At 33.0% G+C, this 144,179-nt stretch overlaps 3 protein-coding genes across 3 annotated transcripts; 2 read left to right on the top strand and 1 right to left on the bottom strand.

The window, feature by feature from the left end:
- The first annotated feature begins 79,466 nt into the window (after positions 1-79,466).
- LOC123532693 (uncharacterized) lies at positions 79,467-109,655 on the top strand. The gene is made up of 7 exons (XM_053518177.1): positions 79,467-79,551; positions 84,734-84,822; positions 106,372-106,443; positions 106,718-106,741; positions 107,822-107,931; positions 108,061-108,246; positions 108,729-109,655. The coding sequence occupies exons 1-7, from the start codon at positions 79,467-79,469 to the stop codon at positions 108,886-108,888; spliced, it is 726 nt and encodes a 241-aa protein (XP_053374152.1). The 3' UTR covers positions 108,889-109,655.
- A 1,611-nt stretch (positions 109,656-111,266) lies between these two features.
- LOC123532692 (uncharacterized) lies at positions 111,267-123,764 on the top strand. Its single transcript, XM_045314228.2, has 3 exons — positions 111,267-111,640; positions 118,204-118,473; positions 122,689-123,764. Exons 1-3 carry the CDS (start codon positions 111,607-111,609, stop codon positions 123,504-123,506), a joined length of 1,122 nt encoding a protein of 373 aa, XP_045170163.2. The 5' UTR covers positions 111,267-111,606; the 3' UTR covers positions 123,507-123,764.
- Positions 123,765-125,897: 2,133 nt separating this feature from the next.
- LOC123545719 (uncharacterized) lies at positions 125,898-130,467 on the bottom strand. Its single transcript, XM_045332028.2, has 4 exons — positions 128,619-130,467; positions 127,946-128,087; positions 127,617-127,829; positions 125,898-127,023 (listed from the first exon to the last, which is right to left on the bottom strand). Exons 1-4 carry the CDS (start codon positions 130,389-130,391, stop codon positions 126,746-126,748), a joined length of 2,406 nt encoding a protein of 801 aa, XP_045187963.2. The 5' UTR covers positions 130,392-130,467; the 3' UTR covers positions 125,898-126,745.
- Positions 130,468-144,179: the final 13,712 nt, after the last annotated feature.

Below are 144,179 nucleotides of genomic sequence, written 5' to 3'. Positions count from 1 at the left end.
AATATCAGGCGAGATCGATGCTCGAGCCTGATATGGATTTTTGAGACAGCGTATATCCCGTATCCTGTCACCAACAAACAGTGTAACGATTTTATCTTGCCGACTGCCTTTTACAGCTACTTACAGTTACAGTGCAGACTGGAATTCTGCAATCTTCTCTGGTCATCATGCTTTGATTATAGTTTATTAACACTTGCCATAAAATGCAAATGAACTGTATTTTGACTGAATCACAAAACACAGAAGCTCATTTATACAGGTTATGAATTGGTTTTGAAAAACTTTCATGTTCCAGCCTTACGAAAAATCATCAGACTACACGATATCAGAAATGTCTTAAAACTTCGGCTTTCGTCCCGTTTCCAGTTAATTCCTTTATCTTGCAGGTAGATTAAATGGTCCTACAACAAACTGCTGCCTTACAAATTTGTTAATTTCTTTGCTTTGCGATGATTTAACTAAAACAACATTTCAACCTGTTATCGCGGCTGTGCCAACTGTTCTTCTATTTCCACTAACTTCAGGAACCAAATTTAGATAGGAAAATGAGAATGGAAAGAAAACACTAAATTTTTTATCTCGGAAATGATATCTAAAGCTGGGGCTTATAATCTGACTTGATTCAATTCCGCTAGCGATGCGGCAGCCATTTTGTTTTAATCAAACTTCATATCTGTAATGTAGCAGGATATGGAATATATCCTGTCTCCATGTGACGTCTATTGACCAATAGAAATATAAGAATCTTGTAGGAGGCGAGATAAATACTTACTAGTATATCAATATATAGACAATGTTTCAAAGTTTCTCCCGGCATCATTTCACTTGCATTATAAATAAAATATGTTTTAGATATTTAAAATGGTCTCCATATAGACAACTTACTCATTAAGAATAAAGTAAGCCCAGGAATGTCAAGTGCCCGCTTCTAACAACACATATTCCTTTTATTGCATTAACCATACTTCCATTGTTGTTATGAATGATGCTGAGCACCATGACATGTCTTCATTTGTGTTGAGGGATCAAGATATGCGGATAAGAGTACACATAGAATGATAAGATGTTATGGGGACTGATTTCTGACATTTAGTGCGTTCGTACCATCGAGGCGAAATGTCGAAGTAACAAAAACACGAACGGTCGAAATAGTGCTTCGCCTTTCGACTTTCGAGGCGAATACACGAAGAAACGAAACATAGAAGGCCAAATAACGAAATTTCAGAGGCGAACACATGAACTTTTATATCTTTTACTTTTCGTGTCGGCGGGTATTAAAACTTCGTGTTGTCGCCCTTCTTTTGTCGTGTATTCGTGTATTCGCCTCGAAAGGTGAACACACGACAACTGAGTTGTTTTCGACCATTCGTTACTTCAACCCGCCGAAACGAACACAAGACAAATGTTTCGTGTAGGTCTACCTTAATACAGTAATGTACAGTAATGTAGCAAAATGATACACAATAGCGCAAAATTAGGCGAAATGTATAAATTATATAAATTTAATACCAGAACTGAAATACTTAAAGAGCGATATGTTTTATTGCATATGAAAATTTTCTATCATAAATTAAGAAATTTTTATTTACATGGTAAAACACATTATCTAGTTAGAATTCAAAACATATGCATCGTAAGAATGGTGGAAGCTTAATGTATAACCACATTTAATACCAGTGATGAAATGTTTACACAGTGAATTCTTTTAGGAAATATAAATCATTATCATTCAAAGATTTAGGACAGATTTCAAATGGTAAAACATATTATTTAGATTGCATTCATAGCTCAGGGCGGCTTAATGATGTCCGGTTAAAAGACACGAAGACACGACAATAGAAGTGCGACAACCTGAAGTTATAATACTCGCCGACATGAAAAGTGAAAAATACAAAAGTGTGTGTGTTCGCCCTTGAATTTTCGTTATTTCGTCTTCAATGTTTCGTGTCGTCGTGTGTTCACATCGAAAGCCGAACAGCGAACACAAGACAAATAAGCAGTTTCCTACCTTTCGTTTTTTCGTGTCTTCGACATTTCGACCCGCCGACACGAATACACGAAATAGCAGAAATCAGCCAGCATTACTGCTTATTATTTCAAGTGTACTCGTATCCGCATATCATCTTGATCCATCAACACAAAGCATGACCACTAAAGTTCATTTTATACTATTGTTGTGTTTATTTGTATGCAGTCATACCAGTGTAGCATGCCCCTCCTCAGCTCCAGAATTTCTTTTTTCTTTTTGCTAAATACGATTTCATGCACTTTAAATGGACTAACTGGTTTAAAATATATAAAAATCTTAGTTTAATTTAATTTTTAATGTCATGCAATAACTGTTGATTGTGAAGAAAAGCAGACAGTACACATGTACAGCTCGTTTAAATGGGTCAGCCGTGTTGATGTACTTATAAAATAGACTTGCCCGGTTTATAGGTTGGTCAGGGCTACGGATATGTATTGTATTTTGCCATCGGAATATTTCAATAAAATGCTTCTTCCCCTTTCGTTTGGATCCGTCCATGTTTATAAACACGTTTGTTTATTTTATGGACTGTATACTAGCTGTATTTATCTATACATGTAAACAGTGTGTGTTATTTTAAACCCAGTACTTAATACCGTTAATACATATAAACTTATTAATTCTATTTACATAAACTATATGATGCCATATTATTGTTCATGTTTTAAAATATGAAATTTGGATTAAATTTATCTTTAATGAAAAATAACTTGAATTAATGATACGTAGTAGTGAAAGAAACTGGGCACTGTTTATGATTTATTTCCCGTTTTATACGTAGTTTGCTTTGCCACTACCGGTCAGCTCATGTATATTTTTAAAAGCCATAATATTTTTAAAAGCTATAATGAGCTCGCTCGCTTAGCTCACTAGGTAAAGCGTTAGTCTACGGATCGCGGGGTCGTGAGTTCGATCCTTGGGCGGGGTGTATGTTCTCCGTGACTATTTGATAAACGACAGTGTCTGCAGTCAGTAGTCCCCCACCACTGATTCATGTGGGGAAGTTGGCAGTTACTTGCGGATAACAGGTTTGTACTGGTACAGAATCCAGGAACATAATGATAAATGGGAAAATAGAATACGTCTGTCTTGAATGTTTTGAGATATATGTCAATGTTTCGGAGAAAAAAGTTTGAACGTCATCAAATCATAGAAAAAAAGCAACAGGAAAATTTGACAGGAAAATTAAACAGCATATAAAACATTTATATTAGGCCTGTTCTACAAAACCATTGTCAGTTTACTCATATATGTATTGAATTCCGGAAAGGGACTGCATGAAGGGGCCACACTTCTGGACAGTTCAGTGCTTTTAAAAACTCACCAGTTTTAAAAAAGCTGTTACATGTCTACGTTTTGATGCATTTGCAACAACATACGAGTGTTTAAACTTAATATACTTAGGCAAAACATCGTTTTGACAATTGTTTACATTTATTTCTTTACAAATGGCATTCTTATTTAAAGGGGGACAACTCATTTAGAATATTTCAAGTATCCAACTCTGACAGAACAGATAAACATGTATTGAACAGATTTATTGTGTGTCAAGATGCTGTTTATTAACTAAAAAATAATATGTTGTTTTGTGATACACTTCTAAACCTTATAAGCGCCTCCTTTTGGTCCTGATTTTTTCACATGTCTTTAATAACGGGAACTAGCAAATTGGGCAAGAACCATATACAATGAGGAAAAGGTCGACGGCTGTGATGGAATTGTCCGTAAGCAGAGGATAAAAAGTATATCAGAGGTTTATCTGCACAGATGTGTTAAAGAAAAGTCAACTTCCTTGTGGATCAACCCGTGCATTTATAATATGCACAGATATTGTTTATACATTGCAATTGATCAGTAAAAGCCAACAACAACTATTCATAAATATATTTGACCTTTTTATTCCATTTAAAAATATGACCTTCATTTTGTATGAACAGCGTAAGGCAAGAGCCAAAATTACTACAACGCGATTTAATAATAACGGGCCGCTGTTATGACGACGTCCGCGTATAGTCAGTCAGGAGTCAGAATGTTCCTTTGATGATGTCGCAGTTGTTCCATCTGGTGCACAAAATGACAGGAAAGCTGATTTTGATGTTAAATACAACAAAATATGTGCAATTTATTATATAACCTTATGTACAAATTAAAAGGAAATATGATTTAAATATAAGAAATAAAATACGTTTTTGGAGTTTATGCAAAATGAACGACAGAATAGGATCGGCAAATTAAACATTAAATATGGATTTGCCGGTCCAATTTTGTCGTTCGTTTCTCATGAATCCCAAAAGGATTTCATTTCTTGATTATAGGGGTAAAACATCACTGTTGCAAAAAGATTAAAATGGTAAACTATAACATGACTGATTGTGACAACTGAAAGCCACTGCAAGAACATACATATTCTCTTCTTAAATTTTCATTAAGCACTGGTTTGCAATCAAAATTTCTTTTTTCACCGAAATTTGTCCGAGTTTGGTACTTGTCATTCATTTGTGGTAACGTGACATTCGGCAGTAAATACTTGTCATTTTTCAGTGGTAACTCAACATTCGGTAGTAGTTACTTGACATTCGACAACAGATGCTTGTTATTCTTTTAGTGATAATTTATCATTTGGTAGTAGTAACTTGTCTTTCGGTGGTGGTCACTTGTCATTCGACTATGTTAAGTTTTCATTTGGTAGAAGTCACTTGTTATTCGATGGTGGCAAATTATCATTCAACAGTTGATACTTGCCATTTTTCAGTAGAAACTTGTCATTGGGTAGTAGTTACTTTGTCATTTGGCAGTGGTTACTTATCATAAGTTAGTGAAAACTTGTCTTTTGACAGTAGTTACTTTTTAAATATGCTAAATTGTCATTCAGCAGTGATACTTTTATTCTTGCTTTAAATCATGATATGGTTTATTTCCAATATGATGTGGTTCAATAACATTCGACAGCTGGTACTAGTCATTTGGCAGTGCTAGCATGTCATCTAGTAATGCTAACTTGTTAATGTACAGTGGTTACTCGTTCGGCACTGATCACGTGTAATTCAGCAGTGATAAATTGTCATTCTGTAAAGGTTACTTGCCGTTTTGCAGAGGCAGCTTATCAAGCTTATCATTTGGTAGTGACATCCTATATGCGCAATCTAGCGTCTCTTTTTCAACAAACTACAGAGACAGAAATAGCGTTAATGCCAAAATTATGGATTTTGTTATGTATCAGATGAGACTCGCGCATGTTTCATAGATTGAAGAGGATATTAATATTAGGAGTGTGTTCCTATTTATAATAGTTTAAAGACCATTTCGTTACGCTGTCCGCAAGCAAACGTCTAAATGTAACGGACCATTTCGTAGGTCGTTCATCTCGCTCATTCTTGTGTTTGGTTATACGTTATATGTGTAAAATTGATATTGATTTGAAATTTAACCTTGAAGTTTTAATAAAATTGATATTAAACTTTCAAACTGAAACTCAGCTGGGACCGAAAATGTTTCGTGAACACGGGGCCTGGTTACATTCTGAAAACATCCTGATTAAATCGTGATTACATCTGGATTACATTTTGACATTACCTGTTATTGTAAAATTCAAAATACAGGATATCTATTTTTTTCTTCCTTAAAATTATCTTGGTTTTTTTTTTTCATTCAAAAATAATTCTTTCATATATATATTTGTAAGGAAATATCAGCAATGCAGATCTAATTCAAAAACAGTATTCACATCAAAAAATGTGATCTTTGTAAAATGTAAAAAAATAATTACTCTAGCATTTTATAACTAAATTAATAAACATGCACATTATAGCATTGGTATGTTTCGTGACATACTTAAAAACATCTGTCTATCCACCATGCTTTAGCAATCCGGTTAATTTGGTAAAGCTTATATCAAAAGTAAAAGGTCAAATTTGTGTGAAAGATCGCAAAAAGAGCATGTTTACAATACCTTTCATTGTTAAAAGGTAGTTTGTCATTATAAGTATCTAATAGTTTTTCCTTGAAGTTTCATATATATATGGGCCAGTTTCAACAATGAAAATATCATCAGACATGAGTTTAGATCTGCCCTGATGTTAGATGTTCAAATTCATTTTCGTGTAAAAATATTCAAAAGGTAGCACTCTTATTTTATTTCTTTGTTCAAAAATATCTTCGTTATAACTTGATGTTAATTCACTTTAATGCTCACCTTTACTTACTTACTTATTTACTGCGTTTCATCTTCTTATGGCCGTTTTATATCTTAAGATTAGATGCGGCTATGAACTGCATCGTATTCTGCAGGCTGCTGGCATCTCCCCATAGGTTAGTCTCAAATTGGATGTCAGAGGGCCAAACATTCTGGCTTGCTTCTCTCTCTTGCCAACTCTGCAGGATGTGGTATGGTGTTTCTTCCTCTGATCATCGCTGACATTAAACTGTCTCTGTAACACCAAGCTTCTTGATATGTTCTCTCAGGCCAAAGTCTCTTGTGTGTAGAATATAGTTGTTCGGCTGTGCTTGATTAGCTTGTGTAGACCGTCATGATTGGGCAGGCAACCTCCATTTATGTTCTTCCAGTCTAACGCAAAGCTGTTCTTCAGCAGAGCCTAAGCTTCTCTGTATGAAGTTGGAGGTTGGAGCCGTATTTGTTTAGTTGCATCCTACGCACGTGTGTCTGTAGCTTCACATTTGCAGGAATCCATTTAAATGCTACTTTGTTTTTCTCTGACAGGAGATTGATATATTCTAGCAGTTGTCTCGTTAAAATGTCTGATGGACCTGCTGAAAGAGCATAAAGAGCTGTCTTGGAGTCTATTAGGAAAATAATATTTTGTCCCTTTTCTCCTTACTCATACAGTTATAGTGTGGCTGATGTTAGGGGCTTGCATCTCAGCTCTGAAGCATCTTTTGCCGACTAGATGAGAGAGTGTGAGAATGGGGCTATCTGGAAATTTGATGTAGGCATCACTCCCAGCATTCTGAACTGCTTTTTCCACTGATCCATTGGTATATGCTTGGAAACAAGCGTGTGCTGGATAGCGGTCATTTATCATTTCTAGATCAAGAGATTGTTGGTGAGCCTCATGTTTTTCCCTATTCTTCTACTCCTGGTACTTCCAATCTGATAATGGGAGCACATTGTCTAGAAACCAATTTATCGAGCACAAGCGGCTTTGCCTCTGTGTCCAGTGCTGCTGCTGTCCCTTTTAGCAGTCCATCGCTTGCGTCTTATAGTGAGCTAAGTGCCATTTTTGAAGATATTAAGATATATATATAAACCGTTGGATTCGTCTCAGAGAGAGCTATCTCCTAGCGCCATTTCATTTAAGATTGGAAGTCCCGTTAAAATGTTTTTAGTCACATCTTGCGCTATCTTCACATACCTATTATAGTTGATAATTCCTGGAGTTAACGCAAAATAACAGTAAACTCACGTTTTATCCAACCACAGTATGATTTACAGTCATGTAATAAGTTTTTGCTTCATAAAATAGTAAGCTTACTCCTTTGCACTTGCGCATTATAGTGAGCTATTTCCAGTTTAGCCAATAAAATCACTGTTTTTAACAGCATGTTTCCACCGAAGTTTTGTATGATGGGGACAGATAATATAAAAACAGTTGTGTGTTGTTTTTTTTCAGTATCATAAAGGGAAATGTGAGTATTTGACAATGTTTTGTTTTTTTGCTCCGTATTCTGCATATTATTCTTTGCATAAATATTCAAAAATATACTAAATTCCACCCAACCTAATCATGCCAGTAGATATGTTTCGTTAAGTTCCCTATATTTCATATAGCCATCTGTCCGTTCCTGCAAACGAAGGATTCCCTTAGATGTTAGGAGAATAGGGCTAACAAATAAAATCTATTGTACGACAATGTATTGCATAAAATCTGGAAAGTAGATCCCTCGGAAGCACCGAGAACAAAGCAAACAGTGGAAATTGCAGACTCGGATTGATTGAGTCTGTTCATGAGCAGTAATGGAAAATGCAACACTGCCCACGCCCACCTAGAACCGACTTAAACAGTATTCAATTTTCAAATCTAAATGAGTTGCAATCAATGATCCCGAAGGACCAGAGAATATAACAACACCGAGATAAAGTCTGGGCGACTTTTTACGGCCGCCACACAGCACTTAACAACCGCTGTTGTGAAGTAAATAAAATCTGGAAAGTAGATCCCTCGTTAGCATCGAGAATAAAGCAAACAGTAAAAATTCCAGACTTGGTATGATTGAGTCTGTTCATGAGCAGTAATGGAAAAAGCAAAACTGCCCACGCCCACCTAGCACCGACTTAAGCAGTATTCAATTTTCAAATCTAAATGAGTTGCAATCAATGATACCGAAGAACCAGAAAATATAACAACACCGAGATAAAGTCTGGGCGACTTTTTACGGCCGCCACACAGCGGTACTTAACACCCGCTATTGTGAGCTGTTGTGAAGTAAATAAAATCTGGAAAGTAGATCCCTCGTAAACATCGAGAACAAGGCAAACAGTAAAAATTGCAGACTCGGTATGATTGTGTCTGTTCATGAGCAGTAATGGAAAATGCAACACTGCCCACGCCCCCAAGCACCGACTTAAGCAGTATTCAATTTTCAAATCTCAATGAGTTGCAGTCAATGATCCCGAAGGACCAGAAAATATAACAACACCGAGATGAAGTCGGGGCTACTTTTTTACGGCCGCCATACAGCACTTAACACCCGCTGTTGTGAAGTAAATACAATCAGTTCATAATCACTAATTTCTTTGTCCTAAGTGGTCATTGTTTTGTTTGAAAACAATGGAAATACCGCTAAAGATACCAAACATTGGGATGTCCCTCCGCCCGTTAGCACATTCTTTAAGGGTCATGTAGTCTTGAAATGGTTCTAAACAGGAATTTTAACCCCGCCATTTTAGCACTTTATAAACAAATTAGCCACATATTTTATAAACAATATTGTTCAGGATAGAAGTAGAAGCTTTATACAGTGAACATATGGTTTGAAGACAATTCCTTGTTTGGTACATCAGAAAAAGGAGTGTCCGAAGTCATTAATGCAGAAAACTTCAAATTCTTTTATTCAAAATATTTTTTCTCAAAATATATGAGGCCTACTATTGTGTGTGCAGTATACCCATTAAGGTACTCCCACTAAAGAATGACAATAAAAATAGCCAAATGCAAAATGTAAACAAAATCTTTCTTTTTTGACACTTCTACTTTCACTTTCATTTTCGATTGTTTACAGGATCTTGAAAACTTAGATGAAATTTTCATTTTCAACACTCGGACTACCTAGATATGCATACTTCACACAAGAAAAACAAAAATCTTGAGAGAAAGTATTTTAAATACAGAAGTTTTATCTCTTCTACACTTGCAATTGCCCTTTGGTATTCAAACTACCTGATAAAGGACACAAATGGAATACTCTTGAATCAAATGGTCACTGTGGGAAGTTTCTACTGTTCATATGAACAATTTTGTGCATGCGATCTGTGACTTATTTGTTTACAAGTTGAAAACAGTTAAAGACAAAATTCATGTTAGGACCATCTCAAAGGATTTTATTTGAACCTTAACGCGAACTTTATGGAAGTTTTGTTACTACAAAGAAATGATGCCCATTAAATTTGATTTAATTTTCATTAACAGCGTTATGCCCCTTGAAAATTTTCTTTGCAGTTACTATTTGATGCCATTTCCAGCACATTTATGTGGCATTTGTTCGATCACACTTTCTAAAAATCTTTGTTCATAGCATTTACTGCCATATCAACCTCACAGATGAGTCATTTTCCGAAATGTTTATTCGAAAGAGCTATGAGAATAAATAATACTTCTTTGTTTATACCTACATTAAACTGATGCCTCTCGAGGTTCAGTTGAATTGCTTACGAAACTCCACAGATACGGTCCTTCAGTATTAACCATGGTAAGCTGTATACCTTTTATATAGTAACATGAGAACTATTTATCAGAAATCAAGGTATGGGGCTTGTATAACTGTATTAAGGAAGGGGATAGGTAGACGTCGGTTGGCTAAACACTACTCCCCATCCTCGTTACTACCACGTGGTAAAATGAGCTATCAGCGCGCTTAAGCGGTTGGACTACCACGCCGAGCTCAGTCCACTTCCATTTATTGAAAAAGTGGCGAGCGATCAGCCTTGTAGTATTTAATATTAGATTATGAATATTTTAAACCAGCATCCAATCAATCAAAAGTTTTGTGTTATTTGACGACTAAATATGGGTGCCATGGTGTTTTGCGTTCAGTGTTTTGATAACCTTTACTTTCAAAGTGTACGTGTTTGATTATATGTTTAAAATCCATTAAAGAATCTCATTATTGCGGAAATTAATAACTGTCTGGTAAAATGACTTTCCGCACGCACAAATAACATCCGAAGATTATAGCAGCTTCAGTTAAATTTAGACTGCTCATTGACAGTAATGGTGAGAGCAACACTGGCATTGCCCTTAGCCCCAGGTTTGCGTGGGAAATCGTGTACAAAGTAATGGTAAACTGTGTAACCTGCCCAAACCTGTATGTACTGAACTAACCACATTGATATGACTAAAAGCTAGTTAAAACAGGGTGTTAAACTCCAAAACCAAAACATAAAGAAAATGCTGGGGTTATGGTCTTCCTGAATCACGAAGTATAATCCGAATATGAACATCTGGAAATACCTAGGTCTGATAAACGGTTAAGGTCGGTTTAGTCTGCAGTGGAATCTTGTGAGGTGGTTGAATGAGGGAAGCGTCGTGGGACAGTGGTAGAGCCCGCACTTCGTCTCCAAAGGTCGTTGGTTCGAATCCCGTCAGAAACGAGTTTCTTCAACTGCCTCTCCAATCACTAAATAGGCGCGAGAACTGGAAACCCAGGAAGCGTCGTCGAGGGTGATTTATATATACCCTTTTTAAATCGATTTAAATAAATAAAGTTTTGCTAAAACAGCCGTGTTTAGCTTTAAGATTGCTGAAAATGGCGTTGAAATGTACACATCAACAACAATAACAACATTCTTAATCACCATTTGAAATAATTCATTGCTAAAATCTGAAATACATTCAAAAGTTTATTATTTAGTATTTATTAATTTAGTATTATTTAGTAAACATCCACTGGAGATTCATTTTTCAAGGGATGTTGAAACTTAGAAGCCATCTTTCTCGAAACGGAAAAAAGGACATAGATCACTATAAGAATCAAGCGACGAGTTCTTTTTGACGATATGGCTGAGACTCTGTCGTTTCAGTCTGTTCTTGGTTCTCGTCTTGAGTTTGAGTGTAGTTGGTGTGATGGTACTCTCTTTGCTTTCTCTGCCTGCACAAGGGCTTTGTATTTCCGTCTTGTCTCTGATGGCTCAGGGTTGGATATCTTTTCCATTTCTTTTATTGCTGTTTTCATTGCTCCGAATATTATCCTCAGGCTTGAATCTTGAAACTTGTCCAGTTTATCTTAGCTGGTTTTTGTAGCAGTTCTCCATCAGGTGGATGCGTATTTGTTATGGGCCGTACGGTGCCCGTGTAGACTTGCTGTAGGATTTTTTCATTCGCTCCCCAACTTGTTCTAACCAGTTTTTTTTCATAATGGAGAGTTTCTTGAAAACCCTCTTCTTTGACCCTTAATGTCAGATTTGACCTTGACTATTTTTTTCATTATGAAGGAAAATGAATTATGATCAGTTACTAGTTTTGACAAAAATACTCTAAAACAATAAAGTAAAACCATTGCAAAAAGGATGTTTTGCGAATTTTCCCACACATTTGACCCTTGAACTTTGATACGAGGTTTGTCTTTGAAGTGTTTGGATATTAAAGACTTACATTGCTGACCTTACTTGACATTTATACATTAAAATAAACAGCGAATTATAAAAGCAACCAATTTTTTAACAAAGTAATGAGTAAGTATGCTACATTTTGATCTTTTACAAAAAGAAAACCTGACCTTTAATATCAGGTTTGACCTTTACCTTATTCTCTTCCCTGACATCGTTTAACATATATACAGTAAAATGAACAACGATCAGTTACTAAAATGACAAAACAAATACAAGTAGGTGATATTATTGCAACATTTTACTCACTTTTTTGACCTTTGACCTTTGATATTATGATTGACCTTGAATGTTGTAAGATTATATGTGCATACCAGACATTGCCTACCATTTATACATTTAAATGAACTAAAATCATTGAAGAATATCGAAAAGATTTTATTAACAAAGAGAAAATTAAAGAGCTATTTTTTTTATAATTTATTTTTCAATCTTCATACATTTACAAAATATGATGACATGGACAAATGTTTTTAACAATAGATATAAACATGTATTTAATGGTCATCTAAATAAACAAACATTCGTAGTATTAGATGTCAAAGAAGATTTTTTTATATATTTTTTTAAATTGAAAAATTAGGAGAAAAAATTTAATGTAAGAAAAAAAAGTTAAAAAAGTAGATGTATGGGATGTTTAGATCGTCTCCAAGTTCATATAATTATCTAAAATTGTATTGGTTTGTTCTGCTACAATCATGTAAAAAAAAAATTAGGCGCACTTTCTAGAAAGTGTCATTTTACTATATAGATGAAGAGTAAAATATGTAAGACATTTTTTTTTTATTATTATAGCCAGCAGCATTTAAATTCATACCTCAAAACTAGACCATTTGATATTATGTTGGTTTATTTTGTCATTTGATAATGCAATTTCTTTTTCAAGTTTTATCCTGATTTTAAGATATGATACGAAACTGTCAAAACTGAGTGTCTGTTTTCTATTTTTGATTTGAAATATGTAAGATTTCATTAGAAATATTATAAAGTTTATCACATTTTTTCGTTTTACGTTCCTTTCAGCGATACCAAAACTGACTACCTCTAAACTGAATTGAATTTGAAATTTTTCTTGTCAAGATAAATATGTAGTTTATTCCATAGTTGTTGTACGCAGTTACACTCCCAAAACATGTGTTCTAATGTTTCAACATGCATATTACAGAAATAACATAAATTTGATTCTGTTAATTTGTATTTAAATAATGATTTGTTTGTTGGGAGAATTATCATCAGATGTTTGTATTGAAAACTTGTTGCTTTCTGCGATTGCATGTATATATTTGACCAACAAGAGGGGTTCTCTGGTATAATCGCTGACCATTTCATTTCTGACTTAATTATTGATTTGGTCCGTTTCTTATTTGCGTGTCGTAAAGTAGTTTATTTGGTTCTTTTGTCTTTCTTAATTTATCTATAAGTAATTCACTTCGTGTATAAGAAATATTCTCTTGCTCAAGCACCTGTTTAACAGTTAGTGGAATGCTTGATATAAGATTGTAGTACTTCAAGAATTGTCTATTTTCTATATTATATAAAAAATTAAATTCGTCAAACTTATAGAAAGCATTTGTTCTGTAATCAAATAAATGTTCCAAATGCTTTATTCCCTTTTCGTACCAGTCTTTATAGAAAAATGTTTTATTTTCAAGTTTTATGCTTGTGTTATTCCATATTACCTCTTTACTTATGCTCTTATTGTTGTCCTGTGTATCAATATTTACCCAAGCCGCTAATAAATATTTCAAAAAAATGTTGGATTTACATATAGTATCAATTTCTTTCTGAGAATAATTGCATTCAAATAAAAGTTCTCCTCCAACATTAGATAATAATGTACTATAAAAGATCTTCCATTGTCCTTGGTTACATTTATCTATTATCCTTCTGATCCAACAAGCTTTTAAAGCATTTATGAAGTAATCTAGATTTATCATTTTTATTCCACCCATTCTGTAGTCCAATATAATAATCTCCCTATTAATTTTATCTGGTTTATTATCCCACAAGAATTTAAACAATTGTGTTTTAATCTCTTTCATTACTTCATTTGATGGGTTTGGTAACACTGTAAGAGGGTAAATTAGTTTTGGTAATACTAATGATTTTATAACAGTTACTTTTCCAAGTAGTGTTAGTTTTCTATGTTCCCATTGTTTTAAACAGTCAGTAAAAATTTGAATCTTAGGTATCAGGTTTAACGTTATGCTGTCTTTTTTATCATTTGTAAATATCATTCCTAATGTTTGAGCTGACTCGGATGTCCAATTAAACATTTTATCTTTACAGTAATAGAGGTTTGTATCTTTTAATGATCCTATCCTTAGTATGTTAGTTTTGTTAATATTAAGTTTCAATCCAGACACACACTCGAAGTTCGAAATAACATCTATTAGTTGTTCAAATGAATGTTTTGCACCATTATTGATGAAGGTCTTTTTTACTTAAGAAATGACCTTTGACCCTTAATATCACATTTTAACTGGTCTGATTTCATACGAGATATTTATTCCTTGCATTGTGGGACATAAATACATTAAAATAAATCACGAGCAATTACTAATGATGATTAAAACATATCTGTTATATCTCAAATAGGAAACTATTTATACGATGTTTTTACACAAATTTGAACTTTGACCTTTGATATTAGCTTTCCCTTTGGCAGTTTTGGCGTTACATCTGCCCTGCTGACTTTGCCTGACATACTAATATCAAAACGATTTAAATTCAGTGACAAATAACGGGAAACATATTAAACAGACTAGATAATGTAAAGGTAACATTTTACATGTTATTGCATGAACTTTGACCTTTAATTAACAGAGTTTACCTTGACAGTTTGCAATATGATTTGCATTTCTGACTTAATCTGATATATACAACAATAACAATGAATTTCAAATATGCCATTTTTGTAATGTTTATATGAATTTGAACTTTGACCTTGAATCACAAGTTTGTCCTTCATTCCTTTATGATAAATTTTTCATTGCTGTCGTTGTTTGACATATATACACGTAAACTTTACCCTACCCCCTAATATTTTTACAACTGCGTTTTACCTCCCCTATCACAAACATAAGTGCACAAAATAAAGATAGGCACGGCTTCGACACTTAAGAAATTGGTTTTTATGGAGGATTTGACATACTGTTTCCAAAAGAGTATAAACTTCTTTTGGCCTCAATTGTTGCAATAAAAGTCCGTGAGCTCTCGGACCAATTTCCGTCACTGATTTCACTCAAGACAAGTTGGATTTATACCAGTGACATATTTCGTGTAACAGTTTGATATAGATAAATGTTTTAGCTGTTCGTTAAACGTAAGATCAAGATAATGACCTTCACAAGAATTCTCAATGCATTTGATGAGCTTTAATTTAAAATCACGGTTACTGATTTTAAAACTATATGGGGCAGAGAGGATTTATATCAGTTATGGATTGTTTGTTTTACAATCCGATATTTTTAAACACTTCAGCCATTTGTGATTCGTAAAATCAAGAACATTACCTTCACAAGCATCGTTAAAGCATTTGATTCGCTTTAATTCAACATATTAAAAATATTCTGCGTGTTTTAAAAATGAGCACAGTGATACGAATTGCTCATGTGGTGGTAAGTTAGTGATTGATTTAATAAGTCTCAGGGCAAGTACGATTTATATTTGTGACAGATATGATGTTACATTTTGATATAGATAAATGCTTTAGCTGTTTGTGATTCGTTATATCAAGAAAATGACATTCACAATCTTCTTTAACACTAACTCCCTGAGGCCGATATCGTAACATACCTGCTGCGGCGAGATAAGAATTACCACCTGACGTTGAAGAACATTATCTGATCTTATCATAATCACACTCATGCAGTAAATTTAAAATCATGCAGGAAAGCATTAATATCTTGGGTATGAATTGAAATGAACTTACAAAATCTTCGAAGTTTGAACAAATATTTTTTACCAATTTCGTCCGTAACTTATATCCAAATAGAATAATATTTTCACTTTGAAATATTCATAATTTTAATACAACTATTGCGTTAAATAAATATTTGAAAATTTCTGATTTTCTTACTTTTTTCACATGTAAACACATTAAATTCCAGTAAATAGAAATGCATTATTAACGCAGACTATTTACACAAGCATTACTTGAACTTTACACCCGTTTGTGTGTGAATATCGATTGTTTATTTTGATTTATAATCTATTTCTAAACATGTACACAAACGTTGTGTGACGCGCGCTAAGGCAGTTAAGTTGTAATATTTACATCCATCTTTTAAGAATTATTAATTTTACAAACATGCGTTTATTTACACACATTTTTTGTATTGTATGAAACATGTTTTTCCGTTTGTATCATATGCAATGTAAGCGTAAAAATATTTCAGCCTTCTAAAACTTAACATTTCGCGATCATTCATTTCTCTGATAATGTCAGAATCGGCATGATAATGAATATTTTCTTCGTTTTAAAGAGAATTCCTATAGTTTTTTTCCTTACATAGATTTTTTTTTAAATTCACAAATATGATAGGAAAATTTGTGCTGAAAACAATGAACAAATAAAAACAATAGGTCACCAGGCTTGTTTTTGTGAAAAATTGTTTTGAACACACCCACTGTTGCTGAAACTGCCAGCGATTTTTGAACATTTTCATAATTTTCTGCTTTTTTATAAATACCAACCAAAATATACATCAAGACAGCACAATACGTTTTTTTTTCTTTTTACAGATTTTATTATATACTTATTGATATCATAGTCATATTTGTAATACTCTATCCTTACAATAATGGGTACAAATGAAAAAAAAATATTGTTTCATATTTATTTTTGTGAACTTTTCAATGAAAAATATCCATAGTGAAGAATACTTTTTTAAATTTTGAAAAAACTCTTTCATAGATTTTTTTCCTGTTTTTCCTGTGTATATATAATTGTATTGTGAGCATAAAAATGGCTAAAAATGTATGAGTCACCAGGCTAAATTTTATGTTATGACCGCTAGAATACAACACCTGTTCGAACGGAAATGGCGCGAACCTGGCCAAATTGATTACATGTATGTCTGCTAGAAATTAAAAAAAAGTTTAAAAAATCTTAATTATTTCTATAATTGAATACTAAATAATCTGAAAGGTGATATTGTCTTATCAGTACTAAGTCAATTATCTTACATTATATGAACAACACTGTCTTTATACTAAAATGCGATGTGAAAACACAACCACAAAAATAGAAAGATACCTGTAAGGCATGATACTTGTCAATACAACATAAACCAGTATCAACATTTGATTACTGATAGAACTTATCAAAAATGTTATTTCATTCAATATTCCTCATATTTAAAGGGAATTCCTATAGTTTTTAATGCGCATCTTTCTGCGCAGCCGACACTTTCTATGGAAAACTGAACTGAAGTCAACATTTGTTGAAACATGTTACAGACAATCTTAAATATGAGGAATCTTGAATGAAATAACATTTTTGATAAGTTATATCAGTAATCAAATGTTGATACTGGTTTATGTTGTATTGACAAGTATCATGCCTGACAGGTATCTTGCTATTTTTGTGGTTGTGTTTTTCACATCGCATTTTAGTATAAAGACAGTGTTGTTCATATAATGTAAGATAATTGACTTAGTACTGATAAGACAATATCACCTTTCAGATTATTTAGTATGCAATTATAGAAAGAATTAAGAATTTTTAAAACTTTTTTTTAAACTTTTAGCAGACATACATGTAATCAATTTGGGCAGGTTCGCGCCATTTCCGTCCGAACAGGTGTTTGTATTCTAGCGGTCTTAACATAAAATTTAGCCTGGTGACCCATACATTTTTAGCCATTTTTATGCTCACAATACAATTATCTATACACAAGAAAAAAAGGAAATAATTCTATGAAAGAGTTTTTTCAAAATTTAAAAAAAATATTCTTCACTATGGGTATTTTTCATTGAAAAAAGTTCACAAAAGTAAATATGAAACAATATTTTTTTTTCATTTGTAACCATCATTGTAAGGATAGAGTATTACAAATATGACTATGATATCAAGTAAGTATATGATAAAATCTGTAATAAGAAAAAAACCGTATTATGCTGCCTGGATGTATATTTTGGTTGGTATTTATAAAAAAGCAGAAAATTATGAAAATGTTCAAAAATCGCTGGCAATTTCAGCAACAGTGGGTGTGTTCAAAGCAATTTTTCACAAAAACAAGCCTGGTGACCTATTATTTTTATTTGTTCATTGTTTTCAGCACACATTTTCCTATCATATATATGAATTAAAAAAAATTCTATGAAAGGAAAAAAATTATCGGAATTCTCTTTAAGATTGTCTGTAACATGTTTCAACAGATGTTGACTTCAGTTCAGTTGTCCATAGAAAGTGTCGGCTTTTGTCAGGATTATCAAAAATTAACAAGTACGTGTCGCAATCAGCATGATCTCGGTGCCGCGACTATACACGTCAATCGTCGTTCTGAGGAGTCCTGATAACGCGCGTATAGTCGGATATCGACGCTACGGGGGTAGAAATATAACGCCTAAAGTCGCATATCGGCCCCAGGTAGTTTGCATTTGGTGCTCTTTAATTCAACATCATTTAATGACGCTGTGTATGATAGGAATGAGCATAATGACTTGCATTGTTCGTGTGACAGATTACATTCAATTAACTGATGTTACTTGACTTCGACAAAGTAGGATTTTCACCAGTCCGTAATAACCTTACGTCTGTAATTCGCTGTGATTAGTCAAATCAATAGTATGACCCTCATATTCGTCCTTAGTACATTTAATGTCATATATTTCAAGAGTCCGTTGTGATACAGCTAGTGACAATTATGTTGATAACAACAAATAGTGTTCATGTGACCACCCACAGTATAAACTTTCACAGGACCGAGGATAAGTATTCATCTTAATTTATACCGGAATTCGATATTGTATTCTTTGATAACACTATTATCTGCAATACCCTGTGAATAGCGAAATTAATAATATGACCCTCACATTCGTCTATAGTACAGTTCATTTCAGTTAAGGCAAGTGTACTGATACTGCTTTTGATATCGAATTTTGTTTATGTGATAACCCACTCACAAGAACGAACAGTACATGTTTTAAAACCAGTAGGATTTAACCCAGTTAAAGACATTTCTAACATCTTCACTCTAACGCTCCCAACCAGCTTTTTAAGGCAGTTTAAACTTAACCACGGTTTCTTGATCAACAGACTTTTGTTCTGATAAACAATCCAATATTAACCTCTTTATCTGGCCTACTTCCAGAGAGTGAAGGTTCTCATCCATGCTCTTGTCACTTAATGGTACCTTATATAAGCATTCACAAACATGTTCTGTAAGACATGGAACTAGTCCACACATCATAATAAGTACGTTTTCTAATCGCAGTATTCCGGTCAGAGAGGTTTCTGGAGTAACTGCAATGAGACCTTTGAGTTTAGTAAGGGGAGTAACCGAAGAATGAGCATCAGGGATTTCCGATAGGTAACAGCTACAAATGTATAAAGCAGCAAAAGACTCCACGTAATATGTATGAATAAATGAAAGTCTTGACTTCATATATGTCGGGTCGGTACAGTTGACTTCAGTTAGAATACCAGTCCGCAAAATTGCAGAAATAGCATCATCTGATAAACCCAACTTTTCCATTTTGTATCTACCAAACCCAGGTGACAAGGAATTGCCAGTAATATACGCATCATAAGCAATTTTTCCTATCTTTAATAGCAGCTTTCGATTTTCCTGACATCTCTCTAGCTCATCAAAAGACGTTGGAAGTGAAAAGTGTTCCAAACTGCTACTTTTAAAATCAAGCACAGGAGCAGCATTCAATTTGTCAAGCTCCCATGCAAGTACAATATTAACAATGTTTGAGAAAAAAGAACTTCTAGATTTACCAATATCGTGACCTTTACAGTATAGCCAGATAAATTGTTGCAATAACATCGGAGCGTTGTGTATATCTTTGAATGTTAAATTTAAAAGTGTAGCTTTAAAATCTGAGACGGTTGACGTGTTATTTAACAGTTTCATGTAGTTTTCTATCATAGGTTGGACAGAATTTTTATCTAAACCAAACAGAGTTACATTTAAATCATAATCTGATGACTTCATATTTAAAATACCGCGAGATGAAGGTCGAGATGTTGTTATTATGGTAGCATTACCAACTGAACGTGTTGTCGGTATCTCGACTGTAATGTTATGAAGTAACGGTCCGATTGATTCAGGTTGTGTCCACTCGTCCAAACCATCTGCTAAAACGAGACAACGGCCAGATTCGTTCGCAAATATGTCGTCAACCAGGGTCGAATATTTCTCTTCTAACTGAGCTTTTATCATATCGACAATGTCATGATATCCTGACATTTTGCATAAAGGTATATAAAATAAGAAATCAAATTGACTCATATCGTATTTGTCGCGTCTTTCGTCTATCCCGTCCTCTCCATCCATATCGCCTGATTCATCAGTATTTCTTTGTTTTGTAATGGAACTGCACCAGTTGTGCATCATCATTTTGCAAAAGGAGCTTTTTCCTGTTCCTATGTCACCTTCAATAAAAATCCTCCTGTTTCTTTTTTCATCTGTGCCAAAGATATCGCGATAGCTTTTGATATGTTTGTTATTCGTTTTGCTCCCTTCTCCAGACTTACTGGTGTTTCCATCGTTGCCATCTTCTTTCTTTTTTACCACCATGTGAGGGGAGGCATATACGTCGCTAATGTTAATAGTATTGTGCTGCTTCATTAGCGGAGAAATCGAGGTCTTTACATAATGTATCTTATATGCATCAACCAGGTAGCCTTGTAGAACTGCAAAAGTTTATTTTAAGTGATAATATAAAACCTAAATTTGGCTTCAAACATTAGAAGGTGTATTAACAAGTGTACATAATCTGCAAATAAACACGTCAAACGTTTACAGTTTTCAACAAAATATTATGAAACATACATCTTTGCCTCTATTTACGTACATCAGTGAATAATACATTTGAGAGGTATCAAATATGTATGTACAGTTATGAATACCCTATCTTTTGAAATCATCCGACTATCAAACTGATCACAATGAAGAAGATACAATTTCAATAGGGGAAATAACTTAAATGTTTTACGATTTGGGAAATGGATAGCGCCACAAACACGAAGGCGGTGCTATCGTGTCCCCTTCCGCCTGAAATAAACCATCTTGGAAAAAAATATGTCATGGACATTTACACTTTATATATGTATGGAGTGGAGGATGGGGAAATGAAAATATGTCAGTTATGCAAACCTTATATTTAATTCGGAAAGTGACCTCTATAGTATTAACAAAGTTTTTCTATGATATTATCTTATGACCTAGGTTTTACCATGTGACCCAGTTACGAATTTATCCTATTTTAAAAAAGACAAACCTTTCGATAAAGTCTTATGAAGATTATGTGGTCTTAAGTATTTAAACAATTATGTGGCCTTTGCGTTTAAGCAATGCTTCCTTTAATTTGACCCAGTGATCTAAGTTTTGACCCGGACAATCAAGTTTCGAATTTGACCTTGTTTTAAATCAATCTTGATCTGAATTTCAAAGAAAAAAACGTTTTGACAGAGTTTTATGAAAAGATCAGTGAGTAAATGTGGCTTACAGAGTGCGAACAATAGTTTTGATTTGACCTAATGACCTAATTTAAAATTACAGGTAACCATATCACTTTGAACTTGACCTAGATTTTATAGAGACAAATATTCTCAAAAAGTTTTAGAAGATTAATCAATACAATACTGCCTATTCATTGTTAACAAGTTTTTTATAATCTGACCTAGTGACCTATTTTCGACCATAGGGAACCCAGTTTTAAATTTGACCCACATTTTATAGAGACAAACACTCTTACATAGTTTTAGAAAGATAAAACAGAAACTGTGGCCTTGAGTGTTAACACGGTTTTGTCATTAGTGACCTAGTTTTGACCTTTGGTGACCAAGTTTTAAACTTGACCTAGATTTCACAGTAATAAACATTATGTGATCAAACAGAAAATATGACCTATCGAGTATAAACGAGGTATTTCTTAGATTTGACATTGTGACCTAGTTTTTACCTCAAGTAATTTGTTTAAAACTTGTCCATGATTTTCTGGAATTTCTAGAGATTTTATAGAGGTACACACTTTGTATAAGTTTCATCCATTTCCGATACAAAATATTTTAGGTATCTAGCGGACGTACCGCCCGCCCATGAACGCTGAAAGCGTCCCGTATATCAAACGGGCTTTCCAAAAGAAACAATTATAGCAGTAATACATTTAACATTACCCTTTTCACTCTAACAAGTAACTGCTAAATTCCAAATCTTTTGGAAAAATAAAAGTTGATAATTTAAAATCAGATGTCAAAATCTTTCAACTGTACCTTTTCACTTATAGACAGTTGGCGAAAGCCCCGAGTAAAAAATCCGTAGGCAATTTTTAGTACAATATGGTATCATACATCAAAATGTTTGTTGGGACAAACGAAATTCAGTCAGAGTGGATACCAGGCTCAAATATCCCTGTTTAAGTTTCCGTGAGGCCCCAAAAGGGGGACATGTGATAAAAATAATAATAAAAGTAAAATGGTGTTTAAATTACAGAATAAGGTGAATCTGACTTAAATATATAATAGAATGAGAAAAGGTAACTATGTAATTTAATATTTAACGTAATAATGTATTTTAAATGAAATTTAACACTTTGAGGCTCTAAATTTGGAGTTCACCACCAGACGACAGTTACATGATGATCTGACGTATTCTCTTATTCAAAATTTACATTACATTCTTATTAACATGAAATTAAGAAATGAATGTTATCCTCTATCTCCAGTGCATATAGAAAATTAAGACTCATTCCATTTTCTTTAAATTTTCATATATAATTAGTGAGGCCACAAAGGGAGTTACAATTAAAATGACCATTTTAAACCTGACATGATGCATACCAGTTTTGCAAGCAATTTAACATTCAATTCATGCAGTCTTATAATGAAACATTCATTGTGCTAAAACTTATTGTGTAATGTAATTTTATTGGTTTTGTTATTGCAGCATTTCTTTCTATTGAGGTCTGAGAACACTAAAACTGAAACTTTTGCAAAACGCAGATACAAGTGTGAGAAATATCATAGAATAAGTAACTCTGAGAATTTCAAGGAATAGTAGAGCCAATACATTACATATACATGTCATTTCGCTGCATTTCATTTTCCTTATTTTCATTAAATTGTTACTATAATAAGAGTCCGATAAATATCGGTTTAATGATACTAACGTTTGAGACAAATATAGTCAAATTGCCCAAAGATAGAATACTGAAATAATATTTACACTCAAAAAAGTAAAAATGCAATATCAATTTTTGGCAAATATTTCATTTTTGCAAAAAAAAAAATGTGTACAAATATTTGATGTACATTGATACACATATAAAATTGCCAAACATTTCAACATTCCAATGCATTCAAAGAATAGTGAAAGTTATTCTGTTCACTCTTGTGTTGATGTCGCCTTTACTGACATCCTTATCTTAGATAAGTTTTGCATGTAAGTTCATATCTTAGCAACCATTGTATGTGTTGGATTAAAACTTTACATAAGGCGTTTGTGTCATCTAACCTATTGAATGAAAAATAGATAAATTTTGTCAGAATTTAATGCAAAATATGCTTCTTTTTAAACCTAGAATATTTTGTAAAGTTTTAGTGTGTACCTGAAAAACAAGCTGTATTTTAGTGTATTTTAGTAACTACAGGTATTAGATTAAAACTTAGTGATTCGAGTCATCAAACCACTGGAAATAACCAAGATGAAAAATAATGTTTATGTTTAGCGTTAAAATGGATTTTACGGCAGAAAGATTTGAGCCGCGTCATTAGAAAACCAACATAGTCATTTGTCATCAAATTTATAGAGCTATATAGAAAACCTTGTATGACATTTCACGTAAATGTTTGTAATCGCGTCAACATCACACACAAAAGTGTTTTGCAACGTAAAAAACTTCAAATTTATCGAACTTAAAATATTGGTCAATTTACTCATCATTTAACAGTATCAAGACTTTTATGGATATTTGGTATTCCTTACTGATGGTCGAATTTCTGTATATCGAAATGTAATTAATATAAGTTTTTTAAGTTGTAGTGAAATGAGTTACAACACAGTCGCCATATGCTCATAAGAAAGGATGTTGCATTTTTACTTTTTGAAAGTATTTTCAGAGATTCAGGCTAGACATAAAAATCACAAAGACGAATATTCATTAAAAAAAAGCTACTTCGAAGAAAGAACCTCCCCCTAAAACAAAAGCCCAACATCAGTGGTTGTATGGATGTGTACATGCTTAAAGGCCTAGATTTTGGCAGTGGGCCAAGGGATTTTTGTCTTCACCAGCACAGTTGGGGGCTAATGACCATCACAGTATGGCTCCAATAAACAAGGGTCATTGTTTATTGGAGAGTCAGTCTACCTTACAAGTGTATCTATAAGTGAGAAGGGGAAACGATGTGATTTATTTTAAATTAATGAATAATTGGTAACTTTTAAAGTTATACTAATTTTTTTGGCATTTCTATTTAAAAAAAAATATTTGTTGATCAAACACAATAATAAAATAATCAGAAACTTATTTTCACAATAATGAAATAATGAGAAACTTACTGAAAGAAACATGCAAATTTTTATTTTTTCGAATTCTGTCTGGAGAATTGTGATATTTCTGAAAAATGTGACTTTCACTCATCTAAAGTTTGCAGAGTACTTTAAATAACATTTGTCTAAATTGAAAACAGAATGTGAATTTCAAAGTTACAAAGCAAAGAATGAAAAAAGTCCTTTTTGACAACATACTGAAAATGAAAATTGAATATAGATGGAACACAATAATTCTATAATTCAAATAATGTTGATTACATGAATACATGAAAATCAATTTCCAAATCGAAAAATATTGTTTGTCAGCACAAAGAACTCAGGAAGTTTTCACTATCATTATTATTTTCAATATTATTACTGTATCTTTTGTCATCCTATATGTTATATAATAGTAATAATAATAATAATAATAATAGTATACCCATTATAATAATAATAATAATAATAATAATAATGAGAATAATAATAATAATGAGAGTAATTATAATTATGATTATGATTATTTCTATTATTATTATTATTATCATTATTATAACATTAAAGTAATAGTTATTATCATCTACATAATATCAAAATAATAATTATTATTATTATCATTCCACATTAACAGAAGAAAAATTAATTTCTTTCAACTCCACTGCACACATCTTCATGGTCTAGTTGGGGTCCCTGCTGTGCTAATTGTCCTCTAATCAGTTGCTATTACATAATCGCTGATAAGCAGCAGATAAGATGGGAGCTGTATATTGGATTTGGGGGGGGGGGGGGGGGGGGTACACTTATATAGTAGTGAATCTAGGCCTTTAACATTGCACTTAATATACATGAACAAAGTAAAATATATAGACAACGGAATAGAAACGAAAACACAAAGGAATAAAGTAGAGCACAGATTAGGAACTGTCAGTTGCAAAACACCACTTGGAAATTAAACCAGTAAAAAGTGTAGTAAACGTTTCTCCTAATCCTTCCAAATTTTTAGATTTGCGTAACAGCGTAAATAAAAGATAGCAAAGTGTGTACAATACAATATTATTCAACTTTACAATATTACACACTGTATTAGATCAATTGCAAACATCATATGAAACAGACAGAGTTAATACAAAACATAACTGAGCCAATATGAGAAAAACAGGGCCAATACGAGAAAAACAGGGCCAATACGGAATTCAAGCATTTTGATTGGTTCAAAAGAGAGGGCCAATACGGAGAAGTCACTTCCGTGAGATTTTTAAATGACGCCATTTTGTTTACATCAGAGTTATAGATTACATTTTTTTCACATTTTGACAAAATATCATTTAACATGTTATGCAATATCCAAGTATGACTGAGTGGGATGTAAGTCTTCATATATTTTCAACGATTGTTTCGCTTATTCGGTATTGTGTAAAATGCAAGTGTTTTCTGTCAGAAATTCTGGCAGTTGTCAAGGAAAATAATAAGAAAATATGGAAACTCAGATTAATTAAAAGGATGAGACTTATCTTTAACAGACATTTTGATAGTGTGGAATATTTGTACAATGATAAATAGCGATTCAAATGCTGGAAAGTGGATGAATATATTGGCGAACCAGAGTGTCAGTTGTAAACTGCAAACAATTTTGGATAAGAATTAAACGAGGCATCGGAGTGTATAATATGTGCTTGGTTGGTGGTATTAATTTGATCAACACATATGTGTGCAATTTTGTGTTTTGTTGCCGGCAGCCTAAAATGAAATGACTTTTAAAGGCACTCGCTACAGTTTTTCCGGACGGGTCGATATTTACCCCAACACCGTGCCAATTTGGTTTCGATGTAGCTCACTACAGTGTTGGTGTGGTCTTCTGCGCATGCCCTGAAGTGATTATCTAATGTTGCAAAAATTCGCAAATTATTGTATGTTCGCATGCATTTATTATACAAAATGTATAATATACTGACTAAAGGTTAGGGTAAGTATCACCATGGTTACAAAATATATACATTTAAAGTACTTTTAGTTCAAATTGCTTCAATCCGACATATACTGGAGTCTGTTATTTATACCAACGCTCCAACTCTGCATTGAGTCACAGCTGTTTCTAATCCCGTACCGTACCCGAACCTTACCGTACATTCGTAAACTATAGGTTTTGTTGAAAAAAAAACGCGGAAACTTTCATCGTTCTATGCCATCAAAATGCCTCAGAAACACCTTAAATTCCAATTATTAAGAAACCTGCCGTTTGATAATTTTATATATACATTTCTAAGTCATTTGCTCAAACACTGAAAGAGTATTTCGTGCCAACCTGCGTTGTATAAATGCCCGCCACACCCAATCTCGTTGTAATTTGATTTAAGCGAAATCTGATATGGTGACCTATCAATTTTCTTTTTGTTTTAGATTAGGTAGACATAACCAAAGGTATGTGCAGAGTTTGATTAAATTCTATCATGTGAACTAGATAAAATAGCAGAAGTACCAACTTAAAACTGACAAAAATATGCAAAAATAGCCCTTGGGTCTGCTGAACAAGTATTCCTTTCTTTACAAAATCATGTTCTTTTGATTTCTCTGAGCATGTTTCAAATAGATATATTGTTTTCCATTATAAAAATGCTTAGATAATCAAATTTATGCTGAGTATTGTACTTTACTGAAATATATTTTAGGATTAAAGAAATTTTGAAAAATGTTTAAAATAGCACCATATCTAGGGGCAAATTAAATTGAAACAAAGCTGGTGACCTAGTATTTTTATTTCATTTTTCAATACATCATAACATGATCTTTTAATACAAAACATTTCATCAAAATCTATTATTGAGAAAAAAATTACGAAACTGTAGCGAGCGTCTTTAAAGCAGCTTTATCACAGTTCAGATGATAAGATAGGTCTAAACAACTTGTCAAGATTTTTCACCTTAACGCTGCCATAAGGTAACTCACAGAGTTCTAATACTGTTTTATGTTGTAAATTATCATTTCATATTTGTAGCCTATTCACTTTTGTTTACCTACACTTGTTAAATAGTCGGTTAAAAAAAGCTAGTCAGAGCTTATGTTACTTGTAACTGTCTTGCCGACTGAAATAAATCTTATCTTATCTTATCTTACCGCCAACAGTCGAAAGTTGAATAATAATATAATCATTAATCAAGCGATTTCATATTGGCCTAGTTATTTGTCCTCGGGCAGTCGACAACCCATTCGACAAATAACAATGCCAATATGAAATTGCTTGATAAATGACACTATAATTTAGATACAAAGTAAGCATAACAGGTATAAACTTTATAAAGACATTTACTCAGTTCTTTTAACCAGAGCAAAATAGGCTTCTAGAGGATAAAAGCCTAGAAGTGAAAATTTTTTTAATGTTGAGCTGAAACTACACGTAGAGTCCTCGGGTTAGAATACTGCCATGAACATCTCTTACGAGCCAAGGAAATCGTTCCATGCAGTCAGTTTTACATAAAGATAATTATTCTCAGGAGTCCGTACAAGTATAATCATCGTTAGAAAAAAGGATTCTTATTCTATAATCAAAATTGTCTGAATCAAACCTGCTTCTTTTATTAAAACAAATATATTTCACAGGTACTGGATATTCTTGTATTTGTAGCATGAATAGAAGTGAGTATATGGGGACAAAGATGAGCCGATATTTACAATCTGTTGCTCCAAGACACCAGATTACACAAACTACTACTGCTTAAATCATTTTTGAAAATATTATAATTTTCTAGCCCTCTTTGTGGCTACTGCATAAACTCCACCTACCAACAAGAGCTGTCACAGAAAACAGCGCGCTCGACTATCTAGATGCTGGATAGTGAATCTGGGCACATTTGATGAAGCTGAAGATGTCACTGGAGTGTTTAATGACTCCAATGTGGATGAAAATATTGGATAATAGCTTGAGCCTGTGTAAAAAGTATCCAGTAATAAGAGAGATAAGGACCAAATGTATCAAAATACACAAAAATGTATTAAAAAAAGTATAATTCTAAGCAAAAAGGGGGCATAACTCTTGAAATATTGGTGCACCTTGTGTCATGTTGAATCAAATCCATTTTGAAATAAAAGAGATATAATGAAAATGCATCAAAATTATCCTTAATTCTAAGTAAAAGGGGGCTTAATTCAGGAAAAATTTCTGCCAGATTTATGGCCCTTGTGTCATATGATGTGAGTGATGATGTTGAACAACCATTTTAAGTTTAAATCAAATCCATTTAGTAACAACTGAGATAGAGTGAAAGTACACCAAAACTTTAACCCGAAATTCTAAGTAAAAGAGGGATAATTCATTAAATATTGGTACCAGAGTTATGGACCTTGTGTCATATGATGTCATTGATGATGTTGAACAACTATTTTAAGTCTGAATCAAATCCATTGAGTAATATCTGAGATAAAGTGAAAGTGCACTAAAACTTTAACCTGAAATTCTAAGTTAAAGGGGGGATAAGTCATGAAATATTGGTGTAAGAGTTATGACCCTTGTGCCATTTGATGTTGATGATGATGAGGAACAACTATTTTAAGTTTGAAGTAAATCCATTAAGTAATAACAAAGATAAAGAGAAAGTGCATAAAAAATTTAACCAAAGTAAGGACGCTGAAGGAGGCCGACTCCGACGCCAGGTCGAGTAGGATAGCTCTCCATACTTCGTATAGTCGAGCTAAAACGTAGCTGGTTGGGAAAATAAGGGCTACGTGTTCACATGAACATTAGTGATCCTTGTCAGGTAATGAAATACTTACAATGATAAAATGTACATATCAATGCGGTTTTAAAATCAGGGGTACATCACACGCTGACCTCTAGGTTGAGCAGCGAAAACCTTTATCCTTGATAACCGCTTGGTTAAAAATGTGTTGACATGTCTCTCTAACTAGCTGAATCAAGTGATCCAATTGCTACTTGGGGTATATTCCAATGAAATGTAACAAGAGTTTCACTACATAAATCAGAATGATAAAGAAACCAGCTATTTTACTACTTTTTACGATGAAAATCGAAAAGCGTTTGTAACGCTTTACTCCAGGTAAAATGTCTCGATTATAAATATCTATATTTTGAAATCATAGTTCACAAATTCCGTTATAGCGCTATTGGTTACGACGACGAGAAAATGCCTTTATTGCCGCGGCGGTCCGTGGTTCTATTCCCGATGCAGTCATCTTTCTTGATTTGGATTTTTTTTTAATATTTTAGAAACAAAAACTCATCTTCTGATATTCATAATATGAACAAACTTCAATCGAAAACAAGAATATTTTTAGCCAAATCTGAAGGTCGGTTCCTTTAAAGTTCCACTTACACCCTTTTAAAAAATGTGAATACCTCCGTACGTATAAAATTGTGAATCATAAATCGTTATAAACATGTACTAACTAGAACTGTCACAGGAGTGACTCATACCCCCACCATACGGTCTTGTCACAGAAGAATGGCAACCATAAGAAATCTTAAAAATACTTAGTCTTTGGAGTACTTCATCCTGGGCTTCCACATATAAGTAATACTAGTATAATACTAGTATAGTAATACTAGTAAATATACTAAATCTCTAATATTAGAGATACACTAAAAGTGAATACAAACAAAGTGTCTTACCGACCCATGTTACCACAGAAAAATGTATTTACTTTTTACATAGGACTTATAATAAAAAAGTTAGAAAAATACCTAAATATTGAAAATCTAAAAATAGGATTTCTAGAAATAGACTAATTCCTGGAATTTAAGGGGAAGAAACTCAGTACAAAAGTTAAAAAAAGGTTACTTCCCTTTGGCTCTAAGCCAATCAGAATGAGATATAGTGAAAATACATCAAAATTAACCTTAAATTCTAGGTAAAAGGGGACACAATTCAAGAAAAATTAGTGTCAGAGTTATGCACCTTGTGTCACATGATGTGGGTGATGAGGTGGAACATCTATTTTAAGTCTGAATCAAATCCATTCAGTAGTAACTGAGATATAGTGAAAATACATCAAAATTAACCTTAAATTCTAAGTAAAAAGGGGCATAATTCATGAAAAAAATTGGTGTCAGAGTTATGCACCTTGTGTCACATGATGTGGGTGAGGAAAAATACCTAAAATACTGAAAATCTAAAAATAGGATTTCTAAAAATAGACTAATTCCTGGAATTTAAGGGGAAGAAACTCAGTACAAAGGTTAAAAAAGGTTACTTCCCTTTGGCTCTAAGCCAATCAGAATGAGATATAGTGAAAATACATCAAAATTAACCTTAAATTCTATTTTAAGTTTGAATCAAATCCATTTAGTAATAACTGAGATATAGTGAAAATACAACAAAATTAACCTTAAATTCTAAGTAAAAGGGGACATAATTCATGAAAACTCGGTGTCAGAGTTATGCACCTTGTGTCACATGATGTGGGCACATGATGTGGGTGATGAGGTGGAACATCTATTTTAAGTTTGAATCAAATCCATTCAGTAGTAACTGAGATATAGTGAAAATACATCAAAATTAACCTTAAATTCTAAGTAAAAGAGGACATAATTCATGAAAGCTTGGTGTCAAGAGTTATGCACCTTGTGTCACATGATGTGGGTGATAAAGTGGAACATGTATTTTAAGTTTGAATTAAATCCATTTGGTAATAACTGAGATATAGTGAAAATACAACAAAATTAACCTTAAATTCTAAGTAAAAGGGGACATAACTCATGAAAACTTGGTGTCAAGAGTTATGCACCTTGTGTCACATGATGTGGGTGATAAAGTGGAACATGTATTTTAAGTTTGAATCAAATCCATTTGGTAATAACTGAGATAATAGATTTCGGGACGCGACGGGACGGGACGGGACGCGACGGGACGCGACGTGACAAAACTGACTCCTATATACCCACCTCAAACATGTTTGGTGGGGGTATTAACATATTTCGGCAATGATTCTGTTATTAATAACTAATAACTACTTATTAATCTAAATGATCATGAAATGTGAGTAATTTAAACCCCTTTGGAGCCGCATGATTGTTTTTCTTTGGTAAAAATAACTACCTAAGAACAAATATTAAAGTGTTGAAGAATCAATTCTGTTACATTTTATGGTTGACAATATATGGAAAAAGAGGGAAATTTACCAAATTTCTTTGATGAACTTAAAAATTTTCTTGACAATTATTCTACAATAAACATGCCCCCATAGTGATGCTTTTTTTAATTATTTTGTGTAGTAGAATGCCTGTTACTCACCTGAACCTTAAATACGCAACCTTACTATCGTGGAGATTTCAAAAATAGTGTAAAAATAATATACTTCTAAATTATACGATAACTATCTAAAATTTCAAAAGAATTTTTCAAAAGCCCTTTATGGGCCTCAATGTTTAAAATAATAATCCGTGTGTTGAACATGTTTATTCATATATAATCTAAAACAGATACACATTTCATCAAATAATAATAAAAATGAAAATTTTCTTTTATTTCCCTTAAAATGGAGAAAAAAACTAATTGTCTCCTTTTGGGGCCTCACAAAAAAAAATTATAAAAAGGATTTTTGAGCCTGATATCCACCCTGATTGAAAAAAAGAAGCAATAACAAACGTTTTGAGGTATGATGCCATATTGTACTAAAAATGCCTACGGATTTGTTAACCAGGCCTCTTTTCCCAGTTAGCCAACTGTCTATTACATAAAGGTAGAAAATAAAACAATATGGCACTCAGCCGAGGAAATGTCAAATATTTAAAGATTATTGCCAATGATGATAATCCTATTGAGTTAAGGATAACTAATTGTGAAACTTTCCATTACTCCAAAAAATAAATTGCACTGCCAGTCAGATTTGAAGCAATATCATGTTCTGCCGATAATGCAATCTGTTCTCTCATTAAACAACAATCAAATAATATTTTAAAAGACTCAAAGTTCAGCAATGAATGCCAATCAAAGAAATAAAACAATAATAAATATCAAACAGGGAATGAAGGCTTAGCCATGCTAAGTGCCTAATGCTTAATATAAGATTCTGAATACCAAATGCTAAATTATTTGTCAAATATCGGCTGACATTATTACAATTGGCAGAGACGTGCAAGGTAGAACAATACAACGAAGCCGCGAATTGAAAAATGTATTTAATGCATGTTAATTTGGCCATATCATTTTTATGGTTAAAACATGACAAAGCAAGACGTGCAAGACATTATACACATCGGAACTGCTGAATAAAATGCCTTTCTTAATGAATATATAGTAAATGAAGGTTGGATTGATTTTTGTCTTGGAATGCCTATAAATGGTTTTATCAAGGACGTATAAAAATCATAAGCAACAAAAAATGTGCCAAATGCCTGTGGTCTGCAGGCGAAACGCTATATAAAAGGGAAATAATTCCGAATGACTCTTTGTAAGGAATCGGAAAAGTTGTCCCGCCAAAACGAAAACAAAGTCCAAAGCAAAACATACGCATCTTTTGGACTGTATGTTTCGGATGTGTCTATATATATCTAACGGTAACCGTACGGTAACGCAAGTTTACTTTCACACTTGGTGGGGAAGTTTCGGCGGAAGCTTACAAAGGCGCTTCTCCTAGCGGACAGGAAGTAGTTCTCCCTGCAGTGAATACAGAATTTCATTCTATTGCTTAAAATTAATCATCATTTAAAAATCATGCGTGTAAATTTTCCAGTAAGTTGCAAAAAATTCTTTTAAAAGATAAAACTGAACAGAAATTGGAAAATATTGTCATTGATAATCCTAAAGCTATTTAACTAATTTACATGGTAAATCTAAATTCAAATGTTTAGTACATGTACATCTGCACTAACTCATGCTTGTACACTGCCTCACCTAACATGTCTTATTATCTATTTATTTTAAATTGTTTAGTTTTGATTGAGAAATGTCTTTCAACGATATATCTTATCAACGTCCATGAGTTGTATATATATACCACAGACACTACGGGTCAGGACACCCCTACCCACCCACCTCTCCTTCGCCTCTGGTTAAGTTTAACGAATATATATTGGCATTTGAACATGTATTGAGCATAGGTGACGATCATAAAATGCATTTTGTAACAATTCAGCGTGTTTCAAAAATGCATTTTTTACCATAAATGCTTTTAATATATTTGAAACAGAGAAACTGAAACTGGTAACACTTGCTTGCTGCTTAAACCCACGCACATCATAAACCAGGTACAAACATTAATACGCTTACGACTATATTATACCGGATCAACACTTCCTATGATAAACATTCTAGTTTGGTACCCGCTTACGATATGCGCAGTGCAAAGCAGGGATCAATTCGCAGGGAAATTTGCCATACAAGTAAGATTGATCGATTTATGATAATTATTGTTTCTTGTCGGAACCCGAACGTTAGTTGTCAGGACCGATGTCATTTGATAGAATGGTTACAGAATCGTCGATTGATGCCAGGGATTCATAGGTACATGTAGGTGCTAATTCAAAAGCTAAATCTACTGTTGTTTTCTGTTGTCAGTTTCACTGTTTCAAATCTTCTAATATTAAGCATTTTTTGAAACACGCTAAAATTGTTACAAAATACGTTTTATGATCGTCTACTATGCTAAAACATATTCGCTTAACTTAACTAGGAGCGAAAGAAAGTGGGATGGGTGGGGGCTCCTGACCCCAAGTGTCTATGCTCTATACTACTCAGTGTATAGATTTCTTGTGCATTTACTGAAGTCGTTCAAAGTTTTGTCATGAATATTTAGATTCACTATGCATTTGCTAAAATCGATGGAAGTATTGCCATCAAAAATACAAACACTATATATTTGGTAATTGTAGAATAACACAGCATTTATTCAAATGTCATCAGCGGATATATAGCAAATGACATATCTATTTTTCTTGAATTGCACGTAGACGTGTACGTGTTGAAAATATGTAGTCAGTACTGTACATGATAACTTATTATCTCATGGGCCAAAACTGGATAAATAATTGTAATAAATGATTATCAAAGCAAATGTACAAGGTTTCGATATATGAAATGGATACTATTTCAACAATTATTAGTACACAAAGTAATGCTCACTGAAATAAAGATAAAAAAACTCAAATAAGAAAGTTATTGTTGAATTACATATGACTGTTTGTGTACATCCAAAGTCGACAATTAATATATTGTGTGAAAACAATATCACTATATCTTGTCCAAACATTTATCAATATCCTAAAATACGCATTTTAAGAAATAAATGAAATAATTTCACTTTCTTTATTTTCATTTTGCATACTGTAAGCTAAAACACAGCATTTAGTTTGTTTACATAATAGATAAGATGGTCAGGAAAGAACTAAAACTATGGTTGCAGAAGTTTAGTTGCATGCATAAGGGGCCTAGAAATGATTCCATTATATATTTTCGACTTGGAATTTACGAATTACAATGCATTTATATAGCAAAAACATTGTCCATAAACTTCAGCATATGTTGGGTTTTTTTAAACTTCAAATACGGTATAAAATTTCAAATCATATTCGCATAACGTACTTATACACAACAAGAAAGTCAAGAATCAAAACTCTAAAACTAAAAAAAATACGATTATCCGCACGTTTATGGCATTAAAACAAATTTCCCTCAGAAAGATATTTTAATAGAAACAGTATTATGGCATTAGAACCGGATGCTAAATATGCTACAGTTCAGTTATGTATATATTTCTTATATGCAGTTTGAGAAAATATATATAGTAGTAAGTGTCCGCAGTTCGTTGTCCACAGTTCGCGTCGAGGTAGGCTGGAAATCTCTAATAGTATTAAGAAAGGTAAGGTCACTGTGCAGTGTGCATATTTACATATTTATGATTTGGTAAAATTGTATGTCAATGTTTTACCCAATCTTGGAATACTGCTCAATTTACGGATCCTTAAATGCGTGTGCAGTCTAAAAATTGCGCACAGTAGGATCAGTCTAGTAATTAGTAATATATACATACATACATTTGTATGTACAATTAATTACCTTTCTGTATCACTGTCTTGTGAGTTATTTCTGAATTAATTTCATTTTTTAAACTTTTGTAAAACAAAATTACATTTCTTTTACTATTTTACTTTTTAAACAAATTTTGTACATAGAAATAATATAAATTTGTGTGTATTTTGAGTACGTTGCAAACGAATTTGTTTTACATTTTGTCAAAACAAAAACTTAAAACGCGACGCTAAAATGAATAAAACCAAATAATTTCAGTTCAATTGGCGAAGTTCCGACGTAGGCGAAGTACATCAAATACAAAAAAAAAACATTTATGCAAAACGTTTTAATTATACTGATTTCTATCTTAAAACAACTCTAGCAAGAACATAGACATGTTTTCAGTATTTGAAAGCCTACGGCTAAATGCAAAAGACGAATGATAGGAAAGATAATTTCGAAAACATTTTAAAATTTCTGCACTAGTAGAAGATTATCTCTTACTTGCAATGTATATCTTAACTTTTAAAACCAAGCATAATTTCGTTTGGTCGTTTTATATTTGTGACATCATTCAAAATACATATGTACTGATTTTAATTCCTAAAGATGAGCATTTATATTTGTTGTTTTATATATATATATATATATATATATATATATATATATATATATATATATATATATATATATATATATATATATATATATATATATATATATATATATATATAACACAGATCGATAGTATTAAACTCATAAAGTCTTGTGAATATTTGGTTCCAAAGAAATTTTGAACATCTGTCTACAAAGAACATGATACAAATGAATAAGATGTCACACTTATAAAGCATAAACAGACATGCCGGAAGATACAGCATTCGTTCGATTTTTAAGATTAAATTAGTTACAGGGCCGTTTGTTTATTCAAAACAGTAAGTATAATATTTACAAATATAATGACAATCTTGTAAAATTTTGGTTGCGATGTCTGTTTTTAAATATTGTTCATCAGTGTGTGGAACCCCAGGATTGAACGCAAGGACAAGACCATACTAACTTCTTGACACATATTCTTTTTTCTGTCGCACATGGTCTGAGAGCTTACAAACTTATATTTCAACAATTGAGGCCAAAAGAAGTTTTCACTATTTTGGAAACAATATTTCAACTCCTCCATGAAACCCCATTTCTTTAGTGACAAAGCCGTGCCTATCTATATTTTGTTCACTTATGTTTGTGATAGGGGAGGTAAAACTCAGTTGTAAAGATATAAGGGTTAGGTAAAGTTTACGTCTACCAGTTTTTCACTGGTAACTATCTGATTGTCATTAAATGTAAATATGTCAAACAATGGCAGAAATAAGAAATCCAATCAAAAAAAGAATGAAGGGCAAACTTGATATTCAAGGTCAAAGGTTAAACTCATTTAAAATCACAAACATTGGTATATCTGAAGTTTATTTTTATTCTTAAAAAGTAGTTTGTTATCATAAGTCACTCAGCTTTATTTATGTTATGTGTAATTAACACCGTAGGCAATGGGGCTACGGAGTTTCAATTTTTTGTAGCTCGACAGAATTTTTCATAGCCCTGTCACAGGGTGAGAAAAATGTGCAGCCAGACCGGGACCCGAACCCGGGGCCTCGGAATACCTTTCCGATACTCTACTGACTGAGCTACCCGGCCGCCTACACATTTTCTCCCTGTTTTGATACTTACGTTCTATACCGTGACATATTTCCCCACCTTTTTTGAAATTCGTCTTCGAATTTTAGCGATAATTTCATATACATGCAATTACAGGCGTCGGAGCCTAACCAGTGTAATGCCGTCATGGTCCCATGTTGGGCGCCATTTTTGACAGAGGTGTACTAGATAGAACACAATTTATTTCTGGGGTTGTCACAAAATAAGATTGAAAGTTGGGTTTGTCTATATTTATTCTATTATTGGAAGATTATGCAGAATTGCATATACTGAGATAGTAGAAATGCAGGGTGTCCTGCAAACAAACAAACACAAGCATAAACTATAACATAAAATAATATCAAAGCAAATAAAAGCAAAATAAAAAATGTTGGCTATTAGCAAATAAAGCTAAATTGAATTATTCAATGGAAAATTTATTCATATGAAAATAATATGTTCCCATAAACAACTGACAATTTAAAAAATAACAGCTGGAATGTAATCATTCATGAAAACTGGACAAAATAGGGGAATTTAACCAAACAATTCATGAACAAGGGACAGGACAATGGACAATCTGGGATTTACCTGAACTATAAAATAGCTGTAAGTCTTTAGAAAAGAGAAGAAATGTAGTTTCCCTCTTCAAGAAAAGCTGTCAACATGGTCAAATGCAGGGTATAATTTCAATTACCACCAAAAAACGTGAATTGTGAGATTTTAGTGTGCAGCCAGTTTAAACTTATTTTGCACACTCTCTCGCATGACTGATTTAGGTATGACAATACCAAATTATTTCACTCACTGTGACACAGAAATGCTTGCTTTTCTAGATTGTATACTTGCTGATCCTATCGTATTTACTGTAAAATATCTGTAATAAAAATGTCTCTTGAATCTGCATGCAGACTTGCTGCATATTCTTTCACATTACATGCTTGTAGGTTTGCTTAAATAATACATTTCGAATGAAATCTATTACAAATAGAATAAGGTTTAAGTTCACTGCATTCACTTCAAATTACCCCAAAATTTGCTGTTCACATTAAAAAAAATACGGGGGAGGGTACCCCCGTACCCCCTACATCACCGGCCTGCGTACTTTGAATAAGGTTCTATTTACGCGCCTGATTTCCATGCAAAAATGTTATAAATGTTACCTTTTCTTTTTCTGTTTTATATGCCTTCGCATTGTAAGCAGCTGAAGTTTATCCGTTTTAATTTTTTATGGCAGGCAAAGTAAGCAGTGCAGATGTACAATGTAACTCAAAAACTGCCAAGAGTTAAGTCAATATCAAAGGTCAAATGTCAAATTGTGTGAAAAATCGCACGAATAGCTTCCTGTTTGAATAAAAAAAAACAACAGATTTTTTATCATTATTAGTAATTGCCCGTGATTATATTAATGTATATATGTCCCAAAATATCACTAACAAAAATATAGTCTGCAATGAGTCAAGTTCAAATGTGATATTAAGGGTCAAGGGTCATTTTCAAGTAAAAGAAATAAAAAAAAGTAGCTCTTTAACTTTTCTCTTTGTTAAAAATATCTTGTCGATAAAGTTAATGATATCAGTTCATTTTAATGTATAAATGTTAGGCAATATCTGGTATGTCCATATAATCTCAAAACATTCAAGGTCAACCATGAGAGCAAAATGTCAGACGATATTATGGAAGAAAAAACAAGTCAAGGTCAAACCTGGTATTCAAGGTCAGGGGTCATTTTTATATCAGAAAAGCTTGTTGCTATAATTCACTGTTAGCAATTTACTTAAATGTATACATGTCAAGCAAGTCCATCAATGTAGGTCTTATCCCAATTAGCCAAAGGCATACCTATTATCAAAGGTCAAAAGTCAATGTTTAAAAAAAATCGCAAAACACATCATTTTTGCATTGATTTTTCTTTATTGTTTTAGGATATTTTGTCACTACAAGTAGCACTGATCATTATTCATTATAAAGTATATATAACAGACAATATCACTGTTGAAAAAGTAATGAAAAATTAGTCAAGGTCAAACCTGATATTAAAGGTCAAAGGTTACATTCATGTAAAAATTCAAAATACAGCATATTTAATTTTTTCTTCGTTAAAAATTATGTTGTCATGTTGTCATTTATTTTTTCATTGAAAAAATTCTTTCTCATGTATATTTATAAGGCATTATCAGCAGTGCAGACCTAATTTCAAAAACAGTGATTGGTAAAGCTTATATCAAAGGTAAAAGGTCAAATATCTGTGAAAGATCGCATTTTGCAATACTTTTATTGTTTAAAGGACTTGAGTAACCTATAGTTATTCCTTGAGGTATATATGGGTCAATGTCAACAATGAAGATATCATCAGAATGAGTCTAGATCAGCCCTGATGTTGAAGGTTAAATTTCATTTTCGGATGAAAATTCAAATAACTGCACTGGTATTTTATTTCTTAGTTATATATGTTAAATATCTCGTTGTTATAACTTGATGTTAATTCATTTTAATGTTAACCTTTACTTATTTACTTACTTACTTACTTATTGCGTTCCATCTTCTTATGGCCATTTTATATCTTAAGTTTAGATGCGGCAATGAATTGCACCTTATTCTGGCATCTGCCCACAGCTTGGTCTCAAATGAGATGTCTGTTGGCCAAACTGGTGTCACGACGCTTCTTTAAGATAGGAACAGCTCTGCAGGATGTGGAATGCTGTTTGTTCCTCTGATCTAATTGACATTCATCTGTCTCCACAAGACCCAGCATTAAAATAAATCACGAGCAATTAATAATAATGATTAAAAATATCTGTTATATTTCAAACAGAAATCTTTTCTTGCGATTTTTACACAAATTTGACCTTCGACCTTTGATATTAGCTTTACCCTTAGTAGATTTGGGGTTACATCTGCACTGCTGACTTTGCCAGACATACAAACATGAAAATGAATTAACTTCAGCGAATAATGATGTGAAGACATACTAAACAGATTATAAAAAGTAACATTTATCACATGTTTGCATGGAAATTAGCTTTGACCTTGACCTTGAATTATCAAGATTGATTTTGACTTTTTGCAATAAGATTTGTATTTCTGATATTGACTGATATATACACATAACACAGATAAAGCTGAGTGACTAATGATAACAAACTATTTTTAAGAATAAAAATGAATTTCAAATATGCCAATGTTTGTGACTTTTACATAAATTTGACCTTTGACCTCTCATTCCTTTATAATGAATTTCTTATTTCTGTCATTGTTTGACATATATACAAGTGAGTTTTAACTTTCCTATCACAAACATAAGTGAACAAAATATAGATAGGCACGGCTTTGACAGTTAAGAAATGGGGTTTCATGGAGAATTTGAAATATTGTTTCCAAAATAGTATAAACTTCTTTTGCCTCAATTGTTGCAGTAAAAGTCCGTGAACTCTCGGACCAACACAACAAACTTAGTGCTCATTAATCAAGTAATTCATGACTGCAGTTTAGTAATATATGTCCCATATCTCGTGAGTTTGACATTTTGGTTCGATGCGTGACTTTGTTGCGCACTATAAGATGAGCGCAATTGAGTTTGCTTTCACATATTGACCATGTTAATCTTTGTGAAAAAATAAGATATTTGGCATGTTTCAGCAACGCCACTTTTCCATCCTCGGGTTTATTAATCTGTATTCCACGAAACGCGTTCAACCAGACAGTCGCTTCAATAAGGAAAGAATAACTACAACAATAGAGGTTATTTCTTAGGTCATGGAGTTTAATTGGCCGGCTTACACACTTGCCATAGCTTTATCGGATCAAGTGGTTCCAACTTGTTTGAGCGGTGCATTTTACGCAGAATTCATGGCCGATTGTATAAAGTTCCGGTCTTGTAAGTATGATTTAAAGGACTTTCTTCCCGTTATATGACAAACTGAATGAAAACGATGGGTGCACTTGTAGCGCAAATGTCTCTGTTTCTTTGCACATGTATCCATTTGGCTGAGATTTGTGTAGTCCGGCAGGGGAAGGAAATTTTTGGCAGTTTTTGACAATATCGCATCATATATAGTGCTTCTCGGGAACAAGTAATTATTTAAACACTTCTTATCTAATCTGTATTTTCATAGAAATATTCGGGTTTATTTTAGAAGAATCGTCCGAAACCTAAAGCAATGCAATTTCGGGTGGGTCGCATCGCAACGTAATCAAGTGGATACCGTTCTGTTTCTTACCTGATGGGTCTTATCTGTCATATAAAATGATCGACGTCAATATCATTTACCATGAGTGCACACTTAATTTCATGTGAATGTACATATAGTTGTTTCGCCATCTGTTCTGCGTAAAATTCACCGTTAAAACAACGGTGGAACCACTTGATCTTATAAGGCTATAGCTAGTGTGTTTGTAATGACAACCGTTTACGAGGTCAGTTGCTCATTCAAGTGTGACTAACCAATTCAAAGTGTTCCTTCTAAGGAACAAAATTGCTTGTAAAATACTTTCACAAGTTCAGTAACTTTTTAAACACTCGGTTTTACATAAAAATAATGTTTAATATATATCTTTTTAACATTTCTGTAAATAGGACAAATTATCATAATATGGTATTTATCTTCAATATCACCTGTAAGACACAAGTTACAAATACAGAACCTGCGGTGTATTCTACCAGCACCGTAACGTCCAGATTCAATTCGTAATTGATTGAAAAATAATGTCAAATGCGACAAAGCAATTCTGTTTTAGTATGGTAATAAATCAAAATATTTGTCAAACTGAAAAAGACATTTAAAAATTCTATATGCAAAAAGGTACCACTGTTAAAAATACTATTGTTCCAGATTTGAACATAAACGTCGATTTTTCGTTGTTTGAACTTTAAGTGGAAGGAGTGCAGGTTATAATCTAATAGATTATTCCATGTATATGAAAATCATTAGGTATCTACATTACTAGCCCAATTTCTAACTCCTCTATTACAACCATCTGAGATTGCTTCTAATCATATAAATTCTTAACACTAATGTTTAAGAATGAATAATTTTGCACTAATATTTAATAATGCATAAATATCAATTAAAAATAGCAAGAATGACCGACAATAAATTCGTTAGATGAAAACCAACCTCAAGCCTTTTACAGTGCTGAAAGAATTTTAATACCGGACTATTATTGAGACAGATATGACATTTTGAAGTTTTAGAAAATGACTGATCATGGAGGCAGACATTTAGTGATTTTATGACGTCATTTACACACTGCTGAATTCTTTATTTAGCAGATAACCTTTTAAATATATTATTTTCAAAAGTTTGAGTGTAAGATGTAAAACATGATAATTTCTTTCATTATAACTGGAAAAATTAGGGAAATTATTATACACAATTAAATAAAATACAATTCAATTATGTATATAGATATTCAATAAATCCGCCATTTTGATTTTGTTGCCATGGAAACAAATGGCCACTATTTTGATGAAATATTTAAGTGCTCATAACTTTCTCGTTGTTAAACTGATTTTGAAAATTATTTCACTTCTTTGAATGATTAAAGAAATACAGATTGAACATAAGAAGAACATTACCAATCCATAATATATAATAGCGGATAACTTCCTAGCTACCCATATACACCCATATTGCAAGTGGATGTTTTAACATGTAACAATAGTTTGCAAAACTATAGACGTATTCGTTCAGTCTCTTTAAATGCATCAAATAACTGACATAAAGTTTAAGGTTTTAAAGAAAATTTATTTGTATTTGCTAACAATGTATTGAAAACTTTAAATCCTTTTCCTGCTAGCGTTTCTTGATTTAATAATAACGTACAAGTGTAATAAATACGTTCCCTATATAACTGGAATTATCGACAGTTTCTAAGGGCATATTATGATTTAATGTATGTCCATTTTTCGTTTGATATCTACGCCCCTCCCCCCTCTTCCTAAACAGAACAAGATAGTCTGAAAGACAGCTATATCCCCTGCTGCTGCTATGGATAGTGGCTCAAATATTTGACCTTGAGTTGTAACCTTGACCTTAAGCCAACATAGCTGTTCATGGGTTCTGCACATCATCTTGATGAGGTGATCATTTGACATACATATTGCTGACTTAAGAGTTCTGCACATTGTCTTGATGAGGTAATCATTTGACCCACGTTTCATGATTATCCTTCAAGGAGTTTAGGAGATACAGAGCGGACACGAAAAGGAAAGCTCAAACATTTGACCTTGAGTTGTGGTCTTGAACTTGAGTCGACATTGCTGACTTAAGAGTACTGCACATTGTTTTGATGAGGTAATCATTTGACCCAAGTTTCATGATTATCCTTCAAGGGGTTAAGGAAATATAGAGCGGACGCGAAATGGAAGGCTAAAACCTTTGACCTTAAGTTGTGACCTTGACCTTGAACCAATATGGCTGACTTATGTATTCTACACATTGTCTTGATGAGTAGATTATTTGATCCAAGTTTAATGATTATCCTTTAAGGGGTTTAGTGGATACAGAGCGGACACGAAATGGAAGGCTCAAATATTTGACCTTAAGTTGTGACCTTGGCCTTGAGCCGACATGCCTGACTCATGGGTTTCGCACATTGTCTTGATAAGGTAATTATTTGATTTAAGTTTCATATTTATCCTTCAAGGGGTTTAGGAGATACAGAGTGGACACAGAATGCTACGGACAGATTGATAGTCGGAAGAACGGAAGACGAAAGAGCGGAAGGACGGGACGGACACCACATATCTCGGACAATTTCGATAACCATCCAAATCGCCTAAGGCACTCTTGAATTACTAAAATAAAATGCGAATTTAGCCTTTTCCGCTCTCTCTAGTCAACAGTTTTTATCTGATCTTTACCAAACTTGCTGACAATGTTTGTGAGCATAATTTCTCGGCCATGTTCATAAACCACCCAAATCGCCCAAGGCACTCTTGGATTTTGGCCCTTGAATTTTGCCAAGTTTGATGACAGGCGTATTTTGTGTCAGTCTGGCACTCTTGTTTGAATTATGAGCAGTTTCATCTTGTTTTACCAAATCAACGGGAAAAACTCTGTTTTTTTTCTATTTAAAAAGGGATAGAAATTAAGTGAGAGCGAGGTTTGGTTACTATTTCAATTATAAGCATTTTCATTTTTATTGCAAACAAATGAAAGGAAAATTATCTGCATTTACTAGGTCAAGGAGGATAATTTTGTGTGTTAGCAAAGTCACGTGCTAATTAACTCTGTTTTAATCTGGATTAAGGGGAATTGTTCTACGAATAAGCAAAGGTCGCATGCTTCTTTATAATTGTTTGATGTCTGGTGATTCTAGCTTAAACACTTTTTGAATCAAATCATTTTACATATAGACGGTCGGACGCACAGACGCATGGACGGACGAACATCCGAAATGACAGAGCCAAAACAATATCTCTTCGCGTTCTGCAGGGGATAATGACGAATTATGACGAGCACGTGAGTGGACAGCGGGCAACTATCACAGCTCGGGAGAAATCGGTTATTGCACCCTTTAGTTATGTCAGACGTAGCAAATTCCAATAAAATTCACACCTACATTTTGAACGTTTTTAAATTGATCTTAAATCATTATCAAATTCAAATTAAATAAAACATATAAAATGATAAAATTAGTCCAATCTACTTCTCGTCAAGACAAGTTAGATACAGACGTACGTCACGGGTGGTAGCTGTGATCCATAAGATATTCTTTGGAAGCGTAGAACGTAATCAAGCAAAATATTAGTTTGACTGAGTCTGTACTTAAGAGGTAATATGCAAATATGTGCAACACCCCTCACATCCCGGCTTACATCGGCTTAAGTGGAATTCTATTATTGTGAAATTGACTGGACAAGGTTGTCCAAAATTGACAAGAAAAACCAACAACAACAGAGTCAAAGTATGGGGACACTTTTACAGCTGCCACACGACACTTAGAGACTGCTGTTGTGATAGCAAATAAATTTTATAAGCAGTCTTGAGTCTGTTCATGAGAATCATGAGAAACACAACAGTTATTATGCTCATTATCACCGACTTTAGCGGAATTCTTTTATTAGACATGATGGACTCTATGATCCTAATTATAATATAAATGATTAGGAAATGTTACAATACTAAATTTATTTAAGTTTACATTTTTAATTAGGGATAGCAACGAATAGCAATTTTGGTATTCGAATATTCGGTCAACCTTCCGAACGAATATTCGAATATTCGGTGATCAAATGATCAACAAATCAACTCAAAATCTTATGAATTTATCGTACCCTAATTAGCAGCGATCTGCATTAATTTTACTTTCGTTTACACCGGAAGTAATTCAGACATTGACGAATTAAGACATGACTAATCGTTCTCATCTCTTATTCATTTATTTAATATAAAATATTTGTTAATTTCCTTTATTTAATATAATTTATATATGTTTTACTTATTTTTACATGGCTGTAGTCCTCCCGTAAGTAAGGTTCTCTCCAGAGATATTACACGTAGCCGACTTCCTGTCGGATGATCCCGTGATATATTGGAAAGACAGGCGGCATTGCTTGCATTTTGACAGTTGATTCACGTAATAGCATGAACAATATTTTCAATTAAACGAAGGGTAAAATTAAGACTGTGGGGGTATCTAATAAAAGATATATTTTGTTTAACTTTACCCTTTGTCTGAATATTGAGTAGATTCTACAATTTGTTTTCCATACGAATTGCATTTAACATTTATATCAAGAGGATGATCCGTTTTCATTAAAATAATAAAAAAGTTCAAAAGCTTAAACTTTTTTATTAGAATTATATTCATCACATTTGACTTGTTTTCAACACTTTTCGGCACTTTTCTTTACTCAAATACATCATTAATCGACTTTTGATTGAAAAACGAGTCATTAGTTCATTGACAAGTGCTTACATGCGGTTCGCACCTACAGAAAACAAGGCGATTTGTAACGGATTTACATCAATTAGGGACCAATAAAATTTCTAAAGGTAAGCAATTAGCGGTACTTACTGCAGGTTACGATGTCATCACCATAGCGATGTACAATCTCGGCACGCGAATATACAAAATGACACGTCTGACAGCGACAGAAGCCATTTTCGCGCGAATTGTAAATTATCTAAACGAAAATACTGGCACATTACTGGTTCTTTCATATGGTTTTTATTTATTTCTTATGATCTTATATTTTTCCGAATATTCGAATAGTGAAACAGTATTTGAATATTCGTTGCCATCCCTATTTTTGTCTAGAGGTACCTCTAGAATCAAATTCTAGATGTACGGATCCGTACCCCTAGACACTTCCTATTTTTAATGTTCAGCACCGATCTGATCAGACACCGCCTCCTGAAAGTCCGCGAGTTATCCTGAAAGTGTCGCAGACCAGCGCAAATGAATTATAACCTGTTGTGAATGTCTTTAGGGGGGAATAACTCATTTTCAGCTTCCGAAGTATCCGAAGTATCCTCCTCCTTATCCTCCTCTTCCTCCTCCTTTTCCCACCTCCTCTACCTCCTCCTCCTTCGAAAGCTCGCTGTCTGACTCCTCGTGCTCGCTGCCTGATTCTTCTAGCTTCGGCCTTTTCTTGCGAGGTTCTTCGTCCGAGCTGCTATTCTCGATATCGTGTTTATTCTGTTTGTGTCGAAGCATATTGTCCCGTCTGCTGAACGTTTTTGAACAAATTTTGCATGTGATCATTCTGAAATTTCAACGAGAAATGAATTGTTGGACTGGTCTGTTCGCTTATATCCCCAAAGTCTGTGACTCGGGACATAATGCTTCGACACAAACAGAATACGGGTGGTAACGCATTAATGATTTCCATTTAAATCCAACTATAATATAACGGATCGGAGGAGGAGGAGGAGGAGGTTGCTACTGATAATAATAATGATGATGATGATAATACAATCTTGCTGTTGTTACTGATGATGATGATGATGATGATGATGATGACGATGGAACATTGCTGTTGCAACTGATGATATTGTTGCTGTTATTGATGATGATGATGATGATGATGATGATGAAGGCTTAACCTTGCTGTTGTTACTGATGGTGCAGATGATGATGATAGAACAGATAACCTTGCTTTCTACAACATGTGAAATACCCAAAACTAACTCTTTAAAGCTGGTCTGCAATACTTTCTGGATCACTCGCAGACTTTCAGGAGGCGGTGCCAAATGAGTTATTCCCCCTAAAGACATTCACAACAGGTTCAAATACATTTGCGCTGGTCTGCGACACTTGCAGAAACACTCTGACTTTCAGGGATTTGATAAGTAACACCTCTTCTATTTAATGTGGGTTTGCGGTTTTCAATTTGCGGTCTCCTTTGATGAAAAAAAGATTAATTAGGGTAATCGAGCCGACATTTATAACAGATAAAAATAATAACCTACCGGCTTCTTTGTTCCGATGAGCTCTATAAACACCTCATATACCGCTTATGAGGTCTATAAGAATTTACATAGAAAAATATTGACAATGATATAATTGCAAAAGCTACAAACTGCACACATTTCCTCCAAGTGAATTAATTGTCTGCTAATGAAAACTGTGACGATTTTCTGTACAATTAACATGGAACAGACATTCCGAGCGTGTCTGAAATTAGACTGACAGTTTAAACAGTTTTAAAGGCAGTTTTTAGATAGTGGAAATTGATGGGAAACTGGTTAAAGCACATTTCTTGTTTTCTGAAAAAAGTTCTAAACTTGCTAAATGTCTTTAATTCATATCGAACTAATATTTGACATTTTTATGCCTTTAAATATTATTAGATATTTTGCACAGTACAAGGTTTCATTGATTCTGTACTTGTATTGACATCCACACGTATATGACAACTTCTACACGTGAATCAGGTGTAGAGAAACAAAACGACATTAAACTATATAATGTTTATTCAAATCGTTGCCATGTCAATCAAAACGGAGGCCTCTAACTACAAACATCTTAATTAGTTGCACTCATTACTTTCATTGTCAAGCAAACTGAAGCTTTTTATATCTTCTCGATGCTGTCAGCTCAGTTTTTAGCACATTTGTTTGTGTCTTTTTAACGTATGCTAAATCTTGGTATATTATGTTACGCATTTCCTGAGATAATGTAATGATAAATCTATATCAGTACTTTTTTATACGGCAATGTATATTAAAGTGTCAAATTAAAGAGCTAATAAACATATTTTTTTTAATAATTATGAAAAAAACAACATAAAATATCATTCGCGTCAAATTCTGACTGATTGACCTGACACACACTGATGATCTCAGAGAGAGACTTTTTCCTAAGTGTGCACGGATTTTTCATGCAATACAAAATGTCATGTCCTAATTGCTGACAAATATTTTTACAGGTTCGTAGCACGTTGGGCATTATGTTAAATCAATATAAATTGTGACATATATTATCTTGTTCTTTCTTCAAACTATTTTTTATCAAACATTCTTCAAATCCGAAAGCAATCTGGACTATGTAAAACAAAGAAGCATGTAGGTAAGTCAGTTATCATTCTCGGAATAGGTCTGCATTGTGTTTATAGACCTGTGAGGAGATTTGAAAACCTCGCTCGCGTATTACTTAATGGCCTCGTTAACGCGTCACCCTTATGACAGGACATTCCTGCGGTCGGGTAAGGTCGCGTTTCTCGGTCATGTTCTAGGTCAAGGTCAAGGTCACTAAGTGCAACGAGCTAAAAATAAAACGGACGAGCTCCGAGCTTTTGGGGCGTTTATGGCTCACTATACACTACTCTTATTTTTGAAGAGAATATGAACAACACAATTAAAAAAACACAATATTTGCAAAATTCATGATAAAAATGAAGAAAAATAAAACTATTTACAAAAAGAAAGCATCTGACAGGGATCGAAGTCTGGACACTTTGCATGTGAAACATGTGCACTAACCACCGGGCCACAGAGGAGATGTGACATCATGAAGACAAAAAATATATTTTTATTTGTATTATATAAATAAATTTATTTACGGCAGCGTGACAAGATTTGTTTATTTATTTCACATCGATATTTATAAAACAGCTGTTTTTTTTGTTGCGTTCATGTGGCCTTATGCTTATTAATGATACTTTTCCCATTTTCTGGCAAATGCTTTATCTTTTAAAAGAAAAATATATTTTTTTCTACCAACTGGAAATCTTTCTTGCATTATTTTTGAGTGATGGATAACATTCAGCAATCAAATGAAGTTCTGTTTTCACTGCGAAAAAATGCAAAAGAAAAAAAGCATTTCCTGTGAGCACCTGTTTGCTAGGGTTCGCTTTTCGTTAAATAAAAGCCAAACTGAAATTATTTCCATAAAATAACTTTTTAAAAATAAAGACACCTTAATGAATATAGATTTACAGAGATTGTAACTCAAATATGAAATTTAAGAAAAAACAAGAAACGCGGCAATGCCACGAAACCAGGTTTTCAACACTTTTCATAAGAATAAAAAAGTATACTGAATCACAGTGCACCAATTTAAAGCACAACCCTAACCCTAACCCTAACTCTAAACCCTAACCCTAACCATAACCCTAACCTAACCCTAACCCTAATCCTATTTTTAGTAACAATGACCTTGACCTTGATCCCAGAAACCCCAAAATCAATCCCAAGCTACAACTTTATATAAGTTTTCTATACACCAAGTTTCATCATGATAGCTCATTCCTATGTTAAGTTATTGACCGGAAACCCTTATTCTATTTTAAGTAACAGTGACCTTGACCTTGACCTCAGAAACCCCAAAATCAATCCCAGCCTTTGTCTTGATATAAGCTACATACATACCAAGTTTTATTCAAATATCTTGACCGAAACAAAAGTTATTGACCGGAAACACCAGTTTGACGCCTCCGCCCATCCGCCCGCCCGCCCGACCAACGACATACCCCAATCTAATAACTCAGGTTTTCGTTGAAAACCTGGTTAAAAACACATAAAATGGCGACCCCCTGACACTGACTAAGGTTTTTCAACTACATCACTTTGCCTCATTCGACACACTTTTGTTATATTCGTATACACATTGCCGTAAGGCGAGCTACGCGCTCGCAACTGCCCTTCGCGCAATTGCTCGCGAGCTAAGCTTGCTATTATCTGTAGACGGAAAATCCTTCCGTTTTTCCGTATTAACTACTCAAAAGAATATATGAAATTCGCAAGAACCTATTGCTTGTGAAAGCATTTAGTGCCATCATAGCTATTACAGCGAATATAATACTTTGCAAAATTTACGGGAAACAAGTGTCACGGTGACGTAATTTCTTATTCGCCGTGATCTTGTACTGGCTTTAGGATTATCTATTTTAATCATATTTTATTGCTTATCATTTTTCGCATTTACAGCAATTTGAATAAGCCAACTTAGGCTACAAGCGAGCTCGAATATATATATATATATATATATATATATATATATATAAAGAAAAAATAAACAACATTACATGAGTAACATTATATTTGCCTACCGGTTTCGTTTATACTCATCAGGGCAAATAAAACAATATGGCGTCAATAAATGTGTAATTGCTAAGCAACGTCATTTTTGCGTACACATGTGTACACAACGTTAATATTGTAACGTCATCAGTTTTGGTTAAGTTTCGGTTTAAAAATATCAATGAAATAGCGTTCTTTAGATAACCTAGCTGAAACATCATTACTATGAAATTTGTAAAAAGGAAATATAGAAAATTTAGGAACGGTTCTAGAGCATAAATCTAAATGAGTACTTAAAGGTAATTGTCTTGTTGATGGGTCTCTTATTTGTTGGTCATGTACTGTCCTATTTCTGAGTTTATCTCCTGTTTGACCAATATAAAATTCATTACATCCATTACAAACCAATACATATAATACATTTCGAACAGTACAGTCCATGCTTTCTTTAACACGAAATATTTTATTATTTAAACTGAAAGATGACCCTTCAATAATACAAATACATAAACTACATCTAGGGTCATTACATTTTTGTACTGATGGAAAAGTTCTGTTTTCATTAGATTCTGATTTAATAAGAATACTTTTAAATTCGGAAGTTGTCTTTTACATTTTATGATTTTCGTGTCGTTTAGTATTCTTTTCATAGTATCATCATTTTTTAAAATATCCAAGTTACTTTTAATATCCCAAATAGCTCCCTGCTTTTAGGATTGAATGTAGAAATATATGGTATAATATTTACACTTTTATTATTCTGAACGCTTAATAATGTACTTCTAGGTATTTGTATGGCTTTAATAATTCCTGTTTTAATAACTTGTAATGGGTATTTTCTTTCTACCAGAACCGCGGCCAATTCTTTCAAACGTGCTTTAAGTATATTTTTGTAACATTATCATGGGTCCTAAAAGGGCAAAACCCGATGATAGCAGCTCGGACAGCTCGCCATCAATATCAGAGTCATCGATGAATGTAGAACAAGGAGATAAACAGCTGGGAGAAATTAGCGCAAAGTTATCACTTATTTTAACTGCCATTCAAGACCTCACGGATGCGGTAAGGGAAACAAATAGGCGCCTGTCTCCAGTAAAAACTGAAGCAGCCGTAGATGAAATTACAAGAGCAATAAAGGTAATTGATGAAAAAATTAACACTAAAACAAACCAGCAATGTGACCGTAATAATATAGAAATGCAAGAAAATGTAAATTATTTCGAAGCGGAAGCAATGAGAATTAAAGCGAGCATTGCCTCAATTTGGGAGAGAAAACTGAATAATAGAAAAGATGCATATTGGGGAATGGTTCGCAACAGCGGCAATACTTCTTTTTATGAAAAGTGGGTAGCGGCTAACCCTATAATTATACCGCGTAAATTTCAAAAGATTGAATTTAAAAATGAAAATGAAGAGCAGAGAATACTAAGAGAAAGGGCTGTAGTCCATGATTTTAAAATGGAAATCGAGATGCAAAAGTTGAGAGAAGCTTCATGTAAAAAACGCATTAGAAGAATTGACAAAGAAATGGAATACATTATTTTTTCAAAATGTTCCGGACAAGTCGCCGATTGTCTTATAGGATTATGGAGAAAGAACATTCAACGAAATGAAGAAATTTCACATAAAAGGTGGCTCAACAATGAGCGTTGGCTAAAATCTTATGAAGAGCAATTTTGCAAAAATTATGAAAATTCAAACCCTTTTTTCAAAAAGGAAATTCAAATCGCGAGTTCCAACAAAAAGGTTGCCAACAACAATCAATGCAAAGAACTTATTCAGATGCAGTACGAAGTATTCCATTTCCAAACAGAAGCCAGAGTAAAGAACAAAGAGAAAGCCAAAGTGTTCAATTTTTACTCCAACAACTTGTATCAAAACTTAATCAAAATTCACCTAAACAGCCAAACAGAATAAGAAACCAACAACAAAGAAGAAATTGGGGAGATAGGTCAAATAATTCCTACCAATATAACGAAGAAGATGTGGTCAGACCAGAAACTGTTCATTCTTTTCTGGACGAGGACCACAACTGGAGCAGCGAAATGTAGAAAAAGGTAACCTAGCTGAAACAAATAAAACATTTACTAAAATTTATAATCTTTCTAAACGTAAACTTATTGCAGTAGAAAAAGTGTTTTGTTGATGGGTCTTAAATTTACACCTACACTTGAAAAAAATAATTCTAATGAATTGGAAACTGATGTCAACGAATTCTTTCGCAAAATTAGATTATGGGAGTATTTTGATGGAGAAGACAGTAATAACATGTCATTAGTTAAAAATAAGTCAAACTTTACCCCACCAAGTGGGCGCAATGATAAATTAGATGACTACAAAAACATTGTGCTCAAACATCCCTAATATTGACAAACAAATAAAACATAATATTACTTTAGAACAGAGAAAGGCTATAAATTCCTTAGCAAATGATAAATCTATTATTATCAAAGAAGCAGATAAAGGTGGAGGAATTGTTTTAATGAATACAGATTTCTACAAAAGTAAAGTATTAGAATTGTTAAAAAATGAAACTTATTATTCATCTATTCCTAGTAGTAATAGAAAAGAAGTTTTTGAAAAGATAAGAAAACTAACGGAGCATATTTCAAACTTAACTAAACAGGAAAAAGATTTCTTACTCAATTTTGATTTTAAAACTAGCACATTTTATGGTTTACCTAAAATTCATAAAAGTAATATTATTCAAAAGGTTTGTATTGATCAAAATTCGGAATATATTGAAATACTAGATCCTAAAGATTTACAACTGCGACCAATAGTTGCAGGCCCACAATGCGAAACTAGTCGTCTAAGTTGTCTTTTAGATATTTTACTAAAACCATTTCTTAAAAAAGTATACAGTTACATACGTGGTGACATTGATTTTCTTAATTTTATACCAGAAACGGTACCAGAATATACACGTGTTATTTTTTTTTTTATATTGTTAGTTTATATTCTAATATTCCACATAAATTAGGATTAGAAGCTATATCATTCTGGTTAGACAAACACCCAGAGTTAATATTGGAGCGTTTTAATAATTTTTTCATTATTGAAGGTTTGAAAATAATTTTAGAAAATAACAATTTTTCATTTGATAAACTATATTTTAATCAATCAAAAGGTACAGCCATGGGCACAAAAGTTGCTCCAACTTATGCTACTCTGGTTTTGGGTTACTTGGAAGAACAACTATACAAAAAGATCAAACAAGAAAAAGATGAAAATTTTGCTAAATATGTTCAAGAACAATGGAAAAGATTTTTAGACGATTGTTTTGTATTTTGGGAAAAGTCAATTTTAGATTTACTTTATTTTGAAAAAACTTTAAATTCATTACATAACGATATAAAATTCATAATGCAACAGAGCACAATTAAATTACCATTTCTAGATATAATGATAATTAAGAATGGAACTTCAATTATCACTGATATATATTTTAAAAGAACTGATTCAAAGCAGTATCTAAATTTCAAATCATGCCATCCTAAACACACAAAAACAAACATTCCATTTTCTTTGGCAAGGAGAATATGTACTATTGTTTCAGACAAAAATATACTTAAAGCACGTTTGAAAGAATTGGCCGCGGTTCTGGTAGAAAGAAAATACCCATTACAAGTTATTAAAACAGGAATTATTAAAGCCATACAAATACCTAGAAGTACATTATTAAGCGTTCAGAATAATAAAAGTGTAAATATTATACCATATATTTCTACATTCAATCCTAAAAGCAAGGAGCTATTTGGGATATTAAAATGTAACTTGGATATTTTAAAAAATGATGATACTATGAAAAGAATACTAAACGACACGAAAATCATAAAATGTAAAAGACAACTTCCGAATTTAAAAAGTATTCTTATTAAATCAGAATTTAATGAAAACAGAACTTTTTCATCAGTACAAAAATGTAATGACCCTAGATGTAGTTTATGTATTTGTATTATTGAAGGGTCATCTTTCAGTTTAAATAATAAAATATTTCATGTTAAAGAAAGCATGGACTGTACTGTTCGAAATGTATTATATGTATTGGTTTGTAATGGATGTAATGAATTTTATATTGGTCAAACAGGAGATAAACTCAGAAATAGGAGGACAGTACATGACCAACAAATAAGAGACCCATCAACAAGACAATTACCTTTAAGTACTCATTTAGATTTATGCTCTAGAACCGTTCCTAAATTTTCTATATTTCCTTTTTACAAATTTCATAGTAATGATGTTTCAGCTAGGTTATCTAAAGAACGCTATTTCATTGATATTTTTAAACCGAAACTTAACCAAAACTGATGACGTTACAATATTAACGTTGTGTACACATGTGTACGCAAAAATGACGTTGCTTAGCAATTACACATTTATTGACGCCATATTGTTTTATTTGCCCTGATGAGTATAAACGAAACCGGTAGGCAAATATAATGTTACTCATGTAATGTTGTTTATTTTTTCTTTATAATATACTTGATCCGGTACAAACTTTTGCATTATATATATATATATATATATATATATATATATATATATATATATATATATATATATATATATATAAAAGTAAAACATCCAATGGGTTTCCTCTATCTGTATTTCTGTCTACCTACCGGTTTCATATCATAATCATCAGGGCAGATATATAAAAAGTGTCTGCCCTGATGATTATGATATGAAACCGGTAGGTAGACAGAAATACAGATAGAGGAAACCCATTGGATGTTTTTCTTTTTTATTTATTATATACTTGTCCAGGAGTATCTTTTAATATTTTCTATTATATATATATATATATATATATATATGTATCTTTTAATATTTTCTATTATATATATATATATATATATATATATATATATATATATATATATATATATATATATATATATATATATATATACATATATATATATATATAATAGAAAATATTAAAAGATACTATATATATATTTCATTCAATACCCATCTGGCAAAAGAGAAACACTACATGCAGCCACAGGAAAACACTGCAGCAATTACAAGGCAGAGACTGAAGCACTCATGAAGGCCGTCTCAATGGTTGAAGACTCGGCAGAAGAAAGCTCCTCAGTCGTCTTTCTCACAAATGCACTGTCTGTCATGGAAGCTCTGATCAACAATAAAGCTCCGCAGCTAGCCAGGAGAATGCAGAGCCTGAGTATAACCTGCAAAGTAGCACTTCAGTGGATTCCATCCCATTGTGGACTTGCAGGCAATGAAGAGGCAGACAAACTGGCTAAATTAGGAGCTCAGTCAAAACAACCAACAGAACCTGTGAGTTACAAGGAGAAAGTCACCATCATCAAGGCACTAACGCGACCAAGGATGGAGGAAGATGCTTTTCATCTCCTTGATCGGTCTGAACAAGTGATGATGGTCAGTCTCCGCTCAGGGCACAACAAGCTCAATGCTCACATGTACAAGAAATACAGATTGACATCATCGCCAACTTGTCCATGTGGTGAAGAAGATCAGACTGCGGAGCATATACTTCAGAGATGTAAAAAGCATGACCAGGAGCGAGCTGCGACTTGGCCGATAGATACCTCAATCCATCAAAAATTGTATGGAGGCATTGAGGATCTGCGGCAAACCACAAGTTTCATCGATGCTACTGGTCTGACAGTGTAGTCGCGAACGATAAGAAGAAGAAAAAGATTTGGAATTTTTAAAATATTTTAGAAACAAAAACTCATATTCTTATGTTCATAACATGACCAAACTCAGTTTAAAAGAACGGTTATTTTTTACAAAATCTGGAGGTCAGTGCCTTTAACTGGCAAAGTTATCAAGAAGTGTTATTACATGTACATTTTTTTCATCAAGTTAACTTTAACCTGGAAATATAGTCTTGAAATACATGGGTGCCGGCCAGTCACCGGACAGAAATCGGGGTTATTTCTTTGCCGTTTTATGGAAAATGATCACTAAAACATGAAATTTGCCCCGTTATATTTTCAGCTCATTTGTCATTTGAAAATTAAAAAAACTCAAACAATAGGACGTAAACCACTGGATATTTTGAGGCTCAAAAGGGGTAATGAAACACAACTCATTAATCAACTTGGCGGAATAGTCACCGTACACATATTTAGACGACCGATAATACTATTTCACGATTACATTTTTATCGAAAATAAAGGTTGATTAGGTCCTTCTATCATCTGCGTCTTCTAAAAACAAGATTTCATACATATTCAAAGGGTTAAACTATACTCAGGATTGAACTACTTAACATCAGTGTTTTAGCCGTGTTACGATTTTAAACGAAATTCTATCTGCAGAAAATATTTCGGAGCTTATTCGACCGTACTAAGCCAACAAAATCAATTATATTTCAGTTTGTACTGTTTAAGAAAACCAAAAATCTATAAATATGTTTTAATACAAATGAGGCTGGATATGGGGGTCAGTATATATAAATCGATTACATTTTCTGGCCGCTGTTCATCCCTATTTCAGTATTTGAATACATTGCCAAGCAAATGATGCAGACGTTGATTCATTTTGTAAAACAGTATTTTTACCAATATCACTTTTCTTTAGACTGTAAGGAATGAAAAAAGAAAAGAAAACTGTCGTCTGCAGATCTAGGGATTTGTGCTGTAATTGTTTGAGACCCACTTGGTGTCCCTAAAAATAATGAAAATTGCGCATGCGCACTGCCGTTCCAACAATCTAAGGGCACAGGACAACAGTTTTGTAATAACAGGTGATCTTGGGTACAATATTATTCGTTAATACGTACTTGTCAGGTCAATGCTGAAATATGACAGTCAAAACAAAATGCGAAATATTTCCGATTAGCCGATCACTCCGACATAATCGAAATAATGCCGTAATTACGTTTGTCCCGGTATATACTCCTACTTTTAGACTGGTCGGCACCCAGTACAGACCGATCAATAGTAAAATCTATGGACAGCCAAGTTATGTAAGCAGTCATTAATTACTTTCCTTCCTTGTAACATTTTTTTTCTAAAATATGGTAAAAAGTAAAATAATCTTCCACACTTTGTACCTATAGGTTGGAATTATCAGGCTCTAATGTAATTGTTAAGACAGTAACACTGGTCACCGCCAAAAGAGTTATCTTCAAACCAGGTATTTTTTTCTTGCATACCGGTACCAGACTGTGATTTCTGGTGATTTCACCAATGCTGGAAAACTTGATCTTGCACCGCTGGGTGTAAGATGACTCTCATGCTGTAGAACGAACTGCATCTGTATAGAAGAACTGTGTCGTAATAGTTCTGTTATATGTAAAACAGGATAACAATCAAATGCCTTGATGATTTCTCTTTGTTCCTTATAAAATATTTCTCGATTCAAGTTTACGGAAAAGACATATAACGCTCACCGCAGATGATTGAAAAACAGAACTTTATCGTTGTTTCGTCTTTGTAACGTCATAAGTTAGTATACTTCCTGTTTACTGACGTTAAGTTACAAAGTTTGTTATAATGTATGAATACTGTAAGGTCTTGATGATGCACCGACGTCATCAAAATGGCCTGATGTCATGAGGCAGAGCGTGACATTAGGTAGACTTAATGTGTTAATTGTTGTTTAAAAAAAGAAGAAAAAAAAACATTGGTAAGACACGAAATGGAAAGACACTTTGCATTCTCGGTTTCAGAAATTATTATTAGTGAAACGAATCGGTGGCAAAGGCATGAGTGTAGGTACATGTATGTACGGAAGTGGGTATCTGGTCAGTTTTAAATATTAGTTTATAAATAGTGGCCTCTTGTGCATTTTGGAGCTGGATACTGAGCACTCAAATATCACATATATCTTTAACTCATGAACACTATTTTCCACACATTGAAGAAATGAATACGTTCATTCAAACAAACACACTTTAAAAGATGTGCCTTTTTTCAATTGTATAACGAGCAAAACCATCAGGCCTTCAGAAAAAATCAGAAAGAACAAGTTAAATGATTTATGCCGAAATAATCAATATAACTTTACATGACCAGGATTTCAAGTCGGATAAGCCTTATTTCATATTAGCATTTTTTTTACAATGTTAAACTGATTTCTTTGAGCTCGCTTTTAGGCTTTGACTTATTTCATCTTACACTTAATAGGCACAGACATGCAATAATTTGTGTATGTTTGACTTGCACTCCAACTGATAACCACTTCCGAGCATGCACAGAAGGACGCTCAAGGTCTGTAGTGAGCAAAATCGACTCTAAAGCCGTTTGCCTGAAGCTAACAATGCGCCCCTAGCGGACAGGGAGTAGTTCTCTCCGCGTGAATACTGGACTTCATTCGATTGCTGAAAGTTATTCATCACTAAATATATCAAGCAAGTAAATTTTGAACTTATTTTGTACTACAATTTCCTCTCTTTTTGCTGGTGTAAATGACTTGTGGATATCACTGATATTTAAATATATGGAATCCCGTAGGGTAGTTATAGTTATATGATATACGTATATATAAAAAACAAAGACAAGTATCAAACCGGGAATGCCACTTACCAAAATTGCAGCCTCTCAAAAACGAAACCCACAGAACGCAGACGTGCACGCACGCACACAAACACGCACGCATGCACGCGCGCGCGCACGCACGCACACACACATAAAGCCAACACACGAAGACAAAACGAACAAAAACGGAACCCAGTGAGGCACAGTCTTGGAACGGTCAGTGGCAAAAACACACTCGGTAGCTTAAACCGGTTTATGATGCGCACCCAACCTCGGTCTTACCCCCGCCATGTTCCAAAGACACGGGACAATGTAAATAAAAGTAATCCTCTCCAGGTGAATCCCTTTCACACGTAATGGAAACAAAAAAGCATGCGCATGACATGTAAAACACCAAAAATGGTCGTGTATTGATAAAAAGAATAAAATAAAAAATATATAATAAAAAGCAAACCTTAAGAACCATAAGCGTTTGTACTCAATGCCTTTACAGAAGACAGAGTATCAAGAGAAACACCTGAAACGAAATACTCTTTCAGTGTATGAGCAAATGACTTAGAAATATATATTTCAAATTATCAAACGGCAGATTTCTTAATAAGCGGACTTTAGGGTGTTTCTGAAGCATTTTGATGGCATGGAACGATGAAAGTCTCCGCCCTTTTTTAACAAAACCTATAGTTTACGAATGTACGGTACGGGTACGGTACGGGATTAGAAACAGCTGTAACTCAATGCAGACTTTGAGCGCTGGTATAAATAACAGACTCCAGTATATGTCGGATTGAAGCAATTTGAACTAAAAGTATTTTAAATGTATATATTTTGTAACCATGGTGATACTTAAACTTACCTTTAGTCAGTATATTATACATTTTGTACATTAAATGCATGCGAACATACAATAATTTGCGAATTTTTGCCGTACGCAGCATTAGATTATCACTTCCGGGCATGTACAGAAGACCGCACCAACACTGCAGTGAGCTACATCGATTAGAAACACAACCAAATTGACACGGTGTTGGGGTAAATATCGACCCGTCCGGAAAATCTGTAGCGGGTATTTTCAACGTAGACATGCAACTTGTATCCACCAAAAATCTTTAGAATATTTATTCGAGTAAGACCTCGCCCTAATGTTACCATTTTTTTACCCCTCATCTTTAAAGAGACCATATCTTTTGTGCCCGAAATATTTGTCTAAGGCCCTGAAACACGCACAGTATTCACCATTTATGTTTATGTGGGATGTTTTAAAAATATCTTGGTGGAGGACCCACGTGCCATCCTCACATTTCTATTTCGTTTACAGAATTCAACAGTTTTGTGCTTTAAAGGTCTCGTTGAAATATCCCTCCGACGACATTAGCACATTAAAACAACAAAACAATACATGTTTTTGCATAGGAAGCGTCGTTTGATGCCCCTTTCACAATCTCAAGAATCTACATGTTGGTTGTTTTTATATGAAATCTATATCTCGGGAGGGGAGCTTCGAACCCCTTCCTCCACCATTTTAAAGGAGACATTCCCTCCTTTTATCTCTCTCTTTTGTGCGTAATGTAAAACTGAGCACAGCTCCTGATGTAGGAAATACTACCTAAATACGTTCCATTCCATGATCCTTAACACATCATATGTATCATTGCAACGCATTTTGTCGCTACCAAAACTCGACCAAATTTTGGTAGACTTGACTACCAAAATGCGTTGCTACCATTTTGAGGTGTAACAGAGCCAAAACATTCCTTTTGTCGGAAGTCATCAAAAATGATGTTTATGGTCACAAATCTGTTGCAAATAATGTAAAAGGACGTTTTCGTGCAATATAAACTTTAAATTTGAACATTTTCTCAATGTTGGCCTCTTTTTGGACAAGTGTGCTCATTTTCATCTGTGTGTTTACACCAAAATGGATTATGATCAAAATTAATAGAATTTATTTCTATTTCTTACGGTATGAATCATATTTCAGGTTCTTAGCAGAATCAAACACAGATAACTTAAGCTTTCGTGAAAAATCGCAAAAAAATGATGATAAGGTCTAAATCTGCGCAAGGGTGACCTTAGTACATGTCCGTATGACACTTCGCAAAACATTTGGTTTTGGATCATGTTGACAATAACACTGTAAAATGGGAAAATATGATATGAACAATTCGTCTGTAAGACAGAGACCACAAATTCAAAAAAGTACGGGGAACTAACTGGGAATGAGGTATTTGTATACCTGAGAATAAGGTAATGTTTGTTCATTCTGATTGGTAAATCATGTAAACAAACCCAAGAAGTGATTTTTGTTCTGTATTTACAGTATTTTTTTGGACAAAATTTGCTATATTTTATGTGCATTGAAAAACAAAGTTTATCAAACGAATTTCTCACGTCATGCCAATGAAGTAAACAGGAGGTCATCTCATTGCTTGTTTAAGAAAGACTATTCCAAAAACAGTATAAACAAAAGCTTGTTTGAAAATTATTCTTTCAGTCTGAAAGCATACTTTAAGATAGAGAACAGTTTAAAATATAACTAAATACGTTTTCTTTATAAAAGCAAATTTCAATCATCACGAAGACATTAGAATTATTGCAAGAAATGGTATCATTATTCATATGTTCTTCGTTCGATACTTTGGTGGAACTAAGACAGTTCTTGAAAATCGTGTGATTAGATATATATGTTTCTATTAACGGAAGCCGTACACGCCATAATGTTATTATAGAAGTCTATGGGAAAACGATTGGTGGACTCTAAACATTAGTATTATGTAAATTGTCATAACACCATTATGATAAAGGCATGTAGGCCTAACTAAACTAAAGGAACCAGCGTGGGAGCCATCTGGTCTAGTCGCGTAATGGCTGCCAGATATTTGAACACTAATTTTTCACTTGGCATGGCAACAGAGGTCTAAATTAAAGCTAGTTTCTGTTTAAATTTATTGTGGATGCATTTATGACATTTTGGTAGGAAAAATGGGAAAGCAGGTAGTATATGATGAAGTGAATCTCAATTGTAGTATGAGTAGTACTTCCAGGTCACAGCAGTGTGATTTTGATGTCAGTTTACAGTGAGCAAATGTAACCATCTTTAAAATGAGGATTTGTTCTCTGAAATGGGTCTAGTTATGTTTGGTAGCTCTTTAAAAAATGTCAGTTTTATATAGAATATATAGGGAAAACTATTTAACTGGTTGTGACCTGTAATAAGAACATGCAAAATTTAAAGTGTCTTTAACACAAGATTTTACATTATTTTTGTACTGCTACAAATTACACAACTAAAAATATAATAATAAAATGTGCATCTAATTAATTTTCAAAGGGTTTCTGGAATGAAATGCCAGCCAAGAGCAAAATAATGAGTGCGTATTTAGTAATAATCTAAAATGTTCTCTTTCTCTGAGTAAGCTTTCAAACTGAAAGAATAATTTTCAAACAAAACTTTGTTTAAACTGTCATTGGGATAGTCTTTTTGTTCAAACTAGCAGTCCAAGGAGCATGCACGTGTACAACACTTTGACCTAAATACGCAATCATGTAAAAACAATATTATAAAAAAATTCTGTCATCGCGAAGACATTGGATGATTGCAAAAATGGCAGTTATCAAATATCAAAATCAGTGAAAATAATGTCACATTCTGACAAAAATTTGTTTTAGTTGTTGTAGATCTATTTGTAACATGAATTACAGGTTAATGTGCAGTTCTGGAACACTGTCAGTAATGTCTAAGAAGATATGTCTGTCTTTATGGATTGTTTCTTCATCATTCACATTTTGCCAACACTGGCAGAATTTCCGCTTTAATAGCTTTGACAGGGTTTGGATTCAAAGCATCCGAGGATCAGTTAGTAAATTGTGGGGAAAAGCAATGCATTTCCTAACCTATTCTAGTCCAACTAATTTGAAGCTATCCTAGAAAAAATTGAGTTATTTTATGGGCAATATCTCCTCTCGCAGACCAAAATAGTGGAGGATTTTGCAGCTGCCGAATTGATTTAAATGCTGATTTTGTTGCGTATATGAGATGAATTCAAATAGAACTTATGTATCAAAAAGGGATTCAATATCTCATTGATTTATGTTAAAAAAATATCAAATAATTTAAAAAAACTACAAACTTTTAGAAGGTTAGATTGCCCTTAGACCAATAGTGCAGGGTGATCCGTAGAAACACCGTTCTAGTCATGAAACATGTCAATCAGCATATGGGGCGGGGCTTAGAGGTAACAGTACGGTCATTGAACATGGCAATCAATATGTGGAACCTTGATACAAAACAGAGTGTACGGCATAAGCTCCGCCTTTTCGAAATAAACTTGTTTTTGTTCACCCGTAAGCAACTTATGCGGAAGGAACATGATCGGGTTTTCTCGTCAGATAGAAAGCGGCTAATTTCATATAAAATATTTCGAAGTTACCTTCCTCTTGTTTAATCATCGCCTTGGGCTTTTTTTCGGGACTTTTTGTCGTGTTGACTTCCTTTTCCAGTTCAAATTGTTCCATATGTAATGTTTCTTGTTCTGTTTCAACTGTTTTTAATTTCTGAAATTATCAGATTAGACTTCATTAAAACTGAATACTAAAATAAATTCTCTTTTAAATTAAGATCCCATAAAACTCTGTTACTAAGTGATCACCAATTGCCTTATCAATTGGAATTTTGTTTATGTGTGCATGTGATCACTTATTAGTAGTTTACAAAAGGAAATCGCATAGCGTAAATACATACAGTTTCATGCTCATCTTATCATGAATAAAGTAACTTTATTTCCGGTTCATCTGTTACCTTACTCACGCCTGAAGCTGCTGATGTTACATGTTCTATCGCTCGTTTCTTTGTTGTGTTTATTTCTGTTGTAGAGTCTGACGTCTGAATCACATCTGCTTCTTCGCTTACTGTTATGACTAATTCGTCGTTGAGAATCTGTACAATTAAATAAGGGAATAAATCTTAAAGTTTGGGAAGTTTTCTACAACTTTTCAGAGAAGCCTGGTCGTCTGAAGAATTCAAAATATTTCAAATTACTCAGTGACTGTTACAAGTAATCTGTACATTGCATATACAAAACGCTTAAACACTAAACATAACTGATTTCTTCATTTTTAGTCTTTTTCACTCAAATGCATTGGCCTTTAACTTTAGCCTTAGTCACTACTCAAAAGCTAACCCATTTTAAAACGTGTTTCTGAAGACAAATTTCAAATAATATTTAAGATTACATGCATGATTTGATATCATATGCATGCTAAGCCACTTTTTGGCAATAACTATTGGAGAGATCATAAACATAAAGCTAAATCTACTATTCCTATGAGTTGCGGATCAACAATGTTATTTGCGATGACGGTCTAGCTATTCATCGATCAGTTAATGGATATTAGTAAATATTACGTACCGGTCAAATATATGGTTTATTTAAATAACCGCTGTAAGACAAGCAATGTGAATTTTTTTTATCTCACACTGGTTGTTTATTCGAAAAGGCGATATATATTTAACCTTGTCATATCTTGTTTGAATTAGTTTAGTTTAAACATATTTTATTCCCAGTAATACATGTACAAATTAAATACATAAGTTTAAACAATATAAGAAGGAAGAGATAAGAATAAAAGACACATTGTCTGAATTATTACTGTTTTTATGGCGTCTGGTTACAAACTCTTGTCATGATTGAATTACATAACTATTTTCAGAAATCAGCCATGACATGTATTACAAGATCTATAAATAATCGTTCTGCGCTAGATTTCTCTGATCACACACAAAACCTAGGTGGCCTGATTTCTCTGATCACACACAAAACCTAGGTTGCTTACAATCTTTCTACCTCATTGATTTTTTTCACTGCTGCTTGAGCTGCTGGATCGAGACTTAATGTTTTCATATCTTCCAATACTGATATCATAGACTGTAGATAAGTAGTTACTTCGTGATCCGTCAAGTCTTGATCGGAACTGTGTAGAATCTTATTTCTTATCTCTCGTACCTTAGATTGAGAAGAAAACAAGAATGGTAAATGTTCTGTCTTTTGTTACATGTGTTACTATTAAACAGCTACAAAGATGTATGTTTTCATCCACAAACATTATTGCCCTCTCAAACATCTTACTAAATTAAAGGTAAAATAGTCGTTTATTATGGTAGTGACCTAGTTATAAGCTCATTTGACTAAGTTCTGCAGTTGACCTAGATTTCATATAGACAAATATTCTGAGAAAATGTTATGATGATCAAGTATAAAAAGTAGATTCTTGTGTTTTCTTCAAGGATTTCCTATGATTTTACCAAGTGACCTAGGTTTTGATCTCCGGTGACTCAGTTCATAACTTGACCAAGATTTTAGAAAGACATACTTTTTTCTATGATTAGATTTCTAGTTTTAGACCTAAGAAAACCAGTTTTACAATGAATAACTGAAAATGTGACTTTAAAGAATTCAATAAGTTTTTCGTATCAACCGACCTAGTGACCTAGTGTTTGTTCCCAGATGACAGACACCGGGATTTGGGCAAAGTGTTTGAAAAGGTATTAGGATTATCTGGCAGAAACTTTAAGTTGTAGAAGATACTCTTGTTCTTGTCTTCAGTGATTTTACCATCTTACGATTCCTTAAGTAATACGAATGTTATAAGCAAAAATGATACCCGAATCGAGCGTTTTCACCTTGTGTACGGTATAATTAGGTTACGTGGTTTTACAGTTTATAACATTCTCTAATCGGTTTGCACTTCAGGTGTTATTTATTGCAGAGTATACAATGCTTGACTTACGTCTCTGTTTTACTGATATAAATCGGGCCATATTAGAATTGTAGATAAAATACAGTTTAGACAGAAACTTTATTCATTTTATAATAATCACTGTAACAAAAAAAAATTACAAAAAACATCTATTTATTTTGTTTTGTAATTAATGTCGCTCATACATAATTATAGGTCATATGGCGACTTTCTAGCTTGGATATTGGAGGTAGACCCCTGATGCCCTGATGCCCATCCATCTATGTATTGTTTCATCACAAGCGAGCACCATGGGTAGAACCACCTTCCGTAAGCCGACAAAACAATATATAAAAATATAAAGACATTAAGCAGTTGCAAGATATTTCTATCCGCTTTATTTCATTTCCCCTTTTTGTGAAAGGATGTATTGATATACCTCTGACATTTCATAATGGAATATACTCTTGTTGTAAATTCATTATGTTAATATATCGGTAAGGAATATGTTGGCTTAAAAGTTTCAATTTGCGCACTTTATAACAATATTTATATCTATTCTTTGTCAAAAATATAGCTCAAAATTTCGTCGTTGTCAATAGTTTTCATAAAATATTTTTATTGAAAATTCCAAAACGTAAATTAACCAAGCTTGATTGTGTATTATGAAATAATAGATAATAATGATGCGCGTTCTTACCTGACTAAAATAATCATTTGGTGGATCAATAATGCACGCGGTCTCTGACTGAAAGAACTCGCCATTTATTATAATGCTGAGTAACCCAGAAGCATCAGTCTCAGCAGCAGTATTGTTGCATCCTTGGGCTGTAGTTGTCAAGAAACATTTTGCAAACTGCCAATGGTCCGTGTACCAAGTAGAACAATCGGTCACCCAAAGCGGCTCTTTAAAACGATGCTGTTTTACTATATCATCATAGATCTTGCTACATGTTGCACAGTACAAGTTTGTCCTCTTTCTACAGTTACACCTTCCTTTATTTTTTTGAATACAATCTTTACCACTATGTGCAGGGAGAATGTTTTCTATAGCACAGTTTGTACATGGCGACAGATTTTGAACGATTCTTGTATGTTCCGCTTTAACAAGACGGTCAATGAAGAGATAAAGGCCTTCTTTTAGAAAGAACAATCCGAGGCATCCTCTCACCCAGTTCCTGAACGACTTATTTTTTATCTTACTGGTGTTGTACATTGTTCAACAGAGTAGATTATTTTCCAAAGACTTGAGCAAGTTACAATTTATATTGTACCTACGACACACACTTTTAAGATCTGGAAAAAAAAACATATTTAAAGGAGTTCATCACAATATTTTGTGCGCAGCTCAATCGCGCAGCAAGCGATAAGGCCAAAGACCACAGTTATTTTTACGATATGTTCTATATAGACACTGTACAATATTGCAATTTTGTCTGCATTCCAATAAAAAAAAATTACCTGCCCTGAATAGAACTATCCAAGAGAAAAAATTCCAGCCACAAGAAATTATGGGTTGGCTGGTTCCTTTTTCAGTATGTTTACCCAAATCATACGCCTATGGTAAACAGTCTTTTGACGGCTGCAAACAGGCAAAATCTCTCCTCTTCAAGTGACCATGTTCAGACAATTTAATCCTATCAAAATTAACGACTAACTTTTATGTCACATCTCCTCTCTTAAATTATGCCTTTTAGTGCATGTCTTTCATTCAATTTTTCACCAATATTCACCATCAAACAGAGGAACTATTTTCCGAGTAAGCATTTCCTTATTGTGGTCAACCAAGGGCAAGTAACTGTGATCTTGTGCCATAACCACTGTAAAGTTCAGGATTCACCGCCGAAAGTGCATAATTATCGGATATGCAGCGCACTTGCGCAAAAATTATCGTATGTACTGACAATATAGCCTATAAGTCGTGCATTCTTTACCTTTAAAAGTGATGGTGTTTTATAGGAGGAGTAATCGTAGGAAGTGCTCGAACCGAATACATTGTGGACAGCCAAAGTAAACTATTTCGTCCAGTAATGATGCAGCCGACTCCAAGTCACATAAATTTCAAGAAAATCTTAAAATAGATCTATCTCCTTCAAGTTCAAACGTGACTTGCTAAAATGTTGTTTTACAGTTTTTGCCCCGTCCCGCATTTCACGTAGTAAGACCAAAGTTATGGCCCTTGACAGTCAAAATGTACATAAAGGGTCTAAACATTTGTGTCGCATGTACCTAAAAGTATATGCGCCAAGAGTCATGAAACCACACAAGAATTAAATTCAGCATGCGAAGTTGTGCACCAGTGCTTCTATTTGAGGTTTCACTCAGTAAAAGATTTATGTCCCTTGACGTGGTCAAATATATACGTAAATGACATGTGAAAGCTTGTATAGCACGTATATCAAAAAGTATTTGACCTAGAGGCATGCGACCTTAAGTGTGCATTACTCCGCATGTGAGTAAGAAAACTGGTTATGAAACAGATCAAAACATTGTGCAATTTGTTGTGTAAGAAAAAAAAAATGTCCATGATCTTTAGGTGGGTGGGGTAATGAAAAAATAATTTTGTGGGTGGAGTGAATATTTTTTAATTTTTCTTGAAAACAAGCACGGGTTGATATTATTTTTTTTTGTCTTAGTTCTAGCTTACATAATATAAAATTTGGCAAAATTCTGTCCGCTAGATTTTTCATATCATTAAGAAATACTTCGTGTTTTTCTCAGTTTCAGATACTTTCGACATCTGTCAAGAGTAATTTTTCTGATTTAATATATCTATATGTTGACATTTTATGCATTGTTATAGTGGTTTCATTAATTGCGATGCATAAACAGTAACATCACAGTGAAATTTTAAGTAAATAGTTGTTTGCAGTAGTTTTATTATGACATATATGTATTGTTTCTTCAGACAAAAATACCGATTTGGTGTTCTTAATAAACTTTGTATATTGAAAAAAAGAAGCACGGGTACCTATCATTTTTATTTTTTTATTTTAACTTGTCATATATCAATCTATATATATGCAAAGTTATAGAAAATTTTGTCCGCTAGAAATAATTGTGAAAAAAAATCATCTTTAAAAGACAGCATGAAAAGCATCTTTTGCAGCATTTCTTTGTTTCAATAGAAAATTTGCAATTTGATTTGACAATTAATTACATTACAGGTGAATTATATGTGAATATATTACTTATGTCTTGAATCCTGATATAAATCGCCGGTCGATAGTTTGTTGTTATTTCATCCTACCGATACCTTTTTAGGGGTTAAGGGTCAATCATTTGAGATTCTGGAGAGATAGAGAGGTGGGCGTCTTAATTTTTTTCGTGCGCGCTCGCGCGTGTATGTGTGTGTGTGTGTGTGTGGAGGATATTGTAGCTTTTAACCCAATATATCAAACTCTTCCTATTACCAGTACGAAATAATAAGTTTCCAAATATGATTTGTCTTATTTCGACTGGGGAAGTCTTTTTAAGAGAAGTCAAACTGCACGCAGAAGTTGCTTCCCTTCAGCTACAAAAAATCTCTACGTATAGGTAAGGGAGATCATTGTGTCGAATACTGAAGAAAAGAATTATTCTGTCCTAAGGGTATTAAATCTTTTACTTTTTCAAATAAATACCTTGATACATTCTTTAATTCCTGGTCCCTAAGCCCTGACCATAACCTACTTCTTAACATCTCATTTCTACTAAATCTATCTAACATTTCCGGAACACGACCCAACAAACGATCCAATCTTAAACTATAATCCGCTTCACTCTCACCTTCTCTTTGGCTTTCACTGTAAAACATCTCCTTCAACTTCTCAACAGGCCTAACATTTCCATATACACCCTCTAACTCTACTAACATAACACTTACAGAGGCAGACTTACCAAGGTGTAAAAGAACTCCTCTCGCAGCACCTTTTAAAGAACGACGCATCGCTTCTCTTATTACATGAGTAGGGTACACACCTTCATTTATCAAACAGTTTACATCATATTTACAGATCTCAAATTCTTAAACACAATCTCCTAAAAATTTAGTAAGTTTGGGCATTTTTACTGAACTTGGTAGTCTTTCACGTTCAGGAGAGTAATCAGGTGGTAAGGGAGGTCTAGGCGGGACATATTCGTCATCATATGGCAATGAATTTAAAGGATCTAATGAAAGGAATGTTGCAAAGACTGATTCTGGTACCTGGGCATATCAGACACAAAGAAGCCATCATCTAATGCCGAAACAACCGGCGACCTCGTAAATGGTATTTGCAAATCATCTTCAGCTCTAAATTCTGTATTAAATGAAACAGAAAGAGGTTCTCCCATAGTATGTCTCCGACGATATATCCTCTCAGGCGTAGGGGTTCCATGCTCTCTGAGAAATGGAGCAAAGGTACTGGACAAAATAGGGTTAGGTCCAGCTGCAGTACGTGGAACATAAACATTCCCAACTGAGGTACTAGGTTTACCAATACTGGGAGGATAGACTAGTGTATCACCTGTGTGAGATGCAAAAGGGTCTGGTTGCCCAGGAAAAATCTTACACTTCCCAGTGCGTAACAACTCTTGGATATACTATTCCTCTGCCTTTTCCTAAACAGAAGGCAAATCCATGGTAGGCATTGCATTTTTAAAATATATAAATTTGAGAACACAATACAAATAAATGTAGAACAATAAATGTCTAAACTGGTACACCATACACTGTAAAGCTGAAATGATTAACCTAAGACATCGTAGAAAATCTCTAAAAATCATTTTGTTTTTCAAAATTGAAAACACGTTACATTTAATACAGATTTATCAACAGATAGACCAATGTCTTTATTTGTACACCATACTATAACAGACACTGTACACAAATGAACCTAAATTTCAAAATTGAAAATCTGTTACATAAAATTCGGGTTTTGATCAATGTCCAATATAGTACATCATACACTCTATGAGTTACTATGGTTATTCACAGCTTCCGTAGTATCAATCACTTAAGAGAACTAAGCAACCTTATACACAACTGAAATGGTCAAAACACTACACCGTACATTCATTGCTTCACAATGGCAACTATTGTACACCGTATAATGTGTAGGACACATTCACTTTTCCTATTTTAAAATATCAACACAAGGTATTCAAACCTGAAAATCAGAATTTGCACAGATGTCCACAATTTACACAATACGATTCTAAAAAAGTATCGGAAATACTGGATAAGAATCTACAAATATATAAACCACCGCAATGGTATAATACCTGTAAGTTCAATTATCTGAATAAGTTTCAGAAAATTTTGATAAAGCAACACAACACTATGAAATTTAATTTATTTCATAAAATTTCAAATTTCAAGTTACCTCTCCTTGTTCGTTCTTGAACACCGCACGCACAGCTTCAATGAAACTTCTTTTCTTCAGAAAAGTAGCTGTCAATCCAGAGTTATAACCGCACTCTTTCACTTTTCACAAAAAGTGACAATTGAACTAAAATTCTCAAAATTCAGGTTTTGCAAACACACTCTATGTAACTCAAATGTTTCTCAACAAAACTGTTTTCAAAGTAAACCTTACATAAAAATATATCAAATAGTTACCAGGTATATTTTCTTTGAATATAAATTTGGTACTGTCTGTCTACTTTACCAATGAAATTCTTCACCAACTGTACAACTTACCACAAATTCACCAACGGAATTCTGTTACCACTAAATTTTAAAGCACAAAAATAACCTTTGATCTAATACTAAACACTACCATTCTGTCTAACTGCCACTTAAAGGTAAGAATTTACAGAATCCAAAATATAAAGGAAAAGAGCCAGATTTTTCTGTGTTTTTTTTTAGTCAGACATCATCATGGATGATAATGGGATAAACACACAAAGAAATTTCACATATTTCAGAGATTTATAAGAGTAGCCGTCTGCCTACCAATAAGCCGACTTTCAACAGACTATGTATACTCAGCGTCACTGAAAAGTTACCACACTAATGACCCTTATATTTTAAAAATCGCACTGGACTGTGTTAAATGCATAACACGACTACATTTTTAACGCAGCTGAGACGTCACTGGTGTAAAGATTTGTCGAATTCGATTAACTCCATTTGAGGCACGGGCTGCACGTGCAAAATGACTTTTTCCAGCAATGTCGACATGTACGAATTATCTATCGCAAATCATTCATCGCACTTGAAAGTTAGTCGACAGACAAAGGAATATGTTAAAGACCCAGAATATCCTTGCTAAGAATGCCACGTTTAAGGCACGATCAACGCCATCAGGTCATTAGCATGGTTGACGCCGAACTTTCATGTCGCGAAATTGCACGTCGTATGTGGTGTTCTCACCTGACAGTCATGAAATGGGTTAGGAGACATGATCAGACAGGGTCTATGAGTAATAGAGCGCGCACAGGCCATGAAAAAGTGACGTCGATTTTGTATAAAATAGTAAAGAGGTATATATTAGGTGGTAACTTTTCAGTGACGCTGAGTATATATGAAAAGGTTTTTTTCTAAATAAAGGCCAGTAGATTTTAATAATTGAATGAATAGATGAAATGTTAGTAAAGGTTAGATTTGTTTACCAACACCATGCTAAGTGAAATGCAACCCTTGTTCCAGTTGTTACTCTGCTGAGATTTCTGTGATGCAGAGTGGGCCGGTCATCTTTGTACTATGATTCTCAATTTCTAACAGTTCAAAAAAGGGTACACAGTGGAATTATCACTGTGACAATATTCAACCTGAAAGAAAGAACAGTGAATATTTAAAATACACTGCGAAAAAATGTACAAAACGCAAAAACACAACTGGTAACTCCTGTAAAAAATACATTTCTATCAATAAAACTGATGAATTCTTAAATCTACATACTTTCAAAGTCCTTAAATATACTGAAAATAGCTGTCACTTCTAAATTTCTGAATTGTCAAAACTGGCTGTCAAATTTCAAAGTCTATTTTCCTTTTCATTTCCTCAAATCCTGGTCAAAACTCACTTGGATAGTATATATCCTGTTAAAACCGGTTTATTTTGTTTTTCAGGATCCAATTCTTAACTAAATATTACATTTATGCACTTATTTATTAAAATGTCCAGAGCTCTGGAGAAAAAAGTAGGGAAATCCCATGTTTACAAATGACGTCACTCTGGAAATCTCGGCTGACAACTTTCGCACCCCAAATACTCGACCCATGATGTTCGTAATACACTCCTTACTAAAACAGTACACTGGCCACCAATATCGTAGTCTAGGATCTTACGCCCTGGGTTGGATGCATACAAATGTGGGTCGTCTGCCTGTAAAGGCACGCACGCAAAACGGCACTTAGAAATTGTCGTAAGACAAGACAAGAAAAATGGCGAGTATCACCATGTATCTCTATTTACTGAAGTGCATAATTCCATATTTCAAAGCGAAAGCAACACAAACATAACATTGGGTGAAAGACAAATAAATAATACAATGAATGCAACCAACAATCACCTGTAAAGGCACACAAAACGACACTAGGAAATTGTCGTGAGACAAGATAAGAAAAATGGTTTCAACTACCATGTATTTCTATTTACTGAAATGCTCATGCGTGTGTAACAGGATGGACGTACCGGGGACAATAACTATCAGAAAAATCAACACCCATTACAATATTTACAAATTTATTTACAGAAAATGATTATGTACAATGATTATGTACAATGAATAAATGAAAAGTGGAAAAAAAGGTTATTGTAAGAAAGAATGATGAAGCAAAAAAAACTGAGCTCAGTATCTCTAGATATAAAGTCGTAACACTAACAGTCCGTGACACAGATGTTTCCGTTAACTTCGAACTTTATTTGTTTGTTTGTTTGTTTGTTTTGGGTTTAACGCAGTTTTTCAACAGTATTTCAATTATAATTAGCATCAAAATGAACAACATATATTCAAGTAAAGTCCCTCTAAACCGTGAAAACGTTGACTCCGTTTTGGCCCCCTGTGTTGGTAGGTGATTGCATCCCTGAGCTGACTTCAGTGGATCACAAAAATCATCGTCTTTCCGGGTTTCGGCACAACCATGGGACAAAAGCTCTGCGCTGGGAAAATCACATCCTGGCGAGTGAAGACCACTGAACCGCGGATACTGTACTTCCGGGTCGTGACATCATCACCAGGTAAAAGTCGTCTGGTAGAAGAAGCTAAAATATATAACATATGGTAAGCACCACAGCAAAACACAAGTCAGGGCATAAAACTGCTCCTTTGGGTACACCATACCTCCGTAGGCTCCCATAAACAATACATGCTACTTAATACAAAATATATGTGCTACTAAGTTCATACGTCACGTGATTAAAATACGTCACTTATTACTTCCATTATTTCTAAAATTAATTACTTACAAGTCTAAAGTTAAAGTATGGAAAAGATATGAAAAAATTATGATGAAAAATTATAGATACGGAAATTATAACCTGCAGCTATTATTTACAACTACAAATTAACACAATCCAATGCGAAATAAACTTTATACAAAAGCTAGCACGAATATAATACCAATTTCCATTCAACAAAACGGACACTGTCCAGATATGCTATAGACTGGCACACAATAATTTCAAATTACAATAACATATTACATTCATGGTACTAAACTTGCCACAAAGATTTATACATTACAATACAATGCAGTAACGGCGTTCCTTAATTAACAACGAAATGTTTGACATAATTATGTTTATGACAAAGAGTACTTTACAATTATCATGTAACACAAAATTTTCAGTACAAATCTTACAACTTATACAAACGAAAAATTTTAGATTCCTCTTCCGAAATACTTTACAAAATTCTGAAAAAAAAATTATAAATTAGCCTGACATACCGAAATTAGCTACAATCACATGCCGAAGAGTAAATATTGCAAAATCCTGTAGAATGAACAAAAATTTACTAAATAAAAATCGTAATTCAAATATTATACAAAAATCTAACAGATAAACTTCTTACCTCGATCGAGCATAAATTTCTACCAAGAAAAAATAATTTAACGTAAATTCGTCTAATGTCGAAAGTGCTGTGCACTAGGCATATCTATTCCAGTCTATTTGTAGGGTTATGTCCCGCCAAATATTAAATTTCATGGGACTCACGACATATGCGTGTACTCTGACTATTTGCATTTCCACGGGAATTACGGTATAGCCGGTAATCTGACCACTTTGGCGCGGATTGAAATTTGACAATTTAAGGCCCGTTATAGTGGTTTTGGGGATAAAAACATAAATTACTTAAGTTTATAAAATATCAACATTTTTATTACTGAACCGAATTTAATAAAATTTACATGGAAATTTAAGTTATGAAATAGAGAAAAAACATGAGAGGTATTTCATGCGAAAAATCAGACATTTACCTAAAAAATTTACAAAAATATGATGCAATACCTGCATTTACACTACAGATAGACTGAGGCCCGTATGTAAGTTTGTGACAGCGTGACATTGGAGTGCGGGAAAGTCAAATACATTTGATGCCCGTCACCATGGTTAATCCATATGAAAATGAATTTGACAGATGAATGAATGTATTAGAAATGTTTAGGAATATCGGAAATATGGGATGATAAGACAATTAACATAGACAACACAGAAGATCAATACATAAATTATACAATAGACAGATACAAAAATAAAGCGGGTATCTTACCCTGCGACATATGTCCAAACGATAACTTTATGTTTACAAACATGATTATAAATAGATTAAAATGGAACAAAAGGGAATTCACATATTTCTAACATGGTAAAACCTTAATATTTCTAGTTTCATTACAATTTCAAATGTGACAAGGATTTTTATTGTTTTATTTAGTGATTCAATTATTAACTGATCATAACCCATATAAGAAATATGGAATGAAATGTATTGCATACACAAGGTTGTGCTCAAAATCAGATTTACGTAGTTGTTCATCCGAAATGACCGAGTTTCAAACTTAGCTCAGATGTTAGCAAGATCATTATTCTTAATGTCTAATCAGGAATATGGGCTCTATATGATGCTTTAAAATGATGAGGAAGAACTAAGATGTACAATGAATGAAACGCAATAAACATCATTTTATCCCACCTAGATGTGTGAAACTCACAGTTTAAAAGGAACAAGACAATTATAACCCAAGTGTTATATACTGACAATTACGTTTGTGTATTTACTTAGAAGGTATTATTGTTGTTGTTGTTTTCTGCACCTCCTCCTTAGGAGAACATCTTCTGAATATGCAGCAATAAATATTGACTTTACAGTTCACTACTATAAACACTTTTACCACTATACTAGTATACAGTGACATACTGATCAACTGGTATTTTGGAAGGACAAACGGTCAATGTTGTGCAATCTACCACCTCTTAAGAAAGACAATTGTTCTAATATTGCAAAAGATCAGCCTGTAAGAAACCTGCATTAAGATAATAGAGTAAGGATACTTTAAAATGCAAACCACATTGGTTCAAAGGCCAAAATGTTTTGCTTCATTGTTAGTTGACATTCGTAAAAGGTTTGACTATAATTATGCATACAAAACATTCAACACATTAATACGTAACTTAAAAATAAATAACCAAAGTGTAAAAATAAAATAAAAAGACACTATTTATTGATGTTTGTACTAAACGTACGTACTGTGTAATAAGTTTAGTGTTGATTACCGAAACCGTAATGTTTAAAGAATGGCATTTATTCTTAAAATTGACTGTGTTTCGCACTGTGTTACAATTTTAAAACAAACATTTACCTTCCGTTTTTTATATTTTTTATAACTTTCGGTATTTCTTCAAGCACAACTAGAGATAAATTTCAAAGCAATGGCCACTGTCAAAAACGCTTGCAAATAATTCATTATACCATTAATTTTGATAAAAGAAACATGAAACTATTGGTCAAGAATTTTAAAACACAAAAGAAAAACTGTCAATATCATTTTTTTCTAAAGGTGCCTCAAGTAAACAGATTTAATGAGATAGAACGCAAACTCCAACATTGAAAAAGGTCGATGCCTGTGGGACTGTTTTAAATTTTGCTCACTTCATTGCAAAATGTAACTTTGTAGCAGATGTAATACCTGTAATACATAGAAAATATGACGTAATAACAACACAACAATCATAAACAAAAGCACAACAATCCTAAAAACAATGCCTATTCAGATGCAGTTGTATAAAACTTGCTTATATACTGTACCAATAAAAGTAACAATATATTAAACCAGAATTTAAAAAATAAGGTTATTACACACGAAAAGGGTAATCTTCATTCTGTATTCATCAAACTGAAAACGAAGGGGAATTTTCAAGGTGATATCCGACACAGATTGCTTCTTTTCTGCTGTTTTCTGCTCTTTGATTCCTTTCCTGCTTCTTTTATTCTAGTGAAACATTTTTACTCGCTAGTGTTGTTTAATCTGATGCCATTTTTGTCGGTCAGATCAGACATTAAAAATAAAAATTTAATTTTTTTTCAAATCGAAAGGAAATAATCGTCATTTACGAGATACCCTGCACACTGCACTCATAACAAACACCATAAATACTCCGCGCCTGTGGGCGCGAAGAATAATGGACATAATACTGATATTTTGTTTCCCATTTACTTTATATAATGTCTTTTCAATGAAAAATAATACTTCTCGGTAAAAAAAATAGTGACCGTTTTGGTAATAACATTAAGAAATGCACCTTCTTAAGTAATATCTATAATTACTATTGAATCATTTACGTATTATCTTCTATTAATTGTATAAAGTTGCTCTTGCTACAACGTTATGAATGTCCGCCATTTTGTTTCCCAGAATTCTTGAGGGTGACCCAGATTTTACGGGAAAACCTATTTTGAGGTGACATCACAATATAAATAAAACATTTATATAAATAGCCAGAATTTTAAATGGTCATGAGTTGTTGTTTGGAATTTGATTTAACAGTAGAAGACAGATAGAAATTGATATAGAATAGATAAAATAAATCAAGAAGAAGATATATATAATGTATAATGACTTCACATGCCTTTCCAACAGTATTTAATTATAAAAATATAAAGTAGTTTCGCCTATCGGCTCATCAGTGTACATACAATGTAGCGTGGTGTGCATATATATCTATACAGTGAAACACCGCTCGCTCGAGCATCGGTGACTCGAGCACCCCGGCTCACTCGAGCAATTCATGTGGTCCAAGCCGATTTCCTTCTATTTTCTATGTGAAATTACCATGGCTGGGAAGAGCATCGAAACACTCAGTATAAAACCTAAGTATGATGTAAAGTTGAGTTTCGAAAGTTACAAAGAGGGTGGCACAGTCTGCTATTACTGGCCAACGCGAAAACGAGGTTTAAGTCCGAAGTTTCAGAAACCTTGGGTTGGTCCATGTAAGATTATTACCAAAGTAAATGATGCACTGTACAGGATTCAAATAAAAGCTAACTCAAAGCCAAACATTGTTCATTATGATAAATTGAAAGGTTATACTTGGAAAATGAGATCTAGTGGGTTTAAAAATATAGAATATAGTCTGATATGTTTAAAAACATGTTCACAGAAATATTTATATTTTGTTTTAGATTTGAAACGGTCATATATGTATATTATTATTATATTGTATATGTGCGAAACTTGGATTCTGGTAGAAAATGATATATAATTTCCAGCCAGAAAGCCATGCATGGCTCATTTAAAGGAACAACATTCAGTTATAAGCTTTAAAAGTACGTTATGCAAGACGATTTTTAGAAGGAACGATAATACCCATCATTGTAGAGCGATTTTTATATGTTTAGCCAGATGATAAGCAATAAGGGTGGCATAGCAGAGAGAGAAAGAGTTGGGTAAGTTTTTGAAAAGAGCAGAAAAGAAATCATGTGTAAATATGAAAGAGATGATAACAGCAAGGAAGGGGACAAGACCAGTTTAACTAGAAAAGAGGAAAGAAAGAAAAACACTTTGAGTAGTAGCAGTTGTGATAGTGGTGACAGTGAAGGCAGTAAAGTGGAAGAAATGGAGGTAGGGAAAGATTTAGAATTAAGTGATGATGAGTCTGAGAGTTTTCAAGAAGAAAGTTGTTTAAAAGATGTTAAAATATACGAGGTGGATAACATTGAAAAAAGAAAGATAAACGGAAAAGAAAAGTAGACCAGAAAAAAAGAGGGAAGAGGGAGAGAAAACAAAAGGAGGAAGAAAAAGCAGAAAGAAGAAGGAAGACAAAAGAAAGAGAGAGAAGGTGTTGTTAGAAAACAAAAGAAAGAACTTTAAAGAAAAGAAAAATATAGTAAGGAAAGAAATTAACGAAAGAAAAGAAAAGAAAGTTAAAGAGAAAAAAGAAAAAAGAGAAGCAAAAGAAAGAAATAAATATAAAAAGGACAAAGAAAGAAAGGAGCATGAGGAAAGAAAAAGGAAGGACGGGTAGGAGAAAGAGAAAAGAAAAAGGAAAAAGAGGAGTTACAGAAAAAGAAAGCAGTGGAGGAATAACAAAAAATAAGAGAAACAGATAAAGAAGAAGGAAAATCAGAAATTAATTGAAGAGAAAAATGAGAAGATGGAAAAAGGAGGGAAAGAGAGACAGAAAAAGCAGGAAGAAATAATGAAAGAGGGAGATAAAAGGGATATAAATGAGAAAGAAAGTAAGAAAAAAGATAAAAACAAAAAAGAGCGGGAAAAAAATAATAATGAGAAAGAGAGTAAGAAGATATGAAAAGGAAAAAGATGAACATAAGAAAACATAGAAAAGAACTATTAAAGATAAAGTCTCTAAGAACTTTTATAGAGAAATAGAAGTGAAAGAGGATGAAGCGATGATAGACTTTGAGACAACCAAGGAAATGAAAGAAAAAAGAAGAAACAGAAAAAGTAAACTACTGTGTGAAAAACAAATGACAAAGAATATTTAGAAAATGATGGATATGAATACGAAATTATAACTATTGTTTAGAAATATAAAATACAAAACTGATATCAAATGAAAACTGATGTATCAGGAAAACAGATTGTTGGAGTTCAGATATCAAATTATAGAATAATTAAATAGTTCAAAGATTGCAGGAATTATATTAACACTTCAATATTGCAAGCAGAAAAACAAAAGATTATTATTATATGTGTATTACTGTATTGTTAGCTGATGAGTAAATATATTTTTATTCAGATTAACACTGTTTAAATATTTTTAAATGAAAAAGTATTCTAGGTATATATCTAGGTAATTATTCCGTGTTAATAGTAATAATTTCTTACCAGTAATTTTCCATGAAGAATTAGGACAATTCTTTGAAGGTAGGGGTAATGACTGCTGTTCCCCACCTACTATGTAATGTATTTTCAATCAAAACTACTACTTCTCGGTAAAAATATTTAATAACCGTGTTGACAATATCATTAAGAAATGCTACTTCTTAAGTATTATCCATAATTACTATTCGAATTATCCATGTAGTATCGTGTATTTATTGTATAAAGTTGCTCCTGCAACAACTTTATCAATGTCCGCCATTTTTTCCAGAAATCTGGAGGGCGACTCAGTTTTCACGGCAAAATCTAAGTTTAAATGACATCACAATGCAAACAAACACATTGATATAAACAGTCCGAATTTTAAATGGTCATCAGCTGTTGTATGGAATTTAATCTATCAAGAAATTGATATATAATAGATAAAATAGAACAAGGAGAAGATATATACTTTTACACCAAGTTGAGTGTTCAAATAGACAGAGTATAGTTTAGTCCTCTGTCCATCCTAACAATATTATGTTATATACAGATATGAAATTATATGCAAATACAAACCATCAAAGAAAGACACGAAAATATGGGAACAAATATGAAAAGGAAGAGGAAAAAGAAAACAAACACAAAATCTAAAAAACAAACTCACAGAACGATTTGCAGATATCGAATTGTTATCTGCATTTTACTCGAATGAGCTATGTTGCAGTATACTAACTATATAGTCAAAATTAAATAAATATTAATATTTACTTGTCAATTAATTTGCAAGCATTACGAATTGTTATTTTATTACTTATCTTAAAATGGACTCGTCCTCGTGTTTTGGCGCGAATCACGTTATCATTGGGGATGAGAATCTTATCTAAGAAAACGTAATAGATAAATATACGATATTGTTGAAACTGCAAAATATATTAATAATTTGCCAGTCTAAAAAGTATTTCAAAAGATGCTAAGGTTTTGAAAAGTTTCAGTTCACAGACAGCACGAGATATCCGGACATTTTATTCAACGATCAATAATTAGTGCGTAGATCTTGTTCAAACAAATGGCTGGCCATTTTAAATTTGTAACTTGTTTAAAGTAATAACAATAAATGTATGTTACCTTGATCCTAAAGATTTTTTGAATCGAATATGTTTACTGTAAGAAGCTTAACCTTTAGAGTTAAATCGAGTTATTTGAAATGTGAGCTTGAAGTGTAAATAGAACAAAATATTGTCTTCGAGTAGTTTGGCACCAAGTGTTGCTGTTTAAAACACGGTTGTGATGTAATCCTTTGTTAGTTTTGTCCATTATATAGGTTATTGTACCGATACCGTTCTACTATACCAGTCCATCATTAACATGTAACTGTCCATTTCTAAAATAACGGATACTTTAAGAATGGACAGGTACAGGTTAATAATGGACAGGTGTATTAATAACCTTGTACGTTGAGGGGAGTGAGTACATCAACCTATGAAATTCAAAAGTGTCGAAATATAAACCGCAACGTTTTAAAGAACTGTAGCTACAATTAAAAAAGCGATGAAGGGGAACATATAAATCGCCCCATAAATTATCAGTCAGATGAAAATAAAACAATGTGCCAAAAGTAATAACAGAATGTTAGTCTAAATCTTCAACCATTAGAAAGTAACAAAGTCCTCTTTGTATACTCCTAAATCGCAATAGATAAGTATCCCAGATATACACCTGGTGTAGCATTTTCAGTCGAAAATAGATGCAAATAGGCAACGTAATGTAAAAACAAGAGCTGCCGGAGGACAGCAACGCTCTACTATTCACTATTCAACAGCCTTGTCAACTGAATGAATATTAAAGTCGAAAAGAGGGCATAATTTGGTAAAATTGCAAAAAGTGTTATGGAACCTGTACAATGCATATTCGCTGATGACACTTGACAATTGTGTAAGTTTCAATCCATTTCCATTAATGGGTACTGATATACCAGCTTACATACAAAGTTTAACCAAAAACTGCTTAGTCGAAAAAATGGCAAAATTTTATAAAAATGCAAAGCAGAGTTATCGAACCAGAGCACTGTTGTCAGATATACCACGGTGAACATGAGTGTGACGTTTCAATCTATTTCCATTAGTAGGAAGTGAAATACTAAATCAAAAGTTCTAAGTCGAAAAAGGGCATACCTTTATACAAAAGCAAAATAGAGTTATGGAACCTGTGCAGTGTAAGTCAAATAATCACAGTGAATAAGTGTGAAGTTTCAATCCATTCCCACAAGTGGTTGCTGAGATACCAGCTTACATACAAAAACTTAACCAAATCGGGACGCCGACGCATGCATGAAATTAAAAAAAGCGGAAAACCACAGGTCGCCCAACACGACATAAACGAAAATAGGCTCGGTTTAATTGAGCCTGTTCATGGACGGTGGTGTGGTAGTGCAAGCTTCCATGCCCTGTAGCCCCGGGTTCAGCAAAACTCAGCATTTACACATGATGTAAGTACCAGAATGTAATTTATATTCATACGGCGCGTCATAGCCAGTAAAGAACCTATGTGATACGGGTAATTTTCTTCAATAAAATTGATAGAATCTCTTGTAGTTACGAGATAAGAACGACTGTTTTGTAATAACGATATAAAATACATACGTACATTTTAGAATGTCTTCAAGTGGACCCGTCATTTATCAAATTACTTGATTTATATAAAACTGCAAACTCAGCACGAACAAAGCATGGACATCTATTGATTAAAACATCATACGGCCAAGTCAAATTTTACTTTTTGTAAAGGTACTAAAAAATCATAAATATGACAAAACGAGATATGTTCGAAACTTTCCAACGAAATCAGCACTGAATATCATTATTGTTTAAAACACTTTTAACTGCAATAAATATTTATATGCAATATAATTTAAACTTCATTTGACTTGGTTTTTTTATTAGCACAGAGACACAAATCAATGAATTGTCTTTGCCTCAAAGAGGACAATATTAGAGACATTATATAATATCACGACAATCTTGATTTTTTCGTGAGGATTGTGAATAAAGTCAGAGAAAAGCCTCAAACTATCCATTATTAGGCCGGTAATAGTACAACGTATGGTCAAACTAAATCCAACATTAGCTATTTAGCATAGAATGAGTAGTTACACGAGATAACACACAGGAAAAAAGTCCTCAAAAATATTATTACAGGATTCTGAGATATCACATCATGTTTATTGGGGAAAATATTTTCCAATGTCCGTTATCATGCACCGTGTGCTATTTTTTCCCCACTTCCAGTAAGAAGTAAACATCGGAGCTTGCAGTCAAATTGTGTGGAACACCAATCTGTTCGACGAATTACTGGATCGTGTATGGTAAGTAACAATACTTATTGACTGAAGTATGTCCGTTACTAGGCAAATGCAATATTAAATTATATAGTTATGAAAGCTGTTTGATTTTAATGGGTTTCCGCGAAGTTCACTACGACAAGGTGTTTTATTCAAAACATGTACTGATACACAGATCGGTACGAAATGTAAGTGTTAGTGGTACTCAGTATTAGAAATGTCAACGATAGCTTATTCTGAAAAAAGTCTAGTAAAGTTCAATCGGTCACATGGGTTATGCATGGAAAATAGATATACGGAAGCGTGTTTGAGTCATTATAAAGGTGTTTAAAAATAAATTCGTAAAAATGTACTTAAATGCACCCATTTTGTATTTCTAAGTAGTAGAGGTATATTTCTTTCAAAAATACGACTATTTCAAATGTCATTGTTTTAGGATCATTTTTGTTATTTTCATATCAAAATTCATGATTGTGTTATGCTGTCTGTGGCATAAATGCTACTAGAAGAAACAAGTTTTTTACTGTTGAAAGTGTTGCTATACTATTTGTCTGGTGTTTACTGGATTTCATCATGAGGTAAACCCCTTGCTATTTGGATTTGTAACATTTGATTGTTACAACATTGTTTTGAATACTTTAATACCAATGCATATAATTTCCTTATGAAGATTTGTTGATATACCTTACAATGCAACACTAACGTTTCCCTTTTCAGTGCTGAGGAGAAGTGTGTTATTCGCGACGTGAAAGACGAACGTAAAAAATCAACATTAGGTGAAAAAAGGTGTAGAGAGTTAATTTCTGCAGCCAGGATTAAAGGTACTCTAATATCATTTTCATGCATTTCTGTAGTTTATGCTATTTCCTGGCTTATCTAGCGTTGTATATTTAAATAAATATTGAGAAGAATGGAAGCAGAAGAATGCAATCACGAGTTACTTATTACCAATTTAATTTCAATATTTAATTGTGTAGTGTAGCTGTATTGAAAGAAAGGTATTTTTAAATCAGCGTCTGTTTTTCTCTGTATCATTGTATCAAAACATTACACTGAATACTTGTGTGTCATTGTATCTCCTCTATTGTTATCCAAACATCTTAGATATTTGTACATAAAAGAATGAATTATGAAAGGGACTATAATGACTCTATTTGTATTATTCCTTTTATGAATATAGATTATATATTACTCGCCTATTAATCTTAATATCAAATCAATTGACCTTTATATTCATTGTTCTTTTTATAAAATTGCAGGAGAACAAATGTATGTTACACCTAAGAACAGTGTCCGCTGTAAGTGTAGAAAAGTTATTGTCACCCGAATCTACTTTGAGATGCAAACAGTACCTCTAACGTAGCTAAACTGACACATTCATGTGACTTCTTCTCATTTCATATGTCTATTCTGTGGTACAGATGCCAAACAAAATGACAAAAAGGCATATGATGTTTTTCAAATGAAGACTTCGAAATTTCAGTTAAAAATAAAAGATAAGATCTGTAAAATGGGGAAGCGAAGTTTTCTGTAGACGCGAGTCCGTAGATGATCTAATAGCAGTTGGTGCAAAATATCATCAAAAGTGTAGCACACATTTCAGAACAGGATGTCAAGTTATGATTAAACATCAAACACCTCAAAATACTGTAAAACGGAAAGCTAGACCAACAAAAGAATCATCTGATGACATTGAAACAGCTGGTAATAAATCATTCATATGTTTGTACAAATATAAAACAAATGAAACATTAAGGTACAGAAAATTAAGTACAGACATGGATTGGAAGGAATGCAAACCCTCTTGACTGGGGTTGGTACAAACATGGTGATAAACTTGTTCCTTGGCACAAAGTTGCTCTAATGGGAGGGCTGTAGATGTCATGACATTAACCTAACTGACTTTCATACTCTTGAGAGAGCAATTAAAAGTTTTTCCATCTCCTGAATTTACAGTAAAGATGTTTTAAAGAACCATGTCTTATTACTAAAGACAACAGACTAACTTTATAATAGAGCATAATTTTACAGTATACCAGAATTTTATATGTAGACCATCTTTTATCAAAGTTTTCCTATTCGCATAATTTATACTGGGTATATTTCTCTGTGCTATGATAACACCTTAACATACTTTTAAAGCATTTGTAGATTAAGCTTTTAGTTGTTGTATCTACAGGTGTAAATATACTTCTTTGCTATTAAATAATAAAGTTTAAAGTTACGTCAGCTCTTAGTTTATTTGTGAATAGTAGTAAAGTAATTGTTTGTGCGAAGACAGTATAACCTCATTTGACCTTTTGACCCTTGGTCAGGACTGGTCAATGCCGGACAATTTAAAATCCACAGGTTTTAAACCCAGTAAAAACCTCTGATTTAACTAAAGATGATTTAATTAAAGATGATTTAAAATGAAGAAAACATATGTCTTTATTTAAAAATAGTTTCCACTTAAAAACTTTTAAATAATCTTTAAACACTACACCGAGAGACAAAATGTAGAATAAGTTTGGCCTAATATAACATACAGGAAGTAAAATATAATGTGGTTGAATTTAGACCACATTTATTTTCTGTTTAAATTATTCTTTTACTTCCTTGTTTTGTAATCCTTCTACATAGATAAAACAACTGTTAAAGACATTAGAAATGACACAAAATGTACACAATACCAATAAATACATTAATAATTATCCATGAAACAAGAAAATTTCAAACTAAAAATAACACAGACCGGGACACCAAATGCTAAATATAACAAATATAACAAGGTCAGGTTATTTATAAATCTATCCCCCTTTTTAATAATTGAAATTAAAAAAAAAAAAACAAGTAATATCTCCCTTTGATAATTGAAATTCATACAAATTATTTTAATTAATATTGGAAGAATAAAATTACTTTAGGAGTTGTTATTTAAAAACAAAAAGTAATTGAATAAATTATAACACATGAAAATAAAATTATGATAATTTCAAAACCATAACACTATTATAATAAAGAATATACACTATATATAACCGGTTTCAACTTTTATATCATTGAGTCGTGTTGTGTTCGCTTAGTTCCGGAAGTCGATCTGACGCTTCCTTGTCTGTTTAAAGGTAGCTTGCAGTATGGTTTGTGTACTGGGTCGCCTTGTCTGTTAACAGTTACAGCCTGCTGTTATGACATTGAATGGTTGTGCACATAAAGAATTCTTCCGTCAATGTTGTAATAGCACTGAATTGCCTTACTTCGTTCTTGTCTCTAGTTTCGAAGGTTTCGGGAGGCAACGAACAATGGGGTTGAAGGTGATTCTGGCTGCAAAACCGGGCAGGTTTGATGATTTAGGAAAAACCAGCTGTATGGTTAGCCTACAGATGAGGTCTCTTAGGAAAGACTAATGGTTCACCCCGGCGTCGGGTGTGCACGTAATAAATTCTACCTGGCGTCGGGGTTAAAATAAATGTACAGAACACGGCTTTTGCATTTTTTAACAACTATTAAACAAGTATTACAAGATTTAAGTACAAACAACTGAAATCACTCAACCGTTTGAGTATGCTATAGGTATACACATGATTGAATATCATAATACTTTTATGTTATGAAAATCATTCAACCGTTTGAGTATGCCATAGGCATATGCATGATTGAACATACGCTTTTGAGAGTAGTATGAAATATTCCCATTATATTAATTATTCCAGTTAAATAAAAACATAGTAATTAATAAAAACTAAAGATTAACTCAAAAGTCTGTTTCTATCATAAGATATAGGTTCATCCGATATGTAGAATCTGATGTAACTATCCGTCAAAAGCGTAAATGTTACTTCTGTAGATGTTGAATCGTCATAAGGATGAATGTCAAACATTGTCCCTTGTGTTAAATAAATCTTAATTTTTTTCTTATAAATAGATACTAACTGATAAGTGTCAAAGTCCTCGGCTGCTATATTTACAGTATTGATAATTGTACTAAAAATTAGATCATCATCATTATTCCACCACCTAAATATCAAATGTGATATTGGGCTTTTAATCGGTTTATCCGGTTCACCTATGGGCTTGGCCCCCGTTAATAAAATCTTAATATCTATTATATAAATTCCGGTTTTTTCGACTATAAACACACCCCTCAAAAGCACATGTGGTACAGCTACTTTATATTGTTGGTTTATGTGTATAAAATCTTTAAAATCTATGGTAATTCCAGATCTTAATTGAAATGTATTCAAATAGCTCAGACCCGTCATATCTTCATATGTTGAATATATCCAGGCACCATGACGGTTAAAATACTTTTTCATGTTTACGTATTCATAAAAACCGTATCCAATTATTGAATCTGTCTCATAAAAACTGTTATATTCAAAGAGAAACACTTCATGTTTTACTTTTTCTATTTCTTTTTCCAATTCTTCTTTTATTTTTTTATCTTTCTTTTTAAGTTGAAGAATTATTTCAGCTAAATCATCAAGTCGTTTTGTTGTAGCAACTTCAGAAGCAGATAAATTGTCAACAGCGCCTTTTGTTCTAGCTAATTGTGTTTCTTGTTTTAGAAAAACATTTTTTACTTTTGAATTTCTTGGGTATTAGTAGAAATTTTTTGAGTATTAGCAGTAATTGATTCTCCTTGTTTAGTTGATATTTCAACTACAGAGTCCAGATCATTTATTATTTTTTTAATTTTATCATTAAATTCGTTGATATCTTTTTGTAATAAACCTGTAAGTTTACTTAAGTCTGCGTACTTTATATTGTGACGTGTGTCAACAGTACTAATCAAGTTCTGAAGTTGTTTCTTAAAATTTTCTAGCTGATCATTAATTGTGTTAATTGCTTTAGCATTAGCAGTGATTGATTCTCCTTGTTTAACTGATTTTTCAACTACAAAGTCCAGTTCATTTTTATGTTTTTCAACTTTAGCATTAAATTCATTAATATCATCTTGTAATTTTTTTGTATTATTACTTAAGTCTGCATACTTTAAATTATGACGGTTGTCAACAGTACTAATCCAAACTCGAATTTGTTTTTTAAAGTCATCTATTTTAGAATTAATTTCTTTTTTAAGGTTATCTAATGCTGTGTCATGATCATCACCTCTTTGTGAAGCTGCCTTTTCCAGTTCAGATTTATATTCTGCAAGTTTATTTGAAATTAATTCTAATAAATCTTTATGCTTATTTTCAGTTTCAGTATTTAGTTTATTTATTTCTGTTCTGATTTCTAACTGATACATATTTTGTAACTTTTTCTCAGCCTCAATAATCTTGTCTTTTAGTTCTTCATGTTTAATCATACTATCTTTTAATTCTTGAATTTGAGTGAATAAAATGTTTAAATTAACTCGAAATACTTCTTTTATGTTTTCGTCTGTCAAATCAGATTTCTCTTCAAGTTCTTTAATAGAATCAACCATAGCTTTCATTTCTTCTTCAATTTTACCTTGTAATTGAACTATTAATAATGAATTCTTTTTAAAATCTTTTGTTAATTCTTCAATATTCTTTACTTCTTCTTCTAATGTCTGTTTTATAGATTTGATGTCTTCAAGATTATAGTTATCTATTACACTTTGAACTTTTTTAAACATAAATCGTCTTGAAACTGCATCGTTTGGTTTATCTGGATCTCCTAGGTTGATTATTTCATTACCTCCCATATCTAATGCTCTGTTCATTGTGTTATCAAGTTCCTTATTTTTGTGAAGATACGATTCCGTTTCCTTTTTAAGTTTTTTGAATTGTTTTTTAGTAGCATAATCACTTCAATCAATATCAAATTTAACTTTACTTATACTGCCAGGTTCACTTATTTGTTTTACATCATTAAAAACTCCCATTATATAATTATCATATATTTTCTAAAAAACTTCCTTGGTTTGTCAATTTATAAGAAATCATATTTTTGATTTGTTGCATTAGCAAAAGAGTTAGGGTTAATATTTTGTTCATTACAAATCATATCATTTTCTCGTTTACCTGGACTTTCAAATAAAATATAATGTGAACAGTTAATACGGATATCTTTTGGTGTTTTATAGTAAGACTGACTTAAATAAATAACACAACAGTTTTTGTGACGTCCTTGAATAAAGTATTTTGTTATTTCATTTTGAACTTTTATATCTTCATATACAAAATCATCAAATATTACTACTTTTTGTTTTTCTGATTCAAGATTCTCACAAGGTTCAATTTGGTTGGGATCAGCTGAATATTCAAGTATTTCATTTGGATCTACTTTAATTTTTTTTGCAATTTGACTTAAGTTGTTAATTAAATCTTGATATTTAGATTGTTCTAGGTTTTTAGCATATAAGTATAATTTATCATAATATATAAGAGGTTTTCGAAGTATATGCATTAGTGTATTTGTTTTTCCAGATCCAGACGATCCACATATTAACATTCTAAAACATGAATCTGGCATAAAAGGATAAAATTGTGTAAAGTTATTGGATTTATCACTTTTTGTATCATAATTTGGAATTTCCATTTATATATAATAATAATACATTATCTTACATTATCTTGCATTATTTTACATTATCTTACGTTATTATATAAATGCAATCAAAACTTAATGAATAAGAATAAAAAAAAAAAATAGTCGGGCAAAAGATGAGAGCTCTTAGAGAAGAAATAATGGAGAGAAAAAATTTAAAAAAGCTACAAATCGGGATATGTACACTGAAATTTATAAGCCAATTACTGAAGGAATAAAAAGTCAAAAAGAAGAATTGTCAAGTCAGTTAAAAGCATTACCTGGAATTAAAGAACAACTGGCATTAATTCCAGAACAGTTTGCTGATAAGATACAAGAAGCAGAAAATCTAAAAGGGTTGGAAGAGCTATTCCAAGAACCAATACGATTATTACCCCCGAAAGATCATATGGGTTTGGATGATGAAGATGATGAGTTTGAAGACACTAGAGAATTTCCTGAAGAATCAGAAGAATTAGAAGAAGAATTGGAGCAAGTCCAAAAGAATTTACAGTTAATTTTAATAAAGATATTGATTTAGATCTTTTAGATGAAAAACAATATTATACGCCGCAAGAAGTGTTTGATTTTTTTCACAGCAAATCTAAAGATCCAGATGAAAAAATGACTAGAGAAGAAGTAGAAAATATCATAGAAAAGGCATCAAAGGATATAAAAAAATTGGGTAATGAATCTGGTGCAATAACTAGAAAGAAAAACAAAACAAATTTCGATCTGAAGCAAAAGGAAGCAATTATAGCTAAGTCGGAAAATTATAAAAAATATAGAGACGTAATCATTGATATTTTAAAACAAGGAAAAAAGTATATGGGAAAAGGAATAAGATATCATAACCCAAATAAAGTTTCACCAAATGGACAATATGGTAATTTAATTATTAACTTAAATAAACTTTATGTTCACAACAAATTAATTGCTAAGGATCAAAGAACTGGAAAAGAAGTAATTAATACTGAAGTAGATAATGATTTGATTGATTTGATTAATAAAAGATATAACAATAATAAAAAACATTCAATTCATTCAAGAAAAATATTCAAAGAATTAACAGAAAAGTCAGGATTACCTATCAATAAAAGATCTATGAAATTTAAAAAAGTAATAAGAAGACAAGGTTATGACGTTTGTCCATGTAATCCAGAAGAATTGGTTAATGAGTTGGAGTTAATTTGTGGTTCGATTGATGCAGGAAATAATAATGAAGAATTAAAAAATGAAGGTATTAGGGTAGTAGATCAATTATTAAAAATGAATTCACTCTTACCAGAACAACATGAAATGTTATATAAAAAATATTTTTCTTGAATTTAAATTTTAGTTATATATAAATGGAACAAAAAATAGTATTAAGTTCTGAAACAGTTAAAGATAATAAAAATACTCCGAGTGATTTTACAATCAGATTTAGTCGTTCTTTAATTTTAGATAAAAATAAAACTTATGTTGTCGGTTTGGATAGTATTAACACTATGACCTACTCTTGGCATAATATTAGTGATGAATATGATAATAAAAGAATTCGTTATAATAATGGTAAGGATTGGAAAGATATCATATTTACAAATGGTTCTTACAGTTACACAGATATTAATAATTATATTAGGAAAACATTAATAAGTAATGGTGATTATGAATTTGATAAATCAGACATTGCACCAATAAGTTTGGAATTTGATTTAAGTAGTTTTAAGATTTTGATTTCAATTAAAGATAATTTTATGTTGGATTTAGAAAAATCAAATTTTCATACATTGCTTGGATTTGAGAAAAAATTTGTAAACAAAACTGAATGGGGAACTACAACACCAAATATAACCAACTCTGTGGATACAATTTACATTCATTGCGATCTTATTGATAATTCACTTGTTGATGGTAATTTCAGTGATATTATCTATGCTTTAAGTACTGCAGATTTAACAAGAGCTTATCCATTTACAAAAGAACCACAAAGAGTTGGATATTCTGAAATTAATAAATATATTATAAATTCAATTAGAATATATATTACAGATGTATTTGGTAGAATAATTAATTTTAATGAGGTTGAAACAAGTTTTACACTTATATTAAAAGAAATATGAAATTATAAATTTTAGTTTATATAATGTACAAGAAAGTTTATGACAAAAATAAAGGAATATTTATTTATGTTGATGCTCACACAGGAAAAGAAATCATACACGGAACAGGTATCTTTGACACTTTAACGAAATTGTTTTCAAGCGGAGTTGCATCTTCAATTAGCACAGCTGGAAAAAAAGCTTTGGAAACAGCAGGAAAAGCAGCACTACAAAGTGGAACAAAAAAGGTTGGAACAGAAGTTGGAAATTTAGCTGTAAATAAAATTGTTGAAAAATTTAAAAAGAAACCTGCTCCGGCAGTTGGTAATTTAATTACTAAGGAATTACAAGAAAAGAATAACAGTAAAAATAATGAAAATAATAATGATAAAGAGGAGGATATTCATATGAGAATAAATAGAATATTGTCAGGATCTGGGACACGTAAACGTATTAACAGATTAATTTATAAAAACTAAAGTTTTAACTTTAATAAAAACTAAAGTTTTAACTTTAATAAAAAATAAAATAATATATAATATATACATGTTTTAGAACAAAACAATATTGTGAAAGATATGAATTAACTCCTATTCAATTAGATACAGCTTTAATATCTGTCTTGGGAAATAATGTTAAGCAACAAAAAAACGGATATCATTTTTTCAATTAATGATAGAAGCTCATATTTTGATTGGTTTAATGCTTATTTTGAAGTAAGTTTTAAAGTAAATAAACTTGCTAATGGTAATAATTATGATGATAATCAAATTGCCTAATTAATAATGCTGCTTCATTAATTGATCAGTTAGTTGTTAAACAAAATGGAAAAATTGTATATGATTGTAATAATTTATATAAGGTAGTAAATGTAAAAAGTTTGGTTGAATTGTCTGAGGATTATGCAAAATCAAACTGGAACAAATGAGTTTATTTATTTAGATACTACTGCTACTGCTGAGAGCAGGAATGATCAAGCTGGATATAATAGTGGTTTTGCTTCTAGGAAGTTTTTCAATCCAGGGTGGTAAAGAGGTAAATGCTAAAATTCCATTAAATAATTATTCGTTTTTCAGGGTTTAGAAACTAATATTATACCTCCAAGTCAAATTCAAATAACACTGCAGCTGACAGATGATGATGAATTAATTTTTAGAGCTAATGCTGCTGATGCTGGTAGAGTAATTGTAACAAAATTAATTCTATGGGTTCCACGTTTAATTTTCAATGAATTTGGATTTAATTTAATTTCTGAAAGATTTACAAAAGCAAGATGGTCATACCTACGGAAAATGGTGACGCAATCAAGTGACACACAACAAACTAATATAACCTTTAGAATAACGGCTGGTGTAACAAAACCACAACATGTATTTGTTTATTTACAACGACCTGATAAAAGTAATTCACAAGAACATAATCCACATTTATTAGATACATTTAAAATTAATGCAGCAAATGAAAATTGCACTTTGAGCTCCTGTCGTCTTGAAGTTGGTAATGGTGTTTTTTATCCAGAAACAGAATACACAAGTATATCAAGAATATATGATGATGTAATTAATTATTATTATAAACAAAATAATAAGACTACTGAAAGTCTTTTAAATAGATCAAACTTTTATAGTTTATTTGGATTTGTTCATTTTAACTTGGAATATAAAAAGGAAGTAATAACAGAAGATCCTAAGCATATTACATTAGCAGCTAAATTAAATATTCCACCAGCAGCTAATATTCGTGTTTACGCAATTGTATTATATGAGGAAACAGTTGAAATAAATGCTATTGGAAATGAACTTGTTATTGTTTAAATAAAATAAATATAAATTATATATAATGACATCAAATTATATTGAATATAAAGTTAACCTAACAGATGGACAAAAGAAAAATTTAGCACAAGCTTATAATAATAAAATTCCATACACTTTTAGATTAAAACATGAACAATTACATGGAAACTTCCCTTTATTATTAACAAAAACACAAATTAATCAAATTAAAAAAGCTGTTGCAAATAAGAAGGGATTAGAAATTAAAATTTCAAAAAAACATATGTCCAGTCAAGGTCAAAATGGTGGATTTTTAGGAGCTTTGGCTGGTTTGTTAGGAAAAACAATTCTTCCAATGGCAGCAAAAATAGCTCCAAAAATATTAGCCCCTCTAGGCATTGGAGCCCTTTCTGGACTGGCCAGTACTGGTGTCAGTAAGTTACTTGGGAATGGTATGATCGGACCCAATGGGTCCTCTCTTCTCCCAGGGGGAAGAATTTCAGTAGCTAATGATAAGAGAAATATGATATCACCATATTTACACCTAATCAAAGAAAGCAAACTAGTAGGATCTGGAGTGATTAAATAACACAAAAACAAAAACAAAATGGCGGCTTTTTAGGTATGTTGGCTGCTAGTCTAGGATACCTTTGATTACATCTTTGTTAAGTGGTAAGGGACATGGCCCCGGGTGGAATTATAAATTCCCGGGAACCAAAGGTTTTGGTCTACAGATTGATTCTCAGAAAAGACCTTACAGACGAATTCCTATAGTAAAAAAAAATAAAATTTATAAACAAACCAATTTTAACTTTGAAATTGAACAATGGGTTAAAACAATTAAAAATTAAAACTTTAGGGGTGTGTTTAGTAGAAATAATTTACTAAAATTAAAAGTAAAGGACGAGTGTGGAATAATCAATTTAGATGACTCTGCTGGACCTGGAACACATTGGGTTTGTTACTTAAATAATATGTACTTCGATTTAAAAACCCGAGGTTTTCTGAGAAATGCTTTGTATTTCGATCCATTTGGACTTCCTCCGCCGAAGAAGTAATTAAGTATATACCAAATGTAAAATACAACAATGTTCAATATCAAGACAAAACAAGTATGCTTTGCGGATATTATTGTTTATTTTTCATAAAAATGTTACAAGATGGTATAAACATTTATGATTTATTGTATAAAATACTGTGTTTTTAATGTTAACCATTCAAAACCGGTTACTGAAGGAGCCCCGATCCTGTTGTGGAGACCCGTCTTTAGCTAATGTCTTGTTGGTATATTAATATACTTGTTGTAATTTAAACTACTTTTGGGTCCTTTCAGTTCTGCATGCGGAAGGAGGTCGTTTCCAGATAAATGTCAGAGTTGTTTTTATTTCTAATCGAAGGAATCATCGATTGTTTATACTTGCCGATGTTAAATAAATGGACATAATTATTTCATGAGCATTTATGCTTTGATAGGGTGTAGTATTTGTCATTTTGATTAGCGATTTATCAGTTATACAGTTATTTCGCAGGGAGATAGGCTGCAGATCTCCCGGAGATATTATTTGCTTATGTTTAATAGTTTGTATATATATATATAGATAGAGATAATTCTTGTACGGATATATCTGTGAAATTAAAAAGGAACTTAAACATCAAATTGGTCAATATTTTATGTATATTTGCAGTTTTTGTAACGTATATATGTTTAGTGACCTGCAACAATATAATTCAAGCCTGGACTATTGAGGTACTATTTTGTGTGTTATTGGAAGGTATACACTTTAACGGGAGGTTAAAGAGCAAGTTGCTGTTCGAAGGTAATATAGTTTATTTTGTTAAAATTTCTTGCTTATTTATGCAGGTAATTATTGGAGGATTGTTATCAAATTTCGCTGGGAAACCATTCCTTTGTAAAGCAGTGATTCACTGCAGGGTTAAAAATAGACGTGAGTAAAGAGTAGCAGACGATCGGATGCCTGCTTATCACGTGACTTGTTTACAAAGATAAAGTTGTGTTATAATTAGTTTAAGCATCTTTATCAAACTTAACTGAAGTAATTGCACTTATATTTCACATATTTTAATAGATAAGCTACATGTCCTAGTGATTAGGTGCGCATGGTGGGAGTTAAATAAATCACACACTATTCGTAGGTTCCTTTTAAATATATATATATATATATCCCTGTTTCTTGCAGTAAAACAAAATATTTCTGCACTTGTGGAAGCATTGCTGTGAGTAGTGGCGGTTGTCAAGAATTTTCCACGTTGTTACAGATTCTCGACATGTGGCGGTTAGGTCAGCCTCCACCAGTATATATCTTAACTTTGTGTAATAAGAATTTTGTTTGTTTCAAGTATACTGTATTAGGCCTCTGTTCCCAGGGCCTCGACATCTGCATTTTTAACCATATACTTTATATCATATGTATTTGTGTATTTACATTTATGTGAAGCTGTGACCAATTTCTGCCAAACATAATCTAAACGAAATTAGATATTAATTGCCATAACACTTTGTTAATAGTAAATTTAATGTAATCATACTATTGTCTTGAGTTGTTCTTTTATAGTATTATTATTGTCCTGTGCCAAGCTATCTTCAGTAATGTGTTTTTAATGTTAACCATTCAAAACCGGTTACTGTGGAGACCCGTCTTTAGCTAATGTCTTGTTGGTATATTAATATACTTGTTGTAATTTAAACTACTTTTGGGTCCTTTCAGTTCTGCATGCGGAAGGAGGTCGTTTCCAGATAAATGTCAGAGTTGTTTTTTATTTCTAATCGAAGGAATCCTCGATTGTTTATACTTGCCGATGTTAAATAACCCACCCTCCACACCTCTTTATTTGCTTGTTAGATGCTCTCCGTGTTTTCCTTTTGCTTTATAGTTTCAGATACATCTTACGTGTTCAAGTTCGACCTACCCACTTTCTTGCCTTCAATCGTTACAGCTTCACATGCAATACTGACATTATATGGAGGAATACTGAGTGTTTTCACATGTTTAATTATGGACAGTGTTTGATTTCCTGAACTGTGAAATATGTAGGTAAAATGTATGAACGTTTAATTTGTTTCTTTTTACGTATGTCTGTTTACATGTTCCTGATCTCCGTTGTATTCTGATCCCAGGTTCGGCGGTTAGGTCAGCCTCCACCAGTATATATCTTAATTTTGTGTAATAAGAATTTTGTTTGTTTCAAGTATACTGTATTAGGCCTCTGTTCCCAGGGCCTCGACATCTGCATTTTTAACCATATACTTTATATCATATGTATTTGTGTATTTACATTTATGTGAAGCTGTGACCAGTTTCTGCCAAACATAATCTAAACGAAATTAGATATTAATTGCCATAACACTTTGTTAATAGTAAATTTAATGTAATCATACTATTGTCTTGAGTTGTTCTTTTATAGTATTATTATTGTCCTGTGCCAAGCTATCTTCAGTAATAAAAATTAATAATGTAAAACAAAATGAACAAACTATTATAAATTATTTTAACCAATAAGGACATGTAAATTTTTCTTCCGGGTTTTAATTAAAACTTATTAAAACTGTGTTTTTATTTAACTGGAATAATTAATATAATGGGAATATTTAATAATATAAATGAAAAAGTAAATAAAATAGAAAGACAATTAATAAGAAAACCTCCATTGTTTTTAACATGTTATACCCAAGATACCGATAGTGGATTATTTCAATGGAAAACTGTAAATGCTAGTCCCGGTTTAGTTCAAAATGGTAATAGTGTAAGAATTAATTTTAATTGCATTTTAATTATTCTTGTTGATGCAATTAAATTAGATAAAGGAGAAGCTAAATTACAACTAAAAAATAAAGAAAATGTAATTCTTCAAAGTAACGATGAAAAAAATAACATAAAAAATGAATCTATTTCTTTTAATTATGCAATAAATTTAAAATAAATGATTGTTATTTATATTATTCTTTAAACGTTAAAAATATTCAGTTAACAATTTATGGTTCTATAATTTAAGAGTTATTTTAAGAAAAGCAAATGTATCAATCCCATTTATAAAGAATATATCTTTTATCGTCATAACATGATAAAAAATTTTTTATTTATAACATAACTGGAAAGATTGTGTTTATCAGAGCGAATAATTTTAAAGGTGTGATTACTTTGGGTGGAATTAAACAAGTATCTTTGTAATTTTATGAACTATTGTTTTTCTTAACAACAAATTTTTTAATTCCTTTACACTTTTTAATATTAACTTCGTTTTCTAATAAATATGAATACATTTTCTTCTTAATCCAAAAAATTTCAACAATGGGAATGCCGGCAGCTTCATCTTTAAATTTTCCAATTACTTTTTTATTATTGTCGAAATAAAATTTTGAGTTGTTATCGTAATCACTATTATAAAATTAAATCTTTGTCCTTTAAAAATCCTCATATGCATCTTTGGTTTTTTTTTTCATAACATAATGAATCGTGTCAGTGAATAGTAATTTACAATTACCCTCGTACTTTTCCCTTTAAATGTAATTATAATGAAAATCATACATTAAATATTTTGATAAATCTAGAATGCACTTTCCCAAACCATAACAAGGTCTGTTAATAACAAACTTTCTTTTATTCTATAAATCCCAAAACAAATTTTTGTTAAACATCGATGAACTAACAAATGAAGGTTTGGCTATATATTTTAATAAAAGGTTTTCATCATGAGTTAATTTAATAGTAATCCTCTTGCGTAAATTCTCCATCGTCTTACCGAATACAGAAATTTCATTTAAATTAAAAAGTCTTTTTCAAATGAATTTTTTTGCTTTAGAACTTTTTTGAGTATTAAAATCAATATACTTTTTTAACCAAGGACTTCGTCAAAAGTTAAAATTTTGTGTATTTTTGTTACTTTTAACCCTAATTGTGTATATAGTTCAGATTTTTATAATGAACAACATAATTTTGTTTTTTCATTAAAGTTGGAATTAATTTTTTTACATTACTTTTCCTATTTCAAATTTTGTTTTAATATTTTTACTTAATTGGAAAGCCATTCGTCTGGTATTTTAATTTTTTCAGGAGCTAAAGGATAATCGTTTTTGGGTTTTTATGTAATTCTTTTGGATATTCAAGATCACATTCAACTATAAAGTTACTTTTACCTTTTGCAAATTAATTTCTTGAATTGTTTTTTCAGACATAAATTTAAAGTTTCCATAGGGTAAAGGTTGACACATGGCCCAACCGTAAAGGTTATTAGCGTCGAGGTACATAATGTATTTGCTGTCAAGTTTAGGATCATAATCTTTCATATATTTATTGTTAGCTTTACTGTATCTGTTTGAAATATAACTTATTCCTCCTCTCATCCCTTTTCAATAAAAAGATACATATCAATTCAGTTATTAAATCTAACTTAATTCCAGTCATTTTTAACATTGCATCCCAAGCTAAAACCCGGGGTACTGAAATAATGACAAGGATCTAATTTGTAGTACTCTAAACATAATTTTCTAAAATTTTCGAATACATCAGTAAAAGTAATACGTCAGTTTTTAAATATAGATCGTGATATTTTCCCATTGTTTTTATTTTAAATTGTTTCCAGATATTTTTAGCTATGCTCATATTCGTTGGAGATATGTGTGTTTCATTTAAATTGAATAATAAATCTTCTTTAGAAGGTTAATTTTTGTTTGCTTTGAATTTTTATTGTATCATGTAATCATTTGGATAAACACCTTTTGTTTTTAATTATTTCTAGGTAATTCAAATTCTTTAGATAAGTTATTTATATTCTGGAATATTTTTTACTAGGGTTATCAATGATTGGGGAGGTACATATATGGAATTGAATCGCAATAAAGACAGTCAGAATTATAAATGCCATATTATCTTTCCATATTGTATAGAATAACATTAATTTCTTTTTTAAAATTTTTCCTATTTGTGTGCATAATTAAAAATGACGTCATAACCTCGTTAATTATGAATATTACAGTATTTGTGTGGTAGCTCTAAATTAAGATGACTCTTCTGAGTGAGCTACTTCCTCTGAATTTCCTGTTATATGACATATGATCCCGGACCTTTGGTTCCGTTTGGAAAAAACTTTGTTTTTTTTCACGTACTGGCCAACTTCACCTTCTATATATTCTTTTATGCACCTGAATGGACAAAACTTTTGTTTTTTATAATTCACTTTCATCTTTTTTGACTCATTCATTAGTGCTGTGTTAAAAGGTGCTTTAACTATTTCTTTACAATAGCTCTCTTCTCCTCAAGCATTGTTTTATATAAACTTATAACTGCGTTGGTCCTCTGTAAATCTGGTGGTTAGTTATTTGTCATACGTAACTTAATCAAAACAATTTATAGTCCGTAAACCCAAATCTAATTTGTAGTTTGAGAGGGTTTCAGTAAATTGAAGTTCAGTTGATGGTAAAGCAGTTAAAACTTTGTAAGTTTTTTATTCAAATCAGCTTAAAATTAACAAATAGGTACTGCATATACCTTTATGATAATTTTTAAATTGTTACTTTACTTCACCTCTTTTGTGGCATTATTTATACCTGAGTCCATTAATAGCTAAAACAGTTTGGAATATGTTTATTTAATATTCTGTCTTGAGTAAAAGGGGTAAGCAACTTTTTACAAAAATGTTTCTTGTTTGTATTTTTTTGTTTTGGTTAAGTCATTAATTCTATTAAAGTCTTTTTATCCAAAACATAATGGTGGGGACTACAGTGGTTTTATACCCTCTTACAGTCATCATCAGTTTGTTCATCATTAGTATATTAGCAATCATGTCACAGTGTTCTTCGTATTGATATTTTTTGAATATGTACATTGGATAATTCCGTAGGTTCTTCATAACCAAAATATTAATTGATATGTCTATTTAAAAAACTTCTATTTCTAGGTATTTGATTTAATGTAACAGGAAACTTTACCTTTATAATTAAGATCGATTTATATGTTTTTTATTAATTTGAAAACTCTTTCAGAATGTTTTGTTAAGAAATTTATAAGCTAAACTAGGACACCATCTAAAAAATTCATTATCATCGTTCTTTATATGTATATAATCCTTTAATTGATTTTTGGTATGGTTTTGGTCTTTCTAAATAACTTGTAGCAGCAAAGGCCTATATTATAATCTATTTAAATAATGAGCATCAATTGGACTTTTCTCAGCCCCTTCTTCTGATATCAATTACAATTTATTATTATTTCATCAAAGCCTGATGTCACAGTTTTTTTATTTCATTTATGTTAATAATATCTAAAGCCTTTGAGTGAAAATAAGCAGATTTATATATTGTATTCAGTTATCATTTTTGCAAAAATTATTTTAAAATCAAGTTTAGTGTTATACCTTTTAAAGTTTTAAGTTCTGATTTAAGTATTTCATAAGAGTCGTATATGTTTAAATATAATTGATTTCTTTGGATTTGTCTATATGTAATTTTTAATTTCAAATTTCTTATTAATATCGTTTTGTAGTTTCTCATTTCCATCTATAGATTATATTTTAGAAAATAAACAGTCGTTAACAAAAAAAGGATTAAAATAATAATTATAAAAATATACAAATAAATTAACAGTTTTATATTTTCTTTAAGAAGAATTAAAATATTTAAACTTGTATTCTTTATTCATTGTTTTGATATTCACATTTTACTCGGTTTGTCTCCTTTGCAGCTACATTGTTATACTCCCAGAATTAAATCCAAGAGTCCATTTAGACGCTGCATAATTGCTTTTATATTGTTTTTCTTCATTAGTATCAACAGTCGGTTACAATAACTTTTTAGGATGTTCGTATATTATTTGGTCTGGGTACTATCACATCTTAATGCTTTCAGATTTTCTTCTTCAGTTAATAGACATTCGCACAGTTCTATTCAGAATAAATATTTTTTAAAGATAACTGGATCTTTAAAGCATTTTGTAAGTTATCAATGACTGGTTTTATATTCATCGCTAACTATTTGTTTAAGTTTGATGATGTAAAAACATTTCTCTTTAAGAACTTTTTTATATGAATTTTGTCTGGTTTCATTTTTTCTCCTAAAGTGCTAGGAGTACATTTTGGATAATCATTCTGATCTACCTTTTTTTAAACCATCTTATTATATAATATTCTTATAGAAAAATATAAAAAAAATTTCTCTAAAACGCTCCTAATGAAATTAAATTGATTTGAGAACTAATTTGGTTTATATTATCTATATTCTGTTGATAAGTATTTTAAAGTTCATTTTTTCTAAATTGTTATCACTGTTAAATTTTATGCTTCTTGAAACATTCTGTTTAACCATTCCTCGTGTATTTTGTGTTGTTTTTTAAATAATCTAAACCAACTTTGCTTTCTTTCCGTCGGGTTTCTTTTTGGAGTCTTTTAAATAACTATTTTGGTCGGTTTTAACTTATAAATCATTATCATCAATTGGGTTTTTTTCCGTATGGTTTTTATTATTTATGATCAATTAGATAAGATTGTATTACTGCCACTCGGGTCATTCTATAACACGTTGTCGTGATGTTGTTTGGTAAAACGTTATGTTAGTTAAATCACAACGTTCAAGGATAAGTTAATCGTACATCAACTGTTAGCAGAGTTAACATTTTTATATGACTATTTAACAGTTGTTTGCTGATTAGGAAATAAATTATTTGAGACAGGTCTTGTGCAGCAAGTTCATAAAGATATATGAATTTCGCTTGGGTTCATAACATTTTGCATTCGTGACTTGTTCTGGAATTATATTAAAAATTAGGATTATATTTCTTTAATAATATCTACAAAAGTATCTTTCCCTGAATTGCTTTTTACCTTTAACTGATGATAATTATTCTCATTTATATAAAATACTTATAGGAAAAACTCTTTAATAAATCTTTAATAATCTTTAATAATCTTTAATACAACTCTTCTTCTTTTTTTGCTTTTATATCCGTTAAGTTTAATCTTCCTTATGCCATTTCAAGGTGGTGGTGGAATAATTTTTTTCTTTCTTGACATTTCTTAATAGTATTGTAAAAATATCCTGAAATAACTTTTTTTTATTCTTCTATTAGTACTTTTCAATCGTGCTTTATATAGCTTGTTGTATTTTGGATGAGGTGCTTTTTATAAATAAATTTCTTGCGTCAAGTTTTTAGTCGGTTGTAATATGGTAAATTACTGATGAACAGCGCACAGTAAATGCTACAATTTAGGAATAGCCTGGGAACAAAGTTGGCTAAATGCAGCGATCATCAAAGACTCCTGTGGTATTGATAATCCAGTACTTACTCTCCACAATTTTATAACTTTTCTGTAGACTGCAGCCTTGTTAGTTAGTGGATAATTAATTGGATCTAATTGTTCTATTCATTATTATTTGAAATTAGATTTTTATATCTATTTATATAATTAAATCTTTTTTTGTTGCTAATTTAAATTTTTCAAGATCGTCTAAAACGGAAAACCCAATATTAAATTTTTCGCCTATAACCCTTCCATATTACTAAAGCTTGTTTTTTCTTATAGTCTCGTCTAAGTAACTTTTTTCAATTCTAAAACTTCTGTGTAGTAGGCAAAAAGTCTTGTCCGTAAAATGAACTGAATCTATTTCATTATTAAATCTTTATAGAGTATGTTCTGGATTTGTATTTTAATTTTTATATAATAATCAATATTTCCTCTGTCCAGTTTTGGTGTATTATCTTTTTCGAAGTGTCTTTTAAGTTTGCTTATGCGAACTCGATCACCAATTTAAATTTCTGCTTTACTTTTTGGTGTCTTTAAATCACCGTATAAATTAAGTAAACCGGACTTTATTTAAGTTTTTTCTAGCTTCGGTTTGGTGTCATTTTTAACTACTAGAATGTTTTGTTTTGTTATATTTATCAACCATATCCTGCAAATTATTCTAAATAAGTATAAGTATTAATTGCTGTAAATATTTCCACATTATTCTTTTAAAGTTCTATTGTAATCTTTCAATTACTAAAGCTTTGTTCAATAAATGTATGATACATATTAAGCTTATTTTTATTCAAAAATGATTCAAACTTTGTTCTATATAATTCTTTTCCTTCCTCCCCATAATTTTGTTGGAATCTTGCAAGTCTTCGGTGACTTTCGTCCTGAATTTATCTTCTTAAATTATTTTTCAAATTGCATCAGTAACAGATTCCTTCTTGCCACTGAAAATCAACCAGCATTTATCCCAGTAATGGTGAAACAATCTATGTAGCAAGATTCTGTGCTTGCTGATTTAAATGTGCCAAGACAAGAAGTCTAAAATCTTCTCTTTTCCTGCCAGTATTGTATTTCAAAATCACTAAAATTATCAAACTTCCTTTAAAATATTTGAAAAAATAAATTAATTGCCATGGCAAAATCTTGCCATGGCAAACTCACCATGGTAAAATCTTGCCATGGCAAAGTTGCCATGGCAGAATCTTGCCATGGCAAAGTTGCCATGGCAGAAACTTGCCATGGCAGAACCTTGCCATGGCAAAATTGCCATGGCAGAACCTTGCCATGGCAAAGTTGCCATGGCCAGTTTTTGCCATGGGAAAATAAAAAAAAACTGAGTTATCGATATGAAACAACATATTTCTACCAATACATTCGTTTATAAATAGTTAAAATAACTTTTTAAGAAAAATGAAAAAAAAATTGCCATGGCAATTTTGCCATGGCAAAATCACGAATTTTCTTGCCATGGCAAAATTATTTTGCCATGGCAACACATTTTGCCATGGCAAAAGACCGATTTGCCATGGCAAAACCGCTTTTGCCATGGCAAATGTAATTTTCTCGTACTGATTTACAAAAAAATAGTAATGATATCATATCAAAACATACTAACTTTAAAATAGGGGGGTTAATGTAACAATTTAAGGCAATTTTCATTTTTGTAAAGCGCGTATAAATATGGGCTGAATTTGCCAAATACCGGCGTGGCAAAAAGAAACCGGCGGCTATTTTTTATAAAATTTTGTGATAAACCCTTTAAAATAATACAGTGTCTGAAAAGTTGACTGTTTTTCATTTCAAAGTAATTTCTATTTTCACAATTGCATTTGATACGTACTGGGATATTTCAACTATCTGAAGAGCAAAGGCAAGTTACAAATGAGCCGTGCCATGGGAAAACCAACATAGTGGCTTTGCGACCAGCATGGATCCAGACCAGCCTGCGCATCCGCACAGTCTGGTCAGGAGCCATACAGTTCGCTTTCAAAGCCTATTGCAATTAGAGAAACTGTTAGCGAACAGCATGGATCCTGACCAGACTACGCGGATGCGCAGGCTGGTCTGGATCAACGCACTATGTTGGTTTTCTCATGGCGCGGCTCAAATTGTGTTTAGCTTCGAAATATTCATTCAATTCTAATCTATCAATTTTACAATTTTTTCACAAATATCATGTTACAATTGATATATTCATATCATTCGCTAGGTCAAGAGTATTTATTAAATGTATGCTTATGCTAAAATAACTTTTTCCTAGGGTAGGACAATATTTCCGGGTAAATTTTGACATGTATTAGCCACGCAGAGAAAACAAATGTAATAGATCATATAATAAGAGTTTTGAAAAATTCCAATTTTAATAAAAATCTGATTAACCTCTTTTTTATATCAAATGTTTATATTTAATTTAGTATTGTGTATGCTAACCTATAATAACTAGATTGTCAGAAGCGTACATCTTAACATTTTGAATCATTCCTCAGCCGACTTTTCTTCCCACGAAAAACCGACACCTAGTGTCCTATGAGAAGCAAGGACTCAAAGCCAAATTCTAAGAACGTCACTATCAAAACAGCTAGAGTCTAAGAACGCCACTATTAATACAACACCCTACAAGGAAATTTATACACGAGATCGCGACCGAGCTTGATTCGAATCTATCTTTTTCGAATTGTAAATTTAGAATTCCCAGATGGATCAGTCAAATACATAATATGTAGATATTCAAAAAACCGTTAAAAGTTCAGTTGTAAGTAAAATTTCCCCATCACCCTACTAATAAGTTTGTAGATACACTAAACGCAAATCATAACCATAATTACATTTTATTCTACTCTAAAGTCACGTTATAATGAATTTTAAAAATGGTGAGTTCTCTTACTCTCACATATTTGCGACTTCTTCTCCTCAAAAACTCTCCAGTCAGCCCAGAAAACACGAAAACAACTCTTATTATACCAGTTACAATATACCGAAAGCTATCCCCCCCAAATATGGAATGCTGTGTCATAGAATATAGCATTAGCCTTGTCAGCTAGCCTAAGGTATCTTAGACCTACAGATTTATTGAGCTACATGTTGGAATACACACTAACCCTATGGCTAGTTGACACCAGCAATATGCAGAAAGTAACAGAGATTTTCTTCTATTATGCACTCTAAGGGAAAGAAACTGAGACAACGCTTTCGACATAGAAAATGGAATTATGGATATCTCATGTTTTACTTCTGTGCGTCTTATTTAAGATTATAATATTGCGTTTGACAAAACATACAGACGGAGATCTTTAACTGTTGATCTTATTGTTCCCACAGCGTTCTGTACAGTCAGCAAGGAAGATGGCCGATTCCAGCATGTTAGACGAATCGGACCAAGAATCACTCGAGGTAATTTGGTTTTATTTAATATGATTAAATAAAAAGTAGTTCCAATGCGGTTTCTTTATGTACATAACATACATATTTAGATGAAGAGTCAGTGGATTAAACCAGTACGGTCAAGGTCATATTCCGTCCATAAATTGGAAAAGGTAAGTCCTTAATATTGCCAACATATTTCGATAGGTTGAGCAATACTCCAAAAATGTCAGTCCTTGATTATTTTCATATACATTTGTATAGATAACGATACGCTGTTAACATTGTCTTTGACTTTTTCTAGTCCCTATGTAGTGAGGAAATCGAGGTAGGCTGTTCTTTGTCTTGTTGAGTGGCTGCATTTCGAGCTGATGTGGTGTCTTTCACCGGCCCAGTGTTTTGCTGTGTGATTGCAGTTGTGAAAGTTGCTCTGAGCAGCGCATCAAAAAGTTGCTTGCGCTTTTGTTGTCAACTTTTGCATATAACTTTGAAACTTTGTTTAATCTGACATGATCTGCAATAATAATTACTATTATCATTTTCCTATTGTCTTTTGTTAATATGTATATTTCAAGTGAGGGGCATTTGCATCAAATATTACCTCCTTCTGGTCTATGTCTCGTTTTCGATTTCACAAAATCTATCAAATGTTTTCCTATTTTTATTTCGGTTATATATCCGTCTATCCATTCCATTGTCAGACCAAATTTGTGTAGTATCAAAATCATTAATAAGAAAGTTTTGGAAAATATATAACCTGAAAACAAGAAACTGAAATTTTTGGTGACCGACCGATATAGCCATTGCTTGGATTGTTTTGCATATCTGTTCTGACGTGTTTACTTATGAACTCGTTTATTTCTATTTTAAAGAGTGACGTGGTTGCATGCACATTATATTTAGTTACTTTTTTCCAGGCTGAACTGATTCCTATGGTAACTGTATAGCATTGATTTCCAGATATGTCTGACAGCAACTTCCAACCATTTCTTTGTTAATCTATCTCCGTTCATACATTTAATTAAGCATTATATATTTTAGCAGTTAAAAAGAATTTGGTTCCTAGTCCTGGACATTATTCAGTTGATAAGACTTGCATGCATACACTTTCCATTGTAACTTACCTTCCGCGGCCCAAACTTTAGGGTAGGCTTAGGAGTTACCTATTGACCAGTATATTTATTCTGATATTGCAATAACTGGTCTATTTTACTGTACACCACACACTTCTGTCGAACATATTGACCAGTATATTAATTCTCATATTGCAGTAATGAGAACAGTGCTTTTCAAGTATCCTTTTTATGGTCGAGTCTTTTTAAAGAAACATAGAAATAGTTGGTTAAAAATGTTACACCATGTAGTAGGCATGTACATATTTACACTTTTATAACTTTTATTATTATAGAGAACTCTCACGGAACCAACAATCCTTCTTAAGCCTTTTATTAGGGAAACAGATGAACCCAACGACGGCACTTGGACATGTCCCGTGTCCATCCGAGCGTCGGCTGAAAGGTTTGTTCATTATTTCTAGATTTCTATAAAACTCATGTATTTTTGTCACTGCACTTTTTTTGAAAAATGATCTTTTTAGATTTATAAGGTAAATCATACGGGATTGTGAATCTATTGTATATATTTTAGAACAAAGCAGTTTGACTGGGAACGACCAAAAGCTGAACGGAAGGCTTTAGTAGAATCAGCATCAAAATATCAGGCAATATACCTGCAGAAACTGTTGAAAGAGAAAGACAAGGAAATGAAATTGATAACCAACCAATTGATCAAGTCGAACAAGGAAAATGTAGCTTTGTTAAAGGAACTCGAGGGGTACGTACAGAAAATAATATTATAGTTTAAAGATGGAAACAAATATAGATTCGTGTGAAGTTTTGATATTTCTTATTTTAGATGGATAGATTATCTGATATTAAATTCGTACACAAGACTCTCTCTTTTTTATTTCATCAGATTTTTATTATTTGAGCGTCTTTTAATTCATCAAAAACTTCCTGTGTTTCAACGTATTTTTATTTCAACATCTCTTTTTTTGTATTTGAACATCTTTTTGTTTCCTCATATCTAGTTCGTTTTTGAACATTCCTTGTTTCATGATATCCGTTTTGTATTGAACATATTTTTATTTCATGATATCTATTTTGAACAATGAAATTAGTCCCAACGAATATGGATTACCTGAGTACCTGGTTATGCATTTGAATATATCAGTGTAAAATTGTAACACTTAGATAATACATTGACGAGTTTGATGTTTTATCTCTGAAGTAATCCTATGATTTTATTTAACACAGGTATAGAGGAAAGAACTATGACGAGCTATATAAAGAAAATATCACGTTAAAGGAACAGATAGCCCGTGCATGTAGAGAAAATGTACTGCTTGCTGGACAGTTGAAGAAAGATAACAACAGAACTCTACAGAAGTTGAACTCAACCAGAACAGTGTCATAATAAAAAAAAACTTGCACTTACTAAGAAACAGTAATATAATGAATATTAACTAGTTATTTGTATATTATTTTGCAACAGGAAAAAATAGAGCTGCTGCCTCGAATAGCGATATGTTTATTTAAAATCATGACAATCAAATAAACTATATATTTTTATTTTCAGAACAAACTGCAAGACAAATGCAAACGTTATCAATATAAACAAGCACAAAGTATTAATAAGGGTCATCGTAGTCTTGCTCGCAACAAAAAATATTAGAGGGTTTAAACATATTTTAATATCAATAAGATATAAAATAATGCCCAAGTTTTAATTTGTACAATGAGATTTGAAGCTTTAACTCGCTATTTAGAAGTATAGAAGTTTAATTTTGATTTGTTGGTTTTGGGTTGTAACAAAGTACAGGTTATATGCGACCATACAGGACTAAACATTTTGATTTCAAATCTCAAATACATCGAAATATAATTTGGAGGGGTGTGGAATTAAAACTTTTATATCTGCTGGAATCACAGAGACACAGCAAAATCAAGCCTTCAGACCCAGTAGTCGTCCCTTGCGACAATGTGGTCCCAATGCTTGAAACCTTGTTGATTTGTTCTGTAAATTCCACTCGAGCTGTTTTCTGTATTTGTGTTAAAAAGCTAAAAAGACACGCTGAATTGACGGCCCTGTAAACTCAAAATATGACACATGACATCAAAAACACAACAAACCAAAACTGATCAACTATAAAAAATGTATATTAAATATTTTACAAATTGTAATAGTTTATCATCTATATACGTATATAACTGGTACGCAACAACAGCTGGTAATTACATTTAACACATATTCTTTTAAACATTACTAGCCATATTTTAAGAAAAATGAAAAAGGTCTCGATTAATTACATTAAAGTGGTAGCTATACCTCTCAACATACAATTAATCATCGTATTGCCGTAAAATACCCGTATGTACAAACATGTGCAGTTTTACAAAAAAAAAAATATTATAAAAAAGTCCAATTGAGATCAGTTAGATTATATTCAGTTATGAGGGATAAAACATATTACGTATGCGATTTTGAGGTCTTATGAACTTGGATGACCCACCAAAGTAAAATGCTCTTATTTTTAATAGAGTCACTAGCCTTAATGCAATTGATAAACTACACGCATGTTCTAGTTTTAATTATTACATAGCATGATATGTATTACAAGTGGAGAGTAAAGTTAACAAAATAAAAATGTTTGTTAGATTAAGTAAACACAATTATCTATAATTATCTATCACAGACTGAGGAGGAAAATAGCACTATGAGATAAAAGTCATTTAAAATTAATATTTATGTGACATGAAAAACAACGATACAGATATCAGATAATGTACAGAATGATAAAAAGTAATAATTGAAAGCGTTCATGCGCTCTGTACAAATGCAAATTTTCTTGAGATGTATCTCGCTATGCCTGTTATCATTTAAAATAACATTCACAGGCAACGATTCCTAATGGTTTATTGAAATAGTTTAAAAACCTTTTCATCTTTAGCGCAGTAAAATTACACTATCTGAGAACTTCTTAGATTCCATGGCGCGGTACACTTTTGTTATCCTGATAATTCACCTCTGTGGTGAAGTTCTTCAATGAACCAAATGACTTCATCTTGAACAACATGCAATAACTATTTGCCTCTTATATATAATGTCAATGGTATTTGTGGGGCTGGCAGTGAAAAACACGTAAAAAGTATAATAATTTTCCTAATCATTAACAAGCATGTCATTCTCATTACCAGGGATAAAGATGACTTCGTGATGGTTACAATAGACATAGTGGTTTATGGTAAAATTTCCAAAAAATAGTATAGTTTTTTTTGCTATATTTTATGAAGTTGTACTTATGAAAGTGATATTTATGAAAATTTATACACCCAGTCTCTCAAAATCTACTGGTAACAATATTTATCATCATTTTGCCGATCATCTTGATTACGCAAAGCCTAACAGAAAGGTGGAATATTCTGCATGTTCGGATGTTTTGCATATATACATAAAATGCTAAAAGAAGCGTGTTACATCGGATGTTCTGCTTACGTATGAAAGGCCAACAGTTTTGCAAACGTACGCAGAAACTCCGACTGCGGATGTTCTACACGCGTACGCAAAAATCTAAAAGAAACGTAAACTATCAGACGTTCTGCGTGCCTTACAGACACATGCTTTTGCAGTTTAAAATGGCTGTGCATTTAAGATTAATCAATCAAACAGACGAATTAAAAATTTAATATTTCTTTACCCATTTTCTGAACCAGTGGTCTATGTTTTACAGTGATCTGACCACCATTCAGGTTTTGACCCGCTTATTGTCATTGATAGCTTCTACGCAAAAATTTAAATGTTAGAGTTTCCATATACGTACGCAAAACTTTGTGATGTGATTTGTTCCATCGTGGATACGCGAAAATCCAGTTTCTGACTTTTTGCAACAACAGGCAGAAATTTAAAAATTAGAGCAAATATTACCTGACATTTGTCAGGTGCATGGCCCAATATATAGGTCATAATAGCTATTCTACTGATAAGAGCATTTAAAAAGTTAAATTTTCGGTGTCGCGATCAAATACGCAAAAATAATAGACGGTAGATTCATCTGTAGGTTCTGGAGAATAAAAAAAGTGCTGACAGAAGCTATTCTCATGCTCTAATTTTGGCGTTCACCCCGAGGCTGTCAGGATGGATGATTACGGACTTTACTCAAAACCTAAAGGTACCTCTTAACCTTTCAATGATTATGACTTAAGTAATGATGTGTATACTTTGTACACTAAATAACTTTAAAAATACATATAACTATTTACATTCGTCTTATTCTTTTCCATTGAAAACTATGACGTTCATTTTGCATGAACAGCAAAAGGAAAGGCGCGAAATGTTGGTCATCGCTGCTTAGTGTTAACCGGCCGCTGTTTTGACGACGTCCGCATATAGTCAGGGAGAACGTTCCTTAGATGACGTCGCAGTTGTTCCGTCTGGTGAACAGAATAGCCAGGAAGCTGATTTAAATGTGAAATGTGACAAAATATATGCAACTTATAATTCAATATGTTTACAAATGGAAAGGAAATATAATTAAAACTTTCTTTTTCGGTGTTCATGCGAAATGAACGACAGAATAGGATCGGCAACTTAAACATGAATCGCTAGCGCGTAAAAAATTCAAATTCATCACCTTGTGTGCAAATATTTTGATGATCATACATGACTATTAATTTAAGTAAAGTCCGTCTCTTCTTATTTTGGGCCTCAAATAATTAATATTTACTGCATGTAAAAATGTCAAAAATAGCATCATTGATACCAAAATGTTTATATCTCTTGGCATGTTTTTCATTTTCTTGTAAAAAAAGAAAAAAAAAAAAAATGAAGTTAAAAATCAAGATTTTGTGACTTTACCCATAGACTTATTAAAATGGTAAAATGACGTGACGTCAGTTCCAAATTGCTATTATATTGTTATAAGCATATATTGTTAGGATATGAATGTTCCATGCTTGTATTAAGATCCCTTTGTACCATACGTCAGGACATACATGTACATTGTGCTACTATATATCTCTGGTTTTGTATTTAAAACGACAAAATCATTACAAAAACATTTCCTTGGGCATCAAGAAATAAAGGAAAGTATATTTTTACTAGTCTACTCACAGGCGCGTGAAGCTCTATCAACAGATGTTATATAAATATTGCATTCAGGCGCCTCGGTCAATATTCATATATCTCACGGTGAACATTTTTCATATCACCCTCTCAGGAATGCAATATTTATTCTATTATACCGAAAGCTTATAAGGGTCAAAGCATTTACTGGAAAATCAACATAAAAATTTATTTAACATTAAAAAGTAATTACTAACCAAATAATGAAGACAGAAATAAAGAATCTTTACTTGTCAGCACTCATAATTTGTGGCGACTTTGCGGTGTAATAAGACTTTTTTGATAGATTTAGTCGAGACGTTTAATATCGCTGACCGCTATATTTATTCTAATATTTCAACATTGCGACAATCAGTAGCATTCGAAAAACGGCGATAACTTTCTTTTTTCTAAATGAAACATGTAAGTGTGAGCACTCATATTCTTAGTTAGATCATTTCCAAACTTACTGTGGTAGTTTCGATTCAATATTTGATGAAAAATTGTTTTCCAAATATTTTGCACGTAGAAGAAAATTCGGCCATGTTCGCACATGCAAGAGCACCAGAAAAGGGTAATTTAATCCTAACGTAAAATTATATAAGTGCCTCGTCTGAAAATTTATCGACTCAGTCTTTTAATCAATGCGAAAGTATCAATCTCTCAACGGGTGATATGAAAAAAATAATATCACATGCGCAGTAAAACAAAATAACGCTGTTGCGCATGTGATATGAAATTATGGATCATACCACCTGCGCAGAAATTGAAAATAACGATTTTGCGCATGTGATATAAAATCTCTGGGGAATATGATATATTATTCAAGTTAAACTAATGGGAAATTTGCATTGGACATTGATGTGAGGTATAACAAATGCAATTATCACACCCCACCCACCTAATATACTATGAAATAGTACAGACCTGTTGGCAAGTAAATCGCGTATTTTTTAAGTCATTTTATACCAGCTGATAACTCGAACAGCATCTCAATTATCAATGTAAACAAACTTTCAGATGAAAGAAAAAAATATTCATCCTATGTTACGCTGAGCACAACAAACAAAAAAGATATTAAAGCCGTTCAATTTACCAGCTAACTAACACTATCAAAATTGCCGTTCTGTAGTCCGCTATACCTTATCCAGCTTCCGGTTTTAAAAGCCGAGGTAAATCACTTTCGAAAAAAAAACATTAACTCATTAACAATTTTACCAAACAACAAACTTTATTGAACAATTAGATAAAGTCTACCTGCAAACATCCCGAGCCGATAGCAGCCAAAGAAACTTTTGTTTACTTTGGAAATCCCAATGGTTTCAAGAATTGTGACGTATTATTCGTGACGTCATTACAGTTTGAGTATGATGAGGCTCTACTTTGTGGTTTATGAAACACAGTAATCGATCGTTCTGATTTTTTTCGACTTTCTCGACACGCTTCATTTTGATGATAGAATGCTGAAACTAAAAACTAATTTTTTTGGGTTTAAAACTGAAAGATCTATATTAGAATCTGTCAACGGACAGCTTAATATCATTACTTATATTTCAGTTACATGTAGTTTCTGGTGATTTTTTTTTTATCAGTGAAGCATATCTTTCATGATACATGAAATTATACTACTGGTTGATCGTTTCAGATACCATTTTCTTACGATAGTGTTACTAGATGACACAGTTAAATAAATACGCTTACACGTAAGTGATACGTATAATGCGACATGGCCAGTAATATTTGTGTCATACCTACGTTATTAATATATCGGCAGTAGATCTATTGCTATTTGTGCCGCCGGAATCTTTTTAATGGCGTGACAGAATAGCTCCGAATCTCTCGCTTTGCGACTTGAAAAGTATCCATAGTTTACCCAAATGCTGTTTGTTGTGCAAACAAACATAAGCGTTTATTTTGGCGGGAAAAGTGCACGTGCGTTTCATGGCAGATTAAAGTTACGGTGCTTTATTAAATAAAAAAGAAAGAGATACATATTTCTTCTATATATGCAGAAATCAATGTAACAAGGCTTATTTTAATTGTTAGTTAACCTATTTAGATTTACTAACTGGAGAAAAATCTGAATTGTGATCGTCTCGAGTTCAAGGCTAATGCTAATTATTTCATGTAAAGTTTTGGAAAATGCACTGGCGGTATTTGCGTCCTGAAAACTGGTGTGTAAAAACTTAAAAATTGCGGATTTGAATAAAAGAAATACATAATTATGTTAGGTAATCGTAACACCATTCATTGGACTTTACAAAAACTCTTGGACGGGCCTCTTTTTTCATTTAACTTCTGACGTAAGTTATAGCAAATGGATCGCCATGACGTCACGCATAAATACCTGTTTATCTGGTGGTGGGTAAAACAAATGTTTTTACATCGTTTGTGTATGAGATCTGAATTTTTAATTTCTAATAACTGTTGCTCATTTATGGATTTTAAAAATTGAAAAAGTTTTGAAATGCTTACGATTTTCATATTTTCCCATTTAAATATCTGTTTAAAATGAATAACCGTTTTAAATGACATAAGATTTTAATAGTGGCGTAGCGATCCTCCAAACTTTTTGAAAAAACACTGTAAGTTAAGCGTTCATAATTAATCCATTTAATTTCGAAATTATAATCAAAAGTAATCAATAAATTGCTTGTTTTATACGCTTTCCATTGATCAAAAAATTATTGATATTATTTGTGTTTTAAGAAAGTTTAAGCCGTTAGAAAAACATCACTGTTTACAAAAAACATGGACGCTCGGCGTCTGCCTACCCGGTCTTTGTCTTGTCAGTTCTAAAAATAGAAAATACAATGGATTTGTTTACAAACACGATCTCTCCTATACTTGGAAAAGTCAGTTGTTGCAGCACTGTTTACACGTCGTAGGCTAATATTGTAGAAATATTAATTCTTTTAGCGTGTGTAAAATATATTCATTAAACAATTCACCACTTGGGTATCAGTATTCAAGGATTATTTATAGATTCTATAAGGTACATTTTATAGAATTTTATTTCTTTCTCGTTTTATGTTGTTTTGTTTGTTTGTTTGTTTATTTTGTGCCATGAATGACACTTTCCACTTCGAAATTTTGGATCGAATGAACAATTACCATGTTCGTCCATAACTTATGTGATGCAAAGATTCTTAAATTGTTGTTAAGCAATGCCTACGGATCATTCACTCCTGACAAACAGGAAGCTGAACACGGAATGGCTGAATACCAAAACTGCTCATATATATTTTAGGTAGAATATGTAAAATTATGACCCGTTTTGTAAGTACCTTTGAAAATTAAATTGCCGACTTTCAAATAGTGTTTAGCTGACAGCAATCCGTCATCATTTGCCTTCAAAAACGCCGTTAATAAAATCGAATCGAGGCGTGAAGTGCCAACCTTTATCCTTCAAGAGATCTAACCTGCATATATTTTTTTTGATTGAGCTTCAAACACTTTTGGTCTATTGGTGTTTGGAGATCTGCTCAGCGTATCAGTTAAAATTGGTTATGATTACGGGAATGATTGTTTTCTTCAGGCATTTGGTGACTTCTGGCGAATACATACACACGTGATTAGGCAGTTTGTTTTTATTATGAACATTTATACAACCGAAAGCGATTTAGGTACCAGGTATAGATTAAAGTGTATCTATAATAACATTATTTTATAACATACTCGTTGCTATTCCCCGTAAAGTTACACTGGTACCGGAAACGTCAATATTTTTCCATACACTGACGCCTGCATTACATATCGCCATTATCGGGTGCGTGACGTAATTCAGTATGTGTTGTTGCACTATTTTTTTCTATTTAGTTTTGTATTGTCAATCCTATTCAGGCTATTGAACATATTTATGATATTTACGTAATATTTATATGTGTAGATGCGTATGTAATAAAAAGGTTATTATCTTTGCATCGGGAAATATGTACTCGTTCTTCAGCGGAAGAATATTGCGCTCCTAAAGTCGCGCAATATTTTCGCTGAAGAACGAGTACATATTTCCCGATACAAAGCTAATAACCTATAAATATTGACCTTTAGAACATATCAAGCACTTTTATCTAAATCCTTAGACACTTACTTACACTCAGTCTTCATTTCTTCAAGTTCTTCAATTTCTTCACACAATCGATTAGCTCAAGTTGGCAAAACAGAGAAATAATGGATTATTGACTCGTTTCCCAGATAAATCTAGTTTTAAAGGCCTAGATTTTGGCAGTGGGCCAAGGGATTTCTGTCTTCACCAGCACAGTTGGGGGCTAATGACCATCACAGTATGGTTCCAATAAACAAGGGTCATTGTTTATTGGAGAGTCAGTCTACCTTTCAAGTGTATGATCAGTTAGTGAGAAGGGGAAACAATGTAATTTATTTTAAATTAATGAATAATTAATAACATTAAAGTTTTACTAGGATTTTTTTTTGGCATTTCTATGTAAAGAAAAATATTGTTGATCAAACACAATAATAAAATAATCAGAAACTTATTTTCACACTAATAAAATAATGAGAAACTTACTTAAAGAAATATGCAAGTTTTTATTTTTTCAAATTCTGTCTGGAGAATTGTGATATTTCAGAAAAATGTGTCTTTCACTCATTTAAAGCTGGCAGAATACTGTAGATAACATTTGTCTAAAATTGAAAACAGTATGTGCATTTCAAAGTTACAAAGCAAAGCAACATACTAAAAATGAAAATTGAGTGTAGATGGAACACAATAATTTTATATTAACTTGTTTGTCAGCATAAAGAACTCATGAAGTTTTCTCTATACTTGTGTTTTATTATCAGTATTATTTTCAAATTTATTACTGTATCTTTTATCATCCTATATGTAATAAAATGATAATAATAATAATTATTATTATTATAATGATTATTATTATTATTATTATTATTATTATAACATTAAAGTAATAGTTATTATCATCTATATAATATCAAAATAATATTTATTATTATTATCATTCCATATTCACTGAAGAAAAATTAATTTCTTTCAACTCCACTGTACACATCTTCATGGTCTAGTTGGGGTCCCTGCTGTGCTAATTGCCCTCTAATCAGTTACTGTTACATAATCGCTGATAAACAGCAGATAAGATGGGAGTTGTATACTGGATTGGGGGGGGGGGGGGGGGGGGGGAACACTTATATAGTAGTGAATCTAGGCCTTTAACAGGATAAATGGTCAATTGTTCATATTCAGGAGTCAATAGTCATCCAGGAAAAAATAAGGAGTCTATTGCTCATTCTGTTGGACCTTTTTAGTTACGTTTTCATCCAATCATAATGACAAATAATAACACAAACAATGGACCGGCGATTTATATAAGGAGTCATGCAATAAAATGACAGTAGATCTACCTTGATATGCAATGTTGTATTCGGCTTGTGTGTATTTTGCCAGACCTAGATCTCACAAGGCCTCCACGGGAGTAGAATGCATCATTGCAGGTCAAGGTTTTGTTTTAATACTATTTTAGACTTACATTTCATAACCTCTCATGACTCAATCAAACCGAGTCTGCTATTATTCTTCTTGGTTGCATTCTTTGCTTCCAAAGGATCTTTTTACAGATTTTATTACAAGTAAATATAGATCTTTGTTACTTACAGACACCGAAGATCAATGGCAAAGTGAAAGTATTTCTACATCCAAGGCAGGCTGTGGTATCCAAAATAATGGGTTCACTATTTTTAAACGCGTGTTTTCAGCGCTTCTCATCCTTGGAGATGTTGTGATCGACTGGACGTCATTGGCTGATGTCATTGTGGGAACGATTTCTGATGAAAGCGCACTTGCAAAAAATGAAAATTTTACGTTCTCCTTTCCAGCGTTTAAGGATGCAATTCAATTATTTAACAGCAGTGCAACGGAAAAAGACAGTGAGTAAATAAATATGTACATTTTATGAAATATTTACACAAAATTGTCTACGCAAATGGATAAGTAATGGAACTGACACATGGGAATGTTAGCCCTATCGATATTTAGTACGAGTGAATTAATTTTACACTTAGGACCATTTTTAATCCGACACTTTAAAATATGTTTCAATGTAATGGTTAAAGTCTATAAATAAAGTTTGGATACATTAGCTGTACATAAATCATAGTCTTTCAACCGTTTCGATCAGGTAATTTTGCGCTTGGTGCGTACATGATTTCAACACTTTGCACGAGGAAATGTTGGTAAGCAAAATTATCTATTTTATTTTCTTTTATTTATTTTACAATTCTATTTACTTTAAAAAAAAACATATTTCAGCTATTACATTTTTATAGTTAGGAAGAATATCCAAGAATATCGGTCGTATAACCGGCACGTTGCAAGCCAATCATTCACTCAGACACATGAATCTATTCACAATAAATTATAACACAAATGTACATTTTTCAGTGAAATTTTAGGATTGAGTTATTCTCTTTTCAGGGTGTCCGAGTCTTGGCAAACATGTATCCACCACGGCTAACCTTCGGAAGAAGTTTAAGCCACAGGTGGAGTTGATAGTAAGACCTGGCAGCCTCGCAAAAGGGTAGCAATGTCTGCCCAGGATGTGTGGATCGTTTTAGATCATCTTCGAGACAGTTTCAAGACCGGGACATGCACTATGAGGGCACATGATAAACACGTAGTCGACAAACAGTCGCCAGACGGCTCCGCGAAGAGGGAATAAAGCTAGGTTGCCACCACGTCACCGACAACAGCGGGGGCAATCGACCTGCCGACACTAACGTTGTGACATTTGTTGAGTGGTCAAATGTCCTGTTGAATGTTCAAATGTCATGTTCAGAGACAAGACTCGGTTTAGTCTGTACCACAACGACGGAAGAATGCGAGTATACACACGTCGAGGTGAAAGATTGAACGACGTATGGCTGTTTCAACGAAACCAGTATAGCAGTGGTTCCATGATGGTATGGGCCGGATATATAATATATATATAATATAATTATTATATATATATTGTCGTTACACACCAAGCTAGACTTGATAGGTGTTCGCGCGAACTTTAATGCAGCTATGTACCAGGTACATCTTGGTCCCTGTCGCAATACCGCACATACGAGCCGGTGGACGTGGCATGCAGTTGCACCAGCCTACGCACGACACAGATATTGCTGCAACAACAGAACGGGCGGCAGCTGCATTTCCCGCCGGATCTTAGTGTTATTGAGCACCTGTGGGACGAGCGGAACAGGTAAGTATGGAATCGATTCAATGCCTCTTGCAATTTCCGTGAACTGGAACAGGACATTGTGCAGGAATGGAAGAATATTCCCCAGTTGGTCATCCGGAACTAAGTGCTGCTGATGAGGCACAGGTGTGTGCATGTTGTGAGAGGACACTCGAAGTATTAATTACTCGGACGCACAAACTGTTTTGTGATTCATTTATTCGAATTTTACAGTGATATTATTTATTTGTTAATTTTATACCTATATGTTTATCAGTTGGGATTAAGATTCATGTGTTTAATCATTTATATTCAAATTATGCAAAAAAATGGTTCAAAACTAATTGAACAACGCGGCATTATATAGGTGTGTGGTTTGAAATGGTCCTAAGTGTATATGTAAATTTTGAAAAAAGTATTATATAGATATTTTAGCTTTCCAAACGATGTGATAATACTCAGTCTATTGTCTTTCTTAAACTATTTAATAGTTAAGATATTTAATAGATCTAGTTAAGATGAATTAAAAATGACCTTTTGTTGTATATATTATGTTTGTCTATCTTGTAGATGTCTGTCTTGTAAAATGTGAAAAATTTGCTGAAATCACTTCTGCATGATAAAACATAAATACTTTACTATCAGCCCTTTAAGACTAACGCAAACCGCTTAGTAATCTGTATTTATTTGGCTATTGTTTCATATAAAGTTTTCATTTTCTAGGAACGAACTGAATTTATTCTTGTATCAAATTTCGCCCATGTATGAAGAAAGAAATAGAATATTTCAGAGTTGAAATCTGAGGCGGCATATTTATGACAAATTAAAAGATCGAAATTCAAATTTTCGAAAAGATAAATATCGAACTGATATTGCATTTTGAGCAAACTTGAAGATCGATGTTGAAATTAAATGAAAACACCAAAATTTGAGCTTGACTTCGAAATTAGAGTCAGTTGAAAATTAAAATTCAAGCTTTTAATGCTAGCATGAATTTCTATTCAGTTGTCATTACGAAAATTTGAATTGCGATAATTAAGCTGGCTCTTAATTCAATACTGCTAGATGTTCTGGTAGAAAATCTAAATTTTGATGTTCGAGCTGGTTCGACATACTGTGCTAGATTTTCGAAACGTCGAGAGGGCTCGAAATTATATTCAATGCAAGATCGAAATTCAGCTGTTTTAAAAGCTAGTTTCACATTTAGTTACAGCTTTCAATTCGATTGCTTTGAAAATTCATGCAGGTTTGAATTATAATACCAGAAGTAGTATATTTAGCTTCATAGAATCTTGAATAGTGAGTTTTTCGTTCGGGCACGATTTCTAAAACATTGAATTATGATCTTGAGCAGATCCAAATTTCAGTATAACATCTAAATTCAGCTTTTCAAAATTTGAAGAATGATTTTTGAGCTGGCCCGACATTTATTTCTGGCTTATAAATATTAGTGTCAGTCTCTGAACAGGCTTTTAATTCAATATCAAGTAGAAGTTTGCCTTTTGTGATAAGAATTTCGAGCATAGAGCTGGTTCGAAATCATAAATGCTAATTCGAAATTAGACGTTTTGAAAATTTTAATTTCGGTCTTCTTGGGTGGCTTGGGACTGAAATTCAGCAAGTCATGAAGTTGAATTTTGATCTTCGGGCCGACATAAAATTAAAAGCTTGTTTGATTTTGATAACGAATGTGTAACTTCGCAGAGAGCTATTTAAAACTTTTATTTCATTATAATCTTTATCAAGTAAAGTATTTCAAAAGCGAGCCACAGTATGTTTGCAAAGTGATTCTTCCTCTGTCATTGTAATTGTGTTTGTTGGCAGAGAAGGCCGTTATTATATCACCATAAAACTTTTAGGTTCCGATCGGTTGACCAATACAGGGATAATAATATTTGTTTTGGATATTATTTAACGTCTTCAGAAGCCTGCAGGGATGTTTGTGACCAAGATCAGATCTAATTTTCCCATTTATTTGTATAACTGAAATATTATTAGGGGTATACAAAACATAAGCGTTTCATTGAAAGCCCTTATATGGATAAGAATCTGTAATACTGTTAAAATGACCCTTAGATAACAAATATCACAAAATGCAACGGATCTAAAAGGTATTGTCCGTAAGTATTGACCTGGCACTCATGAATATTCCGTTTATTTCCGTAAATTAATTCTCGGTGTCCGAACATGAATGACTATAAGATATATATAATTTCTTGTAAACGTAATGTCACATGTGCAGGTAGCTGTGCGGCAAAAGCGTTTAGCTGCCACGCTCAGGGTTGTTGGTTCGAGTCCTACGTCTGACCGAATCTTTTTTATATATTTTATATGCAAACTAACCATCAAACGTATCGTGATTTTTATTGTCCATTTACTGAATGTTATCATATTTAACCGTTGTAGAAAAAGTGGAATAAAATGGTTTTAGAAGGATCATATACAAACATACAAAGTATATATATATATACTTGTCACCAGCTTTTCCCGAAAATAAATACTACAGGAGAAAAAAAATAAAATTCATTAAAATATGATGCATCAAATAGTGTAACAATAAAACAGGCATCGATAAAATTACATTGTATCAAAAATTATTTATTGTAATTTTCGAACCCGTGGTAACATGCTTGGAAGTCAGGCACCTTACCACTGAGCCATCGTATCATCGGTTAACTGTATCTGTTACTTCAGTAATATAGATATTTTCAAAATACAAATATTGCGTAAATTAACGAAAACATCCGAAAATATTGACGAAGATTTATGAGTGCCAGGTCAATACTTACGGACAATAACTGTGCCATAATTGCCGTAAATAACTACATCTTATACTATTAACATTTTCAAATTTTTGTTGTGTGAAGTATTCATGCGTTCATACATGTATGAATGAAATTGCTTACGTTTACTTTCTTTTCAGAATGCGGTTCCTCTTCATTTAAAATAACGATTTGGTACAGCAGTTTCGTACTTTTTGGCTCTGTGTTTGCCCTAGTCAAATTGCTGAATATCATTGGAGAAACCCGACGTGAAATTTGCGAGAAAAAAGAAAAAGGGAAATCGTTTGGATTCCAGCTGCTACACGGCTGGACAGAAACTTTGTATGCTCTTTTGTTTGAAGACCTCCCACAAAACTTTTTGCTTTTGCTATACTCCATGACGTGTAAGCATAATGCTTTAAATCGTACAAAAACTTACGCTTCAATGCTTGGTTCTTTTGTGAAAAATGTCTTTCGAAAATCAACATGTAAACAAAAACCTGGCTGCTCTTTCTGTCGTCTATATGCTTTTGATATTGGTTGCATGAACTTCACTTGTTTATCTTTCGTTTTTTGTTCCTGTTGTTCCGCCGCACAAAATTACTATCCTGATGGAAGTTTAGTTGAGGTTAAAATGAAATTGGCAGATGGAAATTTAATGAAGGTCCAAAAGCCAATTGAAAAGGTTAAAGACCCTTGTATGTGTTGCGTATGTGTTGAGCTTGAATGGGGATATGAGGTGAATATTCCAGTTGTATGTTCGTGTTGTCGCTGTATCTTCATTAAACAAATGGGGTGCTTTGATAACACATTTGAAAGCAAATGCTGTAAGCCGAACTACTACGGTTGTTGTGGTAAAAAGATTGAAAAAGACCCAATATACTTAGAGAAATATATCATCTTATGTTATCTGATCAACATCGTCATATTTGTCATGCATATTCTTGGTACAAATCTGGGTGATGCGTTTAGTCTGTAGACGAGCATTAAATTTATCATTCTGGAGTTTAGCTTTGCTTGTTTCAGCCTGTTTTGTTAAAAGACATATATCGGAAGCAAACTTCGGAAGAAATTACCATAAAACAGTATCTTTATCAAGAATCTTATTGACAGTTTTAACTCCATTCAAATAACTTTGATAGTTTGTAAATTCAAATTCAATTACAGATTGAACTGTAGCTTTTCATATTTAGAAATAAATGTTTGTTTTAATGTGTGAGATGCTCCTTAATTATATTTGTATATGTAATTTCATGTGTGTCGTGCGACATCATACCATATATGGCTTCTTTCGGATTAAGCTTCCCCGAGAGCTGTATTTGGAGGACGTTTTCGTTTTTTTGGGAGCTATATACGGAGGAGTTACAGAGGAGCTATATAAGCAAGAATATACAAGTCCGGATATCAATCCCTTAACATGGATTAAAATGCTAAAGTAGAAATGTTAATGTATTACAAAACACGAGAACGAGGCACAGAGTCGTTTGGACAAATGTTTATATCCCCTTCACTTTGGAGGCGAGCATCTGTGAAAAAGGGGTACCATTTTACCGAAAACCGCCCAACTTTGCAAAAATGGTATTTTATCTTTACGTGTACGCGACTATGACAACTCACCGAGAGGAAAATACATGGCCCAAGTATATCTTAAGGTTGACTTTCGGTTATTTATAAGTAAATGGTCCCTTGGAAATCTATATTTATGTTTAATGAATTCATATAATGATGTTTGAAATTTAGACACAAATCCTATGTAATCAATAAATGGCTTTCTATATAAAAACATAAAAGGTAAGGGTAGATTTCCCGGAATCACAGAGCACCCAAAACACATTCACACAGCCATGCATCGCAAAGAAGCCACGCGACAAAAAGACACTGTAACTAAAAATATAGCAAACGGATTGCTTAAAAAATCAAAAAATCTTACAATAAGTACGTTTTGATTACATGTAAAATACAAAAGGTCTCCCTAAACCGAATAGACAGCAGCGCAAACATAATAAATGTTGGAATGCGGCGTTTTAAAAGTGGTACCGGTATATGGATTTAATAGGCACGAAATTGAGAACAAAACTGATATAGCCGCATTTATTACCAAGTTTCTATGTCAGGAAGGTGCTCGCTCGTTCGATCCATATGTGGAGTAATATGTTATCTACGACTTTACTAAAATTGACTTCGCCTGCCAGCTCCGATTCATGTTGAGGAATTGTATTTTATTAGCGCAGAACTAGTCAGTACTGGGACGAATTCTAGGAACATTTATAAAGTAATATAGCTGTGATGCTGAGTAATGATACGGGAATTAAAACCGCAGTTGTAAAGCAGAGATATGACACTTCGTCAGATGTTTGCGTACACCAAAAACACAATTAGGTCCTTTTTTAAAAATCATCCATTTTTATCTTAAATATACATTAGAATAGAACAAAACAGAACAGAACAAAACAGAAGAGAATAGGACAGAATACCGCTTTCAAACACGTATTGTTAGATCTGTTTACTTAATATCTTGTATACAAATTATAAACAACTAAGCCTAAAAAGATTCAAAATCACGAATACCATTTCGCAAACAATATTGGCGCACTGTTTTTACTTTTATATTTGAGGTATATTTTATATTTTCAATTTAACTGTTCACATTATATGATTTGTGACAAGACAAGATAGCAAGTGGTCGTAACTTGCTTCAACAATAATTTATTTATATCCATCTGAGCTGTGAAATTTAAGTGGTTGATTTAAATCCATTACGAGCTTTTTTTTTAAGAAAAAAATTCACTCCGAGCGCTCGACTCACGAGATCTATTTGCCAGTGTACGATATTTTATCTATTTATTTATTTATCTATCATATTTAGAGCGCATAACATCATATCTCGAGCAAACGACAATTTATTTTGAGCACACGACATCTTATTCCGAGCGTATGCCACCTAATCTCGATTGCACGGCATCTTATCTCAAGTGCACGACTCCTTATCTCGATTGCACGGCATCTTATCTCAAGCGTACGACACTTTATCTCGATTGCACGGCATCTTATGTCAAGCGTACGACACCTTATCTCGATTGTACGGCATCTTATCTCAAGCACACGACTCCTTACCTCGATTGCACGATATATTATTTCGAGCGGACGATATCTTATATCGTACGGGGAGTTTTGAAATACAGAATATCACATACTATGGAACACGCTGTACTTATGTACTGAATTTGAAATCAAATGTACACCAGTCGCAAAAATCTTTCTAGTAGAAAAGGTAAATAACGTGGTTTGTTGCGCTGCAGATACATCGTACCTTTAGGTCAGAATATCAAAGTTAAGTTAAAGCTGCTAACAACACCCACGCTGACAATAACTAGCAGTGCAAGCATGAATACACTGGCAAGTCTGTTATTTGGTGGTGCCAGTTTTTCCCTTCCGTTTGCCGCATCTCTCTCTCCATGTCCAAACGAATTAAACGTAAGAATAGTTTCACTCTTCACAAATTTATCTTTGAATTTAGAGGTAACTGGGTTATTCTACAACTAGCGTTAACTTTCGTTGTACTGATTCTGATAATAAAAATATAACAAATTCAAATAGATTTTTTGTGGTTTATATTCACATAACATTAAGTGGCACACATCATGATCGGCCATGAAAAAATTGATGTAAAGGACCTGAAATATGACATTGGAAAGATTGACCCAATGTAAATTTTTCCACTCCGTGACGTTCTGAAAATGAGCCAAAACGTTTTAATTTTACCAGATTTTGTCCCAAAATCACTTGAAATGTATTAGTGCCTATGAGAATATTAACTGAATACAAGAAAAAACGAATTTGGAGCTAAAAAACTAACAAAACTCAATATTATTCATATCAAACTGAAACAGTCTCATTCAAAGTGATTTTTAAAATTCTTTTATTTCAACATGGTTTTAAATTTGTGTGATGTGTTTCTCTATATAGCTACATTTCACGCCCAGATACACATTGAAAAAAATTCTAGCACAGCATATATTTAGAAAGCAATGCTAAATTAAGATTTGACCATTGTTTCGGTATGGAATGAGCATTCTGGAGTGGACGTTTGCGTCACGGTATTGAATTTGTGTCCTGGAAATGGTGTTTGCGCGTAATATGTCACAGTATGATAAAAAAGTAATTAACACAAATACGTCTTAACAAATTGAAACCAAACAGTAACATAATTGCATTGGATTAAATGTTCAGGTGATCTTTTACATTTCTCCAAATCTCACTGTCCACCTGGTAGTGGCGCGTGATTTTCTTGGGAGGCGGAATCAGCGTGAGCACATCATCCATTGCATAAACACACACATCCTCCATCCTTGGCCAGAAGAACCTACTGTCACCAACACTATGTAATACACTGACTTCAAGACCGTCACCGTTAGACTCGACGTTCGTGATTAACCCAGGATAAGGCACGTTATCGTACTTCACCACACAATACTGATGGAGAAGGCTGTCATCAACTGAAATAAGTAAATTCAATGATATCGACGATTGGCTTACTTGCGCTACTTATATAGCATTACAACCATATCATATGATATTGATTTTTACCCATTGCTAGTATTAATTTTAACTCTTTACTATAGCTACATGTATATGTTATTATTAAACACATTCTGTAATTAATCCATGTTATAAATTTTTAAATTACAACCAACTATGATAAGTAATTCTATTTATGTAATATTTAATCTCTTAATTTATTTGTGTTATCCTTATTGTGATATTCTTATGAGGTATTTGCTATGTCATAACAGCACTACATCTCAAGGACCACAAGGAAACAAGGGTTTATTTTTAACCCTATTTTGTGTTATCCTTGACATTTAATGTTGACTTGACATGGCTAATCTATTAATCAATGAATATTTAATTTAGACATGTTTTAATATTATAATTGCCATGTAAATATATACATTTTATGTTGAATAAATCTATCTATCTATCTATCTGTCTATCTTGTGTAAACGATTGTGAGGCTTATTTTGTAAGAAACCATGAGTTACATGGAACAGCGATATGGAGAGAAAAGCCATAGAAATAGTCCACCTACCTGTGATATCTGACAAGACGCTTGTGGATGGCAGAGGCTGGTTACTCGTGGGTGGCAGAAGCTGGTCACTTGTTGGCGGCAGAGGCTGGTCTTTTTTGGGCTGCAGGGGCTGGTCACTCGTGGGCGGCAGAGGCTTGTCACTTGTGGGCGGCAGAGGCTGGTCACTTGTGGGCGGCAGAGGCTGGTCAATCGTGGGCTGTAGCATCTGTGACTCTGTATTCAAATACAAATAACAATGTAAGATTAACCTTTCGAAACAATAATGCAATAATTACAGGCATATAATTGTTGACCGAGTTATATTTTAAACTAAAGACTGTATAAATTACCTGTACTTGAGCATGGAAGCAGGAAATCGGTATCTATTGAAAATTTGTTCACCGTTGGGGAATAACAGTTGCATGCCATTGGCGCCTTGCAAAAGCAGCTTACGTCCCGATAGCTGATCACGTGCTTCGATGTCGAAAACACCTGCAATAGAGATGAAAAAACGACCCGACAATGGCTTACATAAATGCATACATAGTCTGTACATTGCTATTACTATTAACATGTATTTAGTTGTTTGTTTGTTTTAATGGGTTTTAAGGCTTTTTCAACATTACATCAGTCATATCACAGCGGTCAATTAACCTGCTCACACTGTTCCTGCGCAGAATCAGCCGACCTGAACGGTTTACCAGTACTTAGTGCACATACTCCCACAAGTAACTGACAACTTCCATACTTGAATCAGAGGTAGGGAGCAAATGGCATAGAAATAATTTTATGACCAATCACTACATAACTAATGTGGCCGACAGGCCGAGCCGAGGCTAGATCTTGGGACCTCAGGGTTGCAAGACAGGGGCGTTACCACGTGGCCATGGGGTATTTAGTTAATGAGCAGTTAATGGTTATTATATTACATAATACTGCTCTTGTAATTAGCAATACTTCGTCAAGTTTGAGTATAATATATAGACATTAATGTTTCTTTTGAAACAAGGAAAACATTCATACCTGGTGTATTTTCAATGTTCCTTTAACAGTATGTAGATTGTGGTTTGTAGACACCGAAAACTGCTCGTCTGGTATGTAGAACATCTGTACGTGTAGGTTGGTGGTATTCAACAGTGTACATAGTTGCTGTGCTCCCGTGACATCCGTTCCATGACTGACAAGTCGGTCCGATGCACGTTTGACCACGGCTCCCACGCCGTCAGGAGCGCCCTTTCCATGACCTGCTTCAGTGTAGCTCCAATTTACTGACCTGAATCCTAACTCAAATGGAACTGATGACATCATATAAAAGTTTTCTTTGTTTTTATACTGGGTTGTGGGGCCGTCACTCAAGAAGAATACATTCACTTTATCAGGGTATCGCCCTCTTATCATTTTAAGAACAGGTCGAACATGTGCCCATATTCCCGTTGGGTTATGAGAAAGATTGTCTGATACTGAGCAAAAGGGCTGAGTTTGAGATGCCGTGTATATGACTCCTGTGTGTAGTGACAGTTGTCTCTGAGACGCGCCAAAATGTACCGACTGTATTTCGGACTCGTACCTACACGTTAGGTTCTCCGAAAAATCAACATGTATGAGTACATCATGTGTTGTAAGCTTATCTTTCAATTCACGGATAGCTTTATATTGGTGTTCAATGTTATACACATGTTGACAACAGTTTCTGAGTTCCTTGTCAAACTCGTCACACAAAACTTTCAATGAAAGCGTGTCCTTTTCTTTGACAGTCATTGATGTCATCTTTGTTTCACCATTGGACATTTTTACCTCGACACGTTTAGTTTTCCGCTCAAAGAAATTGACCATCTTGCTTTCATCAGATTCTTGTATGAGATCTAGCCGCTTATCTTTACAGCGAGGGCATACGCGATACATGCAATCTTTACTGGATGTATCGCACACAACTTTCTTTATTATATCAGACATGTTTTCTGTTTGCAACACATGCTCTTCCTTAAGTCGCCTTGATTTCATTTGCAAGTTTTCATGTCTGCGACATAAGCAAGTCTCCCTGTCCTTTTCAGTTGGTGGTCGTATATGAAATGGCCTGAGACGGCAAAACATGGCATAGGACATGCTTTTCTTTTCTTCTACAAGGAATTTCATATGCAAATTTTTCATAGTGTCATTTAACAAACGTATTTGTTTCTTCACTTTATGTTGAGTTTTTGTGGACCGTTTACCTGCTTTAACCCTGCTATTATCGTCTCTATTCAGAAACTCAGAAACAGACTGTTTCATGTTTGCTACGAGGGCGTTTTTCTGCGTTTTTCGCATGAATGATATATTGTGATCAGCAACCTTTATTCTCCTGTGTGTGATTTCCAAGGTCTCTCTGGCATACTTCTGCAAACGATATTTCTTTAGCAGTCGGTTGCACAGCACAGCTTTTGTGATTACTTGCTTTGACTTTTCACTCCTGTTTAACCTGTATTTCTTCTTAATGCTCTCAAGTAGTACATTATGAAACAGCAGCATCTTTCTAGCCTTTTCAGCACTATTTGGCCCTTTGAATATCATTTTTACTTTCATTCTTGGTGAATTTGGGTCAATGTTTTTTTCTTTAGCCCTATATAACCTTTTTCTTAGTTTTTCATTGATTTTCTTCTGAACTTTCAGTTCTTGCTCTAATTTCTGCATCTTTCTATATGTCTTTGATCGTTCACGTTTGAACCGTTTCCTTCCCATTTTCTTCTTTTCTGTAAGACTTGAACTTGAGGCTAGCTCTACTGAAGGTCCTGGTGACACTGTAGGTTGTTTTTTCTTCATTTCACGCCAATACTTTCGACGCCGACGGCGATCTCTTTCCGATATGTCGGCCACCAACTTTACCAGTCCGTCCGCCTTCTTTATCTCTTTCTTTCATTTTCTAGGTACTGTTGGTATTTTGCTGGGTTCTGCTTCATCTTTTCCCTGTATATTCTGGACCTCTCTGCCCCGGAAAGTGGCATCTTTGTGTGCTATCTCTTTTACTTCTCTATAAAAAATCTTCAAGGTGTCCCTGTTATTGAGAATGTTGTCTGTTAAGTTCTGGATTTCCTCCCGCCAGTCTGCCTCCTCCTCTGCAGTTAGTGTATACTTGGTCAGGATGTCCAAATATTTCTCCAGACAGCCAATATTTTCTTCTAGAATTTTTTGTTCCTTTGCCAGGTCTGTTGCTGTTCTTGGCGAGGATTTAACACAAATAGGTACAAATTATCATAGTACATAGCTTTAGCACCATGGACATGCAAAGAATAGAAATACACGGAAAGCAAAACTCTTTTTGTATGGGATAAGTATTATCATCATATATATCAACCCTAACCCTAATATTTCATGTATACTTTACAGCTGAACACATTATTAAGGATCATAGATTCTACATTTTTATATTTTATTTATAACGCATTAATTATTGCCGTAAATAGTCAAACCGAAGTTAATATTTCCATTCCGTGACGAAAACGTCCGTACCGCGACAAAAATAATCGTCACGGAGTTGAATGTCACGGTATTGAAAATTCATACTTCGATTTCATGTAGCCTATGACTATGTAAAACTTGCAATTGGCGGGTTTTTTCAAATCGAAAGATAAACAGATCAGGCAATCGAACACATTAAAAGCATGTCAATATATACAATAGTTTGACAAAAATTGAATATACGGAGTGGAAAGGTAGAAAAGGTACGGCTCATATTTACCTGCTTCAGTGTTATTCTCAGCGGTTGACATCTCTAAGATGGCGGAAAAAGAACTTGCACGTGGAGGTAAATGACGTCATCAGTCATTGCGTCATTGAAATTGTTTACTCTTCGTACACACATTCAAATACTTGATAAAAACGGATGATGTCGCGGAGTGGACTGCAAATCCTTGGGACAATTTTAAATAAGCAAAAATAATATTTTTTATTCTAGATATGCATTTGGTGTTGTTTATTATTTTAATAGACCTATTTTTTTTTGTTTAAAACTTCATTTTAATAAGAATGGACATTGGATGTTTACCATTATATCACATTGAAAGTTATATATTGGGGTTTGGGACATGGGATTTTTCTGGTACCTATGTATTTTATATTCCATGAATAGCTGAAAAAGAGCGGGATTTAAGTAAAAACACGATGCAAACATATTTTGTTGACTTTATTTAATGCAACTTACTATAATATGTCCGCATAATCATGCTTTTATTAGTTTTACAAGTAAAGAAACTCATGGGACACAAAATTTACGCTAGTTGTAGAATAACCCAACTATAAAATTATGTGACCTAGGGATATTTCGGTATGATTGCATTCACTAATACATCATCTGTCTAGGAGACGTGAGGGGTGAAGCACTCATGAACAGACTCGATTAAACCGAGTCTGTTATTACGTTGCTCGGTTGTGTTCTATGTTTCTAGAATATTTATTTACAGATTTCATTTACCATCACAACAGCTGTCTTAAAGTGCCATGTGGCGGCTGTAGAAGTGTCCCCGTACGTGGACTCGGTGTTATTACATTTTCTGTTCCTACTGGGATCATGGGGTACATTCATTTCTGCTGTAATAGAATTCGTTTTAAACTGGTGCTAGGGGATATTTAGGGTATTGCACATTGTATTTTCTCTCATGAACAAACCCGGTCAAACAAATCACATATTATGATGCTTGACTGCACTCTATGCTTCCAAAGGATTTTTTGCACAGATTTTATTTATTTAGCTTTTATCTATATTTGACCAAGGCTTACTAGTAGGGATGAACCCCTATACCCAAATATTTACAGCATTGCCCCTGTTTGAAGAGATCGTGTCCAAGATTTTTATCATAATTAGGTGACAATGTTCCATCAAGCACACGGTTTTCATCTTTCGGTTTACATGTTAAGAAAGATTACGAGGTCACATCCAATTCTGGTACAACTAAGGTACAACTAAGCAATGCGTCGAAAAAAATCACAAAGAAGCAGTTTCATAACAAGAGGCAAAAGTGCACCTAAGTTGCTCACTTGAGGTGATTTTTGACTATTAGACATTGCTTATGATCAAGTTTTGGAACATATTTGGCTCTGTGACCAAATGGGACCGTCAAATGGTTTGCAAGAAAAAGTCTTTTAAAGCTTTTCAGCTATGACAGGCGCTAAAAGGGTTAAAAAGGGTTAAAAAGGGTCATTTGAACCAGTTTTATGAGATGACCATACAAGGATGCTACAGACTAATTATAATGAAGATACATAAAAAAGTTCATGATAATAAGTCGAATAAGGGGTTTTTGAGCTCTGGCTGGGGCTACAGATGGAACCTTTTGAACAAACATGAGACAGGCCCATATCTTGATGCTACAGACCAAGTTTGTTGTAATTCTGGCTAGCAGAGGAGATAATGTTTATTAATAAGTAAACATTTTGACGCAAGACAAAGGACACAGGACGACCTACGCCGGATAATCCCTCTACCTGCCAGCGGACTTTTCAAGTATTCCATGTGTTCATTAACCTGAAATACCTAAAATACTATTTTACTGATTTGATACTCAAGTGTTTCATAAAGTGTTATAGAATAACGTGTTGCTGTACGCTGTACTAGGGAGGTTGAACACGACCAGAAAATGACCCCTATTGATTTTTAGGTCAGTAGGTCAAAGGTCAAGGTCATAGTAACCCGGAACAGTTAAACCGTTTACGGACGATAACTTGAGAACGCTTGGGCTTAGGATAACGAAATTTAATAGAGAGGTTGAATTTTACCGGCAGATGACACATGTTGATTTTTAGGTCTGTAGGTCACATGCCGAGGTCACATTGACCCAGAACAGTATTTTTTTTGCAAAATAACTGCAATAATGTTGAGATAATATAATTAAAAAAGATAATGACTGACCTTGTATCTTGTTTACGTGCTTATATCCGCCATTTTGTGTCAACTAACCTTTTGCTCTCGCTTAAAATGTCAACGTACCCAAACACGTTCGACCCCCTGTTTCAGTTTTGTTACGGCGGGCAGTTAACCTAACCAGTGTTCCTGGATTCTGTACCAGTACAAACCTGTTCTCCTCAAGTAACTGCCAACTTCCCCACATGAATCAGAGGTTGAGGACGAATGATTTCAGACACAATGTCTTTTATCAAATCGTCACGGAGAACATACGCAACGTTCAGGGCTCGAACTCGCGACCCCGAGATCCGTAGATCTGCGCTCTCCCTATTGAGCTAAGCGGGCGGACTGTACACAATAATGAATAAGCCGAAAGTATCGTTATAATCTATTCTAGCATAAATCTGCTGCTCTTGACACTTTTCGGGGGGTGTTTTAACAGGAGAGAAAAAACGTGTGTTTCGCGCTCACCTGCTGTTATAACACCATTTATGTATGCGCGTTCCGTGGCAAAGCGTAAAACATATTACGGCCCCAAAACGGATAAATCAAATGGAAATGACATCAAAGTGAAAAACAACTCAGATTTTCCCGCTCATTTCATGAAAATTTAATGACGTTGAGGGTGAATGTATTCATTTATTAGTATTTTCTTTCGCGTTTTATGCTAGAATAGCGTTAGCACATGTTCAATTCATGCTATAACATCTTCAGAATCCCGGGGGATTTGTTGGTGCCCGAGCCTGTAATGTTATAACATGAAAAAACATGCGTTATCCCTACACAAAAAGAAAAACGTACATAGACATCCTACTTCCCCCCAGTTTAATTATTATATGAACATGTTAGAATCTGATAATATTTTTGTCAAAAAGGTAAAAACTATTATAATGTATAACGTTTATGTAAAACAAAATGGAGTCATTTAAAAATCTAACAGAAGTGACTTCTCCGTATTGGCCCTCTCTTTTGAACCAATCAGAATGCTTGAATTCTGTATTGACCCTGTTTCCTCGTATTTGCACTGTTATGCTTTTTATTAGCTCTACTTGTTTCATATGATGTGAGCAACTGACCTAATACAGTGTGTAATATTGAAAAGTTGAATAATAAACTGTGTTATAAATACGGGAAATGACTGTATCTGAAAACAAATATGAACATATACCAGTGTTATTGTGGTCTTCTTTCTGTTTTTTTTTCACATTTAAAGCTCCTCTGCCTTACGATCTTGTATGGGAGTTTTGTAATGTTTGGCTCTGGCTTTGCCTTGATGAAGTTGCTTAACACTGTTGGAGAAACCAGACGTGAAATTTGCGAGAAGAACCAGACACACGATAAACGTGACAATGAATCGCAAAAGAATGACATGAATAAACAGAAATTTTTCGGATTCCTGTTGTTACACGGCTGGGTAGAGACCTTCTTTGCTTTTTTAATAGAAGACCTTCCATAAAACAATTCCATGACCTTCAAGCGTAATTTCTTACATAAAACAGAGACATTTGCGTCCTGATGGATTCTTTCATGAAAAATGATGTACGAAAATCAACATGTAAAAAAAAAAAAAAAAAAAAAAAAAAAAAAACTGGCTGCGCTTGCTGTCTATATGCGTTTGAAATTGGTTGTATGAACTTCACGTGCTTGTCCTGCGTTCTTTATTCCTGTTGTTCCGCCGTACAAGATTGCTATCCTGATGGAAGTTAAGTCAAAGTCAAAGGGTTAAAAAAAGCTGCTAAAATGTAGTTAAGACGATTGTACGTGTGGTGCATGCGTTGAGCTTAAATGAGAATGTGAGGTAGGTATTCCAACTGTATGCTCATGTGGGCCCTTCGTTTTCATCAAACAAAAACGGTGCTGTGATAGAAAATTTTAAAGTAAATGCTATAATCTGGGGTGCTTTAGTACCGGTTCTTGTGACAAAAAGATTGATGAAAACCCAATATGTTTAGAGAAAAACATCACCTTATGTTATTTGACAAATATTACCATTTTTAGTCTGCATTTTCTGCAATTTTTTTTTTGAATAAATCTGGCTGATTTATTTGATCTGAAGACAACATAATAGTCTTGTGAGTACGATTGATATACATTAATTTCACTAGTCTATAGTTTTATTTGTTTCAACATTAAAAGGAATTTGTTAGAAGCCAAAGAATTCAACATGAATAGTTTCTATATTTATGATTTTGTCACCTGACCATGCATGATTTAGACACCGCTCCATTTAAATACCTTTTATTGTTCCAGAATTCAGAATATATTTATAGAGTTATTATCTGTTTGAATGTATGGCATGCTGTTTATTTCTGTATAAAACAATCTAATGACTGAGTTTACATCCTGATGAATGTGTCAATATTACAAATGTACGTCTTTAGTAGAATCAGTACTTTGATCAGACTAGTTGATAAAGAGACAATATATGCTTTTCATGATGACTGATCTAAGGTCAATCATCTTTGATCTCTGCTTCATGTTGGTCGTATAAAACAGAAATACCGTCAAAAAGGCCACTATTGTACTGATATTACGTCAATTTTTGAAAAAAAATAAACTGTTAAAGGACCGGTATTGTAAACCACATAAGTCCGATATCGACCCGATATATAATGCTTGCTGGGACAATGGTTTTGAGGTAAGCTTTCAGGAGGCTTCGGTCTGAGAACTAAGCTTCTCTATTTTGATAAAGCTTTACCAATACATATATATGAAATGCTTGTAGGGACCTGTGCGGCTGCGTTTTGCTCTTACTTAAGTCACAACAGCTTGACCATACACCGACAAGACTCATTATGGTTTTCCATAGGGACGTTATCTTTACCTATATTTCGACCCATCCATTTACATTGGTCGATATATCCAAAGTAAAATCTGAAAAGGATGTCACAAATTTTGATAAAAATGTCATCTTATGACTTTTCATATGTTGCATTAGAAAAGTAAACTTGAATTTTCTTATTCTTATTTGGAGGAATCAAATTTCATTTGATTCTAATTTGTAACAAAAGCAGAAAATGTGGTCGTTTGTTCGCCATTTTGTAAACTATTGTCAACAGAACATCGTTTCAAAGATCAGAAGAGCCAAATATGTGCCTGGGCTAACCTTTGACTAAAGAGCAAAGGTGGCACTCTAATTCCTTTATCAGCATTTGAGTTATGTTATTCTTTGTCTTTTAACTTTATATACGTACTTTGAAGCTTTACACTATATGGTGGTTCGAATGTGTAATTGGTACTTTAAACTTTGAAAGCTGTGTTTGTAACTTTTTCATATGCGGATTTAACTTTATATCTGGTACTTTTATCTGTATATAATTATTCGTTGTATGTAAGTTATACATTATTTTTATTCTCTATACGATGTTTTCAACTTCGTCAGCGGTTCAAGAACATTAATGGCTATTTGTTTTTTTTACTGGACATGAGGTAATTGCTACTGAATGTACATTGTATATCAGTTTTTAATCTGCATGCCTCACTATATTAAATATTTATGCTGTAGATTATCTTGTATATGCGTTTCTCTCAATTTGCAAACTGTTGTTGTCTTTATGTGTAGTGGTTAAAACATCCTTTATACCGTATTTTGTATTTGGTTTAAACATATTTAATTTGTTCAAGTCATTACATGAATAATACACAACAATTGTGATAAGGGAAATGGACAGAAAGCTAATTAGCTTACGATTTGCAACTGTATATGCGGTGAGCGATGTAATCAGATACAAAGCTGATCTGGATTTTATACCAGAGTACGTTCATGCATTTACATCGATTGATAATACAGATAAACATTTATTAGGTATATTTTGGTAAAAATAATGTTTACAGACACTTAGTTTTAATATATAAAAGAGAAGAAATAAGCTCCTGTCTGCATAATTTTGAATTTAGCGCTTAATCGTTCTGACAATTTATAATATATGGAAGTCAAATTTAATGATTTATGTTTGAAAGCATATATATATATATATACATAAATAAATGGCGGCGGTTTATAAAAGAAACTCTTTGTGTTTTCATACAGTATACCAACATCTGATGCAACGACACACCTCTGGGTGGTTTAACTTTAATTTCAAATCTCTACTGATCAGGATCTAATTTTAATGCCAATACTCAAGGGCATACTTATTTAACGCTGATATATTATTAACCTAATTAGTGTTTCTGGATTCCATTCAAGTAGTTATGTATTTTCCACACATTGTCCACCTAAGTCAGTGGTGGCCAACCCACTGCCATCATTCATCTCACCGCTGAAAACATCTCCTCCCGTAGATCGAAAACGCGACACCTCGTGTGAAAATCTCTTGCTCTTTCTGCTGAGCTAACACGTGGTGCATTTGTGTGAAGTTTGCTTACAAATGCGACTATTTGAGTTTTGATGTATTATTGCTGCGCCCATTCAACTGGAGTATAAGTCTTTTTGTTATTAGAAAGCTTTTAAGGAGAAGAATTCTATAAGACTAGTCTTCCAATCTTATCCTTTCCTAAGTTGCAATATTCACTGCATGACTATGTATCAATGTATATGTTAACTAAATATGTTTAAACTATTAGAAAGCATATTTTGAGTCTGCAAGAGATGGAATTAATTATACGATAATTAAACACCCCATATCTTCATTTATGATGTTATGGTACATGACATATGCATTATTAGAAGGAACACTTGGAATTGGTAGGTCAAACTTGACTGAGCAACGGATCCCTAAAACTGTTGTTATTACAAGCTGGCCAGTCAAACTCCATGAACATAGAAAAAACCTCTGAGGTTAGTCATTCTTTCAAAATCTGAGGCGACTCTCTGGCTGAACGCGATCCACGGATAACATATTATTACACCCGAGGATGGAAAAGTGGAATGTTGAAACATGCCAGACATCTTATTTGTCACAAAGTTTAACATACATCGTTACCTTCAAATGGTCAATATATTGAAACAAACCCCATTGGACAGAAACTACTATATTACAGCCATGAACAATAACCACTACTGTTGTTGTGTGCGAGAACGTAGACTGTTAGCACATCCAATCACTACATATTTTTCAAAGAGATAGATTAGTGCCGCTCCATTGCAAAGGGCATAAAATAGATTAAAATATTCTTGTCTGAAACCACAAGGCCTATGCCTTCGATATTTGGTATGTAGACATTACAAACTAAATTTTACGAGTTGGTTATTAATATATACTTACACAGATGTGCCCTAGAAGGAACGTTTGCTATGATTTAATTTGTCTACCATTTGTGTAATTTACTTGATATGATTAACACCGCTTATTGAATGTATAAGAAGGTATCGAATATTCTAAAACGATCCGCAGCAAGCAGCCTATACAAGAATCTTCGATAAAATATAGCTGTACCATTTCACCTTACGATTGTAACATAAAGAATTTCTACTCTGCTTCCATTATTTGCAGTCTTCAAACTCATTTGTTTCCAGTAATAATATAAAATACATCTAAATTTTTAGGCGAACAATTACTAACTGATATTTATTTATTCATTAGCAATTTTCACCGTGGGAAAATGTTTGCCGTCTACCGTTCGAGATGCCAGTTCAGTATCAGTGTCATCATACTTTACAACTCCCTCGGTGCAGTTAACGCTGGCACCATAAGTGTCAACTAGTATTACAGTAAATGAAATGCAATCCATGTTACTATAGTACAGACTCAAGTGTAGGGACCGCCACAGCTAAAACAGGAAAACCATACGACATCTTGTCATGAACTTCTTGAATGATAGTTATTAATTTTGGCTTGTAGCATCATTGTAAGTTGTTCTCCAAATGTTTGGGGTAATTTGGAGAAAAAAACACTATCCTCTAAATGCCTTCTTTTGATGAACCGCTTGATGGGTATTCATAAATCTTGGGCTGTAGCATCATTGTAATGTTTTCTATGAAATGTGTTCAAATTGGAGCACTTTGCACTTTTAAAATGCCGTTACGTCGAAAAATTGAAAAACACCTTTAAAGGACTTCTTCTCATGAACCACTCGATGAATCTTCATCATTTGGTCGGTCCGCAGCATTACTGTGAAGTCTTTCTTCAACATTCGAATGAGGTTACTTGGCCCCTTATAGGGTCCATTGGAACTATAAATAGAAATAGCTTAAAACCACTTAAACTCGTGAACCAATCAATCGATCTGCGTCATACTTCCTCTGTAGCATTATTATAAGGTCATATCCCGAATTTGTTAGAAAGGAACTTACAGTGCTGAAAGAAGAAACCCATTAAAATGCTTTCTTTTATGAACAAATTTGGGTGCTTAGCACCTTAAAGGGGACACTAGATCAAACAATAGAAATGCTTTAAAATTATCTCCCCACCCCTTGAACTACTCGGTGAATCTTCATTTAACTTGGTCTGTAGCATAATTATAAGGTCTTCTCTTAACTGTGTTCAAACTTGACCTGTTTTATGATATTTTACAAAACAGAGTTGTTACTACTCATGATCTGTGTGTCGGTCAAATAGCAAATACAAGGGGAGCAATTAGGGCCACTTTGGCTTTTGTTGTACACGTTAGGATCGAGATATTATGCCGATAAAAGTTGTGTGCAAGTTTGATTAAAATCAATTGCAAAATGTGGTCTCTATCATGTTCACAAGAATTGTGGACGGACGGACGACGGACGGACGAACGGTCAGACGAAGAGCAATCACAAAAGCTAACTTTGTCACTACGTTACAGATGAGACATAAACATACATCGCTAACGTGTACAACAAAAGCCAAAGTGGCCCTAATTGCTCCCCTTGTATTTGCTATTTGACCGACACACAGATCATGAGTAGTAACAACTCTGTTTTGTAAAATATCATAAAACAGGTCAAGTTTGAACACAGTTAAGAGAAGACCTTATAATTATGCTACAGACCAAGTTAAATGAAGATTCACCGAGTAGTTCAAGGGGTGGGGAGATAATTTTAAAGCATTTCTATTGTTTGATCTAGTGTCCCCTTTAAGGTGCTAAGCACCCAAATTTGTTCATAAAAAGAAAGCATTTTAATGGGTTTCTTCTTTCAGCACTGTAAGTTCCTTTCTAACAAATTCGGGATATGACCTTATAATAATGCTACAGAGGAAGTATGACGCAGATCGATTGAGTGGTTCACGAGTTTAAGTGGTTTTAAGCTATTTCTATTTATAGTTCCAATGGACCCTATAAGGGGCCAAGTAACCTCATTCGAATGTTGAAGAAAGACTTCACAGTAATGCTGCGGACCGACCAAATGATGAAGATTCATCGAGTGGTTCATGAGAAGAAGTCCTTTAAAGGTGTTTTTCAATTTTTCGACGTAACGGCATTTTAAAAGTGCAAAGTGCTCCAATTTGAACACATTTCATAGAAAACATTACAATGATGCTACAGCCCAAGATTTATGAATACCCATCAAGCGGTTCATCAAAAGAAGGCATTTAGAGGATAGTGTTTTTTTCTCCAAATTACCCCAAACATTTGGAGAACAACTTACAATGATGCTACAAGCCAAAATTAATAACTATCATTCAAGAAGTTCATGACAAGATGTCGTATGGTTTTCCTGTTTTAGCTGTGGCGGTCCCTTCACTTGAGTCTGTACTATAGTAACATGGATTGCATTTCATTTACTGTAATATTAGTTGACACTTATGGTGCCTGCGTTAACTGCACCGAGGGAGTTGTAAAGTACGATGACACTGATACTGAATTGGCATCTCGAACGGTAGACGGCAAACATTTTCCCACGGTGAAAATTGCTAATGAATAAATAAATATCAGTTAGTAATTGTTCGCCTAAAAATTTAGATGTATTTTATATTATTACTGGAAACAAATGAGTTTGTAGACTGCAAATAATGGAAGCAGAGTAGAAATTCTTTATGTTACAATCGTAAGGTGAAATGGTACAGCTATATTTTATCGAAGATTCTTGTATAGGCTGCTTGCTGCGGATCGTTTTAGAATATTCGATACCTTCTTATACATTCAATAAGCGGTGTTAATCATATCAAGTAAATTACACAAATGGTAGACAAATTAAATCATAGCAAACGTTCCTTCTAGGGCACATCTGTGTAAGTATATATTAATAACCAACTCGTAAAATTTAGTTTGTAATGTCTACATACCAAATATCGAAGGCATAGGCCTTGTGGTTTCAGACAAGAATATTTTAATCTATTTTATGCCCTTTGCAATGGAGCGGCACTAATCTATCTTTTTGAAAAATATGTAGTGATTGGATGTGCTAACAGTCTACGTTCTCGCACACAACAAACGTAGTGGTTATTGTTCATGGCTGTAATATAGTAGTTTCTGTCCAATGGGGTTTGTTTCAATATATTGACCATTTGAAGGTAACGATGTATGTTAAACTTTGTGACAAATAAGATGTCTGGCATGTTTCAACATTCCACTTTTCCATCCTCGGGTGTAATAATAAGTTATCCGTGGATCGCGTTCAGCCAGAGAGTCGCCTCAAATTTTGAAAGAATGACTAACCTCAGAGGTTATTTCTATGTTCATGGAGTTTGACTGGCCAGCTTGTAATAACAACAGTTTTAGGGATCCGTTGCTCAGTCAAGTTTGACCTACCAATTCCAAGTGTTCCTTCTAATAATGCATATGTCATGTACAATAACATCATAAATGAAGATATGGGGTGTTTAATTATCGTATAATTAGTTCCATCTCTTGCAGACTCAAAATATGCTTTCTAATAGTTTAAACATATTTAGTTAACATATACATTGATACATAGTCATGCAGTGAATATTGTAACTTAGGAAAGGATAAGAATGGAAGACTAGTCTTACAGAATTCTTCTCCTTAAAAGCTTTCTAATAACAAAAAGACTTATACTCCAGTTGAATGGGCGCAGCAATAATACATCAAAACTCAAATAGTCGCATTTGTAAGCAAACTTCACACAAATGCACCACGTGTTAGCTCAGCAGAAAGAGCCAGAGGTTTTCACACGAGGTGTCGCGTTTTCGATCTACGGGAGGAGATGTTTTCAGCGGTGAGATGAATGATGGCAGTGGGTTGGCCACCACTGACTCAGGTGGACAATGTGTGGAAAATACATAACTACTTGAATGGAATCCAGAAACACTAATTAGGTTAATAATATATCAGCGTTAAATAAGTATGCCCTTGAGTATTGGCATTAAAATTAGATCCTGATCAGTAGAGATTTGAAATTAAAGTTAAACCACCCAGAGGTGTGTCGTTGCATCAGATGTTGGTATACTGTATGAAAACACAACATATATATATATATGTGCTTTCAAACATAAATCATTAAATTTGACTTCCATATATTATAAATTGTCAGAACGATTAAGCGCTAAATTCAAAATTATGCAGACAGGAGCTTATTTCTTCTCTTTTATATATTAAAACTAAGTGTCTGTAAACATTATTTTTACCAAAATATACCTAATAAATGTTTATCTGTATTATCAATCGATGTAAATGCATGAACGTACTCTGGTATAAAATCCAGATCAGCTTTGTATCTGATTACATCGCTCACCGCATATACAGTTGCAAATCGTAAGCTAATTAGCTTTCTGTCCATTTCCCTTATCACAATTGTTGTGATGACTTGAACAAATTAAATATGTTTAAACCAAATACAAAATACGGTATAAAGGATGTTTTAACCACTACACATAAAGACAACAACAGTTTGCAAATTGAGAGAAACGCATATACAAGATAATCTACAGCATAAATATTTAATATAGTGAGGCATGCAGATTAAAAACTGATATACAATGTACATTCAGTGGCAATTACCTCATGTCCAGTAAAAAAAAACAAATAGCCATTAATGTTCTTGAACCGCTGACGAAGTTGAAAACATCGTATAGAGAATAAAAATAATGTATAACTTGCATACAACGAATAATTATATACAGATAAAAGTACCAGATATAAAGTTAAATCCGCATATGAAAAAGTTACAAACACAGCTTTCAAAGTTTAAAGTACCAATTACACATTCGAACCACCATATAGTGTAAAGCTTCAAGGTACGTATATAAAGTTAAAAGACAAAGAATAACATAACTCGAATGCTGATAAAGGAATTAGAGTGCCACCTTTGTTCTTTAGTCAAAGGTTAGCCCATTCTGATATTTGAAACGATGTTCTGTTGACAATAGTTTACAAAATGGCGAACAAACGACCACATTTTCTGCTTTTGTTACAAATTAGAATCAAATGAAATTTGATTCCTCCAAATAAGAATAAGGAAATTCAAGTTTACTTTTCTAATGCAACATATGAAAAGTCATAAGATGACATTTTTATCAAAATTTGTGACATCCTTTTCAGATTAAAAGTGTCACATATCCGTATTTTCCTTCTTCTTTCAATATGAAATACCTTTGGAGGGTCATGTACTTCAAACCTGTATAAAAAGGTGTACTTGAAGGGACAGATATAAACGAAATTGAGAGTCTGGCAGTTAGAACATTAAATTATACGAAATACACAAAATTGCTGCGGTTCAACTAATTTGAATTTACCCTGGTAACAAGGTAACCTACCTCCTTAAACAACAACAACAATAATAATGAAATCAGAAACATCGGGCTTAATCAATAAATGAATAATTAATAACCATTCACAACTCGAAAAAGCTGTTTATTATGTTCTGTTGTACATAAAACTACGCTCAGTTGTAGTGGATA

Source organism: Mercenaria mercenaria, chromosome 11, assembly GCF_021730395.1.
Source record: "Mercenaria mercenaria strain notata chromosome 11, MADL_Memer_1, whole genome shotgun sequence".
Taxonomy (NCBI): domain Eukaryota; kingdom Metazoa; phylum Mollusca; class Bivalvia; order Venerida; family Veneridae; genus Mercenaria; species Mercenaria mercenaria.
This window is presented reverse-complemented; position numbering and strand designations above follow the sequence as displayed.

Coding starts and splice junctions, on each gene's coding strand:
- LOC123545719 (XM_045332028.2), bottom strand. CDS start 130,391: ATGAAGAAAAAACAACCTACAGTGTCACCAGGACCTTCAGTAGAGCTA. Junction 127,830..127,945: donor GCTTCCATGCTCAAGTACAG/GTAATTTATACA, acceptor ATTTGAATACAG/AGTCACAGATGCTACAGCCC. Junction 127,024..127,616: donor CGTCTTGTCAGATATCACAG/GTAGGTGGACTA, acceptor TACTTATTTCAG/TTGATGACAGCCTTCTCCAT.
- LOC123532692 (XM_045314228.2), top strand. CDS start 111,607: ATGGATGATTACGGACTTTACTCAAAACCTAAAG. Junction 111,641..118,203: donor ACTTTACTCAAAACCTAAAG/GTACCTCTTAAC, acceptor TGTTACTTACAG/ACACCGAAGATCAATGGCAA. Junction 118,474..122,688: donor CAGTGCAACGGAAAAAGACA/GTGAGTAAATAA, acceptor CTTTCTTTTCAG/AATGCGGTTCCTCTTCATTT.
- LOC123532693 (XM_053518177.1), top strand. CDS start 79,467: ATGGAAAAAGGAGGGAAAGAGAGACAGAAAAAGCAGGAAGAAATAATG. Junction 106,444..106,717: donor CGGACCAAGAATCACTCGAG/GTAATTTGGTTT, acceptor GACTTTTTCTAG/TCCCTATGTAGTGAGGAAAT. Junction 108,247..108,728: donor TTGTTAAAGGAACTCGAGGG/GTACGTACAGAA, acceptor TATTTAACACAG/GTATAGAGGAAAGAACTATG.